We start from the raw sequence: 144,179 nt of genomic DNA on the forward strand, positions 1-144,179 counted from the left end.
AGGAAATACTGCCCCCAATTATAATCAAACAAATATGCTTTACAGTCAAGAAGCATATTAACATTAAGAGTAGGACTTAAGTTTTAAGCTTTAATGATGAAGTTTTGAAAAACTGAAATAAATTTAATGATACTGAAGTAACAATGTGTGAAATGTTGCTCCAAAATAGCTGAATCCTCCTCAGTTCACATACATGCTTACATCAGTCTATGTATAAGGAAGGCATTTTTGCAATGAGGGTGATGAAACACTAAAAAGGTCACCCAGAGAGGCAGTAGTTGCTCCATCCCAGGAAACATTCAAGGTCAGTTTGGACAGGGCTCTTGGCAATCTGTTCTAGTTGAAAATGTCATTGCCAAGGGTTGGACTAGATCATAGAGAAACTTAGGGGTTGGAAAGGACTTCTAGAGATCATCTAGTCCAGCCCCCATTGACAGAGAAGGGACACCTACAGCAGGTCACATAGGAACAAGTCCGGGTGGGTTTTCAATGTCTCTAGGGAAGGAGACTCCACAACCTCCCTGGGCAGCCTGTTCCAGTGCTCCATCACCCCCACAGTGAAAAAGTTCCTCCTTATATTTATATGGAACCACCTGTGCTCCAGTTTATAAACATTGCACCTTGTCCTATCGTCAGTCACCCCCAAGAAAAGCTTGACTTCATCCTCCTGGCACTCATCCCTTACATACCTATAAGCATTAATGAGGTCACCCATCATTCTTCTTTTCTCCAAGCTGAACAGACCCAGCTCCCTCAGCCTTTCCTCATAAGGGAGATGTTCCACTCCATCATCTTGGTCGCTCTGCTCTGGACTCTCCTCAGTTTCCTCCTCTCCAAGCAGTTTCCTGTCTTTCTGGAATGAGGGCTCCAGAACTGGACACAATATTCCAGATGTGGCCTCACCAGGGCAGAGGGAGAGGAGAATCTCTCTTGACCTACTAACCACCCCCCTTCTAATGCACCCCAGGATGCCATTAGTCTTCTTGGCCACAAGGGCACATTGTCGGCTCAGATCATCCTTCCATCCACCAGAACCCCCAGGTCCCTTTCCCCTATGCTGCTCTCCAACAGCTCAATCCCCAACCTATACTGTTACCTGGGGTTGTTCTTTCCCAGATGCAAGACTTTACACTTGCCCTTGTTGTAATACATTTAATTTCTCCCTGCCTAACTCTCCAGTGTGTCTAAGTCCCTCTGAATGGCAGCACAGCCTTCTGGGGTGTCAAACACCCCACCCAGTTTTGTGTCATCACCAAACTTGCTGATGGTACACTCTGTTCCCCCATCCAGGTCATCGAAAAATATAATGAATAGTACTGATCCCAGTACAGTCCCTTGAGAGACTCCACTAGAGAGAGACTTCCAACTAGACTCCATCCCATTGACTACAACTCTCTGGCTTCTGTTCTTCAACCAGCTCCTGATCCACCTCACTACCCAATCATCCAGGCCACACTTCCTCAGTTTAGCTCCAAGGATGCTGTGGGAGGCAGTGTTAAATGCCTTACTGAAATCAAGATAAAACTACGTCTACTGCTCTGCCATCATCCATCCACCTGGTTATATCCTCATAGAAGGCTATCACGTTGGTCAGACATGACTTCCCCTTATTGAAGCCATGTTGACTGCTTCTGATAAGCCTCTTGTCCTTGATGTGCCTGAAGACAGCTCCAAGAATGAGTTGTTCCATCAGATTTCCAGGGATGGAGTTTAGACTTGAACCTCAGATCTTCCTGCTTGTCAAAAAATTGTGTAGGAAGTTATACAGTTGACTGAAAAAAGAACACCAAGCATAAAGAAAACTGACCCATTTCCTCCACACAGATACATTCGGCTTAAGCCGAGGTCACCTGCCACTAGAGGGACGTGAAAACTGGTTTACTAGAAAAGAATAGCAACACACGAGGTAAGGAAAAAACATACAAATATATCTATACGCAATCCGTTCTTGATGATCGCAGGGATAGATGCCTGAGGGCCCCTTGTGGCAGGACTGACTCAGGAGAGGCGCCCACGGCTCGTCCCGGGACCGGATGGATGTAGACCCTGAAGAGCACGTGGCGAGTTGATGGTAAAAAAACGAAGGGGAAGAGCAGAGAATGAGCAGACGAAAGAGGGCTTCCAGTCTGCCTCACCTGGATAGAGTATGGGCAGGAAATGGAAAGAAATATCTATCTCCCTCTGTTCTGCCACTCTTGGGATACCTCGGAGTCCTTAAGACCAAACTCGGAGCTGATACTGTAAAGCAAGTTCACGAAATTACAAGCTGACGACAGGGAAGAAAGAACCAAGGAGTCTGTACTGAATGAAGAGAATGAGACTGAGAAAGCAGAAAGTAACCACGACATCGCCGGAAAGGACGGGAGGAGGACTGCCGCGGCGTTAGGGAGAACCCCAGTGCCTGAAGAACCGAGAATACCCTCGAGCTGCAGGCAGCAACAGGAGAGGGGCGGCTTTCCGCAGGGCTGCGAGGGACCCCTGGGCACAAGTCCCGAGTTCTTCAATCTCGGCGCAACAAGAAGCTCCCTTTTGCCCACTCCAGCTCCCGCCTCCCGCCCCCCCCCCCTCCTGAGCCCGCGCATGCGTCCGCGCTCCCCCCGCGGTGGCGGAGCGGGTCCGTGTCGCGCGGTCGCCGTCCCGTCCCGGCTGCGCGGAGCGCTCCGCTATGGGTGGCCGCGGTTCTGTCGGCTGCTGCGGGGAAGGCGGAGCCTGTACTGGGCCTGCCAGGCCGCCGGCCGTCTGTTCCGTAGAAGCCGTAGCAGCCGTAGGGGGTCGGGGCCGCTGGCGAGGTCTCAGTTCCCGTATCCCTGCCCGGAGCCCGACACTGCCCGGCACTCCGGGTGCCTCCTCCCGCTGCCGCGTCCCTGCCGTGGGATGAAGCGCATCTTCGGGTTCGGGAAGAAGAGGAAGGGGCAGCCGCCGTCCGGCGGCGCCTCCCAGCCCTGCCCCGCCGGTGCAGCCTACGAGCTCCGGCCGAAGGACCTGGGCAAGCTGCACCGCGCGGCCGCCAGCGGCGACCTGGCCCAGGTGCGGCAGGGGCTGAAGAAACACGGTATCGACGGGCGGGACAAGGCGGAGCGGTAAGGGGGGTTGTGGGTCTTGTGTGCGTCAACCCTTCGGTGCCGTCTCTGGAAGGACTGGGTCAGAACCTTCACGGTGCTCTGAAGAGGCGCGGGTTTTGTCGGAGCAGCCCCGCTGCCTCGCCTGCCGGTGCTGGAGCCCGGACTGTGGCCGGCCGGGAGCAGCTGATTGCCCTGGAAACACCTAAACCCGGCTGGGCTGGTGGGAGAGGCAAGGCAGAGCAGGGCAAGCAGGCCCTTCGGTAACGTGGGCTCTGTGCCTACGTGGTGCTGGTCCGTCCGTGTTTCTTCTGCGTCTGGAGCTGGGAGGTGCAGCTGAAGGTGGACTGAGCATTGTGCGTACCCCAGCAGCCGGAGCCGAGGTGCCTGAATGCACGGATGGAAATAGCTGCTGAATGCTTCTGTTTCTGCTCTTCGCGCCTGCTCGTTCCCTGTGGCTCGTGCAGTCATCGGGTCGGTCTCAGAGGCCCTGATATGAAACTGGGCTATTTTTTGCATTTGAAGGTCATCTTTTCAAGAAAGCTTTGTTTCATTTCTGTCTCGAGAGATGAAGGATCCTCCTGCCTGCTTCCCCAGGAATTTCTCGAAAAGCAGTGGTTGTCCCTCTTGAGGGACTCTTCTGTTGATGCTTCATTCTGTAGGAAGGCAGAGGTTGGAGGAAGGAGGGAAACAGCCTCCTCTCCTTGGTGGCGTGTGACAGGAGCAGAGGAAATGGATGGAAGCTGCTCCAGGGGAGGTTTAGGCTAGATGTTGGGAAACATTACTTCACTGAGAGGGTTGTCAGGCATCGGAAAGTCACCAGTGATGAAGGTTTGTGTGATTTGTCACCTTCTTGTAAGTGGGGTTGTTCATTATGCACTGAAGTGATGTATGTTGCTGGACTATCAACACAGACCTGGCTAGAAACATGCATGTTGTGTTGGCATGGAATAGGCATATGTCTGCTAGGTTTTGAAGATGCTCTTATTTTCCAGGATTGGAAGCTAGAGAAGTTGTAACAGAGTGCAATGTAAATGCTGTAAGGTTTTCCTTTGTTGTGTGTTACTTCAGGCAGTGCAGTGCCAGCAAGAAAAATGCGTGGCTATTCTGCTAGAGCATGGTGCAGACCTAAATCTGGCAACACTGCCCTTCATCTGGCTGTCCTGTCTCCTAGTCCATCGGTAGCGGGGCTGTTACTTGAGCATAATGCTGATATTGATGCCCAGAATAAGGTAACTTTTGATTTTACATTTAATTTTTTAATTAATTAATTAATTTTTACAATTTAATTTACATTTTACATTTAATGTTTTGGTTTTACATTTAACTGTGTAAAGGGAACAAGTTGTCAGTTACCAGTGTGGCTTATGAATGTTTTTGGTAATGGTAGCAAGGTTGCCTTCTAGGGGACAGTGATATTTGCTTTGATTATTGCTAAAATATACCCTACATTGAAAGGAAAAGTTAGGTAACTTACTCAGCCTGTTTGAGTAATAACCGTACTAATGGAAAACAGAAGTGAAATCACCTGTCCAGAGTTTATTACTGGCTGTTCACATGTTGTCCATGTTAAACGTTTATGTGTACTGGTTTATGTTTAACATGCCAAATTTAATTTCAACATTTTGATTAATATTCGGACAGCAATAGATTACTCCTTTGGGCTTTGTTTTTTTTGTTTTTTAACAAATTAATCTTTATTTGGAGAAGCCAAACTTGACACTGCAAATGAATGCTTCCCAGCAGCTCAGGAGAAACAGTGAGCTAACTGGGAAAGATTGCATGATATACTATTCTATAAAAGTAGACTTAATGAGTAGCTTTTTAAATATTTTTTTATAGTCAAAGAAAAACATAGTATTAGAAAATAGATCAGTTAGGTATATAGTCAGAATGAAGATATTAATCCCCTCCTAAACTTTTGTCCCTGGTCAAGTTTTTTCTCCATGTAGGTATGATCGACCAGCTGCATAAATTGCTGCTAACGTGCAACGTTATCATGTTTGAGACAGATCTATGGGCTGTGAATGACAGAATTTGTAATGATCTGCATTACTTCATAGCTGCACACTGAAAATACTTATCCTTTACAGGCCAGCATACTGATGGATGTAGCTGATGACTGATTGAATTCACTCATCTGACACAACTTCAGAGGATGCTGAATTACCAACTTCAAGCTACAAAGAGCCTGTGCTGCTGTTGGAACAGCTTAGTGTGGATCATGCAGGTATGTTTCCAAGTCACTTTGTCTTCAGCTGTTACAAATTCCTTTTCTAAAATGTTATTTCTTTGTATGCCCTATTAGCTGTTTTAGTTCTATATTTGAGTTTCATACTTGTCTATGATAAGAGATCCCCCTCATGACATGTTAAGTGTTTTACCGAAGCCTGGATGTCTGCCTGTGTTGTCAGCAAATATGCCTTACTTTAACACTGGTTCTCTGTCTAGTCAGAGCTGGAGAAGCAGGTTCTTGCAAAGTCCAGTTCATCTCAATTTAATGCAGCCATCAGAATTTAGCCCCTCAAGAGCTAATGACAAATAGTGCTGCAAATTAAGCTCTTTGCTTAAGTATATGTATGTATAGATATAAAAGAATCTGTCTTCACATGCTTGCAGTTAAACACATAGCATTATAGAAACATAAACATTTACTGTGTTTATTAAACCAGGCTAAAATTTTGTTAGGCAAGGGATAGCCTTGGCTAAAAGCCCAACTGCCAGCCAGCTGCTCTCCTGCTGACCCTCCTCAGCAGGACAAAATAGGACAAAAAAAGCTTGAGAATCAATCCCAAGGCAGGGCTATCACTTAACAGTTACTGTAACAGGTAAAACAGACTCCACTTGGGGAAATTCAACTTAATTTGTTACCAATTAAGATAAATTTGACTGGGGAAACAAAGACAGTTTAAAAGAACACAGTGCCCCCTCCTCAAATTCAACTTCAGTCCTTGACTCTTAACTCCCCCAGGCCAAGCAGCAGAGGGAAGCTGGGGTGTGCATTAAGGATGTAGTAGCATCCTTCTTCTTCACACTTTTCCACTGTTCTTGTGTGAAGCTTTCTATGGACTACAGCCCTTGAGGGAAAATATGCTCCACACTGAGGTCTCCATGGGCCACAGGTTCTTCAGGAAATACTTTCCCTTCAGGAAATACCTCCAGAGCACTGCACTGTGGGTATCAGCTCCAGCATGGTCCTCTCCAGGGCCAGCAGGAAAGCCTGTGCTCTGGCACTTGAAGCAGCTCCTCCCTTTTCACTAACCTGGGTCCTCACAAGGCTGGTTTTTGTGTTCTTTCCCCCTTCCCCTCTGCCTGTGTGGTGTTTCCGTTTTTTCCTAAAGATGTTTTCCCTGAGATGCCCCCAGCATGGCCAGCAGCGGGTCTGTTGGAACAGGGCACAGGCAAGCCCTGGCCTCTTCTCACAGACCTCCCCACTACCTGCAGTCTTCCCACTCCTAGTACCTTGCCAGCCACACCCAACACAGCAAAAATTAAATATTTTATACATTGGAAAGTGTTTGTGCAGATGTCTAGCTTTGTGTCTTTTCTATCTCAAAATAGGTTCTGCTCTTTTGTCAAAAATTCAAGACATACTTCCTAAATATGAACAAATAATAGGACATGAAAAAATCGGTATGCAGATGTCTGTAGAAAAGTAAAGAAATTGGAAAGCAAAATGGAGGAGTTGCAATTAAAAGCAGAAGAGACTCAAGATTTGAAATGGGTGCTGGCTCCCCAAGCAGTGGAATGGAAGAGTGATACCCAAAGCCTAAAGTATGTAAGCTTGTGTTCTGATGATGTGTTATTTTGTCAGTTTTCAAGTTCCAAAAGATGCTGGTGGTACAGGTAATGAGAAGTTACTAGTCGTTTGGGTTTTAATCCCATGGGCTGGTTATGCTTTAAAGGACAAAAAGGCGGGGCGAGCAGGGGTGGAACACCTGAATATTAGCTCCATGTAAAATTTTCTGGATGTTGTTTAATGTCATGAGGTTTTTTAATAGCAAGAGAGGAGAACAAGAGTTGGTGTGGGAAGATGAGCCTCATAGGAGGGAGATTTATAGGAGATACATGTATTTTTATTTTTGTCTTCGTAGTTTCTCTTCATTCCTAATAGGAATTCTGGTAACGCTAAGAGAATGCAGCTCAGAACAGAGCTCAGAGCCTTTGCTTGAGTGCTTGCTTGCCTGCATGTTTGTTTATTTGCAAGGTCAAGAGATATCTTGGTATCTGTGAGTTCATCAGAGAGCTACCCATCTTCAGGGAGCAGAAGCACCAGCCCAGCCAGGAGAGGCTGAAGGAACTGAGCTTCCAGGAGTTGTGCCTCCCCGTATTTGTGGAAGAGGATTAGGAGGACAAAGCCAGTGGCAGCTTGGCCTGGATAGGACTCCAACTGCTTTGCAAATTTCTCAAATATCTGTTGGTTAAGAAGAATTAATATTTTTGCTCTAAATAGACTCTCAGAGCTGTGTTAACTTTGCTTATAAAAGCTATGGTTTTTGTGAAATTACACTGAAAATTGTATGTAAGGCCTTTTCATTGAAATATAAACCATTCAAATATTAGTGTTACTGCCAACCTTTCAAATACTTCCATACTGGTTGCTGCTACTTGTTTTTCTGAATTTCTAAAGCGGAATTACAAGTGGCAACTCTTTCCATACATCAGTACTTGAGTATTTGTTTTTCATGTCCCATTAGCAGGGATCTCAGAAAAATATACTCAAAATAATCTTGACATTTGAAAGTGGTTTCTTGTTTGGGTGCTGTGGACACACACCTTGGCCCGTTTTACCCATATTGAGCTTCTTGGGGATTGCTTCAGGTAGTCCCGCAGGTGACATTTGTGAGGGGTAAGGAGTGAAGGCCTCGGTGCCTCCGGGCATGTGGCGGGAAGGGAGTTGGTCTGCCCAGTGCCAGAGGAATGAGGAGCCCGCTTGCTGGGAGCCCCGGGGCAGCGCCTGCTGAGCTGAACCCTGCACAGCTGCTCCGCAGAGGAGCCCTGCAGGGGCGTGACCCATAGGCGGGAACTGGGCTATAAAAGACCCGCCCAGACGCCGGGACCGAACCCGAATCTCGCATGGGATGGGGAGCTGAGAGGCTTGTTGGGGGACTGCTTCCTCTGCCGTCGTCCCCGTGGGATCCAAGGGTGTCTTTTCTCTTTCTCTCTCCTTTCTTCCTCTTTTTCCTTTCCCTCCGTCTTCTTAGAACCGTTTCACTGAGGGCTCAGCCCCCCCACCATTACACTTGCAGAAGTTTCCAGTGGCTTTTTCTGTGAATACCCGTTCCCACTTGCAAGTTGCTTCTGTCGTAACCGAAACCGTGAGCCCACGCTTCGGTACCTGGGTGTCGTTTCACCTTAATTGAGCCCGAGGGGATGGCAGAACCGTTTGGACTCCCTGGGGGGGCCTGGTCAGATCCCGTCGCAGCTCGTCCCCTCTCCGAGCGAGGGGCTCCAACCCTGGCTTGCTCAGTCTGGGTCGTGACAACATTTCCTAAGGATTTCGTTGTAAATTGGCTTCAAAAGTGCATTGCTGTTGTTTGGCTCTCCCAGACGAAAATCTTTGGAGTTTATTACCATTTTTAATCATACTCTGCTTAAAACCCTGTGCCTTTCTAAATCTGTTTTTGAAAACTGCCCTCATACCTGAGTGAATAGAAACTGCTTGTTCTTCCCATGGTTTAAGCTTGTAGAAAGAAGACTTGTAAAAAATTATTAGGTCTGTCATAGATGAGTGCTGTACTGCTTCATCAGCATTACTTGGCAGTCACTCATTTGTAATATGCAAGGCTCAGCATATTAAGCAAATGTAGTAAAATAGTAAAAGTTTATGGTGCTTTGTTGCGATAAGGCAACAAACTCCTTTTGAATCAAATGTCAGTAGTGTCAAAGTGGTTTTGTAAAGAATTACAGAAATGTGCAAACTACTCTATATTTACCTCTGTAAAATTACTTACAAATAGGGCTTATTTCTGTATTGTGTACTACAGCTACCATGGGTAACGGAATGAAACTAGAATTCCTCAAAAAGTTAAAAACTACGCTGAAAATATGAAACTGCAAAAGATTTAACAATTTATGGTTTCAGTTGTCTCTGCAAGTTCATAATGTGGAATATCGACCTTTGACATGATTGCTTTAGTTTCTCAAATCTTCTGTTAAATCCCAGGTTTACATTGAAACAAGAAGAGGAAAAGAGTCTCAGAGTTGAATCTCTTGAGAAAAATTCAGGAGGATATACGATTAATACTGTAAGGAGATGGAGGAGAAACAACAGCTTGAGTTACGCTTGAGGAATTTAGAGAGGACAATAGTAACACTTAGAAATCAATTGAAACAGGTATGATAAGTATTGAGTTAATCATTTGTCTTCTTGCTTCCTGTTTCTTTTTAATTGATATTGTATTAAGCTGAAGGAGAGACTTTCTTGAGGGAAGAGGCATCAGATAACTATTGCCAAATTTTGAAGGCAGTTGAGACCAGCTGGTTCCAAAGGAGTGTGTTGTTTGCTTTGGGTTTTTTGGTTGTGCTGGTTGGTTGTTTTTCCTGTGAAAGTTCATGATTCTTTTTCTCCTTTATCAAAATACATATTTTGTTTGCCTTTCAGGAAAAGCCTGACTTGGAGTTATTTTTCTAACTTACTGCAAAACATTCATTCTGCAGGCAAACAATATTATTATTATAATGTATAGATCCATATTGTAAGTGTGGAGAAACAACAATATTTGCAAGAATCCAAAAGGGAAAGGGAAGATGGTGCTAGTTCTGATTGTTCTCAAGATGCAAGTGGTTTAATTGGATTACTGCAGGTTGAAGAGGAGCATGATGAAATACAAAGTCAGATCTCTAAGGAAAAGAGTCCCAGAGCCCCGCAAGGAGGAATTTTGCAGCGCCACCAGTCTCAGAGACACAAGGAACAAGAAGAAACGAGAAGGGATATAAAAAAGAACTCGATTGTAAGCATATATTTTTTTCTAAGAAATGAAATTTCATCATGCAGGTTCTGAAGTCATAATAAGTTTTACAGAATTGTTTTTGTTTTTTTTTTATTTCTTGATGGACTGTTTGAAGTTTACCAGTTCACATAACTGCATAAATATTTTTTCTGTTTTCCCTTATGCCTTTAAAAGTTACAAAATTCAGCACCTGTCCTGTATGTACAGAAATTGCATGTGTACATAGGAAACTAATAGAAGATGATAGTTATGCCCTTCCTCAAGCTGTTGTTTTTCATTTGAAAGACATTTTATTCTAACTTTTTAAGGTTTCTAGCAGCAAAACAAGAAAATTACTTTGACAACTCTGTGTTCCCAATACTTGTTGAACTCTATTTACAGTATGACTATTACAGATTTTCTATCTCCACATACTAACATCTTATGAAGTAATACCTAAAATCAGCCATAAACCCTGTATTTTAAAAATGAGCATTTTCCACTTAAAATGCCCATAAAGAAATGTGTTCCATTAAAACAGTCCCCAGCTGCCCAGGGAGGTGATGAAGAAAAAGTTCTGGACCCACTTTCTCACTAGTAGCTGCCTTGGCCCATCTTTCCTTTGTCAAGAAGTCCCAGAAGCAAAGTCCCCAGAAGCACTGTTGAGGTGGCTGTGCCTGCTTAGCAGCATGCAGCCTTTTATCTGCTTCCCTGACCGTATTCAGGTTTGTTGCTAAAGCAGCTGTTTCCCCCACCACTACTGTAAAAATTTTGAACCTCTATTTAGAAACTGTTCCATGTAATAGAAAAAAAAAGCGCGTGTGTGTTTCTTGTATCTTCACCTCTATAATGAAGCTTTGCTGACAGCTTGTAAAATTCTTCTAAAGCATGGTACATGTTGTTTCTGATGAAACACAAGCTGGTGGCCAGCTATGGATGTGTTTGACTTCCAATGAACATGTGAGCGCCTCACAAAAAAAATAGTCCTGGTGCAATATCAGTTGCAAATGTTTTCCTTATTTTTCACAAATTGACTGCTTTTAGATGCCTCTGGTTACTTTTTTTCATTTTTTTAATTTTGCTGCCTACAGGTTTGTGAACTTTTTCAGCAGCTGGAGATGGAATTTAAAAAAAGAGCACAGCTAGAAACAGAAAATCGGGATTTGCGAGCAGAGTTGTCTGCCATGCGTTGTAAGCATGAACAGCTGAAGAAGAGCAAATCCCAGCTGAAAGAAGAGGTGACTTGCCTAAAAAATTGTTTGGAGACTAACATGGTGGATCACAGCCGAATGGAACTATGTAAAAGAGACATTGAAGAACAAGCTGCACAAGAAATAAGACAAATACTGCAACAAGTCAATCTATTTTTGCAGGTAAGGGAAGTTTTCACATGTGTCTGTAGCCCCTGTTACACACTTCTGTTGTGGTTGTCATTTTTCACTGTTTTCTTGTTAGTGCCTGATGCTGTGTGTGCTACTGCTGTACTTCTGTCTTTCTTGAAGGGCAGGGGGAGAAGGGCTTATGTCTGGGTGAGAGTGCTCACATGAGTGTGCAGGGTTCCTGCAGGGCCTTGAATCAGAAGCTTGCCCAAGGTAGATCTCCCGTGTGCAGCTCTTGTGGGGTTCTGCTCTCTGGTCATTTTCTTCTCGCTGTTTGTCCTTGAATGGGTATTGCAACTTGTGGTTGTCCTGGTCAGACATACAGGTCATCCTGCTTTGTCATTGTACAGGGGAAAGTGCTCAGAAAAGAGGTCACCCGGGTGGCTGCAGGGAGGGCTGGACATAAGGGATCCTCCTAATGTCTTTGAGGAATCCTTTCCTATGTGCCCTGTCCTGCAGAAACAGCATTCTTTCATGAGTAGCTGTGATGAATAATAGAACTAAAGGGGGGATTCTTCCTGAATAAAAAGAATATTTAACCTGATAGTTCCAGGGTTCTGCCTTGATTGCTAATGGTAGTGAGAAGGCACAGTTTCCTCACTGGGTAAAGCTGAGCCCTGAAATTGGGTAGGTGAGAATTCTTTGTCTTTGTGGAGGCTGAAAGTGCATTGTCTGCTTCAGGCACAGGCAGCCTCCCAGGACCGGATAGAACAAATCCGAGCCAGTCATCATGAGTCCCTCAGGAACCAGCTAAAAGAGAGAATTAGACATTTTGAGTTGGAGTTGGACAACATGAAAAAGACCCAGCAAGACTTTATTTCTCTGAAAGAGTCTTTGGAAGCAGAAGTGGAGAAGTATACACAGCTGTACCTGCAGGAAACAAAAATTCGAGCACGCTTTGCTAATGAACTGGAAAGGTACATGCATGCTGTTTGGAGTGATAATTAGATACTACTTTCTTTTTCCTTGTGTCTTTTCCTTCAAAAATTGCTCTTCTACATCCAGTCAGCATTATGTATGTAAGCGTAAGGTGGCATATTTGTGAGAAACATTCCTTAAGACCATTCCCCTTCACTGTAACTGTCTTCAATTTTCACTACTTTTCCACCAGTAACACCTCTGATTGTGGAATTCACAGGCATTTTTTTGCACTCTTTTAAACAGACAGCCTTATTATCATCAGTGTCTGTTAATCTGCTCTTATTAAATATGTGGCAGAAAAAGTGAAATGTATTTCCTTTCTTGCTTGAATAAATATAGGCCCTTGAGAGAACACTGATTCTGCGAAGCAAAAATAAAGAATAATTCTTCTTTTAGCTTCCCTTTTAGCAGTGTCTGGGGTTTGAGCTTTGCGTGGGAAAACGGTAGCTCAGAATTCTTGTGCAGGTGATGTAACTTTCCAAAGAATCTGTGTGAACATGTGACACTCACAGATTGCTTTAAAGCCCTAATGCTGAGCAGTCCTAAGTGTTGGTAAGGTTTGCTGCTCATTTCAGGTAGTGGGGCTGCTAAGAAACAGGCTCTTGAAAAAACCTGCAGATAAAATGTTGCTCTGCTTTGGGACAGTCTTTCTGCCTTCTGCTTTAAGAAGGTGAACATTGGAAGATGTGTAGGGTAACTTTATGAATAATGATAATTCTTTGAATGTTTCTGAATTTTTTAGAACTAATGAGGAAATAGCAGAAGCCAATGCTAAACTCCTTCAGGAATATGACAGAAGAATATCTTCACTTAGACAAAGCATTGCCAGAGGCCATCACAATGAAATCCAAAGAAGAAATGCATCGAGGCCAACAGGGAGTGTTGAAGCCTTTGTGGCTCAGGTAAGCATTTTGAAATACTGTCCTAAGCTACTGCTGAAGAGGATCCATAAGCTGCAGAAGCCTCAACTTAGTTTGTCCCTATCGATGGCATTCGTGTCTATCTCTGCAGTTATCTGACATTCTGCTCATGTATTGGAGGACAGACTTGAGCCATACCTTCTTTGCAGTCACTCCATTGTGCTTTCTTCCTGCACATTTCTGAATACCTGGTTATAATCCAGTTGCTGAGCTGCAGGATGTTTTGTGTTACAGTTAAGGTTGTTCAGCAGTGGAAGTGCTACAGCCTGGATGACCAGAAGCTTCTGTTCATTAAAAATCAACCCCTAAACCAAGATGTCTCCCCCTGGAAGGATATTTTTAGGTCTTATCGCAGTATGTGTATTTCTGAGGGATGTTTTAGAAAATTCGTATTACAAAAAAGTTAATTTACAAAAACACTAACTGTATATTTCTGTGTAATTCTAGATGCGGCAGGAAATGGATGAAAAAATCCGTAAAGAAACTGAACAAGGTGATCTGTTGTTATGTCAGGAGTCTCTGTAGGCACAGGGTGTTTTCTATAGACTAGCTTTCCAGTTTAGACTTCAACTGAAAACTTTCTGCTGGCCAAAATATTGCATTGAAAGTTATGCAGTTGCCTGAAAAAACAAGGCAAACTCACCCCTTTCCTCCACACAGGCATGGTTGGCTTAAGCTGAAGTCATCTTTTACTTACAGTTTATCCTAAATTACCAACATTAATGAAGTCGTGAGGCAAATTTTTTAAAGCCATCATCTTCATTCAAGCCTATGCCACAACAGAGACATCCTCTGATGTTAGGCCTGGATTTTTGCTGTCTCTTAGTGACTGCTTCAATTTGTAGCTTTTATGTTGCAGAGTCTGTTTTGAGTAAGCAAGAAGAGAATTATAATTGGTGACAAAAGATACCCTTTCTTTAGGGAATTATTCAGCAGTGTTTAGGCAGACATAAGAGGACTTGGGTGTATGTAATCCATAGCATAAGACATGATCTGTAATCTGAGGCCAGATGTCCAAAGAGGAATTGCTCCTCTTTCATAATTCTTCCTCCAGAGTCACAGCTTTGCAGTGACTGGTGCTGTTGCAAAGCAGGTAGCCCCTCAGACAATTGCCTTCTCGTCTGCTTTTAATCTGGAATTCCTTTCACTCGCTTTAGAAATCCTGACTGAGAAACAAATCTGGAAAAATGTTTTGCTCCTTTGTGCCCAGCTCTTTCTTTGGTATTTCCCTTGGAAGATTTTTAATCTCTTTCTGGATTGTAATCTCTTGTCTTGCTCCTGATGGTTTTACAGTGACCTTAGCTGCCCCTGTCTACTGTAAAAGTAACACCAGGAATTTTCTCTTTTCTCTCTAGCCAATGCTGACCTTGAAAAATCATCTGCACAAGTTCCTGCCATACTATCTGCTTATACAGCTGAGCAGGATCCCCTGCAGATGGCAATGCATGAGTACCGTAACGTTTTAATGAAAAACTACAAGATCTGAAGAACAGGCTACGGAAAGGCTCCTCATACAATTTTGTTCACATAGTGCATCTCTGTTTTTCCATTTCCCAGTTGTTTTATTTTACACTCACCCTGTTCCTGTTCCTGTTAATAAACCAAGCAGTTCTACTTATTTCTGGGAGTTGCCTGTTCTTACTGAAGATCTGTGTTTGTAATGTTGTGTCTGCAGCAGTTCCTGGAGACAAGAAGGTTATAGAAAAAAGTCCCAGTTTTGGAAAAGTAAGAATGGTTGTGCTGATTTGAAGTGAGAATAGAGAAATCTGGGAGATGGGCAGGGGGTGTTACAGAGCTAAGTTGAGAAGATTCACCTTTATGGTCCCAGTCCAAATCTATCTGGAATATTTGAGGAGCCCTGTCTGCTCATTTGTTGTTTAAATGTTCATCAGTAGCTCAACGTAAAGGTTCATGGGCATCTACAGGACCCACTTTTACATCAAGTTTCTCTAACCAGGCAGCAATGTCTTCCCACAGCTCCGCAATCCGTATCAGTTGGCTTTTACGTTGCCCCTTGTTATGCTTCCACTACCCCTGTAAGGCACTTGCTGCCATTCATGAGTCAGTATCAAGTCTCGCCCACCTTTCTTGTTCAGCAGTGTCCAAAGGCAACTAGAATGCTTTTACCTCTGCAAGTACACTCAATTCACCTTCTCCTTCAGCTGTTTTTGCAACTTGTCGTGTAGGATTCCATAGAGCAGGTTTCTGCCTCTGATGGCTCTCTACCAGACAGCAGGATCCATCAGTGAAAAGAGCATATTGTTTCTCATTCTCTGGTAATTGGTCATATGGTGGCTTTCAGTCCATTGTACCACTTCTGGTGGCATTCCAAGGTGTGTTCCTCTGCCCAGTCTATGGTAAGTTCTACAGTTCCTGGATGATTGAGTTTTTCTGTTCCAGCTCTGAGAGTAAGGCAGTCCATTTACTCCATGTATCATCAGTGGCATGATGAAGGGAAGAGGCTCTATGTATATACATAAAACCCAGTACAGGTAATCAGGGCACCAGGAGGAGCTGTGCTTCAGAACTAATTGCTTCTGAAGCAGCTCTAACTCCTTCATATGCATTCTCTATCTCTTTTTCAGTGGCTTTGTAGTTGCCTGTGCAGTTTTGACCCCAGAATCCTAGAGACTAACCTAAATGGCCAGAGGCTCCATGTAGGACCGTCGTTCCCAGCTGCAGTGTAGAGCTCATTTTTAATGTCTGGCTCTGTTTGAATTGGCTTTGGGAAGAGAAGCTACAGGACTGTGCACTTGAGTCCTCAGTACTCTGCACCGGAGGAAGGGCTTCTGTCTTGCCTGAGGATATCAACCTATTCCCTTTCAATACTGCTTTCTGGCTCCCTCAGATCCAGACAGTTTCTAATGAAGAAGCTGGGGAATTTATTGTTCTTCCTTTTGCTTATCAACAGCCCTCTTCTCCCACCATGACATATGCCACCTAGAACATTACTTAGTAAACACCCTAAGCACATCTTAAATCCAAAACTGCTGTGAACACTGACAACATAAATCAAGCCGGATAGGGGCTTTCTGCTCCATCGCAGCACACGTGCTCAGAGGTAGCTGAAGAAGCCACTCTCAGGTGAGAGGAGGTGAGGCCTCGCTGAGCCTTCCTGGAGTCCCTCGTTCCCAGGAGGAGTGGAGAGTCACCTGGAAGATCAGGGTTGATGCTTGTAATTAAGGAGCAGGAGTTCTAGAAATAACAATGCCTGTGTCTGTTCTTTGCGTAGATACATTGCACTGTGATATTATTTTTCGCTCTTCTCTCATTTAAGCTCCACAGAGAAAAAGTATCCAGTAGCTTTGCCATCCACATCCAGGAAGTTTTTACAGATGTACAAACACCCTGTAATTATATGATGAAAATCTGTGGAAGGGCAACAGGGTCACTTTCTAGTCCCAAAACCTGTTACAAAGAGCCAAAATCACATCTTTTGCTACTGGAAGAAAGTAATTGTTTGCTATTAAACCTAGCTAGTAGCCCCAAACAGTCCTATTTGTACATCACTTGGTGACCAAATTTCTTCCAACTTCCTGTTTCAGTGCATCTCTCTGTCCCATTACGCTGCTACAGTCAACAAAAACAGCAAAAGGTGACCTCAGTGCATTTACCCCTGATCTGCTTCCAGTTCAGAGCAATCAAGCACAAATTCCTCAGTGGCCAATTTGCAGATTAGCAAGCATTTTGCTGAACCAAGAAAATAGTCTCTAATAGCATAGCTAGGTATTTGCCCTGCTCTCATTTCTATCATTTTGTGACAGGTTTTCTAAAAGCTTTTGAATTGTCCCATTCCCTCTACTGATTCCTCGGTACCTGCAGTCTACCAGCTTAAATACAGAGTATCTAATAACACAGGAGGGGAAGAGGGAGAAAGGGCTCTGCAGACATTCTTCTGCACAGCACAAAGAGCAATGTAGAAATACGGTTTGGGTCTGCTGGTACCAAGGGCCAGTACGCAGCTGAATTTACTGAAGACAGAATCTGCTGTGCTAACGTGCAATCTTGAGCACACAAAAGAAACCAAAGACAGACTAGAGACAGAAATGGAATCGTTTCATTCCCGGCTGGACACTGCTGCTGAGAACTGGAACGTCATCAGTCTTCAAAAGATGATGTTGAGCAAACGCTTCAGAGCAAAAGCAATGAACGGCTTCAGAAGCCAGAGACATCTCTGCTGTGCAAGAAACCAATACGAGCTTCTCTCAAAATCAAAACACAAAAAGCAAGCTTTGCTTGGAAGCAAAGCCAAGAGTCTAGAAAACAAGCTTCAGCTGTTGAAGCAAATGCTGAGAGAAAACACGAGGAAATGGAAAGAAATATCTATCTCCCTCTGTTCTGCCACTCTTGGGATACCTCGGAGTCCTTAAGACCAAACTCGGAGCTGATACTGTAAAGCAAGTTCACGAAATTACAAGCTGACGACAGGGAAGAAAGAACCAAGGAGTCTGTACTGAATGAAGAGAACGAGACTGAGAAAGCAGAAAGTAACCACATCGCCGGACAGGACGGGAGGAGGACTGCCGCGGCGTTAGGGAGAGCCCCAGGGCTAGTGCCTGAAGAACCGAGAATACCCTCGAGCTGCAGGCAGCACCAGGAGAGGGGCGGCTTTCCACAGGGCTGCGAGGGACCCCTGGGCACAAGTCCCGAGTTCTTCAATCTTCAGCGCAACAAGAAGCTCCCTCTTGCCCACTGCAGCTCCCGCCTCCCGAGCCCGCGCATACGTCCGCGCTCCCCCTGCGGCGGCGGAGCGGGCCCGTGTCGCGCGGTCGCCGTCCTGCCACGCCTGCGCGGAGCGCTCCGCTATGGGCGGCCGCGGCCCTGCCGTCTGCTGCGGGGAAGGCGGAGCCTGTGCTGGGCCTGCCGGGCCGACGGCCGTTCGTTCCGCAAGAGCCGTAGCAGCCGTAGGGGGTCGGGGCCGCTGGCGAGGTCTCAGTTCCCGTATCCCTGCCCGGAGGCCGACACCGCCCGGCACTCCGGGTGCCTCCTCCCGCTGCCGCGCCCCGTGAATCGGGACCGTGCCTGCGTCCCTGCCGGGAGATGAAGCGGATCTTCGGGTTCGGGAAGAAGAGGAAGGGGCAGCCGCCGTCCGGCGGCGCCTCCCAGCCCTGCCCCGCCGGTGCAGCCTACGAGCTCCGGCCGAAGGACCTGGGCAAGCTGCACCGCGCGGCCGCCAGCGGCGACCTGGCCCAGGTGCGGCAGGGGCTGAAGAAACACGGTATCGACGGGCGGGACAAGGCGGAGCGGTAAGGGGGGTTGTGGGTCTTGTGTGCGTCAACCCTTCGGTGCCGTCTCTGGAAGGACTGGGTCAGAACCTTCACGGTGCTCTGAAGAGGCGCGGGTTTTGTCGGAGCAGCCCCGCTGCCTCGCCTGCCGGTGCTGGAGCCCGGACTGTGGCCGGCCGGGAGCAGCTGATTGCCCTGGAAACACCTAAACCCGGCTGGGCTGGTGGGAGAGGCAAGGCAGAGCAGGGCAAGCAGGCCCTTCGGTAACGTGGGCTCTGTGCCTACGTGGTGCTGGTCCGTCCGTGTTTCTTCTGCGTCTGGAGCTGGGAGGTGCAGCTGAAGGTGGACTGAGCATTGTGCGTACCCCAGCAGCCGGAGCCGAGGTGCCTGAATGCACGGATGGAAATAGCTGCTGAATGCTTCTGTTTCTGCTCTTCGCGCCTGCTCGTTCCCTGTGGCTCGTGCAGTCATCGGGTCGGTCTCAGAGGCCCTGATATGAAACTGGGCTATTTTTTGCATTTGAAGTTCATCTTCTGTATAAGGCTTTGTTTCATTTCTGTCTCGAGAGATGAAGGATCCTCCTGCCTGCTTCCCCAGGAATTTCTCAAAAAGCAGTGGTTGTCCCTCTTGAGGGACTCTTCTGTTGATGCTTCATTCTGTAGGAAGGCAGAGGTTGGAGGAAGGAGGGAAACAGCCTCCTCTCCTTGGTGGCGTGTGACAGGAGCAGAGGAAATGGATGGAAGCTGCTCCAGGGGAGGTTTAGGCTAGATGTTGGGAAACATTACTTCACTGAGAGGGTTGTCAGGCATCAGAATGTCCTGCCCAGGACAGTGGTGGAGTCACCATCCCTGGAGGCATTTGAAAAGCGTTTGAACCTGGTCCTTGCTACGTTGTGCTATACTACTGCTGTGCAGTGTACTGTCCTTCTGGAGACAGTGACTGATGCCTGGGCACAGGAATCTGATGCAAATTCAGGTCTACAGTGAAGGTGATCTCACCTTGCTCAGTGGAATCTGTAGAGGGTTTTGCTGGGCAGGCTCAGGCATTTGGGCTGCAAGTGACAGGTAACTGAACGAGTGCTCTCCTAAGCTTGCTTTTTGCACAATGAAACTTGTGGTCATATCCATTTAGTACAGCCTGAAGTGACTTCTTCTGTTTTCTGTGCTAATGTAATGTATTTATTTTTAGGACACCCCTGCATCTTGCTTGTGCAAATGGCCACGTGGATGTCGTTTCCTATCTAGTAGAAAACAAATGTCAGCTGAATCTCTTTGACAAGGATAACAGGTCACCACTGATGAAGGTTTGTGTGAACTGTCACCTTCTTGTAAGTGAGGCTTATTCATTATGCACTGAAGTGATATATGTTGCAGGACTCTCAACACAGACCTGGGCAGAAACATACATATTGTGTTGGCATGGAATAGGCATATGTCTGCTAGGTTTTGAAGATGCTCTTATTTTCCAGGATTGGGAAGCTAGAGAAGTTGTAACAGAGTGCAATGTAAATGCTGTAAGGTTTTCCTTTGTTGTGTGTTACTTCCAGGCAGTGCAGTGCCAGCAAGAAAAATGCGTGGCTGTTCTGCTAGAGCATGGTGCAGACCCAAATCTGGCTGATGCTGATGGCAATACTGCTCTTCATCTGGCAGTCCTGTCTCCTAGTCCAACGGTAGTGGGGCTGTTACTTGAGCATAATGCTGATATTGATGCCCAGAATAAGGTAACTTTTGATACTGGTTCAGAAAGTTGTTTCAGAAAGTTGCATTATTATTTCTCTTGAAGGGATTTTGAATTTGATTTTTAACTTAATTTATTTGTCTGTCCTTTCAGGAGGGATTTACTCCACTTATTCTTGCTGTCTCTGGACATCATGGAGAAATAGTAGAATTTCTCCTTAAAAAAGGAGCTGATGTGCACGCTCGAGATCAGTGTGAAAGGTAAGGGGTTTATCAAAAAGGGTCCCCTGAGTATGCTTAAGGTTGATGGATGAGAGGCATGGGAATGAGCTCTGAAAAAAGCAGGGAGGCACACAGAAGGAGCAGTGTCTGTGCTCAGCTGCTGTCACCCTCCATGGATGCTTTTCATGTTGAGGGCTGCAAGAAGGCATTGCCTGGTAGGAAATGTGTCTTAAGCTCAGGAGCATTGCCTCAGTTCACAAAGCCATTTCCTGCACAGCAGTTTAGTTTATGAGTAAGTGTTGTATATGTGGAAGCTTTGTCTGAAAATTTGAGTACCTTTCCTGTTGTTGCTTTTAATGGAAGCTGCTTTTTCTTTCCTTCATTTTGAAAGAGTGGGGGAAAAAACTTCTTCTGAAAGAAAACGGGGTTAAAAATCATCACAGTGTCTGTGGGAAACCATCTGTTTCATCTCATGTTTTGTATCTTTCAGAACCCCACTTATGACTGCTGCTTCTGGTGGAGAGCTTAATTTGATAAAAGTTCTTCTGCGGTATGGGGCTGATGTTTCCCATAGAGACACTAATGGCTGGACAGCTGAGGATTATGCTGTTATCCATGGATACTCTAGGTAAACATTTAACTATGTAAAGGGAACAAGTTGTCAGTTACCAGCATGGCTTATGAATGTTTTTGGTAATAGTAGCAAAGTTTAATGATGTCTTTCAACTTGTCTCCAGCCTGTGCTTAGCTGATATCTTCTGATGTGAACAGTTCCTGTGCCAGTGTTAATTTGGAAGTTGAGGAAATATTCTACCCAGGATTTTTTGTTATATTTCAAGATTGTTGCCAATCTCGTACCTGCATAATGTAAACTCCCCAAAGTGCCTGTAGCTGTTCTTTTTACCAAATACATTTTCTGTCTTTCTCTATATAGTCTTAGTAAACATCTGGCAGAATACACAGGCTGGGAAAACACAGGAGAAGCTGCTGGAGGTGGAGCACAAGGTATCACAGTGTTTGGGACTTCTCACCGGGCAGGAGCTGCTGGCATTACATTGGGTGCACCTGCTGTGGACAGAGGAGGTAGGATCCTTAACTGTGGAGTAGATCATGAGGAAAGGCAATGTGGCCTTTTCTTCAGGTGGTTTGTACTGTTAAAGCTCATGGTACTCTGTGTTGGCTTTAGTGCAGGCACCAGATGGAGCAGCACGAGTAGTTTTGGGAATGTGCTTTTTTGTTGCTAGTTGTAGATGTTTCTTGTCAGGCTGTGAAGGCAATTGTGATTTGTGTGCTCCATGTCCACTTACAGAGTTGTTTCCTTCTACCTGTCTAGTTAACCATCTATATAGGTTTTCCAACAGAAAGAAGGGCGACAGGGAAGAAGCTGAGTGAGAGTGTGGGTTTTTTTGTTTTGATTTTTTTTTCCAGGTGTGTACGTTCACTTATAGATGGCCATTCAGACTGTGAAAATCTAATTGCAAAAGCAGTGGGTTCATCCTGAGTAGTTGTCAGTCTTGATGTAGTTGGGAAGCAACAGATGAGTTAGCAGGAAGGTATATGCCTTGTGTAGATTTCCACTGAGTTTTTTTGTGCCTTTTATTTTGTTATTAATAGTTTAAGCTGCACTAAGCTCCTTTGAGTGAGTCATCTTATTTCTCAGCATCAGTTACACTTGTTTATGTAGAGGTGTATTGAGGGAAAGTAATAGCAGCAGCAATGCAGTGTCTGTGTGTACTGTATCTTCCTGATCGTGTTTTGATTTAAAACTGAAATCATGCTTTTTCCCCACTTTCCGTAATTTTTGGAAATAAATTAAAAGCATTGCCTATTACCTCATGACCCAGAAAAACAATTAAATTGTCTTGTGATCAAAAACCTACCTCCTTCAATGAGTTTTTAAAATCCAGCCCATGCTTATGATCTCCCATAGCCCTGAGGAATCTTAGAAAAAGAATATTTTAATATAAATTAAATATTGTCTTGTGCATTACATCTCAGACAATGCAGTGGGAAGTTTTATTCTTTCTGGGTTTGTTTAAGGGTTTTTAATGAGAGCTGTGTGGCAAATTAACAGCAGACAGTGTTCAGGGAACATTTATTTACTGGCATTAATTCTTTAATCTGTGGCTTGTACCCACAAAACACATGTCCTGCAGGGTTTTTTTAGTATTGCACTGCATATTAGTGGATTGTTCCCAGGGTCCCTACAGACTGTTGATTTTTCATAATAGAGGTCTTGGAAGAAAAATAAGTGCTTCGTTGTTATTTACGACTCCTGAGGTCAAGAAAGGTTGTCCTGTGTCAGTTTTTAAGAAGCTTAAAAATGGAGAAGGGATGAGAAACCACCTTGATGTTCCTTTAAATCTGTCTTTTGATAGGGGTCCTTTTGCTGCATTCATTCCATGTATTTGTAATAAAATTAACATGAGTAGCACTCTACTCTGCTCCAAGACAGAAGTTATGGCTTTATCAGGAAGAAATTTGGTGTTGTGTAACTGTAATAACAGAACGACGCTGCTTGTTAACTTGATGTATAAATCTTTACTGAGTAGTATGGGTAGAGCAGGTGGATAGTGATTCGTATTCTAAAATTTCCACAACACGTGTTCTTGGATGCACACACAAATACACAATTCAGCTGTTCTTCCACTGCTGTAGCGTTGTTGAAGTAATGCTTATGTATTCCAAACTTCTGGGAATTCACTTCTATTCTGATGTCATTGTTTCATCTGTCCTTTCCATGCCTTTTCCTAAATGGATATAGGAATGCAACAGTCTCCTAACCAGACATCAAGAACAGGAAAATCAAGGAAAGGTATTCTATGCAGTAGCATTTCAATTATAAAACATGTTGTACAATCTCAAATATTAACACATCAAATTTACTATCATGCAGGTCTCTATTTTGGTGGTTCTGGTTTTATAAATGAGATTTGAGAGCAGGCTTTTGAGTGCTTTTAATTTGTTTAATTTTTTTGCATGGGTCTTTAATTATTGAGTTGAGTGTTTACTTTGTGTAATTAGTGAGAGTAAATATTTTTTGGTATTTGTAAAATGTGTTCTTGTATTACTCCAAAATAGAAATGGACTTCTATTAAAGTGGAAAGAAGCACTCCCTGCTTTTCTAGATCCCATTTCTGTGCATTTGTCTGAATGGTAGCTCATGAAATTTCTCTCCTGCCTTCTAAAGGACAATGCTACCTGCTTTGGTCATTTCTTAAATATACTCTACATTTAAAGGAGAAGTTCAGGTAACTTATTCAGCTGGTTTGAGTAATAACCATACTAATGGAAAACAGAAGTGAAGTCACCTGTCCAGAGTTTATCACTGCCTGCTCTGCACTATCCTCTCATTTCTGAGACAGATTTTTATTCAGCTTGGGATGTTAGCAGGTCAATTAGACTGCTGCTACTAAGTGACTTTTTACACAAAACTGGGGTATGTATAACTAGGTAATATTTTTAAATACTGTGTTCTTGTATTAGAAAGCATTAAAAAAAGAGACACTGTTGGTATTTTAACTATTTTAGCTGGGCCTCACATGGGACATTTCAGCCTCTACATAATGTGTACACTGAAGATGCACACTGTGTCTCATTGTCTGAAAGCCCTGTTGGGTCAGGAGATGAGCTCATCAAAGTTTCCACATAAATGCTGTCTTTAGGATAGAAAAAATGTCTATGCTCATTTGTGGCTTACTGTTAGTAGAAGAGATGTCTTCAGGCATTATATGCCTATATTTTCTTTCCTCTTTACTGATTTGGTCCAAGACCTCAGTTTAGTTGTCATTGTGAGACTTTATGGAAGGTCACCAATCACCTGTTTATAAGCAACTTCATTTTGTTGTGATAGCTAACAAGAACTGGTTATTGAGAACTTGAGAAATGCTGAGATGGAGAAATGCTATGTGGAGATTATTCATTTTTCTCTTTTGTTGTGGGAATTGAGGAGCTCTTTTATTTCATGGTTATTATTAGTAGAGGTTTCAGCACCATTTTAGCACACAGAAGAAGACAGAGCCAAGTGCTTCCCAGTAGGGCATGACAGGAAGCAGAGGTACAAGAGACATAAATGGAAACAAGGGAGTTTCTGATAGGGTGTGAGAAGGTTGACCATGATGGGGACAGTAATACCAAGAAGTTGTACAGTCTCCCTGCTCAAGACAAGACTGGATAAAGTCCTAAGCAATGCTATCTGACCTCACAGCTGAGCCTTCCTTGCGGAGGCGATTGCCTAAGAGACTTTCTGAGATCCCCAAATGACCTGATTTATCCAACGTCCTACCTGCAAGTTGCTTTCCTGATGCTGATGAAAGCTTGAATGTAGTATAGAGTGCCCTGGATAGGTCCCTTTTGTCTCTTGGTACAGTGTGGAAAACTGCTGGTGTGAAGTTAAGCTTTAGATCTCAATTATGATTTATTACATAAAAAAAGCTCTACCTACTTGTGTAATGAGTGCTTCAGAGGCTCGTTTGCTGTTTTGCTAAACCACCAACATTTTGTTAACTGTTAAACTTCTAGGTGTAAGGGTCCAAAGAAGATAGAACTCTGATCTTTTTGTGTGTGTGTGTGTTTGTTTTTGGTTTATGGCTCTTATCTTATGTTTGTGGTTTTGTTTGTTGATTAATACAGTATGGCTTTAAGAAGCAGTTGTTTTGGAAATGCATTCATTCATGGTTTCTTTTGTTGAACTGGCTGCCTGAGGTTTCATTCTGTTATGACCTGTACAGTTGTGCTTGTTAAATGTTTATATGTACTGGTTAATTTTTAGCATGCCAAAACTAATTTCAACATGTTGATTAATGTTTGAACAGCAATAGATGACTTTTCCCAAGGAGACTTAATAAGGTGAGACTGTAAAAATACATAATACTTACTTGAGGCATGATCTGAGTGACACAGTACTCATTCTGCTTTGCTTTCTAAGAAGCTCTGAGAAAGAGGGGAGTGATGACAGCTGGCATACTTCTGAAGAAGAAGAGCTTGATTTTACCCCCAAGGTATGGTGTGTTTACAGGAGAAACGTCCTTGTAAATAAATTATTTGAAGGCAAGTTTTCTCTGGGATTGAAAGAAACTGCAGTTCCAGCCAGTATTACTTTCTCCATAGAAGCAACTTCTGGCCTTATAGCCTTCATTCTGCTGTGAGATTTTTTCCTAAAAAAAAATGTAGCTTTGGCAGAACATTCAGTAAATGTGTGGTTCAGTGCAAAAGAGGAATGGGTGCTAAGATAACAACTATATTGTTTTATTTCTTCTTGTTCATTTGGGTCAGATTTGCAGACCCTGTAAGTTTCTAAGTTCCTATTATAATCTATTCTGTTCTTCTTCAAACATTGTTTCTTGCAAATTTGGTGATAAAATGCAACAGGTATAGGGAAGGGTCATTTATTTCTCAGGATCTACTGAAATCCTTCATCACCTAGTTCTCCTTCTTCATGGTCACAGTCCTCAAGACCACTCAGTGGATGAGTTATTCAAATGGGCCCTCTTTTCTCTTCTTTGAGATGGCCTTCCATGCTTATGTGTCATATCACACCAAATGTTTTCCCTCTCTTTTAAATGCTCAATTTACTTTTTGTCAGCTACAAGCTCTCACTCCTACTCTATTTACTCGTTTTCTGAAGAATTTTCAGCTTCTGCACTGACGTTTGGAGCATCCATTCTGTTGTCCTGAGATTTTTGCAGTGATGAGGAACCTAAGTGTGGCAATTCAATCCATTCTGTAATGCTGGAAATGCCAGCATACTTGGTTTTGTGATTTAAATAGAAATGATGCCTCTTTCTGGCATGATACTGAAATTTAGGGGCATGTACTTACAGGGACTAAGTTGTTCATTAAGTCTGGGGATCTTAGCAGTTACTTGCAATGTGCACATTTGTAAGTAAGTATTTTGAAACTGCTATCTTAAAGACAGATGAATTTTAATAAGCATTAGACTAAAAATGTATTTTTAGAACTGTTATGCATGTAAACATGGTTTTGGAAGCAGACGGCTTCCTGCACAGTGCTTTGGGATGAAATACTCACTGTATAGTGGGGTATTTGAGGAGTTAGAAGTGAAGGATGAAGCCAGCACTTGAGCACTACCAAGAGGACAGCTTGATTTTATTTACTATTCAAGATTTGTTGTGAACAAATGATGTGTTGTTACTATTTTGGTTTTTTCTTAAGTAAAAATATTTTTTTTCTTAAATCTTTTTTTTGCAGAAGCCACAGAAGCCAAATTTGACACTGTTGATGAATGCTTCTCAGCAGCTCAGGAAAAACAGTAAGCTATCTGGAAAAGATTGCATGACACATGGCTTGCTAAGTCACTTTTTATATTTTTTATAGTAAAAAAAGTAAATTTTGAGAATACAGCACATACTCATTTGAGAAATAAATAAGCCATATCATTAAAATGAAGATATTAATCTCCTCCTAGGTCTTTGTCCCTGGTCAAGTTCTTCCTCCATCCTGCCCATCCCTTACTTAGCTCCTTTTCCTAACATTCTCAGATGATTCCTCTTCTGTGCATTAGTCTGGAAATATGACTATTGCAATTAGTCTAAGTAACTCCTTTTGTTCATATGCATTTTTCCTTTTTTTCCTGTTTTAAGAGGATGGTGATGGTTCTGGAATTGAAAGTCCTAGGTCACCAAAGAAAAGCCTCAAACCAAGAACCTCTACAGATGCAGACCTGAACAAAGAAGAAGCTGGTGAATTGTTGAATCAAGATGTCTCTGATACAAGCAACCTGGAGGGAGAAGAATTGGAGGAAGAGGAGGAGGAGGAAGAGGAAGAGGAGGAGGAGGAGGAAGGTGATGAAAATGACACTGGAGATGATGATGAAGAATATGAGGAGGAAGAAGAAGAAGAGGAGGAGGATCTTAGTCAAGATGAAAAGGTGGAAGATCTTGAAGAAACTCAGTCTAATGACATACAGAAGGAGGAGCAGAGGGAGAAAACAGAACCTGAAGTAAAAATTAATCAAAAATTGAAGTATTTGAGTAACTTCAAGTATGAAGGAGAAGATTGGTGTGGAACTGAAGATGTCTGTGATGTGAAAATAAGTGAAAAACATGATGAAAAGGAATCTGTTGATGCTCCTGTGTCTTTTATAGCTGGGTGTTACGAAAAGTTGCAAGAAGATATAACTGCCATATCTCCAAAGGTAATGAATAATGAAGTATCTTGCAAGTCAGTACCAAAACAGGCTGTCTTTCAAAATCTAAATAATTTACAAGATAGACAAGAAGACTGGAACAGGAAAAGCATGGTTCAAGAGAAGTTTCATAGAAGTGCTGAGTCCTGTTTTTCAGACTCTGAAATGACAGACTGGAAAAAGGAGATACCTCAGTCCCTCACAGATAGTGAGAAGGAGAAGGAGAAAAAGTCAAGCTTTAGTGATGGCTTTGAAAATGGTACGAATTCTTGGTCAGCAGCAAAAAGCCCAAGGCTTGAAAGTAAAAAACCAAACTCTGTCATGCTTGAACATGTAAATGATGAAGATACTGCAGAAGAGCAATATGATGAAGTAGATGATGAAGTCTGTGAAGCACTGAAACAAGAAAGTGAAAACTTGCACTTAAATAAGTGTGGAGAAAGATTAAGAGAAGCATTTCACTCAAGTACTAAAGTAAGTACATAGGGATGTTTCAGTCCCAAGGGTATTTTCTAAAGGTTAGCATAGGTTATAAACAAATGGTAAACTGGATTTCTCTTAATACTTATTCTTCACATATATCCATCTTTTGATATTAGAAAATCTTTGAACTTCTAGCCAAAGAAGTTTCTTAGGTATAAGAATAACATCAGGCAGTATCTTCAGTATTATTTTTTCCTATTGGTCACTGTGGTTTTGCAGGAAAAAGAATAGGCAGTGGACTTTCCCTAGAATTTAATTTTTCTCAGTTGTATGTACAGATTTTATATGTGAAGATTTACTGTCATATTAAAATTTGTAGTGTGGTGGCTGAAAGGTTGCACTTGAGAGCAAGAAGCTAGTGATTTTCCTTGGAGCAAAGTAGAGGAAAAGAAGGAATGTGTTCTGGAATGATGTAACTGAAATTCACACCTCGAGTACTGTGTGCAGCTTTAGGCGCCACAATATAGGAAGGACATCAGGGTGCTGGAGAGGGTGCAGAGAAGGGTAACCAAAATGATTAGGGGTCTGGAGAACAGGTCTTACGAGGAGAGGCTGAGGGAGCTGGGGCTGTTCATCCTGGAGAAGAGAAGGCTGAGGGGAAACCTTATTGCCCTCTGCAGCTACTTGAAAGGATGCTGTAGTGAGGTGGGTGCTGGCTGCTTCTCCTTAGTGACTAGTGATAGGATAAGAGGAAATTAGTTCACATTGCACAAGAGGAGATTCAGGTTGGTTATATAGGAAAAATTTATTGACCAAAAGAGTGGTGGAGCATGGGAACAGGTTGTCCAGGGACGTATTGTTGTCCCTGGGAGTGTTAAAGAATGGGTAGACGTGGCACTTCTGGAGATGGTTTTAGTGGTTACAGTGGTGTAAGACTGAGGGTTGGACTCGATGATCTTAAAGGTTTTTTCCAACCTTGATGATTCTGTGATTCTGTGAAATGAAGCTAGAATTAGACTGACATGAGGAAGTACTTCTTGGGGGCTTTGCAAAAGCAGGGATGAGACTTAGGACATTAGGTGTTTCTTTCTACTCATACAGATTTCCGTGGAAAATTGAAGGCTTGGTAAAACAAAGCTCAACAAAGTTTCCTTTTTGTCTTCATAGTCATAATCATAGAATGTCAGGTTGGAAGGGACCTCAAGGATCATCTGGTCAAACCTTTCTAATATTATTGTTTATGCACCCCATTGAGCTGAGACTTAAGAGAAGTATTACACAAAAAAAGTTTTTCAGGTTATCTGTGGATGGCAAAGATGCTTGTTTCTGCTCTGTCAAGCTGTTTTGGTCCATCTCTTTCAGGAAGAATCACCTGAACAGGAAGAAGAGGAGGAGGGGGAGGAGCAGGAGAAGGAAGACAGTGGTAAAGAGCTACAAACTGCAGTTAATGAGGGTGTGAAACAATCTACTAATGATATCCATCAAGTGCACAGTGCTTTAAAAGACAACACTGGTGAGACAAATGATTTAGTAAATACTGATCCAAATTCTTCCTCTGTAGATACTAAGGCACAGTAAATTAACTAAAATGGTGATTGACTTTTGAGATAGGAAATTCTTCCCTCACCTGTGAATCCTAGTGGGACTCTACTGGCAGAGTAGGACAGCAGCTTTTGTTCCTTTTTTCTTACTCTTTAAAAACTGAAATGGTGGCATTGTGTTCACAACTGTGGTGTACAAATCAAGTACCACTTTTGTTTTTGTTGCTGTGTTCTTCCTGAAGTGATCTGAACAAAATTTACAGATGAAAAAGAGAAGTACTAGAGTGTCTTGGGTGTGATTGTAATTCCCCTTCCTGGCCCATGCCATCGGATTGAAAACCTGTGCTTGCTGGCTAAAGAGCAAGAACCTGTGCTTGCTCTTGGCTAAAACCTGTGAATGCTTTGAGTCAAGCTGAGAGCAAGCTGTTCTCTTTCAGTGCCTCACCTTGTCTGGTTCCAGAATGTAGGAGGTCTCTCCAGTGCCCCACTTCTATATGCTTGAAAGCATTGCCAGCTTGGTCAGAGTTGAGCACCTTTGGTGCTTGGCTCAGGTCTCAGAGCAGGAGTAGAAGGCACTGTTCCCATTGTCTGTGTCCAGAGAGTAGCTTGGTATGGTAGTTGTTACCAGAACATGTGTAGCTGCTGATCTGTCTGATGCTACACAGCTGGCAGAACCTGCTGTATTCAGGTGTCGTGGCTATGCACACTTTTCTGTCTGTGTGCTTTTCACCATAAGTGTGCATTTGGCATCACTTAAATAGTCATAGCCCAGGCTGGAACCACCAGTTGCCCTTTTCTGGGGTGGGTGCCCTCACTGGTCTCCAGCTTCTTCTTCCCTCTGCATCCATGTCATCACTTCAGTGAATCCTCAGTCAATTTTACCTAATGAAATAGCTTAAAATAAATCAGTGAAGATTGTCTAATCTTGCCAGAAGCCCACTGAGACTGAGCCTTATGTCTGTCTGCTAGAGAAGAGATTTAGATGTTAAACATCTGGAACAGAAGTGTTTTTTGTGTGAGTGAGCTGTGAGCCTCTACTAATTCTGAAACAGCAATGCTTAGGTGTCTAGCTTGTAGGAAGCTGCAGGGTAACAACTCAGTGTCAAGGAAGTTCTTTCTTGGTAGCACTATGAAAGGAGCATTGTTTCTTGGTGATTTTAGTGATGGTAGGTTGAAGATGTTTAGGTGGTGTTTCTATGGTACCTCCTGTGCAGTGGAAAGTGATAGTAAATGCCAAATTTTGAAGCTGTAGGCTAGTGAACAGGTGACCTAAACTCTGTATACCATAGGGCTGCAACTTTCTGAATATTATCTAAACACGGGCTGGGTGTTGCTTGTAGCTGTGCCAGCTGTTGTTCGTAGACATCTTCTGCGAGGAAGGAGGCAAGAGGAGGTAACAGTGTAAAGGGAATACTAAGATGTGGCTAGGTGTGAAGAAAACCTTCAGTAAGACTCAGTTCCTAGTTTGTCCCTCAACAGGACAAGCACTGCATATTTTTTGAATGCCAGGCTTGCTGATGGGAACTAGCAGAGTGAAATAAAAACATTCAGTGTCTCACTTCTTACCTCATTCATAGGTGTCTTGCCAGCAGTGGGAGCAGAGGATGAAGAAGATGCTGATTCTCCCTGGGATTCTGAGGTACTTTCTGTGAAGGACAGGGGAGAAATTGTAGGAGTAAGATCCAGAAGCACCTGAGAGCTTGCTTTTGGCTTAGGCCCTACAATTGCTGAGGCTTATTTCCTCATGTCCTACTTCTGCCACATGTGTGTAACCGGGGACCATTGAAATTGTCCTGCTCTTGGCCAGCTGTTCAGAGCAAGATAAAGTTAGGTCAGATCTCATAGCAACTGGCCTTTGAGTTTGGTTTCTAGTATAGTATCAAAGTAGTGAAGTTTCTTGATGCTTAAAATACTCTGACATCATTTTCATAGGGGCTGGCAGGGAGGATTGTTGCTTTTTCACCATACAGCTGTATTGCACTGACCTGGTCAGTGGTTGCCCTTAAGAGCTGCAGCCTAGGTGGTTAGCTGCTTCTGAATAGGTCCTCTCTACTTTTAGAAGTTGTATTTTTGCCCTTTTTGAAGGCATGTTGAACAGACACACCACACGTGCTGGCTGTGTTTGCCCTTTAGTTCGTTCCATCTGTGATAATGTGTTAGAAGAAAAAGAGCAGGATCTGTAGCTAACCCTCTGACTTTTCTTGTAGGAAAAATGAACTCCTCTCTACTCCCTTCTGAAAAATACAAGACTAAAATATTATACAGGGTTTTTTTAGGTAGCCTTATTTTCTGTAAGCTTTGCCTTGATTGTCTTTGTTCAGTGCAGTTTGCCCTTCTGCTTGTGAGTAGCAATGTGTTTACCCACCACTGCTGGATACATGTCTAGGGAACTTAAGCAAAAACTTGAATGTCAGGTCCAAGTTCAGTACAAAAGTTGGATCACCACAGACCTGCAGTTACTGGTTTATTAGTGTGACAGAACAGAATTGTAGAGTGTTCTGGGTTGGAAGGGACCTTAAAGACCACCTATTTCCACCCCCACTAAATGGCAAGAGACACCTGCCACTAGACCAGGTTGCTTAAAGCCCCATCCAACCTGGCCTTGAACACTTCCAGGGATGGGGAGCATCCACGGGTTTCCTGGGTGACCTATAGTTTAGACAAGTTGTGAGGTATTTGCCTGCGATCTGAAGAAAAACCCAGCTGCTCTGATTGTCCCATATACTATGTCTCAATGTGTCCTTTCCAAGGCTTTTGTTTTTGTATCTCTAATATACCTGATACTGTGCTATGCAAGTTGGTTTAGCAGGAGCATTTTCTGTAGGAATGAGTTGAAAATTAGTGGTACCAATTCTCATGCTTGTGCTCTAGATTATACAAACGGAGTCAGAAAGTCCGAGAAGAGTATCCTCTGGTGTGTTGCTCCCAGCTGCAGACCAACATGGAGCATGTTCACAGATTGTTTCAGGGGGACACGACAATGGTAAAATCCTGGTGGACTAAATGTTTGTCTGTTATAAGCATTTATGGGCTAAAGTGAACTTTTATCTGTGTCTGTCTTAGAAATGCTGTTATGATGTGGATATGCACAATACAGATGAAGCACTTAGTAATTTTTAATTAACAGCAGTTATCCTGGCTCTTGCTGAGCACTATGTGAAGGAAGTTGTCGTGTTTGCATTGTGTGTGTTCTCTGGACGTGTTTGTATTTTTTGGATTCAGGTTCTTGTTGCACAATGATGAAAGTGCAGGTGGTGTAGGACTGACACATCTGAACATTTAAACATTCTTGATGAGAATGCAGCAGAAGAAAGCCATAATCTGGCAAAGTGTTTTGGTTTTTCCCCCTATTGTGCTTTGCCTAGGTGATTTATATGACTTAAATGTGACTTAAAGTTCAAGTTTTGTTGCTAAGGGTTTTTGCCTGTAGTTTGTGACACTCATCTCTTGAGTGTCTGGAGCGTGGGTAGTTTTGGCAGGGAAGCTTTGTTATTGGGGTTGAATTTTTTTCTGGAGTATTTCTCTTGTAACAAGTGGTTTGTCAGTTCTGCTTGTAGTATAGGTTCAGTGGAATAGCTGAAGAATTGGATCTAGTTTTAGTTTAGTAAGCTGAAAGCAAAACTTCACGAGCTTCTGGGATCTTGTGAGTGTAGATGTTGGGAGTTGTCATGGAAGTCTGCTGTGTATGATTCTACTAAAATAAGTTTAAAACCAATATGATTTTACTGGTGATTTTGTTAATCTTTTTAAGGGATTTCCATACTGCTGGATCACCAAGTTTACTGAAATCAAATACTGGATATTTTTTTAATGTGCTGGGTTTTGGTGGTTTTTTTGTTAGTTTTGTTTTGTTTTTTTTTTAATATAAAAATTTTTCTGTGGAGACATTCAGAGTAACATTTCATATAATTCTTTCATGAGAGGACTCAGACTGTAAAATAGCTAAGGGAGAGTGAGAAATACAGATAGGCTAGAGATTATGTGGGTTTGGAAATGATTTTATGTTGGACAAAAATGTTGGGTTTTTTATTAATATTTGGAACTATGCTATAAATGCAGATTACAGCAAAACAGCATTTGTTTCTTTTGTTTCCCTGGTAGCTAAACCAGAACAATCTGATGAGAACCAGCATTTTTTACCTCATTGAATGGCATGTGTATGAGGTTTCTTTCTCTGAAGGTGTGCTTTCTGTGTCCCATCAGTTGAAGGGAAAAGACTCCTCAACATTAAACTCTTAAACACAGAGGGTAATCACAGTCATAGTGCTTTTGAACAATTTTATGTTCAATGATTGCAGCAGACCAGCTTTGGCTTTTGAAACAATCCTTTTAGGAAGTGGAATTTGGTTCCTCAGAAGGACTAGGTGTTTTGATCCTGTACTTGGCCTTGTTCCTTAACAGGAATCTTACTAGATCTGTGATTATTATTTTTTAAACCAGAGGTGCATAGTGGGTTGTATGCATTGTCCACTTCTGGTATAGTAATACAAATGCTGTATAATGAGGTAATTAAATGTTAGGTATTGTACTTTTGATGCAATAATGCTTGCAACTGCTACTTAGTTGCAGAAACTACTGATGTTGAATGGAGTAAAAGTTACCTTAAATAACACTTCCCCACCCATTTTTTCCCTCCAGGCTTTTCAGAGAAACCCCACAATTCACAGGTGAGTGTTTGTTCCTGTCAGACTGACTACTTGTTCTGCTCATTAAATAGTAGGTAGTTACTTCGAATTTAATTTCTTTATCCTTGGATTGTGTCTTTCATAGCTGAAAACTTCTGAATCTATTTTGGAAGTTAATGAAACATCTCCTAAAAAATGGCAGCAGAAATCAGGTAATATTCACTTAATGTGATTCTGGATTTAGCATTATAATCTTTATGGATAAGAGTATTTCATAAAGCATCTGATTTATTTGTTTTTCAGATCTATTGGAGGAATTTGAGTTAGGAGATGCAGAGGATATTGAAGGTATTCGTAACAGTCTCTTTATAGTGTTCTTTTATGGGCAGACACATTGCACTTGTAGATTTTTTTTTTTCCTAATCTTTAATTAATGGTTCTAGCAAGGTGTTCTGGGAGTAGGTCTATTGAAATACGCTCTTTTGCCTGTGGTGCTGCATCCTCTAGTCTGCCAGTCAGCACTGTGAGGGTTTCTTCCACCATACTTGCTGTCATCTCCCATTTTCAGGCAGACCTTTCCAGTTTCTAAAAAACACCCTTCCTGTTTGGCAGTTGTTTGCAAACAAGCAGCAAGTACATTCCTCTGAGGTTTCCCTCTCCTTTCTTGAAAGCTGACCAGCAGGTTCAGAGATAGGGGAAGGAACTGGAAAATAGAAACAAGGTGGGAGTAAGTTACAATGTCAACATGTTGAAAGGAGTAATTTTTTCTTTGGAAAAAAGGCTAAAGTGTATAGCTGGTTCACTGTGTATGAGGAGGATGGATTTTTAGTTTCTTCATCCGAAAGTTTATTGCATTTTTATTTGCATATTTGTAATGAGATGAGAAACAATTCCCCATTCAGGTTTTAGAGCTGCTACAATCGGCCCTTGAAAACACAAACCAGGGAGAGGTGAACAGATATGTTAAGGCAAGTAAGAGAACCTGTAACTTCTAAATATAGAATAAAAATAGCTCCAAGTTCTTTTACGTATTTGTTTTAGAGGAAAGAAAGGAAAAGAAAAGTATAAATGCCCTATTAACAGTTGTAGTTGCAACAGCTAATTGGACAAGTCCTTATTTCAGTTTGGTTTTGAATTATTTTTCTAGTGCCTTAAAAAAGAATAACGGACTGTAATTACTGACCATTAAAACTGGAATTTTGCAGATAGTAAAACATTGCCTTTTTCCTTTTTCTGTGAAGATCACACAGAAATTTCAAAGCTAATTAAACCCGATAGAAATGAAACCTTAATGTCTCCAGGGATCCTGAAATATACTATCTGAAGGCTGAGACTTCAGGCTCAAATCACTCCTACTGAAAACTTTACTGTTGACAGTAGTGGGGAAGACTGAATAGGAATCTGATTTGCTTTTGATTAATAGCAGCATGCCACCTAACTTTGAAGTGTATGGACTCTGAAAGTGGAAAAGATTAAGACACCTACGTACTCTGAACAGAGGATATGAGAGTTGTATGTTTGGAGGCCACTACTGGGTTCTGGCAGGTCTACCTTTATCCAGCTTTCTGTAAGACAGAGTTGACCAGAATAGCTTATGCAGTCTCTGTTGTACAGTATTGGTCAGGAAAAAGTGTCACAGCTCTCTCCTGCATCCACAAAATATTTAGTCTGTGTTAAGTAAAATTGTGATGTCTGTGTGACACATTGAGAGTGATGGAGTTGTACAGTAGGAAGCTGCATGCATATTGCAGTGTGTGACCTGGATGAACTTTGTCAAAGTGATGGAAGAAATCTGTTAAATATACCTTTATAGAAACAGTCCTGTCTGTCTGACCACCCCCTGCTCTGCCTGGGGGAAGGGGGACTTCTAGGAGTAGTAGAAACTCCAAGCACACAGGTGGATCTAGGCTTTGCTTGTTCTAGTAGACATGGTTACCATTCAAAAGGCTTCTGTGCAGATTACCAACAAACTGGGTGCCTGTCTGTGCCTAGTTCTGCTCTCTTAAGTTCTTTTCCTTTTGTTTTCTGAAAGGATGTTACAAATGAGTGTGGCATCTGTGCAGATAATTCTCTTGAACTTCACCAGGCTCCAGTGGTTCTGGCCACCCCTTCCAGTTAGCGCTCCCAGAACTGTATGCTTGGTGAGAGAGGAACTTGCTGGTTCAAAGTATCCAGCCACATCACAGCTTTAGTAAGAGGGATGTGGACCCTTCTACAAAAATTGTGTGTAACTGTCGTAGGGAAGGAAGATGTTGATCTTCAAGTTATAGAGGTTCTTTATATAGGAGCCGAGTGTTTAATTATTCCAAGAATCTTGGTATTGATAATATATTGCATTCTGTAGTACCTTCAATGGTGCTATCTACAAATACTCTTTGACCACCAACGTATCTGTCCTCTATTACTAATGCTGGTTGGAGCCTTCCTCTGCACCAGCAAGCAGCTTGGTATTGGGGATGTCTACAAGCATCTCTAAAGACTACATCTACTCTGTGAGCTTGAAGAACAAGAAAAAGGGGGAAGTACCTGTTTTTCTTACAGAACCATACTGTTTATTACATAATCATTAATTATTGTTGTTGTTATTATCTTTAATGCTGGTCAGAATGTCTGAAGTGCATCACAAGCATCAGTAGATGATCATAACAACCCTGTGAAATAAGTGCTTCCAACCCACTGATGACTGATGTGGGAAATGCCTTGTACTAAAATACCCCAAAAAATAACCCCTACATTTACAGAAAATTCAGTAAACTGCACCTACCAGTGACTGAGGTAGAAGGAGAAAATTATTATTCCACACTGTGTAATTTGAGATTAGAATTGACCCCTGGAGACCTGTATGACTGGTTGAAGGGCTTGGGTTCCCAGTTCAGATGTCTGAGTTGGAACTCTAAGTTTGTATCTAATGCAGTTCCCTTAAGGAAGAAAAATTTGGAAAAGCAGTTACCTAAAGCAGATAATGCCAGAAGTGAGGTGGGCCCTGTGACTCAAATACTTGACCCTCCGGTATTTTTTTTAAGAGACCAATTTTTTCCTTTCTTGCCCACTTTGCTTGTAGAATTTTTTGTCCCTCTTTTATGTACAGAAACCTTACTGTGTAGAGATCATAGAATCATGGAGCTGGAAAGGATTTTCAGAGTGACTGAAATGGAGACCCTCCATCTCTGCTTTTAGATGCCACCCTTCATCTGGTGGGACTTGTGTCTTTCTGAATACTTGATACTTGAAAGGGTTTAGTGTGCTTTGAACACAAAGAGGGACAATGAGTTGCTGCTTCTAAACTGTATCTGGGACTATCTGGAGTCCAGTTATCAGATATAGCCTAGATTCAAGATAGGCAACCCATAATGGGGATTCCAGACTGAATGACTGCTTCTGAGGAGTTTGTGACCTGTTCAATATTTCTCTGAAATTCTGCAAGAGGAAAGAGTGAAATCCAGTTCTCAGTACAGATGAAACATCCAGGTCACAGGTTATTTCTCAGCATTTCACAAGCCTGTCTTTTGTTCAGACTGCTACCTGTGTCTTCTGCAATAGATTAGGCAACAGCTAGACTGAAATATTCAGTCCGGATTCCCATCTAAAGACAGATCTGTTTCATGCAGAAAGTAAACCTGGTGCCTTAAATGTCTCATGGCTGTGATTTTGTGGCTTATGATTTTCTGTGCACAACACGTAGAAATTAAAATTGCTGGAAGAATGTAGCTAGTTACTGCATGGGGCACAGGGAGAGAGATCACACACCCTTAAGAAACAGGAATGGCTTAATTGTGACAAATTACAGTGATATTCACAAAATTTCCTTTTTGCATTAAGTAAAATGCTACGGAAGAAAGGAATTCAGGCAGGTGCGTATTTAATCTGTATTTCAATAGTTTTCTCTCTGGCTGCTCACAAATTTGAGGGAATGTGTTATTTTGTGTAAGGTTTTTCTCACAAATATTCACATAATGCTTGTACACTAGGTGTGAATAAGTAGCATTAAGCCACGCTGGTTGTAAAAATGTGTGTTTTTTCACTCTAGGTGAGTACTCAGGATCTGCCTTTCATATGTCATCAGCTGAAAGAGAAGACATCAAGGATGCCACTGAAAACTATGGGGTGAAGGTATGTATAATCAAATATTATCAATTAGAGTCTGAATTGGTAAATTGTACTGTACACTAAGGTAAAGAAAACTAACCAGTAAGTGAGTAATACTGAAGGGGGAATCCTGTAGATGGAAGTTTTCTCACAGTCTGAAGTGAAGTTGGATACAGTCTTCTAACAGTTGAGTAAAACCTTTGTCATCCTGTTGGACACTTGCTGTTGTACAGCTTCATTTCCAGCTGGATGGCTTAAGTTCTGACCCTTGTTTTTCCTGAAAAACAATGCAGTCAAATGTATTTCGTTCCATATGCAAAATCCATATTAAATTGAAGAGGGAGATTTGCCTATCACCTGCTGATCTGGTCGATTAAATCTATCTGGTCTTCCTCTTTGTAAGAGGAAGATCATGCAAAACTCCTTGAATTTTGGTGACCTTTCCTATGCTTTATCTCTGCCAAACATGCACTTGTTTGGCCTTGTTAATGTGTTTGGAAAGGGTTTGTTATCTTTTTTTCAGGGGGTGTTCTAGAGGGCAATAAGACAGGCATCTTCTTTGTGCTTGGGTATACAGGACAGGGCTGGATAGAGGGGTCTGGAGTCTTCTGTAACACCTCAAAGGACAGCAGAGCAAATTATTTCTACCCCACACTGAGGCACCATGTTAGAATTAAGCATGTCCATCTTCCAGGCAGAGCACAGAACTGGAGCCTCTTGGAAGGTGGTAATAGTTGGACAACAAACATGGTAATAGAGAGGCTGAGACAGGTAGTGGCTGGCTGAGGTGCTCCTTCCCTGTTCTGAAATGAGGAATTTTTGCAGAGGAAGAAAAGATTCTGGCTAACAAGAAAAGAGGGAGGAGTTAGATGATCTTAGACTACAGGCTCAATTTAAAAGGCATCATCAGCTAAGGAGGCAGGTGGGGAGGGAGCACACTAGGGCTGTGACCATGCCAGGAGCAGTCAGAACTGTTGAGTAACAGAGCATTTAACTCCTATAGCTAAAACTCCTCCATGTGAGGAGACTGGGCCGTGTTGAGCTATGGTACCCTTTTCATACAAGCTTGGGTTTCTGATTTTTGATGAATGGGGGGAAGGATTGGACAGATTTCCCCAATAAATGCTTTTCTTTGGAGCATGGAGTGGAATAGAATTTAGTATTTCTGAGTCTTGGGTGAAGAAATAATCCTAACTTAGCTTAATTTTCCATGCGGACAGTAAAAAGCTTATCACATTAATTCACATCGTGTTAGCTTAGCTAACTGGAACCTGTAAAATGCCAGACAGTAGAGAATGATGGAGGAAGGAGGGTGAGAAAATATAGGCAGTAGTAATTAAAAATTATGTTAAAGCAATAAACTGTGAAAAAAAAATTTACTTTGTAACAAATGCCAGGTGTTACAGAAAGCAGGGAGGATAAAAGTTAAAAGCAAGCCTATTGTCTAGACAAATCTAATCCAGGAAAAACTGTTGTCACAAAATTAAGCTCTTCTATTTTGAAAAAAATGGTGATTCAGTGAACATTTCATTTAGTATCCCTCGATTTTTTTTATTAGAAAAATTGCTCTCAAAGTGTTCTATTTCTATTATTTCTGTTACATGATAGGATGAGTTTGTAACAGAACTTAACCTTTTCCTTGGTAATCTTTCTGTCTGTACTTGTTTACTTAAGGATAAATATATTTTAGAAACTACCAACTTGATAGAAAAAACAGCACATGGAAATCAGACTGACAAAGCAGAAATTTCACATCAGGATGCCCTAGCAGAAAATGAGGAATCACACAGTGCTGACAAGCCATTTATTTTAAAATCTTGGGAAGAAAGATATGAAAGAATGTGGGTTGAAACTGAGAAAAGGGAATTGAAATCAAATTTTAAAAACATTACAGCAGAGCTGAAGCAGCTGTTTGGTGAAATTAATGAAACTGGGAAAACTACTTCCCTTGTGAAAGAAATACCTGAAGATGGCTTCAGTGAAGAGTTGAAGAGCTTTTGTGTTGTCTCATCTCATGCAACAGAATCAAGTAATAAGTTAGAAAGTAAAGGTCAATTTGGAGATATTAAACTTACACTGGGTGAAAAAGTACCCAAACTGGAAATTGTAGTTCCGAATCCTGGTGTCTCTCCTGATCAAAGTAACTTAAATACAAACCTGGAAGATAGCTGGAGTGCAGATGGAGAAGATGGCACAAACAATACAGCTAATAAAAAGGCACCTCTAGCAAAAGGAGAGGAAAAGAAAATGCCTGCTGTGGAAATGGAAGAGAATGAAAATGGAAGTAGTAGAAATGTAGGGGAAAGTCCTGGCTACACCTCGAAACATAGCTTAAAAAGTATTTTGGATGATGCTTCTACTATTCTTCCTAAAATAAGACCTGTTTCTACAAGTAATGAAAATGCACTTTTTGTAACAGAAAGGAAAACTGGAAAAGACTCTGGGTTTAATGATGATGTTCCCAGGTACTGCCTTATCAACAAGAATAAGATAGGAGAAACAGAAACTGAAAGTCTTTTTGCACATGCTCAGCAATCAGGTAGCATGCTGGAAAGGAATCTTGATGAAGAACTAAAACAAGATATGGAAAGATTTAAGAGTAAGGTAGGAATGCTACAAATAGTATTCCTGGCTTTGGAAAAGGAGAAGGTACAGCTCCAAAAAGAGGTAGAAGTTCCTTCCCCTGCTACTCCATATTCTTGAGTCTTTCTCCATATCTATGGTCCTGTTCACTATAGCTATTCATCATTAAGGGAAGACACTCTCTACAAATTGGTCTTTGTTTTAATAGACATACCTTATTTATGAATTAAGAGAGCACTGGAGAGTTGTCCTTATTTTCTGAAAATGTGGAATATATTGTGGTTCCAGTTTAACAGTAGGTGGCACTCAGTTCCAGTGTAAGTAGTTATCACTTCATTGCTATAAAAAGAAATGCGGACAATTACATCAGTTCAGATTCCAAATCAAAGAATGAAAATAGCTTCTGAACAGGGTCTTGACTCATCTCTTAATTTGCTGTGATTTCTGCATGGTGTGTCTTCGTTACACTTTACTAAAATTCATGTTTGCTGTGAAACCCTTTCTGCTTGTGAGTTTGGGATCTTTTAATTTTTTCCTATCATTAAGGAAGCAGTAGCCCAGCCAACTTCTACTTGATTTTCATGTGTTTTTATAACTAACATTGTGTAGTCCTGACTTTTTTTCATCAGTAGTGCTTTCACTTTTTTGTCATTCACGTTTTAAGAAATGCTGTTGTTTTCTCTCTAAGGGCTATCTTTTTATGTCTTTAATCATGACTTAATTCAAAGTACTTTAAATGACTTAATACGCTTTGTAGTGCGATTTTGTGAATATGCTTCTCTATGTGAATTGAAAAAAAAAAAATAATTAATTTTACATTATTTCACTCTGAAATGAGTGAAAATTATTGGATGTCATATTTCTGTCTCCTAGAAATACTAAAAGATACCTGAAACTTGAACTTTCTTTTTGTAGGTTGAGAAGGAAAAAAGCAAACAAAGAGGTTTCAAAATGCAGGCAGTGGCAAAACAAGATGATCTTGACAAATTAAATACACCATCAAGTGATGTTGCTAATCAGCAAATGAAACAAAAGGTGACCCTAAGGATGAGTGACCATTTGAAAACGGAGAATGAAAACAGTAGAGAAGAAAAACACAAAAAAAACTTTTCATCTGAGGAGAGATCAAAGGAGATTAAAATGCCATTGAAAGGGTAAACCAAGGAAATAATTATCAAATCATATTTGTTGTACTATAAAGGTATCTTTTTGATCGTAGTAGAGATGTAGGATTTAGATTTTCTAATATTGTAGTAGCTGAAGTAGTTTTCTTAGTGCTGGAAGCCATACTGAGTTGTCCACTGCTCCTCAAACATTTAAGGAAAGAAAAAAAAAATTAAAAAAAAAAAAAAGTCATAATGAAGGCTCAAATTTATTGTCTGCTTTAGAAAAAGAAAAAGACGGGGGGGGGGGGAAGGCAAAATCAACTTCCCATGTATTTCCTTGCCTATAGTGTGGCAAAATGTGTCTTCAAAATCAAAGCTGAACACTGGAAAAAAAGTTATTTTGTAGGAATTGGCCATCCAGAAAAGAAAAGTAGCAACTGGGAGTTTACTTTTTCTCCCTTTTCTAGGTGATTTTAGTAAACTCCATGCAGTTGGTGTTTTCTTTTTTATCAATTTCAGAGGCTCTTTGTCAAGAAAAGGGAAAAGATGGCATTACCAAAGCAGCCTCTCTAACATTCGGAGAAGGAACAAATATTTTTATGTAACCATAAACATGTTTGTTCCTGTCTGTCAAAAAAAATCTGCTCTAGATATTTCTTTTAATGGTCATATTAGATGTGTTCCAGCTTACCTGACTCTAGCCCATATTCTGCATTTCTCCTCATTCCTAGGGGAAGATTTTTAAAATATTTTAATATCTTCCACAGTCTTTGGGGTCAAATTTGTGTTTTATCATAGATATTTTTGTCTTCATTGTTTCTGGGTTTCATCTTAATTACGTCTGTTTCACAGAAGATACTTCACAGAAATATTTTCTGTGAAACTACTCAGTTGGTGATTATATTTTTTTTCCCTCTTTAATGTAGTAAATTTGCAAAGAAAAATAGAAGACAGACTTCAAAGCAGAAGGCGAATAAGCAGATGAGCTCTTCCAGTGAGAATGCTTTTCCAGCACTGGATGATAGCACTTTCACTGAAACATCTCAAGATGAAGAAAGGTACTGAATATAAGAAGTGGTATAAATAAAACTTACCTAGTGATAAAAAATGACCTTAAAGCTAAAGGTAAGTTTTGTAAACCTGACATGTACCATGATTCTTATTCTTTCATGTGACCATAGTACCTGATGCCCTTTCTGTTCAAAAACATCTCTATTTTGCTTATAGTGCTTTGAACATATCAGCCAAGTTAGTGATAAATCAGGTCAAATGTGCACAAATTCTGAATAATTACCTGACTCTGTGTACATATGTAAGTATAATCTTTTGTAATTTTTTAAAAAGGGAGAAGAAATACTTAGAGTAAAGTTATTCTTTCACTGCAGGCATCTCAGGTTTTTTTCTGTCTTTTTTTCCCTACCTCTGCCGTATCCCTCCTGACTTCTTGTCTCCCTACCCCCAAAAAGCTTAGTTGTATGGGAGTCAAAGTGAGAAACAGAAGCAGGTAATGCTGTACAAGTACTGTTAAGCAATAGCTAAAACATTTGTATGTTACCAAAACAGCTTTGGTCAGAAGCTTAACACACAGCACTGCATTGCTGCTATGAAGAAAATAAACTTCATACTGGCAAGACCCAGTACACTAGAGAATCCAGAATTATTTGACCTGAATGAGAAGGATTTTCAATACTGAAGAGAGCTAAACCTCTAGTATTAAACAGGGAATGCACGTAACTGGCTATACATGTGCATATCTGTAGCTGTAAGATTCCTGTCACTTTGAGTGAAGTGCAGAGAACAGTTATTTCAACTGTTTGCTTCATATCTTATGGAAAAAATAGCCTTCCAATAGACATGAGTACAAAGGGTTTTTTCTGTCTCCAACTATGTCTAGCTAAGTTCTTAAATTAAATTTTAGTTTAATTCACCTCTACCATAAGCATTCCAGTACTGACATACATTTCTGTTTTCCAGACCTGCAACAAAAACACAAAGTGAGAAGAACAAGGTACTGTAAAATTAGCTTCTTGATAAATAGCTTGTATCAGCATTTAGTCTCTTAGATGATCACTACATAAATGCTGTTCCCATCCAGATGCAAAAATGGCAACTAGTATGCAGCTTTATTCTATTAGAGTCAGATCTATGGGCTGTGAATGACAGAATCAGTCATTCCTACATTTGTAGTGATCTGCATTACTACACAGCTGTAAACAGAAAATACTTATTCTTTGTAGGTCAGCATACAGATGGATGTAGGTGATGATGATTCAACTCGCTCATCCACTGCAGCTTCAGAGGATGTTGAATTACCAACTTCAAGCTACAAAGAGGCTATGTTGCTGTTGGAACAGCTTAGTGTGGATCATGCAGGTATGTTTTCAATTCATTTGTTCTTCAGCTGTTACAAGTTCCTTCCTAAAATATGATTTCTTTGTATGCCCGATTAGGTGTTTCAGTGTTTCAGATCTAGGTGTTTCAGTCTAATTTTTCTTCATAATAAGAGACCTCCCTCAAGAGAGGTCAAGTGATTTAACCAAAGCTTGGATGTCTGCCTGTGTTGTCAGCAAACATGCCTTACTTCAGCACTGGTTCTCTGTCTAGTCAGAGCTGGAGAAGCAGGTTCTCGTAGAGTCCAGTTCAGCTCCTTTTAATGCAGCCATCAGAATGTAGCCCCTCAAGAGCTAATGACAAATAGTGCTGCAAATTAAGCACTTTGCTTAAGTATACATATGTATGGGTAGATGTAGACATATATAGAGAGATATAAAATCAGCTGATTTAGGATGCTTGCAGTTATACACATACCATTATATAAACACGAACACCATTTACTGTGTTTATTAAACCAGGCTAAAATTTTGTTAGGCAAGGGATAGCCTTGGCTAAAGGCCCAACTGCCAGCCAGCTGCTCTCCTTCTGACCCTCCTCAGCAGCACAAAATATGACAAAAAAAGCTTGAGAATCAATCCCAAGGCAGGGCTATCACTTAACAGTTACTGTCACAGGCAAAACAGACTCCACTTGGGGAAACTCAAATTAACTGTTACCAATTAAGATAAATTTGGCTGGGGAAGCAAAGAAAAAAATTGAAAGAACACCCCACTCCCAGTACCTTGACAGCCCCACCCAACACAGCAAAACATTAAATATTTTATACATTGGAAAGTGTTTGTGCAGATGTCTAGCTTTGTGTCGTTTCTCTCTCAAAATAGGTTCTGCTATTTTGTCAAAAATTCAAGACATAATTCTTAAATATGAACAGATAATAGAACGTGAAAAAAATCGGTATGCAGCTGTCTGTCGGAAAGTGAGGAAATTGGAAAGCAAAAAGGAGGAGTCACAATTAAAAGCAGAAGAGACACAAGATTTGAAATCCATGTTGGCTCCCCAGGAAGCGGAATGGAAGAATGATATCCAAAGCCTAAAGTATGTAAGCTTCTGTTCTGATGTGTTATCTTGTCAGTTTTCAAGTTCCAAAAGATGCTGATGGTACAGGCAATAGGATGACAAGTTTCTGGTCTTTTGGGTTGTAATCCCATGGGCTGGTTATGCTTTAAAGGACATAAAGGTGAGGTGTTTATTTGCAAGGTTGAATTTGAGTTTGCCCCTTGCTCACTATTCTTCTCACACCTGGGCAGTGTGAGGTTTTTAATCACTGTACACATCACTTCAAGCAAGAGAAGCCAGCAGGCACTGTTCAGCAAGGACAAATGCAGAGCTGTGCACTTGGGAGGGAAGTTGACCAATGTGATGACGTACCATGAGGTGACGTGGCTGGGGAGCTTGCTGAGAAGGCCCTGGTGGTCTTAACAGAGAACAAGCTCAACATGAGCCAGCATGAGCTGGCAGATGGAAAGGCCAAACAGCACTGTGGGCTGTGCTAAGAGCAGCAGAGCAGGAGTTTGTGTGAGTGAGCATCCACCCCTGTGCCTAGAGCACAGAGTCCAATTCTTGGCTTCCAAGTACAAGAGATATCTTAATCAGTTTGTGTAAGTTCAACAGAGAGCTACCCATCTGTTCAGGGAGCAGGAGCACCAGCCTGGCCAAGAGAGTTGAGGGAACTGAGCTTCCAGAAGTTGTGCCTCTCCCTGTGTGGAAGAGCATTAGGAGGAAGAAAAAGTCAGTCCCATCTTGGCCTGGATAGGACTCCAGCCTTTTTTGCAAAATTCATAAATATCTGATGGTTAAAAAGAATTAATATTTTTGCTTTAAGTAAATTCTAAAAGCAATGTTAACTTTGTGCTTATAAAAGCTATACTTTTTGTGAAATTACACTAAAAACTGTTCATAAAGGTTTTTCCTTGACATATAAACCATTCAAATCCAAGTGTTACAGCCAACCTTTCAAATACTTTACTAGTGGCTGCTATTACTTGTTTTTCAGAATTTCTAAAGCAGAATTTCAATTGGCAGCTCTTTCCTTATGTTAATACTTGATTTTATTGATTTTTTTTCTTGCTGACCATTTGCAGGAATATCAGAAAAAATACACAAAATAATTATGAAATTCAAAACTGCTTTCTTGTTTGGCTACTGTGGATACACAATGCTCCATTTATACCATGATTATGGTTATTGCTGATGTTTCAATTACTGCAGAACTTGACATTCCCTAAGGCTTTCATTTTAAATCAGCTTCAAAATTGCATTGCTGTTTCTCCCAGATGTAGATCCATTGGAGTTTATTACTATTTTTAATCATACTCATCTTAAACCCCATGCCTTTCTAAATCTGTTTTCATTTGAACACTGCCCTCATACCTGAGTGAATAGAATCTGCTTGCTCTTCCTATGGTCAGCAGTTGTTTAAGCTTGTAGGAGACTTGTAAAAGAAGTATTTGGTCTGTCATAATAAAAGTTTATGATGCTTTGATGTGATAAGGCAACAAACTCCTTTCAATCAAATGTCTGTATTATGAAGATGATTTTTTTAAAAACATGACAAAAATGTGCATACTGCTGCATACTTACCTATGTAAACTTACTTGAAAATAAATGATAAATCACTCAATGGCTTATTTCCATATCATCTACAACTGCTACCATGGATAATGGAATGAAGCTAGAATTCTTTAAGAAGTTAAATATTATATTGAAATCTTAAATTGCTAAAGATTTATGTGTTGACTTGTCTATGCAAGTTCACCATGTGGAATATTACCTTTGACATAATTGCTTTAGTTTCTCAAATATTCTGTTAAATCCCAGGTTAGCATTGAAACAAGAAGAGGAAAAGAGGCTCAGAGCAGAATCACTGTATGGGAAAACAAGAGAAAAACTCAGAAGGAAGGAAGATGAATATTGTAAAGAGCTGGAGGAGAAACAACAACTTGAGTTACACTCAAGCAATTTAGAAATGGAGTTAATAACACTGAGAAATCACTTGAAACAGGTATATTAAATAGTGAGTTAAATATTTGTCTTCTTGCTTTCTGCTACTTTTTAGTCGGCATTGTATTCCAATGTGCCAAAAGAAGGTACTTTGTTCATGGAAGAGGCGTTGGATATTGCCAGATTTTGAGGACATTTGAGAATAGTTGGTTCAATGCAAGTTCATGATTCCTTTTCTCCTTTATCAAAATACAGGTTTCATATGCATTTCAGGCAAAGCCTGACTTTGAATTAATTTTCTGAATGCATACAAAACATTCTGGATTTCTTCTTAATTTTTCAGGAAACAATGAAAATGTATTCTTTATAGATCCATACCATAAATGTGCGGAAGCAAAAATATTTGTGAGAGTACAAACGTGAATGGGAAGATTTTTCTCAAGAAGCAAGTGGTTTAATTGTATTATTGCAGGTTGAGGAAGAGCGTGATGAAACACAGAGACAGCTCTCTCGGGAAAAGAGTGCCAGAGCCCTGCAAGAAGGAATTTTGAACCACCACCTTCAGAGACAAAAGGATCTAGAAGAAGAAACAAGGAGGACTATAGGAAAGAATTCGGAGGTAAGCAGATTGTTTTCTGATAAATGAAATGTCTCCACGTTGGTTCTGAAGTTTGTAATAAATCTCACAGAATTCTTTCTCTGCTTCTTGGTGGGTTGTTTACAGTTTACCATTATAACTTAGCTGTGTAAATATGTTTTCTGTTTTCCCTTGTATCTTTGAAAGTTCTGGAAAGCAGCATGAGTCCTGTATGTCCCCAAATTGCATGTGCAAGTAGAAAACTAATCAAAGACACCATTTATGCTGTTTCTTGAACTATAATTTTTTCATTTGAAAGACATTATGCTACCAATTCTTAAGATTTCTAGCAACAAAACACATAGCAACCTTCATCAACGTTGATCAGGAAGAAACTTGTTTGACACACACACTTCCTTTTCCCAGTTCTGGTTGGTTTAATTCCTTATTCCCTTTTCAAACATACTTCAAGTGTGCCTTTCATCTCCACCTCCATATACTAACATCTTATGAAGGAATATCTGCAACAAATTAAAATCTCCAGAGGGATTAGAATAATTGGAGGAGAAAAATCAATCATAAATACTCTTTATATATTTTTTTTTTAAAGTCTTATAGAGAGTTTATTGAATTTACAAGAGCATGCATTGCATGGAAGAATTACTTTTCTTGTCTGTCCTTTCCAATAACTGAGGTGAATAAGTTTGTGTGGAAAGCATATAGATAATAAAAAATAAACTATTAAATACTGAGCTGTATAGCTAACTGTCAGTAATACAAAAGGTTAAGTATTCAGAAGACATTTGAGAAAGAAAATATGCTTGTTAGCCTTTTTTTAACAGATTTGTAATACACCTAATTTAACTTTAGAGGCAATGTTTTAAAGGGGTTCACATACAAGAAAACACTGTCTTTTTAGAATCTTTCTATGTTAGACATTCCAAATTATTTTCTTACTTGGTTATTTGTTAGCTGATTTAACGGGTAAATCAAGGCTTTGTGTATTTGGGGTGTTACTCTTCCTTTGTGTGCTTACATGTTACATGTGCAAGTTACTTACTACCTGAAATTTCACTCTTGTCTTTGAAGTCATGGTGCAGTATCGGAAATGTTAAAATGCAGTTTAATGCAGAAGTGGTTTTGTAGGTTAATTTCCCAACTGACTGTTGATTCATGTTCCATCTTCATTCAGGAATCTGCAACTGAGAGAGAAAAGGATCTGTTGTACAAAAATCAATTACTACACGATGAGATGGCTATGCTAAGACTAGAACTTGATCAAGTAAGACTTAGGCACCAGGAGGAAGAAGGGAAATACTTAGAGGAAAATGAGAGCTTGAAGGAAAAAAATGAAGACCTCAGAAAGGAACTTAAATTGAATGAGGAAGCCTTAACGCAAACAGCTTTTCAGTACAATGCACAACTGAATTTACTGAAGACAGAATCTGCAGTGCTAACTTCCAAGCTTGAGCAGACCAAAGAAACCAAGGACAGACTAGAGACAGAAATGGAATCGTTTCGTTCCCGCCTGAACACTGCTGTTCAGGAACTGGAACGTCATCAGTCCTCAAAAGGTGATGTTGAGCGAACGTTTCAGAGAGAGCGGGATGAATGGCTTCGCTTGCAAGACAAGCTCCATCATGACCTCTCTGCTGTGCAAGAAACCAACAAGAGCTTGTCTCAGCAGCTGAGTACAGCCGAAAGCAGGGCTAATAGTCTAGAAAATGAGCTTCACGAGTTGAAAAATACCCTCAGAGAAAAAACACTGCTTTTAGAAATGACACAAAAAGAGTTAAGTCAAGCCCAGTGTCAAGCAAAGGAAAGCGATCGTGCTCGACAACTTGAGAAAGATCAAGTAAGCAAGTTTATAATAAAACAAGAATCCATGCAGGAGCGATTGGCACAGCTCCAGAGCGAAAACCTTTTACTCCACCAGCACCTGGAAGATGTGCAGAACAAGGGGATCCTCAAAGAAAAAGTAGTGAGTGATGTGCAGGACAGGTTTAATGACATTTTCAACAAACTCAGAGCTGACACGGAAAAGCAAGTGTACCTTGTGGAAGAGAGAAACAAGGAATTAAGTGCCAAGTGTTCTGATTTGAGAGAACAAGTCTTTAAATATGAGACTGACAAAGTAGAAAGAGAGGTAAAGAAAACACTATTAGCAGTGTGTAAGACATAGTAGTGTCTCACTGTTAATTTATTTATGTGTCTTGGGGCTTCTGAGGGGCTTACCTTTTTTACCTCAAAAAGTTATTTTTAGACAATGACCTAAGCTTTCTCTTCTGTGTTTTATGATGTGTAGCATTTTCATTTGTTCATTCTTGGTGGCTCTGTGAGAGCCTAATTAAGAGGACAGAAAACGTACTAGGACATCAGTTAAACTGTCTTTTGCAAATTCATACCCAAGTATGAAACACGCTCCTATGCAGAGCACTAACATAAGTTTTTGTTGCTCCAACATGCATGAGCCAAGTTTGGTCCCATTTTTGTGTGTAGATGGCTTTTATCAAGAAAAAAGGTGGAAGAGAATAAAAACAGGGGTAGGAAGAGAAATAGGTAGACAGTTGAAAAAGCTATTGGTAATGGCAGGGTGCACTGTAGTATCTGTTCTTAGGAGCAGGAGCGCTTCCTGCCAGTACCAGGTGGGGCACTGATTTCACAGTTGCCTTACCCATTTTGTTAATCTTCTTTCACTTTTTGTAAAAAAAGAACCAGTCACATCGAGTATTTAGCCTGTCTGGTATAAGGTTTGTCTCCCCTAATGCTTTGAGTTGTGCATTAATATTACATTTCCTTCTTCATATCAAATCCAGAATCGCTGAGTCAGGTAATTATCTGTATGTGTCAGATAAACCACCATATTCTTCATTTGTCACTTTCTTTAAAGAGAAGGAGAGGAAGAACCCCAGCAGTGCTGTCGATCCTGTTAAACTGTGACTCCCTTTGTGTTCTTGCTACCCAAGAAACAGGTTCTTAAGATGGAGGGAGGGACAAAATATCCAGATGTTTGAAACTTCGTTTGTCAGTATGGAGGCAGTTGTTACTCTAAAATGAACTCTGCAAGAGGATGTGATTCAGTATATACTTGAAGTAAATCTCAGAAGAGCTTTCAGCTCTATATATTCATTTAATTACATTTGTGTAATGAAGAAATATCTGCAGTCATACTATGGCTCTCACATCACAAAAGATTTATTTGAATTTCCTTAGGGAAAAAAATATTCTTTAAGAAGAATAATACTTAAGCCATTTTTGTGTATTAGGGAACAGTAGTCCTCATGAACAGCTGTTGGAAGTCTGGAGGTGCTCAGCTGATAAAGATGAAAGAGAGTTCATCATATGTGCAGATACCTGCTGAGGGCAGACAAAATTTCATCCCTTTTGAATTGAATCCCAAGACAGCTCTAATTACATGAATAAGTTGAAGTAAAGGCATATGTCATATTCTTACAACTTTCTTCATACTCATTTAACTGTTTCATTAGGGTATGGTCAGACAGCTGCAGCAGGAGCTTGCTGATGCTCTGAAGAAGCAATCCATGTCAGAAGCTTCTCTTGAAGTTACTACACGGTACCGCAGGGACCTGGAGGAGGACAAGTTGTCCTTGCAAAAGGAATTGGAGAAGCTTAAAACCAAGGTACAACACACTGTGCTAAAATCCTAGGAAGAATGAATTTCAACACAATAGATTGGATGTTGTGTGAATGAATTGCCCTGTGTGATAAACTTGGTGTCCATTTCGTTGTCATGAGGACACCATGTTCTTGGTCAAAGATTTGTATTTGCTAAGGTGCTCTGCAAAATCAACTGATGTGTTTATAGCTTCTTATATTTGGTTTGGCCAAGCAGGCTCTCTGATTTCTGAACAGCACTAAGAAATACTGGAGTGCTGCCTTTGAGCTTCTTTCTGGTGCCTTTTCTTCCCCTTACACACACATGCACAGGTAACACGTAATCGTAGAAATGTTTTGGTTGGAAAAGGCCATTAAGAGCAAGTTCAACCATTATCTAGCATTCCCAAGTCCACCACTAAATCATGTTCCTAGGCACCACATGTACATGTCCACCATCTCCAGAGGTAGTGACTCAGGTCCTTCCCTCAGCAGCTAGTTCCAGAGCCTTGCAACCATTTCGGTGATTTTTTTTTTTCCCCCTAATATCCAATTTAGGCTTTTCCTGTAACAACAACTTGTAGCTTTTTTGTCTTGTGCCCTTTTATGTCTTGTTACCTGGGAGAAGAGACAGTCACCCACCTTGCTACAACATACTTTCAGGTAGTTGTAGAGAGCAGTAAAGTCTCCCTTGAACTTTCTTTTCTCCAGGCTAAGCACCACAGTTCCCCTGGTCATTCCTCATAAGACTCATTCTCTAGACACTTCAACAGCTTTGTTGCCCTTCTTTGGGACACACTCCAGCACCTCAGTTCTAGAGAGGGGCTCGAAACTTGAAAAACAGCATTTGAGGTGCAGCCTCACCAGTGCTAAGTACAGTCACTTCCGTAGTCCTGCTGGCCACGCTATTTCTGATAGAAACCAGGATGCTGTTGGCCTCCTTGGCCTCATGGGCACACTACAGGCTTATAATTAGCCAGATGTAATCCAGCACTCCAGGTTCTTTTCTGCCATGCAGTTTTCCAGCCACTCTTCACCAACACTGCAGCATTGCATGGTGTTGTTGTGACTGAAGTAAAGGACCCAACACTTGGCCTTGTTGAATCTCATACAGTTGGCCTAGGCCCATCAGTCCAGCCTGTCCAGGTCCCTCTGTAGAAGTTTCCTTCCCTCAGGCAGATCAACACTCCAGCCCACTTGGTCTCATCTGCAAATGTATTGCTAGTGCACTCAATCCCCTCAACCAGATACTTTATAAAGATAATAAAGACAACAGGGCCCTGGGGAGCAGCACTTGTGCCAAATACATTTAATGCCATTCACCAGAATGTTGCCAGTTTGGAATGCTTTTGTAACTTATTCTGTATGTATATTTATTTATGCCCCCCTCCCCCTTTGGCACTGCTGTAATTTCCCATTGTTAGGTGGCCTTCTGGAAAGTGAATTATAAGGTGAGGTGGGGACCAGTTCTCGCAGCATTCTCTACAAAAACTGTTGGCTTTGTAGTTCTTAATCTCTTTATGAGTAGGCACTCTGAAGTCATGTTAGGAGAAAGATTTAATTCATATTTTCAGTGGAGGAACAAACAAGTGGATATGAACAGTGTCATTGAAAGAATATGAGAGGCAATGTCAGTGCTTTGGACCATGATATATGGAATCAGTGGAGGCACAAAAGAGTCACTGACTCCTCTGTATAAAGTTTAAGTGACTACTGAGGGTTCATACTGTGATTTTATAGTTGCAGGATTTGGAAGAACAGCATATTCAATCTGAACGTTGTGTTCATGACTTGAAGATAGCCTTGGATAATAAGGAGAGGGAACTAAGAGCTTCTTCCCAGGAACTGCAGGACCTCCTTTTGGCATCTTCTGGGACTAATACTACTATAAAACAACTGGAAGAACATGTCCAACGGTAAGAGAGTAACAGAGTAAACCAAGGTGTCTGTAGCTATCTGGGACTGTGTAACCACAGGATATCCTTGTTGCATCACAGCAAGTTAACACACGATTGTAAAGGATGCTTTTAGTTTAGATGATGTTTCACACTGTTCTTTGAGAAATATTGCTCCGGTGGATTTCTGTTATAAGACCTGTGTTTCTTTTTAAGCCTTGAAATAGAAAATGCCAGACTGGAAGCCACAGTCCAGCAACAAAACAACAGGATTGAAGCTCTTCAGGAAGACCTGCAAGCCTCTGTCTCAGTAAGCTGGTCATAAGCTTCTCTTTTTGTGAGCTCTTGAGCCACATTATCGATTGCTGTGGGGTAATGCTAAGATGAGGTTTCCCTGGAGAGCCTGGGGGAGCTCAGTTCCTGTGTTCTACAGAATACAGACTGCTCAGAAAGCAGCTGGGCCATCACCCAGCTTTCTGGTTTTCAGAGTTTTCCCATGGTACTATAGGAAGCCTTATTTAATGCTCTTTAAGCTAAGGAGTTGTTACTAATACAGTGGTGTAACTATTGACTGCTTCACTTCAGTCCTGCCCTCAGATGCTGCTTCAGACCCTTATTACAATATGTATCATTAGTTACAGTCATCAAGGTAACTGGTGGAAATTTCACAGGAGCTATTGATGACAAGCACTTTGTGCCAGAGTCCAGACTGGCATCATAAAATTGGAATGAAACTTGCAGTCCCCAGAGCTTTTGCTGTGCAGAATCGCTTTTCCTTTGGCCTCTCGGTCTGTGTTTTTTTTCATGAAACAGTGCAGAGGAAGGTCTGTGGTATCATTTCCAATGTGAGCCTGGGAATTTCCCACTGCCTCTGTGCAGGGCTTAGTTTTAGCTCAGATAAGGTGCTTTCATCTGAGGCTTGTTTGAAGCAAATCATTTTTGTAACCAGTGAACTAGGGTCCTTGTTACAACTGCAGCTGCTAATGCTGAAGAGATTTTGAAAGAGCAGAGGGAAGGCAGTCAGGATGCTGATCCTTCCCTTTGGTTAATGGGGCATGCTTTTCAAATGCACTGTGAATGGGAAGAGCTTCTGCCTGTTTTCGCTGCAGAGTTTTTTTATCCTGCATGGGGCTGTCCCTGAAGCAAACAGCAGAGATGATGGTTGCAGCCAGTTTGACAATGACATCAAACTAAGGCCACTGTGCTACTTTTTGGTAACGAGGTGTAAACATCAGTCTGCAAAGTCCTATTGTGTCTTCTTGCTTCTTCTAATTCTTCTGTAGGTTCATGACCGCCTGGAAAACTTGATAACAAACATACAGGCAGCACAGGCAGCTGCAGAGGACCAGCACCAGCAGCAGGTACCTGACTGGCTTCTGTGAATGACTGTTTTAGTCTTCATATGTTTTATGTGCAGGTAACTGATGGAAAGATCAGGTGGGCTCTGTAGGCACAGTTTATCCCACAAATTCCTATCTGGTATCATGGCAAGAAACCAGCACTGTTCAGATGTGGGATTAGGGCAAGGCACCCTCCAGGCAAAAGGCTGTAAATATCCTAATTTCCCCTGCTGCTTTGTTTTGTACCTGTGCTGTCGTGTGCAAGATCCTTGTGTTCATCAGCATAATTCATCTGACCACCAGGGGAGAGTGAGCAAGTGGTTGTGTGGTGCTCTCGCTGCCTCCTGGAGTTAAACCATGTCAAAGGATGAAAGGATAGGTGTTGTGTACAGGGAGGAGGTGGGTGGTTGCAAGATGAGAGGAGACTGGACCAAGGACATCCATATTGTCTGTTCTGGTTTGCAACAGCTTGCCCTCGAGAGCAGGTTAAGTTGTGTCGTAAGACCCAGTGTTTCACCTACTCGGTGAGGACACTTGGTAAAGTTGTACAACCCAAGGATTTTCTGATCTAAGCCTTTGTGATAAGGTTTTCATGCCTTTCTGTCCATCAGTAGACACCTATTTGAGTTGGTTTGTTTTGTTGTGGTTTTTCCTTTTTTTCTTACTAAGAGTATCAAGTGCAGTGGCATTCTACATACTTGAATGGAATTGGCAAGTTCTGTTCCACTTCAACATGTCTGCTAGGCAAATATCTTTGCCCCTTTGGGTAGAAGCATAAATAGCATTGCTGATTTGAAAATGGTTTTTTGCTCTCGGGAGGTGTAAAGCCACTACAGAAGCAGTGAGGGTGATTTCTGTGCTGGTCACTGGTGGAATTTTTATATTATAACGTATGCATGATTATGAACTCCAGAGGAACTCCAGAAGAGAGCTCTAGGGTGATTTTGGTTGTGTGTGCATCTCTTGTTATCTCTCCAAGCTGCAGCCTCATCTTGTCACTTCCAGAGTGTTGGTTCTTTCTACCAGCTTCAATTTATGTTCTTGGTTATGTTTTCTGAGATGTGTTTTGCACTCTATATTTAACCTTAATTGTAGATCTTGAGTGCAGAGAGGGTAGGCCTGTTTCCATGGAGGTTACTGCTTTCTGCTGCAGCATTATCTTTTCAGTCAACTTAGTTTTGCAATTTACCACTATTGCTTTCACAGATGCAAAAGCAGAATTTGCTGCCTCTGACATCAAAGGACTTGCACAGCATTTGGGAAGAGCAGTTGAAGTCGAGATCACACCTGGAAGAGCGTGTCACTCAGCTCAACAGGGAAAAGGCAGAACTCTTGGAACAGGTGAGCCCAGGGAATTCTCCAGATGACTACCCAATACCTGGGAGAATGTTGGTCTCCTTTCTGCCAAGCACTTACATATTAGGCTTTTTTGGTTATTTCTGTTATTCAGTCTTGACTAACTTGGGACATAGGGATCATCCAGGAAGCAAATAGAAGCTAGCTGAGTATCTTTGTGTAAATTCCGGGATGGTTCTATTGGGAAGTTCCCAGTGGAGTTTGCTATCAGTTGAGCACATTGAGCAAGGCTGTAGTTTAACAGCTCATTTTTTTGATTCTTCCTGGTCATCTTATGACCTCTTAGTTTCTGGGTGTGTTAAAATGCTTTATTTTTCCAGTGAAATGTATGGAGGCGCTGCTGAATGTTTTCAGAATAGTGGGAGCTTAAAAGCAGTGAAGAAAAAAACACTGAAGGAATTCAGTGGCAAGTGAACTAGTGCTTGGGAAACAAGAAATGGTTACCAGTTTCCCAGGGGCAGTCTTTCCCTTTTTTTTCCTGTTCTGTAGAGGAAATATCTAAATACAAAAAAAAATTACACCAGCTGCTAGCTCTTCTCTGGTTTCTCTGAGAAAATACTGAGAGGAAGAGCAACATGTGAACCAGTAAATACCCTCAAAGAAGGGGTGGAGGTGCTGGTTCCTGAAGATCCCCTGAAAGCTTTAGAGAGATCTGTTTTCTCCCATGATGTGCATACCTATGACATCCCTGCTATGAGCAGAGGGGCTGCCAAAGTGTTCCCCAGCATCTCTTTCACCCTTTTGCCTTTGCTTCAGTGGGGGCACCTGTTTCTGTTGTTAGATGTCAGCCTGTCTGATGGGAAATCTGAAGTGATGGAACTATTCTCAGCAGCTCTGTCCCTTGGCTTTCTGTGGAACTTGGCTAACAGCTAGAGCCATACTGCAGCCTCTCTGTGGAGAATGCCAGCTGCACGTACTGCATGGTGATGCTGCTCTGATGCTGTGTGTGTCACATGTGTCTTTTCTATTTTTCAAGTGTGAGAGTGAAAGAAAGAAAGTGAAGAAACTGGTCGAGCTGAAACGCCCAGTTGAACTGCGACTGGACCAGGAAATGGAAAGAAATATTGAGCTGCAGAAAGACTGTAAGAGGTAAGGCTTTTTGGTATCCCTGAGTGCAAGTCAAACTCTATTGAGCTTCAATGTAAAAATAGGTGTACATAACTGTGAATATAGTCAAGCCTCATGTTAGCCCTTGCAAGGCCCTTCTGCACATGAGGTTTATAGTTCTGAAGAGCTGCCAAAAGACTGAAGTGCAGGGTGTCCTGCAGATCTCCTGGGAGGGAAGTCTGAATCCCCTTTTTGGGTGACATTTGGACTCTGCAAGTGATTTATGGCATAGCAATGCTGGATTTTCTCAGAAAGCACATTGAAGATGAAGCAAGCTCTGTCTTGGATGTTTACACAAGAGTATGTGAAGAGGGCCGTTTGTCCCTGTGCTTCATTGTTTTCTTGACTCCTTTGGTTGCAGGTTGAAGAGACTTCTGAGCAGAGCTATGAAGAAACTAAGGCTGTATGAGGAGAGAGAATCCCATCTTAATTTACAGGGAGAAATGAAGAACGGGTATTCTGAAATAGTCACTGAAGTTAGTACATTAAGAATGAAGGTGAGCCCTGATTTGTTTGTGGATTTTTAGGTGGTGGTGATTTCTTGGCTGTATTTTGGAACTGATCATCTTTTCTTGATGCTCATTCTACTGCTACAGTCATAGCTGACTGTCACACAGATGTAGTTACCATTCTGGGTAAAAATGAAAACGTGATGTGCAAAGCAGTATTTGCAAGGGCACATCAAGGGCAGGCTGTTTCTATAAAGGAAGGGAGAGCCAAAGAGCAAGGCTGTCACAGTCGATGACCTCAAGAGGCAGGGAACACTCCCACATGCCCTCACCAAGCAGAGCAGGTCCAGTGACAGTAAAGAGGATCAGCCAAGAGTACAGATCACCAGGCCAGTCCACAGGGACAGGCAGATCTTATTATGTCAGCATTTATTATGCTGGTTTTCTCCATTTCTTTTTTTCATAATTGGCAGGACATCTTATTTTAATAGGTACAGAAAAAGATTGTTTCTGGAAGGGGGAAAAGGTGGATAGTGCTGTAGCTGACCATTGCAACATATTGCAAACATATTTTTTGCAAATTTTGGCAAGTAAACTGCAGCTTTGACCTAAGGGAATAAGTCTTCCCCCATCACTGCTCTAAAGGCAGTGTTCTGAGCCACTATTTAAAAATCTTTCTGTGTAATGGAAAAGAAGATTGTGTGGTTCTTGTCATTTCTTTAATGAAGCTTTGACTGTGCTGACATCCAAACATGGTGCATGTTGTTTCTGATGAAACCAGAAAGTGTCTGGGTATGAGTGTGTTTGACTTCCCATAGGCATAAGAGCACCTTGCAAAAAATTAGTCCTAGTGTTTTTCCACCTAGCCCTGTGGGTGAAACACTGCCAGTTTGGTACTTCTTGGTGTGTGACCTACTGCAGAAGAACTGAGAAAGGATGGGAACCTGATCAGTCCTCTCAGACGTGATGTCAAACTCTTCTTATTTTAAAGGAAGAGCCTGGTTTCTTTTGGATTTTAATCCTTAGGCAGCAGATGATAAATGCATTTTCAACTGCCAACCCTTTCCTGATTTTTCACAAATTATCTACTTATAGATTCCTTTGAGTTCTTTATTTGGGGTTTTTTGCCATTTTGTTTTTGCTGTCTACAGGTTGGTGAACTTTCTCAGCAGCTGGAGACAGAGTCTAAAAAATGCATGCAGCTAGAAACACAGAATCAGGATTTGCGAGAAGAGTTGTGCAGCATGCGTGGGAGCCATGAACAACTGGAGAAGAGCAAATGCCAGCTGAAAGAAGAGATGACTAACCTCAAACATCGTTTGGAGAACAACATGGTGGATCACAGCCAAATAGAACAATGTAAAAAAGAGATGGAAGAACGAGCTGGACAAGAAATAAGGCAGATACTACAAGAAGTCAATCTGTTTTTGCAGGTAAGAGAATCTTTCGTGTGTCCGTAGTCCCTATTATACATTTTAGTTGTGGCTGTCATTTTTTACCATTTTGGTGTCTGCTAGTGTTGTAGTTCTGTACAGAGTGCTTAAATGAGTGTGTAGGGTGCCTGCAGTCCCCTGAATCAGAAGCTTGCTCCTGTGTGCAGCTCTTGTGGGGTTCTGCTCTCTGGTCGTTTTCTTCTCACTGTTTGTCCTTGAATGGGTATTGCAACTTGTGGTTGTCCTGGTCAGACATACAGGTCGTCCTGCTTTGTCATTGTACAGGGGAAAGTGCTCAGAAAAGAGGTCCCCTGGGTGGCTGCAGGGAGGGCTGGACATAAGGGATCCTCCTAATGTCTTTGAGGAATCCTTTCCTATGTGCCCTGTCCTGCAGAGACAGCTTTCTTTCATGAGTAGCTGTGATGAATAATAGAACTAAAGGGGGGATTCTTCCTGAATAAAAAGAATATTTAACCTGATAGTTCCAGGGTTCTGCCTTGATTGCTGATGGTAGTGAGGAGGCACAGTTACTTCACTGGGTAAAGCTGAGCCCTGAAATTGAGTATGTGAGAATTCTCTCTTTGTCTTTGTGGAGGCTGAAAGTGCATTGTCTGCTTCAGGCACAGGCAGCCTCCCAGGACCGAATAGAACAAATCCGAGCCAGTCATCATGAGTCCCTCAGGAACCAGCTAAAACACAAAATTAAAGATCTCGAGTGGGAATTGGACAAGATAAAAAATACCCAACAGGACAGTATTTCTCTGAAAGAGTCTACACGTGCAGAAGTGGAAAAGTACAAAGAGCTGTACCTGGAGGAAGTGAAAACTAGAGGATGCCTAGCAAGTAAACTGGAAAGGTAAGTATGTGCTTTTTGGAGTGCTGATTAGATACTGCTTTTTCCTTGTGTTTTTCCTTCAAAAATTCTTCTACATCTGGTCAGCATCATGTGTGTAAGCATAAGGTGACATACTTGTGAGGTAAGTTCCTTAAGATCCTTCACCTTAGAATTGTTCATTTTTCTCTAGTTTTCTAGCCATAATAGCACTGATCATGGAATTAATATGTTGAGGGTTTTTAAATTGGTCTGTGTTTTAATAGCCTTTTTATTAGTCTCTATTAATGTCCCACTCTTTTTCAATGTATGGCTGAAAAGATTAATTTTGTGTCCTTTACTGCTTGAATAAGGACAGGCTTGATGGAGAACACAGTTTGATTCTGTGAAGGGGAAAAAAAAAAAATCCTTATTTTAGCTTCCCTTTTAGCAGCATGTCTGAGGCTTGAGCTTTCCGTGGGAAAGGGAGGGTAGCTCAGGGTTTTTGTTCAGTGATGTAGCTTTTGGAAGAAGCTATGTGAACACATGGCATTCACAGGTTGCTTTGAAGCCCTAATGCTGAGCAGTCCTAAATGTTTCCGATGCTTGCTGCTCATTTCAGGGAGTGGGGCTGCTAAGAAACAGGGTCTCCAAAAAAAGTGCAGATCAAATGCTGTTCTTGTTTCTAACACTCTTAATCCCTTCTACTTTTAGAAGTTGAATAATAGAAACCTGGAGGGTAACTTTGCAAAAGTATAAGTTCCAAAGATAATTCTTTGTATGCTTTTGAATGTTTCAGAGCTAATGAGAAACTAGCAGAAGCCAACGCCAAGCTCCTTCATGAGCGCAATAGAAGAAAATCTTTAATTGCAAGCAGCATTGTCAGTGGAGGTCTGGCTCCTAGCCCAGTTCTATATTCAACTGAACTGGGACATCTTGGCAACAACTTGGCACTGAACAGAAGCTTAAGTTTAGGAGGAAGCTTCCTAAGTACAGCTGGGACTGCATTATCATCAAGAAACAGGGTTGAAGCCTTTGTGGCTAAGGTAAGCATTTTGAAATACTGCCCTCAGCTATTGCTGAAGAGGATCCATAAGCAAGGACGTGCATTCCAGCCTAAAGTTACAATTAATTTGTGGTGCCAAAACATAGGGTCTAATATGCCAAAACAACTCCTCACCAAAACAGGTCACAACTCCTTGTGGTAGGGGTGAAAACTTCTGGTCGTGAGGATTGTGAAATTTTCCAGAGTGCTGAGAGACAAAAAAAAATGCTGAAATATAATAATAATGAACAGTGTAACTACATTCTTTTACAAGAGAAATTGTAATAAAGAAAACCATGGCATTGGGAAATTCCCAGCTAAGCTCTTCATTCAGTTTTATTCTGTAGTATGTAGGACCTATTTACAAGCCTAATTTGTGGCGAATGCAAAATCCCCTCAGACATCTTTGCTCACAGGGACACCTTTTCCTCCTTCCTTGATCTTCATTCTAGCAGTTTCTTCACAAGGAACTTGTTTTAGTACATTAATATTAACAAAGGGATGCTTCAAAACCAGAATGCTTTTAAGGGGATTGCATAACTCTTGCTTTATACTTCAACATGGGACACATACTGTGCCCAGGAGGAATTTGGTTTTGTAGTTCCTGCTCGGTGTTACTACATGAAGAGGTAAAAGTAACTACTCCTCAGGAAGTCTTCACAGCTTTCTTATTTTTCAGCAATGCTGCAACCTCTGCAATACCTCTGGGTGGAGTATGCCCTCCAATGTAGCATTGTGAATGTGTTTTTCAGGTCAAAGGGGTGACATGCCTTGCAAAAAGAATTCAGGAGGCAATTCATACCATACTGTGTTCAGGGGCTGTTCTGCATGGTATCAGCAGAAAGGAGGCAAAAGTCAGGAACCCTCTGGAGAAGTGAAATAAGGAGAAGGCCAGGACAAGGGAACAAGAGAGGGTAGGGAGCAGGGATGAAGTGAGGAAAAGAAGGGATACACTGATAGCAGTCTTAAGTCACTCATTTTTTTCAGGATATGTTCAGTATATTCAGGAAAGCCTTAAAACTGACCTGTTTAGAAGTCCTTCAGAAAAAGAACCAGGGTTCTCTGGAGTGCAGTAGTTTCTAAAGGGCATAAATCTAAGTGGATATTTCACTTAGAACTGCTGGCATAAGTTTCCTCAGCTGGGTGCAGTGTGTCATTAACAGTGAAGCCACACAGCATCTGTGAGGAACTGAAAGTTCAGTATTCCTGAGATGTGCATCTGAAGAAGATTGAATTGGGAATAAGGCTTTCATTTAGGAACCAGCAAAAGGGAAAAACTGAATGTATCCCTCTGCATACAATAATGGGGCGAATCTTGTTCACTTTCCAAATGCAAAATTCCTACATGCAGTCTGTACTGTTATGTTGGCAGAGTCCTGTTCCATCCAGGAGGCAAGTTGGAGCATGAGGAAGGAATTCAAAGATTACAACAGTTTTAGTCTATTTTGAAGCAACTTTGCTGCTTAGTACTCTGCCTGCTCAATACATTACTTAAAGACACAAGAGTTTCTATGGCTCTAAGCCTTTTCTTCACAGTTTAGTTGCAGTTCAGATTCTTCCCAGTAACTCAGCTCCCTTCTACAGAATTGGTCTTGCCTTGAACTTCAAGCAGAGCAGTTCCTTCTTGGCTGGAGGTTACAAATGCTCCTGCCACTAAAGCTCATCATGACAGGAGCTTAAATTGCAGCATCCCTCTAATAGTCCTTGAGCACTTCTTTAGTCACAGTTCTCTGCAGATTTGGTGTTTCTCCCAGTAGCTTCATCAAGGTGAGTAAGGCTACTGGAAGCAGAGGACATGCCATGGGTAAGAGGAGGCTGTTGATGCCAGTTCGGTTGGTGCAAAAGCTTTGAAATAGCTTCAGAGGAGAGGAGCTGAAAATACTTCACGTTCCTGTTATTCAAAAGGCTGGTACGAATTCTTTGTGCAACTGTTGGAAAAAGCAATGGTAAATGAAGCTGCCTGCAAACGAGGAATAATTGCTTCTCTGGCAGATGGATACACTTCCTTTAGACATAGCTGAGGAATTTGGAGTTTCAAGGCTTGATGTCAGTGTGTGTAGCTTCTGTTTAGAAGTTAGCAGTTTGCAAGCTCAGCAAAAAACAAGCATTTTCTTATTAAAAAAAACCAAAAAAATGTGTTCTGCTACAGCATAGCCCTTTCCCCCACCTTATCAAATATACGTGCTACAGAAGTCAATAACCTTGACATGGAGGTGCAAATATATCTGGAAAAATACAGAAAAAGTTCACATTAACACAAATTCACGTACCAGTAAAATCCCCATCATGTGCAAATGTCTTTGGAGTTTTTTGGTTGGCTTTACTTTTATTAGAGCTCCAATAATGAGGAATAAATTACAAGCACTTGAACAGTTCTGTGCCTGTTATTACAAACAGTGACTATAACAACTACCAGTTTGTTATGTTGTGGAAGGAGGTTGGCTGAAATTTGTTTAGTTAGTAGGTCTGGGGTGGCAAGAAGCATGTAGGCATGTATTGCCTGTCCTGTACAGGAGTCAAGAGGTCTTGCTCTACTGACTCCCAGACTGCTCAGGAATTGGCACATCACCATCCAGAACAAAACTCAATCAAGCAGATGAAACACAAATCTGAGTTACTGTTAGTGGTCTGTATGCCATAATTTGGGAACTGTCTGCTGCAAGGAGATTTTGGAACTCGAGTCCTGTTGTTAGGTTAAACAAATGTTAAGCTTAAATCCTAAAATCTGTGCTACAGGCTGGTGACAATGACTGTGTCTTGACATAGAAAATGCTAGTGAACTCTGCTAGCTGTAACCATTGTGATTTAGTGGCTTTATGAAGCCAGTTTCCCTACAGAATGTGAGACAGGGAATGTCTGCTTCTCTCTCAATTTCTGTTCCTCTTCTAGTTTCTTTTTCCATCTGTACTCTTGTATTGTAGCAGTTTTTGTACTGTTAGCTTTTTTACTTGCTTCATTTATGTGTGGGCCATGTTCTTATCTCTCCCTGAAGATCTTTGAACTTAAGACCATTTTTCTTCTTCAGCTCCTTAATCAACAATCTGTTCTCTCTTTTCTCTGCAGCCAGATACATGACAAGGTTTGTAGCCAGTATTATTTAATATTGGGTGGTATTTTAAACTGGAAATGTTTTGTCAATTTATAGCTGCTAGGTTTTGACTAAAACTTACCAATGCATTCACATTTCCCTAGTAGTGCCAATGTTTTGAAATTGTTAGTTTGCCCAAGTGAAGAATGCTGCAGAGCACTTGCATCCTGTAGGCACTTGTAATGTTAAGGCTTCTGTGGTAATTAAGGATCTGTAAGGTGGCAGTGTATGAATTTCACCTGTTAAAGTGGAACTTCTTGAAACCATAGGAGTATGCTTGTTTACCCCTGCTGTCAGTTCTGATATTCAAAAAGTTCTTGGTAGTAACAGTGGTTGTGTCTGGAGTACCAGTACTGTTCTGGAAGTTGAGTTCCTAGACTCTTGAGTATCATCTTGTGGAGTCCCACACAGTGCAACTTTGTGCTCAAGCAGCCTCTGTGGGTAAGCAGTAACTCAGCACTGCTTTCTGAAAAAGAAGTCTTGAGAAGGTGACTGTTGCAAGGGACCCAGTGTGAAGAGACATGCAGTGAGGTGAGAAATGCCTGCTCTGGAGCTGGTTGTGATGCCTTTCCTAGCAGGCTGGTGGGAAGGAGAAGAGTGGAAGCAAGTTATAAGTCCTCAAAGGTGTATTTTGCCTGGCTCTTCAATCCCTTTTCAGAAATAAGTCTGTTGGCCTTATTTCCACCAACTTCTCTTTCCTCAAGCATGGATGAGAATCACAAAGATGTTACTGGAATGAGTAAGAGGAAAACAAGATGGTTTCCTTCTCCTGATCCATTTGCACATGTTGTAGAGGGTCTTCTGGACCTTCTGGTCATTGGGAAGGCTCCATAAACCAAGGAAAGTGGTTTCTTCTAACACTTCAACTACTACCACTTTGCTGAGGATTTCTTCTGTTTTGGGGTTGTCTTTTGGCTTAGGAATCAGTTTTCCTGATTTTTTTTACTACCTGTGTCTTATTTAAAGTGTTAGGGGTCGTCTTCTCCCAGAGATTTTGCTGTTGTTTATATCTACTTGAAAATTATTAGAGCTTCAGGGATCTGGGGGTCCTTTTCTGTTGTTTTTTCAGCTCTATGCTCCCCTCTTCTAGCTGTGAAGGCCCAGACTATTCCAACAAAGTACTACTGGGTGGCTGTCCAGGAGGAGACAATGAATTTTGTTGCAGCTGTCCCTTTAGTCCTGGGGAAAGGGCACTTGCATCCACTTTGCTGGTTTATAGCCCCACTTCTTTGGCCCTGGGAGTTCTGCTCCTTTTGTGAGGAGCTGCAGCTGTTGCTTTCCATGGCCTCTTGAGTACATTGTATATGTTTCAGGGTGCTGGGTTTTGGTTTTGTTTTGGGGTTTTTATGTAGTTCTTTTGTTGGTGGTGGCTTTTTTTTGTTTTTTGTGGTTTTTTTGTTTTTCTTTTGGTGGTTTTTTGTTTTTTGTTTTGTTTTTGTGGTTTGGTTTTTGTTTGTTTTTTTGTTTCCTTGCTGTGATGGGTATTTTTGTAGGTATGTTGCTAGATGAGCATGCAGCTTACTCCTCCAGGTTTCAATACTAAAATGAGAGAAATGCAGAATGGCTGAGGACAAAAGGGGCCTCTGAAGATCATCTAATCCAGCCCTACCTCTGCCAAAAATGGTGTCATTCATAGTAGGTTGCTCAGTATTATGTCCAGCCAGGTTTTGTACATCTCAAAGGATGGCCACTCTCTAGCCTTTTCTGGGCAACTTATTCCAATGTTTAACCACACTTACAATTTAAAAATAAACAAAAATTAAAAATTCCCTATGTTCAAATGAAATTTCCTCTGTTTTGATTTGTGCCCATTCCTCTTGTTCTTTTATTTGGTGCCACTAAAAGTCTGGCTCCATCTTCTTTAGTCACCCCACTAGGTATTTATACACTTAGCTATGGTCCCTCCTGAGCTTTCTCTACTCCAGCAGAGAAACTCTTGCAGGTTTCTCAACCTCTTCAAGTAGCTCACATGGTCCAAGCCCTTCAGCATATTCATGGCCATTGTAAGCCTGGAATCTGAGTGGTATCTATGTTGATATCACTTCGATATGAATCAAATCAGAGGCTTTGGTTATCATGGGGGACTTCAGTCACCGTGCTATATGCTGGGAAGGCCATACAGACAGCCATGCATGGTCCTGGAGGTTCCTCTAGTTTATGGATGGTAACTCTTTGACTCAGGTGGTAGATGAGCCACCTGTTCAATCTATTTATTAATTACCTGGATGAAGGGATAGAGTATACCCTCTCCAAGTTTGCTGATGACACAAAACTGAGAGTAGTGTTTGACTCTCCAGAAAGCTGTGCTGCCTTTCAACATGACCTGGACAGGCTGCAGGGAAACAGGCAGAGAGAAACCTTATGATGTTCAACAAGGGCAAGTGTAGGGTACTGACCTAGGAAGCAATAACCCCATGCATGCATCATAATTATGTTTTATGCTATGGATAAGCCCATAGGTTAAGGGCTGACTTACTGGAAAGCAGCTGTGTGGAAAAAGACTTGGGACTCTTGGTGAAGAGCATGATGACCATGAGCCAGCAATTGCCCTTGTGGCCAAGAAGGCCAATAGCACCCTGGGGTGCATCAAGAAAATTGTAGAAAGCCAGTCGAGGGATGCTGTCCTATCCCTCAGCTCTTCCCTGGTGAGGCCCCATCTGGAGTACTGTGTCCAATCTGAGCTCCCTGCTTCAACTAGGACAGGAAAATGCTGGAGGAGGTACAGCAAAGGGCTACAAAGATGATAGGGGCACTAGGGCAACTCTCATGACTGAGGAGCTTGGGTCTTTTTAGTCTGCAGAAGAGATGCTCTTATCAATATTTATAAATACTTGAAGGGTGGGTGTCAGGAAGATTGGGCTGCTCATTTTTCAGTGGTGCCCATTGACAGGACCAGTGGTAACGGGCACAAACTTGAACAACAGGAAGCTCCATCTGAACATGAGGAGGAACTTCCTTTACTTTGAGGGTGGCAGAGCACTGAAACAGTCTGCCCAGAGAAATTATGTGGAGTTTCCATCTCTGTAGACATTCAAAACCCACCTGGAAACCATCCTGTGCAACCTGCTCTAGGCCAGTGGGTTTGGACTAGATGATCTGCAGAGGTCCTTCCCAACCTCTAACATTAAAAAACAACAACAACAAAAACAAACAAACCCCCCCCCCAAAAAAAACCCCAAACTAAAATGTCTCTCTTTGGGAGGATATTTTTGGTTTTATTACATTATGTGTGGATTTTACGAATGTATCAGAAGTTTCACACTACAAAAATGTTAATTGCGTTTTTTCTATATAATTCTAGATCCGTCAGGAACTGGATGAAAAAATCTCTAAGGAACTTGAACAAGGTAATCTGTCATTATGTCAGGAGTGTTTGCAAGGAAAAAGATGACTCCTCCTAACACTTGGAAATAATGGCTTGAAAGCTGTCGAGTTCCTGTGCTAAGCACAGGTTTTTCAGCTTTTTTCTGCTAGCTTTGTCTGCAGTTTAGATCTGAATGTGAAAACTTCCTGCTGGCCAAAATACAACATAGAAAGTTATGCAGTTGCTTAAAAAAAAAAAAAACAAAAAACCCAAACAAACCCAAACAAGCAGACCCATCTCATCCATACAGACATACTTGGCTTAAGTTGAAGTCATCTTTCACTAGATGTTCACAAACATAAAAGAAGCCCAAATTTTTATAGACTTCAGCCATCCCTTAAGCTTCAGTGGGTATGGTAATATAGATAAAATTAATTTTATTTTATTGGTAGTGGGGAGGTAGTCATGGTGGGATGCAGTGATATTAGAGGACTTTTCCAACCATGAGAATTCTGTGATTCCATGTACAGATTCTGTGATTACATGTACTTCACTCAGCAGAGACATCCTCTGATGTTAGGCCTGGATTTTTGCTGTCTCTTAGTGACTGCTTCAGTTTGTAGCTTTTATCCTGCAATCTGTTTTGAGCAAGCAAGGAGAGTATAACTGCTGACAAAAGATGCCCTTTCTTTAGGGAATCATTCAGCAGTGTTTAGGCAAACATAAGAGGACTTGGGTGGATGTAATCCATAGCATAAAACATGCTCTGTAATCTGAGGCCAGATGTCCAAGAGGAATTGCTCCTCTTTCATAATTCTTCCTCCAGAGTCACAGCTTTGCAGTGACTGGTGCTGTTGCAAAGCAGGTAGCCCCTCAGACAATTGCCTTCTCTTCTTGTCTGCTTTGAATGTGGAATTTCTTTCACTACCTTTGGAAATCCTGCTGACTAAGAAGCAAATGTGGAAAAAAATGTGTTTCCTCCTTTGTGCCCAGCTCTTTCTTTGGTGTTCCCCTTGGAAGATTTTTAATCTCTTTCTGGACTGTAATCTCTTGTCTTACCCCTAATGGTTTTACAGTGACCTTAGCTGCCCCTGCCTACTGTAAAAGTAACACCAGGAATTTTGTGTCTTGTCTCTCTAGCCAATGCTGATCTTGAAAAAGCATCTCCTGGAGCCTCTCCCATTGTATCTACTGATGGTTCTTCAAAAAATTTCAATGTTGACCAGGATCCCTTTTGCAGGGCAATACAGGAGTACCGTGATGTTTTAACCAAAAATTATGTGATTTGAACAAAATGCTAATGAAAGGCTCCTGACATAATTTTGTTTAAATAGTACGTCTGCAGCTTCCCATCCCATGGTTCAGGTGTGAAAGTGTTTTTTGTGGTCTGACTACAAATTCATTTACATGCTTGACAGGCACATTGCACTTACCTGTTGGTTTATTGATGCATAGTTTTATTTTTTTGTATGATCTATGCCTATTTTTCCACTTAGCAGACTGACTAATTTGGATTTTCGTGCTTGACAAAACTGTCAACATCTTTCTTATTTAGATGCATTGTTTTGATGCCCTCATATTCATATTTTAGGAAAAGCGTTCCATTTGTGTTAAAAAAACAGTTTTACTTAATTCAGGAAGTTGTTGTTACTGAAGATCTGTGCTTGTAATTTTGTGTCTGCAGAAGTCCCTAGAGACCAGAAGATTATAGAGCAAAGTCCCAATTCTGGAAAAGTGGGAATGGTTGTGCTGAGATGAATTGAGACAGGGCAAAACTGGGGGTTTTATCCACTAATTCCAGAACATGAGTTAAACATTGAGGAAAGCAATGAATGCTGCTGTGACATTGTTCCTTTTTATGTGAATACATTTTTGTGAAGCTAATACACTGTATTTAATTCCAGATATTCTACTTGAAATTGATATTTAATAAACTTTGTTATATAGTACATGTTTGTTTGATTGTTCCCACCCTTGACTTTGCTTTCCGACCCCTTCCCTGCCCATGGAACTCTCCAGGGCTGTTTTCTGCTCACTTCAGCTCTGTTCACTGCTACAGCTTTTGGAACTTCCTGATCTCTTTCTGAGGAGAAAACAAGTGTATTTCTTAATTTCTGTGTTAAGGTATGTTAGAAACTCTCTTGGATCAGTAGCTGCAAGACAATTCTTAGGTTTTTTAAAGCAGTTGTACAGAATACAGAATTCCATTTCAGAAAATCACATTATCCTAGCTGCTTTTTCCTCAAGAGCAAACAGTGAAAGAAGTTGTCCAGATTTGGCTCTCTTTGAAATGCTGAATTGTGAAAAAACAAAACAAAAAAACACCCCACATGATCAGTTTTTCATTGTTATCTATTGTTGGGAGGAGGTGAGTGAGGGGGAGAGGGTGCTTGAAAAATGGAGGAAAAGCTGTTGGAGTAGTGCTTCCACAGCACTAATATGTCCACCCATTGAGTCTTGACTTCTGAAATGTCCAGGGATCTCCTTGTAGTTCGTTGCTGACCTCTGCAGCTTTTACTGCTTCACGGCTGCTTTGCAAGGGGAAAATAAATCCAGTGTCCTAGAACCATACTGACCAACTTTGCCCTGTTTGTGTCTTCCCTTTAACCTTAGAGGCACCTCACACCACCCTCATCTGGATATAAACCACCTGTTAATAAAAACAATGAGCTACAAGTTCTGTTTGCCTGGAAAATTCAATATTAAATGCTTCTTTACTGCTGGCTTTCAGGGGTGCAGGGCATTGGCTGCTGGACAGACCAAACTGAGAGAAGTGTTAATATCTAACCTAACAGTTATCCATAACTGTTGCCATGGTCTGGTCAATTCTTTATCTTTGGAGTTGATGTGTTTGTTTCCTGTTCACTAGTGATCTGAAGTGTTCACTATTCTCAGACAAGGCTGACTGGTTCTTGCTGCTTGTTGGAAACAGCCCCAGCTACCCTGAAAGTGGTACTGCTACCACACTGCATGACAGTATGCAAGGTCACTGTTTATCCTGAAGCAGAGGACCTGCATCCTGTTCCATAAAACAGGGAGTTGTTCTTTTGTGTATGTATCTCATAATTTCCATGTAAGCCTCTGAACCAGTTCCCTTGTGTCTTAGTGCCTGATCACATAATACTGGCACACAGTGGCTATTGTGTTGAGGCAAATTGCACATGAACAAGGGGATTTCCTCTTACTCCTGCACTCTGCTGCTGGTGTTCTTCGCACTCCAAAAGGGGGGTTTGGCTCTGTATCAGGCAAAGAATGCCTTTCTTCAGCAAGGCTGAAATGTGTGAGATTTCAAACAAGCAAACATGGAATGTCAAGAGATGTTTCCCACTACCAAACTGCATCTCATTAACTCTCCCTACTCAAGGTGCTCTTCTCTAACACAAGCTTTGGTTACTGCCATATCCGTATGACTTTCAGCTCCAGAGCATACTGTCAGGCAGTCCTCTTCCAGATGAGGAGTTGCATGTCAAAGTGTGGCATTAAGAGCAGGGTACTCTGAAATTCCCTTTCACCTGAGGGCTGTTCTGCTACCATCTGCTCTTTGCTGTTGATACTCAGAAAAAGCATAATTAGAACCACACACAGAATTGCTGACAGATACAGTATGGTTGTAGAACATTATGCATATCTTATCCACAAATAAAATAGTGTAAATCCCAGGTTGAAGGTTTTGGGGGGTTTTTTATTGCTTTCTGCTCTTGGTAGACTTCTGAAAAATGGTGGAATCAGAAATATAAAACTTATGATTACTTATTACTTGTTAAAAACCATGCAAGATGTTAAACTACATAAAACAGGAAACTCCCCTCCACCCACATAACAATTCCCTATTACATTACAGCAATAGCTAACTCTACCAAATATTTTTATTCAGTTTCTCATCAGAGACTGTTTTCACTTGAATCCTGACGGTCTTCACTGAATGCAAGATGACAACTCTTCAGGGAAGAAGTACTGAAAACTAAAAGTGCAGTTCCAGAGGGCAACCTTACCCCATTACAGTCACACAAAAGAATTTTGAGCCTGCCTTCTCAAAGACCTTGAGCACCTGCACTTCCCCCTGACTCTTGTATCCAGGATGAGTTACGAGCAGTAGAAGAAAGATGGCAAGAAGCAAGAAGGCTGTTTCTGTACAGCCCTGATGAGCCCTCTCTTTCATGCATTTTGCACTTGCAGTTTACTCATGGAAATCATTCTGCACACTCCTACTGCTAATGATCCTATTGTTAGGAGAAAGGTGGGCCCCCAGTCCTATTGACTGTTTACATCTTCATGTGCCCTGGTTTTAAAATCAATTTCCAAACTAACTGAGGTTCTATTGTGTGGTGTTTCCTCCACAGCATCACACATTTTCAATTAGCATCAGCTCCTTAACCATAATCACTTCCTGCCTTGGCTTCTACTCAGCACTGCAATTCACTGCAAAACAGAACTCCCCTAAATCCGGTCTGTGTAGACAAACTGATACACACACAGGGGTACTGAGGTGGCAATTGGCAAGAACTGGTTTTATTAATTGGCACTGCTGCAAAATGTGTTTGAAATGATCGTGAAAAGCTACAGGTTTTATTGCTGTGTGTTTTGTTTTGTTCCTGATCTTTTGCCTTGAATACAATTTTAGCAATCTGTCTCCTGCATCTGAGGACACTACATGGCCTACACATCCCATCAGTGCCGAATGCTCCAGATTCCTGCCATAAACCACCAGCAACTCTGGTCCAGCTGTTTGCAGAATCATCACAGCATTCATCTGCATACAGGTGTCCATCTGCACCATAAGCAGGGTTGAAGTATGGATTCAGACAAGTGAGAATTCCCAAAGATTTAAGCACAAAAATCCAAAGCAAGAGCCATAACTAAAACCCCACTACTTTGGGACAAGAAGCTTCGATGTTAAATTCTGGTGCCTTAATTTCTCAGTAGACCATTTTTTTCTCACAATTTCTTATTATTTCTCATAAATAGAATGACATGCACAATAATTGTATATGCGTTAAAAATTTTGCTTTAATGAGCACTGCTGTAAAACCTTTGTTCACATTCATCAGATTTCTATCCTGCTTACTTCTGTTGATGGATTTCACTGCTTCAAATCCAGCTTCTCTGATTTCTCCACCTGTATAATTTCCACTCCTGTTTCAATGCAAAGCACTGTAATCATCACTGCTGCAAAAATCAACACTAAATAGATAAATCTAGAGAATAAAACAAAACAAAGATGGTGGGACCAGAACATGCATATGCCTTCACGCACCCTCAAGTAACAAACAATCTCTTATCTAAAACTGCAAGAGGCAGACAAAAAGTTCCACTTGGAGTGAGATTTCTTGGCATTCAGTGGCCTCATTACTGGTTTTAAGGCTGAATGGTAGCTGCACATTTTTTCAACCCAAGTTCCTCCAGAGTTCCTGGAGTGTGCTGCTACCACCTAGGCAAGGTCAGGCTTTTAATGCTAGCAAGTAGTTCTTGGTAGAAGTCTGAATGCAATTTTATTTTCAGTTTTGATTTCTGCCTTTATCAGTGGACCTTCTATTTCCTTCAGGGAAAATGCTGCTACTGGAAGAAACATCAGCATTTCTGCCATTACTGTAAAAATTAATGTAAAAAAAAGGCCCCTATAAAGGACTCTGATACAGAATGTAACACACTGGAAGAGGCTATTGGGAACAGGATGCCAGGACAAATGCCTGGCTCTTTACTGTCTTCTGCCTTAAGTTTTGAACTTAAACCTGGTATGTTTTCCTTCCCTCACCTCAGGGCTTAGTCTGCACAGGTACCACCTTCTAGCACATCTGGGCTTTGAAAGTTTTTTTGTCTGTGAATACCTGATATGTGAAGTGTATCTTATCTATGCAACAAGGAAGTTGATACTGATTGATATGATACAGCTTCTCTGGATTTTCACTGTGACTGAGAAACTCTCTTCCACTAAAAAAAAAAAAAAAATAACCAGCATGACAAAGTACAAAAAAGTCCAGACTTTTTTGATTATTCATCATTTTTCTAATCAATGAATGCAGCCTCCACAACTTGAAACCCAAAATAACACAATTAGTAGAAATTAGAGGTGCATATATGGGTGCCAAAATGTACCATAAACCAAATAATACTAGAGAGCACAAACCATCCTGATGGTCCACTGCTGTGACAAACATTTGCAGTTTCTAAGTCTCTTCTGCCTTCTGGAGAAGCACTGCATTCACAAAAACTTTCAGTGCTTAGTGCAGCTTCATGTGGCAGAGGTTAAGAGGTGGAATTTTGTTACCACAGATACAAAGCACCTACTCAAGCATACAGATCTGGTACATTTGCCATGAAAGTAATTTGGCAATGGCCATGAGATAAATCTGCCATTAGAAACCACTCAGGTTTTATCTTCAGCTCTGGTGCAGTGAGTTGAATGTCTTTCAGTTGCTTTATTTGAAATAGATTGAAGGATAAACACTAACCCCAAGGCCTAAGAATATCAGGCTGCAGCTGATAGCAAAGGTAGAGTTGCACTGGAAATTCTCTACTGTAAGAATAAGTCCTCAAAACACAATCCACATTCTTTCAATCCAGTAACTTGCCTGAAGGCCACATATTTGAAAGTTTAGATGGCAAATATGTTAAGTGAACAAGGAGGCACATCACATGGATTGCAATTAGGGAAGTTGCCCTTTGAACACAGAAGATGGCTTCTGTGTTTCTTCATGCACACCAACTGAATTTAATTGATCTCTTTATAAGCCAGCTCAGTCATTTCACTGTAGGCATCCTTTTCCAGTCAGCCAAGACACATCCTTTCACTCCAAGATCTCTATTAAAAAAACAAAAGGAGGAAGTGACAAGCCTAGGACAATGCAGGATAATTAATGGAATATGACAATTACCTCCAATTCAGCACTACTTCCTTTTGCCCTCAGCATCCCCTTTCTCTTGGTAGTAAAACTGATTTATTACTCTGCAAGGACACGTTGGATTTTACTGAACATCACCTGCTATTTATCAGATCTTAAATCTAGGCTCTTTCCAGGAGAAGACAGTTCCAAGGACACTATAAACTATGACCCCTTTTTCCTGTCTGAGCAGGGCTCCTCATGTACCCTGAAGAACCAGCTGTGAGAGAGATGGCCACAGTGGTGACAATTCACTGGCAGTGCCTTCAAGTCTGAGGAGGGAGTCTCCGCTTTTGTTGTTGCTGGGAATACTTTTCCCTCCAGTAATAAAGCAAAGGCTTTTAACAGTATTACCCCTCCTCTCACAGGAGATACTTGCTTTGCTACACCTGTAGGATTAACAGGAAACAGCCAGGAGAACCTTAGCCCCAGCCACCTGGCACACTCCAACTGGCACATCCCTGCTCAACACTCATGACCTGTGGTCCTCTTTTCCATTCCAGTCCTCTCCTATACCTCCTCTGCATATAAGGAGAAAAATTTTCCTCCCCCCAAAATGCTTAATTCCCTCTACCTTTTACCTCTTCGCTGCTTTAAACACTTCTGCTAAGCTAGCTGTAGGGTAGAGTCCAGACACAGACACAGCCTTCACACTCCACTGCTCTGGGGATTAATAATCTCTAAGATTTCTTTTTTTAAAACGACTCATACAAGGCCATCATTCTATGTTCATTTTCTGGTTTCAGTCCCATTTATTTTTTCCTGCTTTGATTCATTTTATGAAAGTAAATTAATAATACTTAAAAATTACTAATTTTCATTGGTGACCTGTTTTTAGGTGGACAAGTTTGATTCAATAAACACACTGTTTCAGAGTGGTTATAATTCAACTTCCTGCATAAAGTACTGTTTTCCTGACTGCTTTTTTTCCACCGTATAACTTACCCAGACCACTTATCCAGTATAGATGAGAGCTCCTGTAGGTTTGCACGGCTCTAATTTCATCTTCTAATTTTTAAAACCATATAGGCCCTAGATTATATTTAAAAAAACCCTCTGCCTGTGTATCCTCACTTGCATCCTTTCACCTGCACATTCAGAGGAGGGTTTAGCCAAACCTAGACCAAAATCACCTGCACCAAATTGAAGGAAAATTTGGTGTGGAAAAAAAAATTTGGAGTGTTAAACCAAAAATCACAACTCTTATGTTGCTGCCTAAGTGTGAAGGTAAGCAAACTCCACAGCTACATGTTAAGGTTTTATGTAGAACTTTACTTCCAAGTAAAGTTCTCTGTCCTGCCAGGGACACCTACAATCCCAATCAGACCTGTGAGCTGCCTGTCTTGTACCTATCTCATTGCAGAAGAATAAGTTTACCAATGCACTCTGTATCAACCCATTTGGGCTATGGGCAGCCAGGTTTTGTTACCATCCTCTTCTGAAATGGAGTTTGAATTTACCTTTCTCAATCCCTTGGAGAATGCCCTGAGTTTCCCAGTATGTGTTTTACAGTGAAATTATGCAGCATGAAACTCCAAAGCCAATACAATAAAAACATCTTTAGTAAAACGTAGAAACTTTTAATTTACATGCAAAACTACAACATATTCATAATAAAAAACCGGTGACTAAACAAATGAAACACAATTTGCAAAAATCATCCATGTTTTTACATAGGTCTGTACAACCAAAGATTTACAAGGTCCCTGTATATTTTCTTTTCAATGCACAACTGAGTTTAAAGGTTCTGCTCGAATATTCCCCAAGTCAAGAGCCGAATCTGTTTCTTCATCAATTTCACCAATGACAGCCCTGCAATTAAAAAAAAGGTTGCAATTTGTTGAAATTCCCTGGTGCAAATCTATAAAGCCACAAAATTAAGTTGCTATTGAAGAGACAACCACCACCACCCCTTGTAGAGCTCTATCCTTTGAACTTCAAGTTTTGATGGCTCTACGTACAGTCTAAAGAAAGTTTTTTTCATTCTTTTAAAGATATGGGCTGTAAGAACCAAATACTACAGGTCTGTTTTAGGCAATAATTCTCTGAAACAAGAACTGGAAACCTTTGGAAATTGCTCTTTTCAAGAATAATGTCTAAGTACAGCAATTTTTAAGTGCAGGCAGTGTCAAATAAACCTGGCAAATTGTTACCAATTTCTTCAATGGAGAATATACAGTATTTCATCTATGCTATGTTAAGATTTACCTGGTCTAAACCACGAGTGGGCTCATTAATATAAGTCATGTAGGCTCAAGATTGGAACTAACACAGAGGGAACACAGGAACAAAAAGTCTAATCCTTCTCGTACACCCTTCTGTTCACCACTTCAGAGACTTGTGAGCTAGAAGCTGTATCCACAAAATGACTTAAAAGCCAGCAGAAATTGTTATATAAATCCATCCAATAGCCTTCTGAATAAATTTGTATTGTCAGTCTTTGCTAGGTCCTGCAGCAGCAAGTTCCACAATTAAGTGTTACCTTGTGCAACGGAATACCTCTATACATAACCTGGTGGATTATCTCCAGTTTTAATAATAGAAAAAACTAGAGGAAATTAAATGAAGCCACTGTCTTCCCATCACTTTCAACTACTCCTGATTTCACAGCAATCAAAAACCCCTGAGCTGTGCTTTTTCCACACTAAAGAGCCCTTGGCTATTCAGCCTTTTCTCAACTGAAAGCATTTCATAACTCTAGTTATTCTCACTTGTGCTCTTCATGCATTTTCATACTGCACCCCTCTGAGGCCAGTGGCACATCAGGTGTTAAGGCAATGACATGACCATGTCTGCTGTTTTAGTTTTTTTCCCAACAGTCCCCAAGATTCTTTCTTCACAGTGAATCAGTATTTACAAAAAGAATTCAGAAACCAGGGTGAGACTGAGGTTATGACATCCCAATACAGATGTGAGGTTCCCATTGGAAATTAATGAGGAATTAAACATTTATAAACTCCTTATTCCAACTGAATATTCAAGTACTAAGCAGCATGAAACCTCATTTAAAATGTGAGGGCTTTTCATCAGAAGTCTCCTATATGTAAAAGGAACAAGCATCATCTGCCACTCCTGATGTCTGCTTTATAGGCTTTCTGCTTCCCATGCATCAAAGCAAACACACATACTTAAAGAGGTTTGGAGTTTTTAACCAGCTTTTCTTCAATTTTTTATAAGTTTTACACATAACTATGTATTAACATCTTTTGTTTTGGTTTTACTAATTCAACACATATTTCAGAAACAGAAGTTGTCTTTTTCCTTCCAACAACCTTTACCTGCTCTGCAACCATACCAAGTTTTTCTGACTGATGCTGTATATTCATTGCAATCTTCTAGCATGCATCTTTGATGCACACTAGAAGGTAAGGAAACACTTTATCCCATGACTGGTTTATTTTCCAATAGCTTCTCTATTTTCCAAAGGTGTCCTGTTTTTAAGTTATTGTTACCTATCTGTCTTTTATCTGTTTTTAAGGTATCGTTGCTACCCACAGATACAGAGATGCAAGATGTCTGAGGCTGTTAAGGTCTATATGGATCCACCATATATGTGTGTGTATACACACACACATTTTCTATTAATTAAACAAAAGTATTCTGTACTTACACATTATCACCTCTTACAATGTATAATCCCAGCACTACTTGTTCAACTCCCTGTGAAGAACTGAACACTCGTTCATGGCTTTCATCCAAGATCAAGTTAATGGTCTGATCAAAACCTTTAAGGGTTCCCTGAAAAAACAAACAAAAATAAAGCAGTCCAATTACCTTTCAAGTTTACCATCTTTGGTCTCAAGGATATATCTTAAACAAGGTGAAAATACTAAGGTACTAGAGAACATATGCTCTATTTAGGTTTTACTGTTAAGTTTAAACACAAACATCTGGAAAATGGAGCTTTAAAAGCAATGATCAATTTAAGAAAACTACTTATATTTTCCATCGTGGGTTCATGCTAAAAGCTACAGTAATCTTTATCATTAAAAGAAGTAAAACTTCCCTTTTACCAGTAACAGCCCTCTACACAACTAATGTTACTACTTCTACACTATTTTAATCTTTCATGTATGAAAGTTTCTGGACATTGAATAAATTATAATTAAATCAAAGAACAGAAACAATGGATTCCTGTGGTCAACAGTAGGAAACCATTTTAACACATGATTTTTAAGTGGTTTCTCCTTAAGGAACATTACTTTGGCTCCATAAAATTACTTAAAAAAGAAGAATTTCTAAATTCATGCAAAACATCATTCAAACAGTGATAATACCCATTTATATCATCTAACCATGTAAGAATGCATCCCATGTACCAATTCCATTCATATGGCAGAGAGCATCTTGTATCACAACACAAAGTTTACCAGTGACTCCAACCAGACACAGGATTTGGAGAAACCAGCATAGTTCACCTAAAAGTACTCTTTTCTCTTTCCAGATGCCACATGGAGCTAAGTACCAACATATACATGTGAAGATACAATCTTCATTCAAAGATCCTACTACTAAGTTAAACTCAGAACACAAAGGAATAAAATACGGGGGCAGGGGAAGGAATACAAGAAACAAAACAAAAAACCACAACACAAAAGCAATAAAACTGGAACTTTATAGTCTTACATACACAATTCTCAGCCTTTTAGACTTAAACAGCATCCCACAACAATTTTCCAGCAACTATCAGCTGTTCTTCTACAATCACATGGAAGAAACTTGACTTAGCATAAAATCTGAAGGGCTTACTGAACTAAGAGGACATTCCAGATGAAAACTAAATTACTGAACAGAAAAAAAAAAGCATTTGCTTGTGCATTCCTGTAGTAGAGGCCATTTGACAAAAGGTCAAAGCATACACATGCACAAGTTTACTGAAAGACAGATGACAGGCAAGAATCAGTAAGCATTTAAATCACACTGTATAAAGTAATGGCCATAAAGCTTAAAAAAAAAAAAAATTGCAAAATTACATATTTAAGTGATAACACCCTGGTATGGTTTCTTTATGACCATGACAAATAAAATGTTAAAATGTTAAAAAAATACAAAACTCACCACAATCATTCTTCCATCAGAAGTAATTACTGCAACAGTACCTGATAATTCATTAAGGAAATGTTCAGAAGTATCTGAAATAGAATCGCTAACATTTCCTCAAACATTTATACATAAGTTCTAAGATCCATGAGTAGCCATGAAAGCCTATCAGCATTTAAAAAAAAAAAAACAAACCAACAACATTGTCAGTAGCAAGATTTAGCATTTGCCTGGTTTAAATTTTCCCTCTACCCAGACATGGAGTCATACACAAACATGAACATCACAGGCATGCTAAAGATTCGAGTTCTCCTCTTTCCTTTACTAATTGCACTACCTCAAAATTGTAACAACATAAACAGGTTTACAAACACTCCAAACTTAATAAAAGTGAGGATGCTAAGTCCGACATCTTATGTCCCCTCACTCTGAAGATCTGACTCTACCAATTTGATAATCACAGAGATACCATTCTGAACGGTACCGGGTTAATACCTTGCTGTTTGTGAATAAAACTGAAAATGCCACATGTCAAGGGCGCTTTAAGGGGCCAGGCCCATTGTGAATTTCATCCCTCATCCCAGATCAAGCAAGGCTCCGGGCTGCAGCACCTGAAGCAACAGGGGACACTCTTCTCCGGGTCTCCAGTAACCTCCATTCTACCTGCCGAGCCAGTCTTGTGTGAAGAGAAACCGGCACAGCCACACAGGTAGGACCCAAGCGATGCAACCGATGTGCGTTTTTCACAGGTCTGTCTCCAGGCCTTGCCGGGCCAGGAGGTACGGGCACGCCGGGCCTGCAGTTCTGGCACCCAACTCGGCGCCATGCTGCCGCCACCCGCCCTCAGCGGCCCCGCGCCGCGGCCCCGTCCCGCGCCCGGCCTCCCCCACCCACCCTGGCTGGCGCCAAGGAGAGAGAGGTCCCGTTCCCGCTGTCCCGGGACACGTCCTCCCGCCGGAAGGATACGGTTGATGTAGTTCTCCAAGGCGGAGGTCATGGCGGCGGCGGCGGCTCCCGCGCTTCGCCTCACCCGGTGGCGGCGAACACGGCACCACACACCGCACCACACACCGCACCGATCACCGCACCGATCACCGCACCGATCACCGCACCTCCGGCGCGCGATGCTGACGCGCGGCCCCGCCCCGCGCAGTCGCAGAACCTCGCGCTCCAACTGCCGCGCACGCGCGGCGCCGCCAGCTTCCTACGGGGCGCGAGACGCGGCGCGCCAAGGCAGATCCCGGGCGTGCGCATGCGCGGAGGGACGCGGGGAGTCAGATTTGTTTCCCAGGATTTAATTCCTATGTGGAATAGCATCAGAATGCTATTTTTTTCATCTCTTTCTGCCATGCCGATTGTTTCTCTTGACATTGTAGCGTTTGCAACTACAAAGAAAGAAAAATGAAGTGTTTTAGGGCAAATTAACCAGAGAAAAATAAGACATTTCCTGACACCTCTGAAGGTTATTACACCAGAACTGTCTCAGCAGTTTCTCTAATGGCTCAGCCTTTATCAAAGACATGACAAGAGATGTCACAGAACATAAAATACTCTTGGAACTGGGCATTACATAGTAACTATCTTTCTAAGCTCTTCTTATAAAAAACTTAACAACTGCCACTAAAACTTATACCAGCATTGGAAGTGATTATTCTAAATTATCACTTTAAGGCTGAAGATTTGTGTGTGCTTTTACATTTCCTTTTCCTATTCTTCCTTCCTTTAAAAGATAGATATTTTCAAAGGCCAAGAGTATGAGAGCATTAAGGAACAAGTATGTAGGATAAAATCTTAAAATACTTAATGGTGACACTACATCAGTATTTGATCCCATGAGAATCTCTGATCTGTTTATTTGTTTTAACAGTGTCCCTGAAAAGCAGAAAAGGACTATTTTTCTTAGTTTATAAAGAAGGTATAAGACCCAAAGAGTAAGGTTTAGGTCTGGGCTCCAGTAACTAGGTACCCAGGTTTTGCTAAACCAGGTGCTTAACAGCAGTCAGCACTCTCAATATAAAGGAACTTTGGAAAGAGATTTTCTGACTTCATCCAAAGAACTTTTTCTCCCAGTCCTAACCAAGGTTTAGCATTGCTTGAAGCCACCACTAGTGTTATTCTCTCCTTATGTAAAAAACCTTCACATAGGAGTTTTTTGTTGTTGTTTTACTTTATTAAAATAAAATAAAATAAAATAAAATAAAATAAACAAAAAAACCCAAAAACCTAAAACCTTAGATATTGCCTGCCTCTCCCCCTCAGTAGCAAGTAGTTCGGAAGTGTAAGTTATAACTTGGGGCCATAATTTCACATTTTGTTGAAGCAGTGCACATGCTGAGAGAACACCTATTGATTAGGCTGGAGACAGAGTCTAAAACTGTGTTTGAGGTGCTTGTCCAGTAGAGGGAAGTCTTGGCCTCTCGTTGTTATTACAAGGTCTTATGACAGAAATCCCGTCACATTTGAGATGAAATGAATAAGCAGCCTTGAGCATTAATTCTCTGTAGCTGGATAAGGTCACTTGAATCCTAACTGTAGGTGTAGAAATTCAGTATCTAAAGTCTAAGCATGTCACCCTGGTCCTCTTTATGGGGAAAAAGTTTTTACTCTGGGATGAGATGCATTTTTTTCTAGAGATGTCTGTGTTTCTCCAATACCTATGTGAGCCTGAGGTGACTAACTCGGACACGGGCATTTCACGAGTTCACACTTTTCATTAGGTCAAGCAAATTTTATTCCTGGTTACCACAGTTGCCAATATAGCACTGGTTTTAGGGTCAGAAGCCTGCAGCTTGATACCCTTTTGCCTGTTTCTTCCCTTCAGTTGCTGCAGAGGCGCTCATGAGGAAACTCTGAATAACAATACAAGTATGCACTAAATAACTGAGTATGAACACCATGCCCCAAACAAATCACCCTTGTAAAAAGGCTTTCTTTTTCTCTTAGACTGTATAGAAATGGCGTATTTCCTAATTACATTTACTCTGGTAATTAAAATCAGTTTATTTCTGCAATTGATTCTTCATACATTAAGGTTGCTTTGGCAAGTGATTGCTGTTAATGCTTTGCACAGAATATATAACCAACTAATCACACCCTGGAGTGTCTCTGCACGCTTTCCTGCTTCCTCATACTTTGTCAGGTCAGGAAGGAAATCCTGCAACAGTAGTTTGTAGGGTGTATGTGCAAGCAGTTATTGGGCTTAATCTTGTTATCTAGCCTAGGGCTGATGGAATGGATGAATGAATGGTTGGTTGCTGCTGTCACTGAGTATTCCTTATCAGCTTTACATCTCCCAAAGCACACTAGCTTCTGGTGGCTTGGGGTTTCTTGGTTATTAAGAAGTAGTCAGGTTCTATAGAGCCAGCTGTGTTTGTGGAGTTCTTGTGAGAGGAGAGGCCTAGCCAGTGCTTCTGTGCCATGGCATGTGAAGCCAGGTCCCTGTCAAATCAGATGGAGAAATATTCACCATCCATTCCTCAGGCTTTCTTGAAAGTAGAAACTAATATAATCTGTTGGAACAGGAGCTTTAAGAGATTTCTTGTAGCCAAACTCCCAGAATTTGAAACATCTGTCAGCCTGCTCAACAAGAATTGAATGTCCTTATTGCTGCTCAAGAGAAAATAGGAGTAACAGAGTGAAGAAGAATCAGACAGTACATACTCCAGAAGAGAACTAAGCACTTCAAAGCCCACACATTTAATTTACTTAATCCTAACAGCCCCTCTCATGCTTTCTGTGACTCACTCACTCCCAGAATGTCACACCATTTAAAGAGCCAGTTCTTTAGCTCATCTTTAGCTTATACACACCAAAGCTGGCTAAACGTGATTGATCTCTTTATGTGTTCAGGGGAAACAAACATTCTTCCCCTCTGATTTGCTCCTCGAGTCAGTAGAGGCTCCAGGGAGCCATTGCAAGGACATGGATTTTGCCTGGTTTTTATTTTTGTTTTTGTTTTAAAGCAGCAGATACTGAAAATACCTGTAGAAGTTCAGTACTGTTACCATTTTAGGTAATTATTTTAGGGAGTGTGATGAGCTATTGTTAGGAAAAATGTCATTGTTAACGGGTCATTTACCTACAAATACAGAATTACAGACCAAATGGTTTCTCAGCTCCTCTAAGCAGAATATTAAGTCAAGTTTGTTGTAGGTAAAATGAAAAATAAGCTTCAAGTAACTGACATTTACCAGCATGTCAGGTTCATAATTTTTCAGTCATTTACTAAATTGCTCTCATGAAGCTGGCTTTTCCTTCTGGTAGATTCCCTGCTTCTCAAAGTATAATTCATCTTCCTGTAAAAGCACTGCTCTTAATTTTTAGCCCTGTGTTAGGATGACTAGATCTTCTATTTTTAAATATAAGGTCCTTTATCTTAAATACTCACTGCAGTAATGCAGTATATCCCCATTCCATTTCTTTTTTCATTTGCTAGTGGCACATGATCACTGTGTAAAAGAAATACCACATGGTCAAAGGGCTCTACTCAGAGGTGACTTACACAGTGCCTGCTGCCAGGTAGAACCTAAATTGCACTAAAAAATCAATTTAATTCTGCTTTGTTACTTATATGGCATCATTATTTTGTGAAGTAAGTTATTCACTGTACCACTACAGAGCAGCCTTTTGGCACCAGGAGCTTTAAACCAATTATGGAAGTGGAGAAAGAATATACTGTGAATGTGATACTGACTAGAGGAGATGCCAGAAACCTTCTTGTTAGAAACATGTGAATGAAAAATGATCAACAGGAGGAGAAGATAAATAGGAGAATCTGCTTTTTCTTTAAGAGGCACTGAACTGTGTTTTGTCTAATAAAAGGCATAAGACCAAAGTGCAGGGAGGAGTAAATTTTTTTATTAGTAGGATATGCTGTGAAAGGCAAAACTTGGAGCACAAGCAAACAGAATTGCATCAATGGCAATGAGAGAGGTGGCACATGAGGATGATAGATGCTGTGCTTTCTCCACAGCCCTGAAAGGGACATTCTGTACTGTCATTATTTCTAGCCTGGGATTTTGCAAGCTTCTGCTCTAACTACATGTTTTCTCTTGCATCCCCCAGAATCTCCTTGGTAATTGCAATTAGCATCCTTGTTCACTGCCAGAGTATGAGCTAGCTCTTTTACTTGGTAATTTCAGGTACTCTCTTCACATCCTCTGGTTAGTGTTTCTGTTGTCCCTTGAGATTCCTTCTAGTGGTGAGTCTTAGCTGCTAATGTTCAGATACTGAGGTCAGTCAGCTTCTGGGGGCAAAAGATAGCTTCAATGAGTTTGCTTGTCCCAGCTGTGGTAATTCATGATTCACTCAGACAGGCAGCTGGCACCAGTGCTGTGCTCAGTGTTAAGGCCTTCAGTGCAAAGAAGATAACTATATGCTGCATTCTGGACCCTGGCCAGCACAAGGGTATCTGGAGAGGAAGAGAGATCATGATTACAGAGATTAACAGGGATAAGAATGATTGGCAGCAGAAGAAAGTCTTTCTATTGATTTAGTGTTTGCACTGTTGGTTTCAATTGGAGAACACCTTTGTAAACAAAAAAGCCTCAGGGCTTTGGGACATGCCAAGATGCGTCCCTTGTTTGAAGAGGTATCCTCATTGTTTGAATCAGATCTACTTCACAACAAGAAGTTGCACTGTGCTCACAGTTGGGGTTTTTTTTGTTTGATTTTTTTGTTTGGTTTGGTTTTTCCCTTTGGTTTTTTGGTTTGGTTTTTTTGTTTGGGTTTTTTTGTTAGTTTGTTTGTTTTCCCTCAGACAAAATTTGTTCTCCTTGGATTAACATGATCTTGTGTCCGAGGCCCACTTGCCACTCTGGAGTGATGTATGGCAGAGATAAACTCATGCCCTGGAATTTCTGGGCTCTTTCAGTGGGTATATCAGATGTCTGAAAGTGCAAGTTAGTTTTCAACTGTGTAGTGCTCTAGTAGTTGGGAGGGAAATGATAAAAGGCCTTGAGAAATGTCCTTCTGTTGGAGTGCATGCTCACATGGCTATGGTTTAGGAGGGTTTCCATCACTCCACAATCTCTCACATGAGAGAAGAGCAGTGTTTTGGGGAGTAGAGTGTTAACCATTAGTAACTGCTGCCTTTTCATTATCAACCACTGTGCTATTGCATTATTGATTAATGCTGTTGAAAGCCATTCCTGCTGGTCCCTTATGTTCTTACTGAAAACCACTTAACTTATCAGCCACATCTAATTGAATAGCAAGAGGAATGAGTGTAATGTCATTCATAAGCATTCCCTCTCTTTATAGTTATTGGCAAAAGTATGTATGCCACTGAATGTTGAAACCATGCTGAAGGCATCAAATTTCCAAATATAATGCTAATTTCCTTTATATTTCACTCAACTTGTGTTAGACATGCTGCTACTACTAATGGTCTGGACACTTATTGTAGAGCCTAAAAGTATTCTATATGTCTTAGATAAGCATTACCATATGTTAGAATGCTTCATATTATTTGATTTCTCAATTAAATCTGTAAGTTAAATCACATAGACTGAATTAGCAGAATTTCTTTTTAATTCAGTGGTAGAACTGTAAATAGAAGTTAGATAATTTTTAAATATTGGTATGACAATGACATTAGAAAGCATCAGTCAATACTAGGGTCTGATTACTCTAAACTCTCTACATAAGCAGGTGAAGAAAGGTAACAAGTCTTGGCTACAAGGGATTTGCACAGTGTATAGCCAAGAGAAAGTACTGAAGGAAGGAAATATTAAGGTCTTCATTTTACAGAGAGGATGCAAAGGAAAGTGATTTGCCTGAGGCTGCTGTATACCACCAGTAGAAACTAGATTCAGATTTCTGAACTATATTCTCAGCAATTTCTCATTGTTTATTTTACAACACCCTTTTGGTCCTTGAGAAAGGTTCTCCTCAGCATGTAATTTGAGACAGAGAATGGAGAAGCATTCGCACCCCATCTTGCCCCTTCATTTCCCTTTTCCAGACTCCAGTACCTTGCTAATCACTTTCATTCTCTTTCAAGCTCAGAACGTGGCTGAAGTTTCTGTGTGGGATATGGACAGCAGTATACCACACATGAGATAAAACACTATTATTATCTGCCTCACCTGCTTGTTTGTATTTTAATTTAAAAAAAATTGGGAATCAAATACATCTGCAAGAAGATAATCAGAATATTCATTGCTGTTTCTGATGACACTGACTTGACATATTAGAGTGTTTATATATATTTTTTTTTTAAATGGTCTCTCTTCTTTTATGTCAGATAAGTGACGAGGCAGGTGCATCTCCTAGGCAAAACAGGCTGCTGCAAATGAAAGCACAATATGAAGATAAGACTGTCATTGTGCAGGTCTCTGCTGCCCCAAAGCTAATGTGCACAATCTGTTTTCACAAGTGCTTTCATATTTTTGTTCTTTATTTTGAACATATACAGCACATAAGTGTTTTTAGTATTGGCTGACTCTGGTACTTTGTAGTCACGATTGTGGTATTTAAACAGGAGGTGATCTGTTCTGCACATGGAAGAGGGGCTGTGTTATAGAGGAAATAATTTTTTAAAGTGTTGCTATTTTTTGGCAAGAGGGTGTTATGATTATTTTTCAAAGAATATACCCAGTGTTTGTAATATTCATGTACAAAGCCATGTAGATTAGAATCTGATTTCTAGTCTATACCTACGCAGCATTATCGTTGTGTTAGAAATGCAAGTATTATATTAAATTGGAAAGCTCTTACAAATATATAGTCTCATCTATTTCTTTTTAGCTTCCCAGTCAGCTTAAGAGCTGTGACTACTTAGATGAAATTATCTATGTCATTTAATGGCAACTACTGAAAACATTGGAGATCTTTTTATTAAACTTCATCATATTGTTAATATCCAAAATGCATTTGGTATGATAAAGCAACACATTCGTCTTGTTCAGGAAAATCCCTTTCAAAGGGTTTGCCTGGCAGTGATTTTTGAAATGCACTTCAAGACTTTCAGAAAATCTTGTATACATATATGACATGACTGTATTATGAAAATGTGTTTGGTGAGGGACAATGAATCTTCATTTCATCTTCAGCTGAGACATGGTAACTTATCTCCAATCACTGCTAGCAAATTTGTTTAGACAGCTTTTGGGGTTTTGGGTTTGTTTTGTTTTGTTTTTTCCTGCTACACCATTCTTATGCAGAGGAAAGTTATTTTTACAGGAGGTATTGTGTCCAGGATAAATGTATCTAGCTCTAAGTTGTCTTAATGTAGGAAAAACTCCTGAAACATGTGCATCCCTCACATGTCAGGGACAAGGTCTTTCCAGGAAAATGCTCAGCTTTAGGAACTATGTCATGACATTGCAACACATAATGCCAAGTATAACACCAGGTTTCCTGAAGCAGGTATATTTTTCAGTTTAAAGCATTGTTGTGCCAAACTGGTGATTAATAAGTAGTGTTCCAGCTGAACAAAGCCTCGTTTCAGAAGGGTACAATTTCTGCTCTGGGTTTAGATATTGTCCAGCAAGGAGCCTCTATGCAGTGTGAGAATTCCAAAGGCAAATGTTTGAACACAGAAATAAAAGGAGCATGAAGGAAGCTGGCAACAAGATTATGCCAGTTAATGCTCCAATAAACAGATTTTGAACAATGCAAGTGCAATGGATTTTGGGGATGGTTGGGTTACAGCCCTGGTGTGCTGTTTCATATTGATTTTTTTTTTTTTTTCACATGCAAGTCTCTACCTTTTTTCTCGCTACGTGGTAAGGAATGGCAAAGCAATTTATCACCAGATAGATTGTGTGCCAGATGCAGGCAAGATCTAAGAATGCTAGAGCAACTGAAAATGATGGAGACAGGGTATTGGATGCCAGGATGAAGCTACGCTGGTAGAGGAATCTGTAAGGGGCAAAGGCTTCTGTTTCCTGCTGAGTTTTTTCAGGATCCAGGTCTGCTGTATTATATATAAAGTGCTGTCTGCAAAATGGGAGTGTGTCTCTGCAGCACCTCACAGACTGAGGTGGTCACTGCCTGCGAGTACAGGACACATTATGGGTTGCAGGGGAAGAGCATTTTGGGATTGTGCAAAATTTACCATAGGATATTTAGGGTAGGGACCACAAACAGGAAAAGGGAGAGACAGATGTGGTTTGAAGAGGAAAAATCTTGGCAAAGCATAGGTATAAGCAGCTAAAAGAGGGCAGTCAAATGTAAACAGGAGTCTGGGCAGCAGGCTTGTCAGGCCATGCCCTGCACTTGAACAGCAGAGTCTGTCTTCACTTATTATTAAGCTCCATTTTTATTTTTCCGAGTGCAGGGCTCACTGCTGTGTGAATGCAGGTCTGAGGCTAGCTACCAGAGTGGGACCTCACAGGGCACCTGTCTGTGGTGTGAACAGTTCTGGTGGGTGAGGGTTTGTATGTTGGTGTGTGATTGCTCCTCAGGATCAACCTGGACTTGCTCCTAAGTAGTAAAAGTGACCCGGGAGGCAGGTGTGCACATGTGTCTCTGAGAAAGAGGCAACTGGAGGAGATGGCTGTGGGAGGGAGGGCAGGGGAGTTCCAACTATATGGCAGAGAGACTGTAGGGTTGACTGTGAGATCAGACCTGTGTGTTTGTCTGTCTCAATGCATTGAAGCAGCTAAGGACCCAGGGTCTGCTTCGGGAGGGACTGAGAGTCTAGGCTCCGGTACTGGTGGCAGCTAGAGCCAGTTCTTCACATTTCTCTTGGCAATTTACTTCTATGTAGGGTAGGCCTCATTCTGATCCTATAAAATCAAAACGTTTTAGTTTGTCCCTCCTTTCTCCTTAGCCTCCATAGCAACATTTTTTGTGCTCTATATTTGTAGCGATGGTGTAGAGAGATGCAGAGATGTGCAAGTAGATGGAGAATTTTGATTTTCCTGCTTTTTATAGCCATTTGTTCTCATTATATGCAAGTAGAGAGTAATGATAAACCAGACCCTTTATGTCTGGAATGCTTAGCCCCCCTTGTCTATATCTTTTCTAGAACTCCTTTCTGCATTCAGTTCACTTGCTGTAGTTGTTTACTCAGAAAATCTCTGGACTGAGAGTGTCTGTAATGGACAGGGTTAGGCAGACAGGTGTGTGAATTGGAACCAAAAAGTCCAGGTGAGGAGAAGGAAGTACTGACTGTTTCTTCCCCATGCTCCTGAGAAAAGCCCCCTTCATAAAAGAGTTGTGTGAAATACACACAACCAAATGACATGCCTCCCAAAAAATAAATCTACCACAGTGTCCCTTAAAGATTGCTTCAGGGTTCTTTCACACCAAACCTCACCACTTTCGGGTGATTAATTACTGCAGAGTAATTAGAGTCACAATCAAGAGCCAGCAGTGCATGGGTATATTTGTTTAAGGTGGGGCAAAGCATATAGGCATATGTATCCACTTGCATGTTAAAAGAGTTTCAATATATGGTAAGGCTTCATGGTGAGATTTGAACAGTTCCTTGTCAAGTGAGAAAGAATACTTTATTTTAGTGTGCTAATGATTTCTTAAATATTTTGTGAAATTTGGGGAGTGGTCCTCATTAGCAGGTGCTGCTTCTAGGAAGGAGAGGGCCTGTACCTGGCCTCAAAAGGCATATTGGCTGTTTGAGGAGGGTAAAGAACTGAAGATTTTGGGGAATGAGTGTTGACATTGTCTCCTGAATAAATTAAGAATCAATAATTCTCTTGAGGGACAGCAACTGTCAGGGTGGAGGTGAGAAGGGCAAAGCAAAAGAGGCTGTAGAGGTGAGAATTAATCCAAACAGATGCTGATGAAGGGAGGAATTTTGCATTCTCTGGCTAAGGTCTTCTTTGTTTCCAGATGATATGGTGAACTTGCATAAGGATCACATTCTGAACTCCATGGTCAAGGCAGTGGTTTGACAAAACAGAGTATAGGAAGATTCTGCATATGGGCTAAAGATAGGTAAATACAAATATAATCAACTTTCATTTCTATTCAGTCACTGTGCTAGCTTCTGTTTCAGCTCACAACTTTTATGTGGGAATTACAATGCCCTGCACACCTTATCCTACCAGCACAGAGGTACTAGCAGAGGGATGGTATGGATTTTAGAAGCTGTGAAAAATGAAGTGGGATGATTGGACCCTGAAGGAATCTAACAATCCTTCTCAATCCCTCCTCCCCACCAAGTTCAATTAATCAGTGCACAAAAGCTGTTTGGAAAGCAACCAATACAAAACAAAACTTCATTTGTGTTGTTGTAATGATATGAATGCTAAGCAACACCTATAAAAAAGCAAACTGTGTGGTGGTGGAGCTGTTGTGTCCTTTCAGAAACATTTATTTCTATTTTAAAAAGGGAACAAAAGTATTTGATAACAAGTCTAGGAAACTTTCCAAAGCAGGTTTCCATGGTGGTTTAAGAGTTGTTTATGATCACCTGAAACTGTTCCTGACATTGGTATGAACGGAAGATTTAGGTTTGATATCAGGAAAAGGTTTTTCACCCAGAGGGCAGTTGTGCAGTGGAAGCGGCTCCCCATGGAAGTGGTCACAGCACCAAACCTGCCTCAGTTCAAGAAGCATTTGGATGACGCTCACAGGCACACAGTGTGACCCTGGGGGTGCCCTACACAGGTAAAATCCATCACCTGTCCCATGAATGACATGCCTGAGCCTGTCTTGGAGAAGACAGTGAAATGTGTACACCCTGGCTAGGATGTCACCCCAGCAGGCACAAATCCAGTGCTAGACTGTAATCATTATCATGTGTACAGGGGTGGTTCCTTTCCAGTGCAGTTTTGCTTGTGCTGTAAAGAACCTCAGCTACAATTTCTAAGTGTCAGAAAGCAACCAGGAATTTGGTTTCTTTAGATAAATAAATAATTTGAAAGAGCAGTGTTCTGTGTTAGATTCACTGAAATATCTCTATTAGATGTCAACAGGAAGCTTGATCTATAAACCTAAGTTTCATTGCTTTAATCTTTGTGATTTAAATATAGCTGTATTTATAAACCAGATTTCATTCATGTAACCACTCTGTAGGGTTGTTTCATAGGCATCGTTAATTCTTTATCCAGGATTACAAATATGCCTAAGAATTAAATGGACATAGATGTTTTGGTATTAATTTATGCATTTTGGGAAAAGATCAAAGTCACATAACCTTATATCTAATGATTTAATTTAATTATACTGTTCTACATTTTCATCTTCTCAAAAAATCTACAAACAATGACTAATGAATCCTTGTAGCAGCCCTTTGAAATAGGTAGATAGAGATAATTAATCCCATCTAACCATTTCCTTGCCTGAAGCAATCCATTGAATCAATATTTAAGCCAAGATTAGAGCTCAGTCTTACTCTGTGATCATTTCACTGTACTAGCAGGTTGCAAATTTCTTTGGACTGGGATCACTCTGACATAGCTGTGATAACTTAGAATATTTAGAAAAATGTTTGATGCTCTGCCCCACACTTTCAGGCTCTCTAAAGCTGATTAAGGTGGTAGATATCTTACTAAATTAGATACCCTGCTTCAACCGTGAATTGGTTGGGCTTGATTGGATGCAATTACATGTGGTGCAGAAGGCCAGGTAGTTGTGCGGCTTGGCTTTAGATCTTTTGATTTACCTGGGTACTAAGTCTCTCCATTCAACATGATTCAAGAGATTAAAATCCAGAGCCCTGTAAAATAGGAATTGTACATTCAACCAAGTGGAGAATGGCTGAGTATAGACATATGGCAGACCCATTTTTTTCATGCTGTTGGTAATTTCAAAGAACATGTAGTAACAGAACAAATCAGCCTGTTGGTGGAGGTTCCCCCGCCGCCCACAGCAAATGATATTTTGGGGCATACAAATAGCAATCAATTACAATAACACATCCCTTTCAAGCTGAGTAAATTCTATTGAAATCCAAGATGACTACTGTCAAAAAAAGAGGTACAAAGGTATAGCATTCTTTCTGCTTTAAAATAATTATATACTGCAAATGCATACAAGAGAAGGCAAACCACTTAAGGATTCTCCTGGAAGAAGTAACTTAGTGGAAATATGTGTCAGTTTCCTGATACAGTTTGGATGTCACATGGCAGATAACCTGGGATCACCCAAACTAGATGGCAAGGCTTTACTGTGTGATACTGTCTGATGGTACAATGCTGCATCTTGAAACTGAATTAAAACATTTCTTTCACAGCCACTTTGAAGGTCTCTAATATTTTCTCTTGCACATACATGACTACAAATGTCTAACTTACATAGAACCAATGTAACAGTGAAGATTTGCTGCATAAAATCTTGTAAGAAATTTTCTTCTAGTCTAGGAATAAATTTTTTTTGATCTCTGGAATGAAGAGCCTGAGGGCAGCCTAGCCCCACTGAAGTGTTACCAGGTACTTCCCTGTAGTGAACAGAATCCTCTTAAGATGATGACTGCTGAGATATTTTCAGTGGTCTTTGTCTCTCTCAAACAGAGAGGGAATAATGAAATACCCTCTTTCCACAATGCAATTTTTACAGGCAGTTTACTGCATTTAATGAATGCTTATAACATATAGACATGAACACTTCCCACCTGCTTTCCACAGATCTGCACACAGTAATCATTGTCCTATATTTTGGTGCCATTTAAGTGGCTTCCTCTGCTCATAGAAACATGGCCCACAAAACTGAAACAAAGATCCCTAAAGGCTTCAATTTGCCAGAGGTTAAATCTGTTGCCTCCCTACAAGCCAGGACATGAGAGACTGGTAGTGCAAACCAAAGACCAGGTGGTAAGCAAGAAAGTCTGCTTCTCTTTCTGTCCTAAAGCTCAAACCAAGCAAGGCTGTTACTTCTCTTTTTTTGTGTAGGCTTTCACCTTTGGAGGCACAGAACTCACCATGGAGCTTTGAGCTCTGTCTGACTGGAGCAACTTTGCCAGGATCATACTAGAATTGAGGTAGACCTGCAGAACATAATTCTGGGAAAAGAAAACCTGCTAAGTGCTTTCAGTGAAATTCAGCTCATTCACAGAGCCTTTAGAAGACACATCCATCTGTAAGATACCTCTTGAGGTCAATTATGCATAATCACAGCCTCTTTTAGATCTCCTTTTTGACTCTTCCATTTTAGATGTAGCATTCTCATCCCTTCCTTTTCTCTCTGCTTGCCCAATATTTATTATCCACAACCTATGGATTGATATGTCTTGAATTGTCTCCTGATCAGAGTTGTCAAAAAATGATTCCATGGAGAAAGCTGGTTTCAGACTCTGAGAGATTATGAAGTCTTCTCCATTCATCTCCAAGATATATATATAAGGCTTCGATGTCCCATACAGAGGTCCTGTAGAGCAGTGCTTTTGTGCCCTGTCCTTGTTTCTGCCCCAAATCCCTGCCGTGTTTCTCAGTCTGAACCTTTGCAGATGAAGCTCAAAGTCCAGGCTTCCTGGGAAGCTCTTCCCTCTGTTGATTCAGTTTTAGGATTTACCTGATGAACTGGATACGAGAGCTAATGTAGCCGAAAAGATGAAGTCTCCTTCTGTGCTGGATTTGGTTGCATCTAGATCAGCTCCCCAAACCTCTGCCTGACAGTGCGAGTCCAGTTTAAAATTGGGTAGAAACCAGTGACAAGGCTTAAGAAAGAAATTTAAATCCTAAAAATTTTTATCCTTAGTTTTCATTGTCTTTTCTGCCTTAGAATTACAACTTGTCTTTCTCTTCACTTGTCCCCAGCCTCTTTCCTTTTTACCCACGGAACAGTGCAAGTAGATATCAAAATATTTTGCAAGAATCATGTAACATACTGCAGAAGTATTTGAAATAGATGAGATCAATGCAGCATCCCTCCACTCTGCTATGAATCAGCTTCAGCAACGCCTGCCTAGAAATGCTTCTGTCCCTTGTGACCATGAGAAAAACACTGTTTTCTGGACTCCACTGGAACTTTTAAATCTCAGCATTGTCTCTCTGCATCCTATAAGCAAGGCAGACAGACACTTGCAGAAATTCACAGGCAGCAATTCCTGCAGTAATGAGGTTTTTTTAACCTTTGCTCCCAGTCCTTGCAAAATTAGGTGGTATTTAGTGATAAAACAGCTCTGACACCATAGTCCCTATACAGGCAACAAAATGCCAGAACACTACTATATTCTTATCAGGGATGAAAAACACTGACATTCTGGAGAAGAAATTGAAAAATAGATGGAGGTATCATTTACGAACAAAATAAATCAAACTACCTGAGTTGCCTGACTTTAATTATAAACTTTCCTATGAAGTTTTCAGAGCTTTTGTAATAGCCTAATCTTGCCTGCTGTGCTAGAAGAAATCAGAATAGTTAAGCCCTTTTTATACCTATTTAGTTCTCCAGCTGCAATATAAGTCAATTTTTTTTTCATGAATTTAAAATACTTAATCCATCTGGTTTTTATTCAGTGGTGGCTTGAAAGAAATACCACTAGAGGGCAAGATAATAGCTGTAAGCCTTTTGAATTTTTTGGCTTCTGTCCTGCAGATGTTGAGGTTGATGAGAAATGACTGACTCCAGTAGTGCTAACACAAGCCTTAAAAATCCATTCTCTTCTACAGATACTTATAAATTCTCCCCAAATCCTTAAATATGAAGTTATTTAATTTAATCTAACATGCTGCGAATGACTGTCAAAGGTAATCATAAAAATTATATATATAATCAGTTTTATAAAACAAGAAGATACAAGTATCACATCACATGTTCTGATGTTTTCTGGAGCAATATAAAGAGCAGATCTTACCAATTTTGTGATACTTAAATAAAATATTTTAATAAATACATACACACACACACATGTCCATGCCTAGGCATACACATAGATTTACCTCTACATTAACAATATAGATGGAGTGCTGAGCAAATACAGAAGAGATGAATTTGCTTCCTAATACTGTTTTATTGTTACCTAGAGCTTAAAAAAACCCACTTTTAAAAAATACCTAATGCAGTCCCACAGCCAGAGGCTTTGAGCTTGTCAGATGCCATAAACAAAGCCACAGTAGTCCTGGTCAGCACTTGAATGAGAGACCTCAGAGGCAAGAAAGGAGTCTGTGGGAAGCATGTATTTTCTGCTTTTAATCCTGCTGCTATCTCAGTCTCCCACATAAGTTCTTGTATTTCAGTTTGTTCTCATTGTGAAATCATTGTTTCCTTTTCTCCTTACATTTTAAAAAGAAAATTGTATACAAACAGTGGGATAAATCCTAAATTACCAGCTCATTTTTTGTTCTAAACATTACTTGCATAAGGCTTCACAGGAAATAATGAGCAGTGTTTGAAATAAAGTCTTCAGCATTTGGCTCATTGTTTGAAGGATGCTGTAGTGAACATTTCAATTACCAAGTTACTGTGGCCTCAACCTGGAACTGTTTCCCTTTAATTTTGTCCCACAAGTGCACACAGCTGTGATAGCACTTTTTGGCTACATTTATGCAGTATTCTTTGCTTTACAAGCCCCAAAACACAGTGCATCAGGCATGCAGCATGTTGACACATAAAAGAGTTTTCTACCTGCAAGAATGGGCATTAAACCTTGGGAAAATATGGATGTGAAGGGGAAAGGCCCTGGTATCTTGGCTGTTGAAATCAATCTAAAATTCTCCAGCCTGTTGAGACTCCAAATTTGCCATGTCTTGGCATGATTGTGCCAAGACATGTGATGCATTGATCCATGGGGGGAGCCAGCTCTTGGGCATGGAGGGAAGATTCAACTCAAGTGGCACCTTGGAGCAAGTCCAAGCATGTACTTTCCAAGAATGACTAAGTCCTGGGGTACTACCCCTGATCAGATCAATCTTACACACATTACTAAAAATGTCCACGGACAGAAAATCTGATCTGCAACACAAGTTTTCAGGACTTCATCCTAGTGGAACATCCTAAAGCTTTGAGCTCTTCTTACGGGCAGGCCTGTAAGTCATGCCTACACCAACACCCTTTAAAAGCTCCAGCCTGGTGTGTCAGGCCCAAAAGCTGTAGATTTTGTGTCTGATAGATCCTTGTTGGCCACAAACCCAGCTGAGAGGTCTGTCCCTCCTATACAAGACTTGGATCCCAGACGAGCTCCAGGACTGAGCTTTTAGGGGCAGCCAGCTCATGCACAGCACAAACACAGGGACACCACCTGTCAGGGAGGTTGTGTGAGGCCCCACTCATATTGAAGTGACATCCCTGGGTCTTGGGGAAATGTAGTGATGGGCTGTTTAGGTGGAGGGGAAAATTCAGACACTATTTTAGGAAAATGTGGAGTGTGGAGATGTTATTTGTCCCATCAATCTTTTCTCTTTCCATCAGTCCCTGAGCTAATCCAGCTGCTGCTAACATTGGATCCATCAGAGGCACAGGCAAAGGATGCAGGGGGGAGCATCATGCTTGTGATCCAAAAGGGGGGAGGGGAACCCAACTCAAGAGACTCCTCTTAGTGAAATCCCGAGAAACATTCAGTTACTGATGAAATCCTGCATTGTGGTGATTGCAGTGTCCTGTGGGGCAGTGCTGGCATTTGACATCAGACAGCTCCTACAATCCAGCACAACCTGCAGGTGAGCCCATTGGTTCTGTTAGGCTTCTGCAGGACTTGGACATTTATTTGATGGGTGGATGCACTGATGATACTTTTCTAAGGAGTGAGAACTGTAGTGGGCAGAGCATTGCAGTTATATGGCTTGACTTTGTAGTGGATGAAACTTCCCAGTGGTTTGGGGAAAAGTTTCTTTAGTTTCTGTGATTTGTAAGTACCCAAATTTCCCATCACCACCACTCATCCTGCATACTTTACTGAGCTATGTGCCCAGTTCATTAGGCAGCTTCATGGGATAGTAGTAACTAAGATTATAGCTAGCTGGATAAAGTATAACTACTTGTATTTTTCAAAAAACATTAAAGACCAATACCTATACCTGTGAAAGTTTTTCAGTGAGGGTTTTATTAGTTTGCAAGTAATAGTTAATTCTCCTTTTTGTCCAGTTTTTTCCCATTTATCCCATATCTGGTCATCTATTGCTAAATAGGAGCATCACTGGAGTTCCTGCCAACACTACACCAGGGTAGATGGGCTCAGGGGAGCAACCCAAGACAATGGAGAGAGGGAGATGATAAAACTCACAGAACACCTGCTTGCATTTCCCAACATAAGATTTTGACACTCAAAAAAAGTTTTTTCTTTCAGGTTTTCATATTTCATAGAACAATCAAATGGAGCATGAAAAGCAGACCTTGGAAAATTAACCGAAACCCTAATTTACTGAAGGACTGCTTCGGTATGAATATTTTCATCAAGGGTAAAACCCCCTGATGACTGAATATAAACTCTGCTCTGAATGGTAAACATGAGTGCAGAGCCTTAGATATTTACATTTATACTAAAGATAGAAGTCAGGTTCCAGCAGAAGCTTGTCTTTCTGCAAGATGTCAGTCCCTTGAACTCCACTGAGAGCTCTTCATCTCAGGCAATGCCTAGAAGATCTGCTTCCAGCTCCCAATTTTCCTTTTGGCTAATCTCTCTGTTAGTTAATAAGAAGTTATTTACACTTCATTACCAAGATACCCCTGTCAATATTAAAATATAATTGATCCTCAAATTCACCATTGAAATCAGCTACAAAGTAAAGTACATTTATCTTTTTGTAACACGTGCTTCAATTGAGAACTATTTTGCATGACATTCTTTACATTTTCTTATGCTAATGATATTCTTGCAATTCCCTTTGTAACATAAACAGTTAATTATCAATTATGACAATCATACTATAGATTTGAATAGACTATTTCAAGCCTCTATTTATTAACCCTGTTGTCAAACAGTGAACAAAAACCATGAGTGGTTTCTCTTAGATACTGTTGCTTTGGAAACTAGTTACATGCCTTGATTTGTAAATGACTATTCTTTCAAATAAGAGAGTTAATAGAATCTGGCTATGGTTGGGTTTTGGGGTTTTTTTTCCCCTTCCTTTCTTTATTAAAATTAATATTCTATGTCTAGGAGCTCTATTTCAAATTGGTGGGCTACAGCTTCTCAGCCTTCTGAGTCAGCCTTCTGAAAGCTAATTAACTCATAATTCAATTTAGAAAAGGCATTTAGTATCAGAAACTTACAGAGGAAGGATGGTGTAACAATTAATGAATTCTTGTTCCAAGGTCTTCACCAGCCTTCCTCAGTGACCTTAGCAAATCTCTGTGTAAATGGTATTATTCTCTTTTCCTATGCCTGGTTTATCTAAAGAAGTATTTTGAGCAAGGACTGTCTCTGTACATGGGAATGACTTCAAAGTGCTGCTGTCCTGACAGTATTCTTCAAAGATGCTTCTTGTTGCCTCTGAGCCAGAAATGGATCTCTGGAGTTTTCCCCAGCATAACCAGGGTGGATGGGTATACTCTTAAGCCCTTGCAAGCAAAAAGCTAGAAAGCATAGAAAAATCTTTCATATTCCATGATCATACAGCCCCCACAATAAAATCTTGATGCAAAATTTTGTGATTATTTAATTACAGATTTTAAATGAATTTTTCGTTTGGTTGTTTTAAGATATATCTGTCTAATTCAAGTGAGTGAGAAAGAAACTTAAATGGATACTAATTAAATCCATGTAATTTTTCAAAATAGTTTCTGTGAAACAGGCAATGTAGGACAGGTACACATGCATCCCATGACTTAAACCTTAAATACACTGCTGGAAACACATCTTTATCCAGCATCCAGTAATTGCCTCATTAACTCTAAAAAACTGTTAGGGTGCTTTGCCTTCTGTAGCGTACTCAGAAGTACTGAGTTATTTTTACATTGGAAGGCAGCAGGGAGACTGATTTTAGTACTAACTGTTCACCACAGTACAAAATTTCTGGCACCAACCTGAAGAAGGCTGTTTTATTGGAATTTTTGTCAGGGATTTAAATGCTTTTGAAAATTACCAAGCTGACAACTCTGGAGACTGTCATCCTGTATTTAACTTTTGGATGAGTAAAACACTGACAGTGCCTGCTCAAGCTGCCCTGTGTTCTTTCCCTTGACATATACTCCAGGCAGATGTAGAAGGCCCACCCTTGGAAAGCAGAGAGGCAGCCTTCATGACTTCATACTGAAAAGCAGTAACAACCCTGCAATGCTTCTGAATGCTAAAACCCTCTATTGCAATAACACCCAAACGATCAAGTTTATTTCCATCTAAGACAAGTGGTACCAGTTGAGCTGCTAAGAAAATGGGCCATAATAAGAGATTTTCTCCCAAGTCTTTTTATAATCAATAGACAGAAGTTTGTCAGAGGAAAATTCAGAGGAGGAGCCAAACTTAGGTGCTGCAAATTTTTAATGTCACTCTTTACTACCCATCAAGTTGAGTTTCCCTACAACAGACTTGCATCTCATCCCATCAGCCTCCCTACAAGCCTTGGAAATGCATCATCCTTTGGCATTCTCATAAACTACCTGGAAGGAGGTTGTGGTGAGGTGGGTGTCAGTCTCTTCTCTCCTGTAACAAGCGATCAGATGAAAGGAAATGGCCCCAACTTGTGCCAGGGGAGGTTTAGATTGGACATTGTAAAAAATTTCTTTTCTGAAAGGGCAATCAAGCATTGGAAAAGGCTGCCCAGGGAAGTAGTGGGATCACCATCCCTGGAGGTATTTAAAAGATGTGTGGATGCAATGCTTAGGGACATGATTTAGTGGGACTTGGCAGTGCTAGGTTTACAAATGGACTCAATGATCTTAAAAGTTTTTTCCAATCTAAATTATTCTGTGATTCTGAACTTGCAAGGCTGCAGTTGTCTTGCTAGGGAACATGTGCAAGAGAAAAGTTATATGGATAATGCTGGTCTTTGGAATACACATTCCAGCTCCCAAAACCTCAACAGGAGAATGTGTTGGTACTTCTCTAACATGCTGGAGCAAAGTACTTGCACTTCTCTGAGTATTGCCCAGGAGTCTGGTACTAATGAGTAATACCCCCTTATAGGATTGGTATATTTTTATTTTACCCAGCTATTCTGAATCGGTAACACAACAGAGATTATATTGAAAGCAAACAAAAGTACTCATTAAGAAAGTGACCAATAAACACTGTTGTAAATATTTAATAATGTCCTTCAGACAAAAGGTAAAAAAGCCTGTAAATTGATCCTTAGTTTATATCTGATCGTTTAGCTAGCAGGCCATAGACAGTAACAGTTAATAGTCCATATGATAAGGGACATAGACTTTGCACACAATATCTGCAAAAAAGGTTGCATTCAGGTCTGATTGGATATAAATTAGGGAATGCATTACTATATAATCCTTTCCTTGAGATCCCTGAGAAGGAAGCAGGAAGGGGTAGAGGCTGGTTTTTCTTCTATTTCTTTTGTGACTACTGATCCCAAATGTATTCAAGTTGTACAAGTCAAGTCTATCTATCCTCATAGACTGCTTTTCCCTGTATGGAAATGTTAGTGCTCCTTTTACAGTCATCCCCTCTCTCAGTGGTAAACCTGTCTTGTTTATCATGACTTGTGTAAACTACTGGTAAATATTTTGTGTAATGAGAGGTAAAAGGCTCTTTCTACCCTGTCAATTTGTAGAATTCTTTCTATACAGGGCACCTTATATTTACTGCAAAAGTGTGAACAAACATGGGATTAGAGCTGCATCTCATTACAAGCTCTCTCTTGGGACTAGAGGGTTTCATCATCAGTTTGGGATGGCTAATTCTCAAACCTTGTCCTGAAATGGTACAGTGATGCTACTCCATTTGTATACACATGCTCACTCCCTCCCCAGCTAATAGCCCGTTCACTGCCTGCTGCACTTCTTTGATAATTAGCCTCAACTTTCTTAAGAACCCCTTTCAATTTACTACCACAAGATATATGTAACCAAGATAATGCATCAGGATTTCAAAAGTCTGGCTATGAGATTGCAGCATGTGACATATAAGCATGAGATAATGAACATAACAGTTTAAAGCTGTAACAATCATAATTACTGTTCCCTTCTCAAATAAGAATTCTTATTTATTGTTTAGGATCTACATACCCACATATTTCACAGGAAATATTTTGTTAGTCTTTGAACTGCAAACGCCTTGGGTCTCCCAAGGAGCATACATTAAAGGATGAAACTAGATCTTCTTGTGAAAGATGAAATCAGTAATATTTTAAAGATTTCCTTTCCTAAAAATATGCTTTTTGGTATATTATGCATGAGATATCTCAGTCTACTCCCTAAAAAAACCAAAGCCACATCTGTGCAAAGAGCTGTGATCTCTGTTGAGATCTCTATCAAGAAGTTGTGTGCCTATGTAATACCTAAAGTTAATTCCTATCTCACAAACCAGAGCCATAGACAAGGCATCATCTCTTTCTTGGAAAGCTTCCTGAAACATCATCATACTTTTCAAATTGTAAACGCTATACCAACAATGTGCAAATAAACAAAAAATACTATTATTTTATTTATGTGATAGAACATATTTTTTCCATTCCAAATAGTAAATAGTGAGGTTCAAGTTCCAGTGAGTGGAGACCAGGACAACCCTAAGGAATGAGACCAGAAACTTTGAAATATCCAGTGTGTCTCATGCTAGCATTTCATAATGATAAAAAAATGTCAGTTTCCTGACATTTAATGTCTTACTTTTTGAATAGTAAATCCTACTTCCAGCTTGACCGCCTGGAACATACTTTGTGTCTACTAGATGGCAACAATAATTCTTCAAATTAAAGGGTGCTGCTTTAACCTAAAATATGTCTTAACAGTTTTGTTTGTGGTGATATATTTTCCTCAGGTTTAATTGTACCACATTTATTTTGGTTTTTTGAAACATAATTATTTCATCTTTGTACACCTATTCTAAGACAGTTTGATAGTTAATCAGCAATTAGAAAACAGAAGGCCATAGTCTTATGTTAAACAAGTGAGTGATGCAAGTATGAAGCAATGTCACCATAGCAACTCAGCTTGCATTCAGGATGCTGTACTTAACCTTGGGGAGCTCTTAAAACTCCTCATTCCTGAAATAGCTTAACACTATGGGGTAGTGGGGATGTGCCTTCAGTGCTACAGCAGTAGATTTGTCTTAGAAATGTGCTAACACTTTGGCCCAATATAATTTCTGAGAAACCAATGGTGAGTGAGCATTCAAACTGACAAGCCTCATGGAAATCATGACTTGCTGTTATAAATGTGCAAGATTGCTTGCTCTTTTTGGAAGGTGGGAGGGAGCTGTCTGTAGAGTTTATTGCAGTAAGACAGATGCATCTTAGCAGGAAAATATTTCCAGGAATTACTATTAAGGGGTTTATTCCATTTTCCTCTTGCTAGTCCACACACCCCCTTCTAGCTGCAGAGTTACTGTGAGCTTTGTCAGAAAAAGGAGGAAAACCCATGGCCTTTTATGTTAGTCTTGCAGGTTTGAATTTTCTAGCTCCTAGTAAACAAGCCATGTGGATGAAATTAATTAAAAATGCCCTCATGTCTGATAGAAGTCATGTGAATTAGCCTTACCACAGGGTCATACTGCTGGCTAAAAAAGTTCTAGGTAGCCTGTTTTTGCTTAAACTAACATTTCAATTAACTTTGACATGGAAACATGAGTTTAGAGGTGTAAAATTATAGGATCACAATTAGTTCTTAGTAGAAACAAACTGTGGTAGGTTTGAATACTGTGTGGTTACTACCTCCCCTCAGTTGTCAGGCTAATGCTTTGCCTTTTCCCCATATAGTTTAAGACTGACTAGTTTGTTAAACTAGCACAAGAGGCCAGATTTACTGGAGGACTTCTTACCTAACTATCTTTCAGTTTGCCCAAATCATGTATCATTAAGGGTTTCTGGGCTTCTCTAGGTATCTACAAGCCCTTGGTACTCAGTTTCCATTGGTAACATGCCCCAAGTCTTTGCTGCAGAAACAACTGGTGCTCAACCATGACTGCCTCATATCTATGCTCTGGCAAAGTTTGCAAATGAGGCCTTCTCATCTCTATCTCACTTGCAGGACAGAAGTGCTGATGTTTTCATATAAAATTATCTTCTGGGGGGAATCACTCATTTGGGACAAGGAAATATGATGGTCTGTCAATGGATTCTTCCAAGTGAAGTTTTAACAGAACAGCCTCATTTAACCTTTTAAGGAAAAGGTTAGGCAGGTTTACCAGTATGTTAGAAGACAATGGTGTTCGTAACATACAAGAGAAAAAGAGGTTCTATTACAGAATTATACCATAGTTGACATAGAGGGGATTTCAATATTAAATGAGAGAAATGTATAGAGGGGTCTGGCTTAAATGCTGCTTTCCCCACACCCTGCTATTGAACTGCTATTCAGGAACATGTGCTTGTATTACATTTTAGTAACCCATCTGCACAGATGATTTTAAATTCTGTATTATAGTTAAGTGGGTTTTACAGAATTTCACAACCAGAAACTCTGGCATGAAAGTGGAAAAATGCTGAAAAAAAAAGCTTGATAAATTAGAGAGCAAAAAGAAGTGTGAATACTTCTAAAATTTCTGCCAAATATCAAAATCAAGACTAGCTGAAAGAATTCTGACCAACCCATCAATTTCCAAATCAGTAATCTGTAAAAGCTGTGGGTTCATTTAAGACTCAGGTCCTGTACCTAATGAAGCTGGAAGCCAGCAGTTCCCCACTGACTTCAGCAGGGAAGAACGATAAACCTCTTTTAGTTGGGATAAATGTTGAAAATTTCCAGCTTCAAGACAGACTCATTTTGGTCCAACTCTTCGGTAAGGTGCAATCCTGTTATTTCCTGTGCTGCTGCAGTGACAGACTTCTCAGTGGATGGCTGTGTTTAGAGAATCTCCTGTAATGGGGCCAGAGACGCCCATCTGCCAGTCTGACTGCCCTGCTGGGACATGGGCTTCTTGATTAATCCAAAAACCTCAGGCACAGTGGAAAGACTGTTGAGGCATATCCAGTCCCTGACTGTGACTCATGCTATTCATGTTACTCATCCATGTGGGCACTAATGAAGTGACTGTGAGGTTCTGGGAACACAGGGGATGGAGTCCAGGTCACAAGTGATGCTTGCCAATGCTCCCATTTGACTGCAGAGGCCTATCCCTGGGTCATATGAGTCATGAATTTGAATGTTGATCTTTACTAATAGTGTTAGCACTGGACTTTGGCTTCCTTAAAAATAACATGCTGCTTTTTAAAGGTGGAATGGTGGAAGAGGAAGGTTGTAACAGGGAAACTCTTTCATTCCAGTGCTCAAACTTGGGGAGAAAGGCTTTGATCTAGAGTTAAAAAGATGTGCACTCAGCTCGCAGAGGAGCCAATTACAGAGTTTCAAATTCTGTTTGAAATGTTCTGTGTCATTCACAGTATTGCAGAGACTGGCCAAACATCATATTTAATCCCTAGACTGATCTTCAGGTTTTTTTCAATAGTACCACGTGCAGATCCGGCCATGACTTCAGGCTGTGTAAAATTATTATTCTAAAAAGTTAAAACTGCTTGTAAAACACTATCTGAATTCAAGCAATGATGTATAAAATAAATAAAATTGTCCCATAGATTCATTGAATCACAGAATGTCTGAGGCTGGCAGGGACCTCAGGAGGTCTCTAATCTCAAGCCCCCTCTTCAAGCAGAGTCAGCTACAGCAGGTTGCTCAGGGCCATGTCCATTCACATTTTGTGTTGCCGATGTGGAGAGTCTATAATTTTTCTGGGAAACTTATTGTAGTGTTTGGCTGCCCTTTACAGGAAAAAAAAGCCCAAAAGTTTTCTCTTGTCTTTAAATGTAATTTCCTGTAATTCAGTTTGTAATCGCTGCCTCTCAGCCTGTCACCAGATGCCACTGAGAAGTCTGGTTTCATCTTCTTTACTCCCTTCCATTGCATAACTTTTCTCAAAAGGTGGATGTTGGAAAAAAGGGTCACAGCCTATAATGCTAAGAATAATCTCATTTCCTGGGGTAGAGCAAGGCATTACCACAGCCACTGTGTGGTTTACTCACACCCAAATCATGTAAGTGCTGAACCCTCTACTCTGCATGTCATTGTTATTGAGTGACAGCCAAGAGAAGTTTTCAGTGATTCACATTAAGCTGGAGGAGCACATAAGCACCTCATGTGGAGTCCCATTTCTGCAAAGTATTTTTAATGGCTGAATGACGAAATTCAACCAATATGTTTAGAAAATCTACAGACAATATGAAGGGAGAATCAGTTCTGCTTTGGTGACAGAATCAGAACGGGAAATTAAATGAGTCTGAAAAATCAGGCATCTGAAATTAAAAGCAGATGAAATTCAACAAAGACAAATTCAAATAGTCAAATGTAACAGGAGGGGTTTCACCCAGAAAAGGATGGGGGGTTGTAGCAAATCACAAACTGACTATGAGTAACAGCATTATATTTGAAAAAAAAAAAAAAAAAAAGTCTTGGTCAAAGTTACATTCATAGGAATATTGTACAGAACCCTTGGGAAGTAATTATTCTGCTCTACTTGGGAGCCAACTGGGTCTCAGAACACTGTGTCCACTTTTAGACACTAGATTTTAAAAAAGATGATGACTTGGAGAAAATCCAGAGGAGGGTGCAAAGAATGCTAAAAGCTTTAAAAAACACAGACTGTAAAGAAAGGTAACTCATTTCCTTTGGGCTACAAAAGGGAAGATTAAAAGGCAACAGCATAATTCTTCTTCTAGTATGTAAAAAAGATCCTTATAAAAAATAATTAATTTTGTTTTTTAAAACCCAGCGAAGAAGGCCAAGGAGAAAGAATTGCAGTTTATAAAACCAACTAATGCTGTGCTGAAGGCAGTCCTAAAGGGCTCCTGAAGTAGACTACATTTCTGCCAGCAAACTGAAAGCTTGGGATGCTCTTCCTCCCCTGATGTAACCCTCTCTCTCTGCCTCTTCTTAAACATTCTTGCTGGAGATATTTTCTCCCTGGGTAATCAAAAATCTTTCTTTTGGAATATGAGAGAGTGCAAATCCCCAGATATTTTTCCTCAACTGTCCAGAAATATAACCTAAATTCTTCCTACACAGTCCCCAGATCACCAGCTCGTGTAAATAAGCATGTCTGCATTTGCTAGGAGATGCACTTGTAGAAGATGGATGGCATACAACTTCTGCAGGTAAATTAAAGGTATAAAAGCAGTGGGCTGGATCTAGTGACATTTCTTAGAGAGGCAGAAACCTGGCTCTAGTTTATCAGTCTGCAATGTAAAGAAGAGGTTATTTATCTAGTACATCCAGCCTTTATTATTAAAAGTTATTCAGCAAAGTTCACATAAAGGTAGTGGCTTCTGCTTCTTCCTTTCCACAGAAAATGAAGTTGCAGTCCCAGACCTGCCTGATGCATGGAAACAGAAGCAAACCTGCTGGTTCTTGGCAGCCAGATCTGAAATGAACTTTGACTAAACTGAAAAAGCACAAGCCCTCCTGGTGGTCCTTAGTTAAAGCTTTTCTTCTTTCCAATTGAATGGGCCATACAGAAGAGCAGGAAGATCCCTCTGCTTAGTGGGGCTGTCACTGACCTCATGCAGTCTCTTTTGTGGGTGCTTTGTGGTTCCCCACTAAAACTAAAATAATCTAGGAATAAAAGGGGAGTTGTTTTGTTTTGGGTTTTTTTTTTTCTTTTATATATAATTCTGCTTGATCTAATATCAGCTTTTTCTAATAGCTAATGCATACAGATCCCATATGTAATTTTTGGTGCTAGATTTTAAAAACATGTTGTTTGCTCTTGTTAAGTTATATAGATTTTGTCCATGAAGGAAGACATACCCAAATAGTCTTCTCCATTACAAGGCAAGGCCATTTCAGGCCAATATACAGAAATTAATTTCTTTACATGTACATTGTAACTTTTTCAACATCTCTAAATAATCACACTATTAATTAATTTAATTTCACAATAAACTTTGTAGGACAGATTCATTCTTGAAATTAGTGCTTTTTTCACCAGAGATTAATTTATCACCCACTCTAACAATTGAAAATTTTGATCCAATAGTAATGCATCAGAGGGTGAAAATAAAAAGTTATGATAAGACAATAGATACTGTTGCTTCCTGATAAAACCTATGTTAAAAAAGCTAGTGTTCCTTCAAACCAAATTCATTCCAATAATTACACAGTCATTAAAAAGAAACAGTCTAAAGGGAAAAATACCTTCATGGAGGAGTTCATGCGAACAGTTATTTAATCTACTTTTCAGTATATCTAGATGAGGGGGTTTTTGCTGAATATAGGACAATCTATTATCAGACCTCTGCAGTCATTCTACTTAATTACTTTTCTGCCAGGGTATTTTTTGTTCCTAAATCTATATATAAGGCTAGTTTAGAGAGAGAAATTTTATTTTTGTGGCTGTAAGGGAGTCATTCTCCTGATCAGTGAGTGGTTTCACACTGCATTTTCCTCACATTATTTAGCACTAAATAGACAACAGTTAATTTCCAGCTCGCTTCCTCAGTACTGTACTGCCACAGTCAGATTTAAGCTTTCAAGCACTGTCTTATTGCTGTCTCAGTTGCTAACACAGATCATCAATGCTCTTGGTCTTCTACTGCTCAGCCAGGTGTCCTCTCATATTCCAAAATAATATGTTCCTCTCACCCACCTTCCCCACTGAGCACCCTAACAACCCAGTTATAGACACATTTTCACACCTTCATTCTCTCAGGAGCCCAATGAATATTCATTCCATGCAAAGTGGAACAGTTTGAACAGAAATAATGGGAAGCCTCACCCTTGTGCCTTAAAATATCTTGCCTTTAGTGATCACCATATTCACCCCAAGGTGGGAGATGTCAGATCAAATTCCCTCAGGCAGCAAAAGGAATTTAACCCAAGCTTCCCACAGTCTTGCTGGGTTAGGCAGGTTTTGTGATGTGAGCTTGTTCCTTGTAGTTACCTTTCTCATTAGTTTAGCTTGTCTCCTTGTAACTGTTGGTCCATTAAATTATACTGATAATTTATGAAAAACTAGTATGACTGCCTCTGTGATGCTCAGCTGGGTTTTCTTACAGTGAAAACTAGGGTACACAGAGCTGAATCCCCAGCCTTGCCTGAGTAAGGCATACTCATACCCATACTCATACCCAGGGACGTGGAAGTGGTCACTCTTGAGTGGTCTGGATGCTGACATTAGGTAACCCAGTGTGCTGGATATTCTGCTGCCACTCTTGCAAGACCTTTCAATATCTTGCAGACTATTAATACAGAGTTAGGGATTTCTGTACAGGAGATTCAACCAAAACCTAAGGGTAGCAGAGCACTGGAACAGGCTGCCCAGTGAGGCTGGGGAGTCTCTGCCTCTGCAGACATTCAAAATCCACTTGGACCCCGTCCTGTTGCAACCAACTCTGGGTGAACCTGCTCTGGCAGAGGGGTTGGACTACATGATCTCCAAAGGTCCCCTCCAATCCCTAACATTCTGTGATCCTACACTATGATAGGGCACCTGAACATTCTGTTCCACTACCAAAATCTCTGCAGATTTTCTCTGATTCACAAATTATTAGTGAGCTTATTTTCACTGCCTTCGTGTAGAAACGGTTTGTTCAAATATCACATTGCCAGAAATATCCACTGCTTTTAGACAGCCAGCCTGGAATTCACGGTTCGGAGCACTTAACCTTTTAAAAAAGTTCTGTGCAGTGGGAACCAGCTCCAGCTGGAGCTGTGAGTATTCTCTATGCCTGCACATTCATTCCCAGCTGTTTCATATTAGGTACTCAGAAAATGAGGAATGCATAGCTTGTGGACACTTTTTGAAAACTGTGGTTTGGGTGACCACCTCAGCATCATGCAGTATAGAGAGGACACTGCTGGTACACTAGCTAAATGCACAGATACTGTTCCAAAAGTGATTACTTCTGAAGAGCATGCTAGATTATGTGCAACAAGGTCTTGATACAGTGCTGCATGCATAAAAACAGTAACTTTTTTCCCTCCTCTATGTCTTTTTATAGAAAAAACTGCACAGCCAGCATGCTTGAGAATAGTGTTTCTTATAATTTGTGGCCCACAAAAATTTTGTAGTAATTTATTGTGGATGCTTGTGCAGTATTCATCAATAATTTTTAGTTGCTTTTCTTGACATACAGAGAAGGTGGATACCTTATGTTTGAGGGCTATCTAAGTTGGTACCTTTCACAATACAGTTTTAAAGAAGGGAAGCTGGGCTCCTGCTGTAGCAGTATCAGCTGCCAGTGGGGCCCAGAAAAGAACAGAGGTCAGATCTTTTTAGAAGAAGCTGTTTGTTCCTCATACCTGTTTTGACTCACCTCAGCCAAATAAAGTACGATATATAGGTCAAACCTATAAAAATAAAACAATTCCAAAAATCAGACATGCAATACTTGATGTTATTATATACTGGCCAGAACACAGCCAGTATGCTACACTAGATATAGTACCTTTATTGAGAATTCCTACTCAAAGCTTGATCATAGAAAAGGATGTGGTGTTCAGGGATCAGACATTCTTTATCTTGCTTTGCCATAGGATAGTACATACAGACTGAAAAGAGATGAAACAATATTTTCCGTAGCAAAACATATCCTTTTGATCCTGTTCTTAGCATAGAGAACATCCTTAACCTGAGCACACTAGTAATAGGTACCTAAGATGACTTGTAATCCTTCTTCAAGAGTGGTTTTTATTTACGCAAACAGAAGATGTGACTTGCTTCTATTTTTTTTCAATGTTGGTTTGTATTGGTGAAGAAGAAGCAGATGATCAATCTGCTGCACAGGCTAAAATGAGCAGAAAGTCTAGGACACTTTTTTTGTTGTTTGCTCCATGTATAAACAAACTTTCTTGAAACTCCACAGAAGATGGGAGACAAGTAAAAGAAGGATGCTTAATGCTAAGTTAGCACAAATACTAGTCAGATGGAAGATAAATCTTATTTTTACTTCGCCTTTTATGTCACAGATAAATCCTTAAGTGATTTTTCATGGATCATCCCCAGCAGACATTGGAGAAGGGATTTGAGGGAAAACAGAGCCAGACTGAGCTTTCATCTTTCTTTTGAGAGTTCACAAACAGTACTCGTGAGAGACATGGACAAACTGGTAGGGCAAGAGATAGTGGGAGACTTAAGCATAAAAGGATATGAAAGGTATGGCAGGAGAGAGAGGATTTTTAAGTGGAATGCAAAGTTATGCAGAAATAGTGGGTTAAATTATCTCAAAACTGAAAATTACTCATCCCTTTCAAATGCAAATGATGTGAAGATTTCTTGTATCTAAAAGGTAAGAGTGCTCACTTACTAACGACATGTAATATCAAACTTATTTTAATTTAGGCTATCTGGAGTGTGCTAGTCAGGAAATTGATTTTGGCAGCAGAAAAAGTCATTAGAGATATTTACAGAGGTTTCAAAAATAGGCTATACCTTTTTTTTAGCAGAAGTCTGTGTCTAAAAAGTTGGTAACTAGGATTAACTTCTATTTCCCTGGTGATGGCAAAGGCTGAATAAAAGTTTTCCTGTAGCGTGGTGAAACTGGTGCTACAGAGCCATCCATCCAAAAAGTTATTCCTTTTATCCAGTGCTCAAGGCACCTTAGGTTCTAGACACAGCAAAGTTCCAATATGAGACATTGAAATTTCTTATGCTGAGATGGTGAGAGGGTTGGTTTTGTGTTTTTTTTCCCCATGTAAAACAGTTGACTTGCATGTGAAAAGGAGAAGGGTAATTAGGACAACAATCTAATTAAAAGAGCATTTATAAAAAGTGAAAGTTTTAAAATTCAGTGGCTGACTTGTTTTGGCACATTCTCCAGTGAATCATGAGTTTAATTCTCTCTGGCAAAAAAACTAATAAAACCCCTCAAGGTCCTGTTGGGACACATTCATCAGGGTGTTTAAATAACTAGTTGACAGAAATATTTACAGTTGTCTAAATGATCATGTGAGCTACAAATAGCCAGAAATAAAGTAAAACAGCTTGCTTCCTCTGTGAAGTTCTATTCATGTTCCCTATGGTACTTCATGCATACCAGGACATTCTGTTGTTATCACAGGGTCTCTGCTCCTCAGCAGTCAAAAATAACTTGGAAGCACTGAATTTGAAGACCACACCATGCAAATGTGTCCCTGCCATGTCATGGCTCTACTCCTTCCCCCTAGCTGGCCTGCCACCCCCATCTCCATTGCCTTCTGCAGCATGAATATTCTCAGCCTTTGTGGGGCTTGTGTTGGTGTACAGATATGTGTATGTCAGGTTTTTCCATGGTCTTTCTTCTCAGAGATTTCATTCACGCATGCCAAAATTGCTCCAAGTTGAGAGAATTTCTGTGACTTAAAAAAAAAAACAACCTATCAGCAGCCATAAGAGCTCAGTGCTAAGACCACAAGTGTGTGATTGTTGTCCTCTGTAATGGATCTGATCACTTCAAATTGTTTCCCAAATTTGTTAGCTTAAGAGCATTCATAACAGATTTTTGGTAATAAACCAAAGGTCCCTGCTGCTGCTTCCATCTTCCAAGGGGCCACTGGCTGCAGGCAGGGCTGGGGGAAACACGACACTTTCTCAGGAGATGTAAAGGGATGCCCAGCGCTATGCCTCTCTGTTTGCCTGCCCCTCATTGGGCACAAATCCTCCAGCTCAGCAACTTTAAGGTCTGATCCAAAGGCTGCTGAGGTCAGAGGTAGCCCTTTCACTCTGAGAGGCTGAACGAAATCTTCTGGCATACCAGTAGTAATTTTGTGCACTTAAAGTTATCAGGTATTTTGCCAAATTGAGGCTGCACAGAGGTTTCAGAGGCAGATCATCAGCTTTTGTATCTATAATCAAAAAAGTGGATTATCAATAACACTATTATGTGTTTATTTCCTTTTCTGCTCCTAGTATTTATGTACTATGCAGCAAGTCAATAGCATTCAGAGCCAGTGTATAGGATATTAATATTGAGAGGGTTCAAACTTTTTGCCTCTCTCGGTGAGACTGAATCATGAAAGGAAAGGCTCCCTACAGCTCTTGCAATAACATCCATTATTGAACTCAATTTCATATTTCTTTTTGTAACAAAAATATCTTTAAAAGCTTCAAGTAAAGGTGATCTCCATTTCTGTATGGAAAGGTGTGGAAAACTGCTTGGCAGGCTGTGACTAATGCTGAGGGAACCTGTTTTTGTTACTGCTTTCAAAGAGGATTATGCAGCACAATTCTTTGATTCTAGCAATCAGGAAATTTTAAAAGGAGCCGTCTGGTCATGGCAGCTCTGTATCTTTCAGGAGTTATGATATTTGACAGTAAGGCAGGCGTTGCTATGGTAATTAAGCATTTTTCAAGGTTTTGGGTTTTTTTTTCAGATTTCTTCAGTTATTAATAATTTTCCGAAAACAGTTTGGAAAAATACGGGTATATTAAAATATCACTTGTTCCTTATAAATGATCTATTTAGAGTCTAATCCTTGTCTTTTAAAAGTCTGTGGCAAATCTCCCGCTGACTTTTATGGAAACATGACTCGGCCTTAAATATTTGGCAATTTCTGTATTATTTCCTCCAAGTATATTTTTTTTTTATTCAGAAATACTGAAAACACCACAGTTTCTGACACAGTAATTCCACTAGGGCTTCACAGCCGTGTTGGTTTTGGCAGCACAGTTCAGCTAAGTGGAGAAACCCCAGACCTCATTTCAAATCCCCTGGTGCAGTATTGTCCTTCTTGGTACCACAGCACCTGGGCAAGGCTGCTCTCAGCACACCATATCTGAGATGCTTGAAAACACAAGTTCTCATAATGATCAGAAGAAGGAAGAAGAATAAAAAAGATATTATAGGTAAAAAGGTGCCTTTCAGCAGTAGTGTTCCCCTAGAGCCACCTCTGCTCCATGGTGCCACCCCTAGTAACTCACTGGTGAGATGGAATGAGTTGGTTCCTCTACAAGGAGATGCTGGTGTCAGCTTCCAGCCTGGAGCTGAAGGCTATGTCACCCATCACTGCAGCACCCAAAGCAAAGGCTCCCTGCTCCTGGGAGAGCCCAGACATCCCAGAGTCTGGCTGGGCACCACCAGGTACCTCAGAAGAAGAATCACAGTACTGGGTGAGAGGATGCCCGCCTGTCTTTTTGTATTTCCACCCTATCAGGTAGAACAAGTGGCTCAGTCCTTCAGAAGAAAAACTGGGCTCTCTCTCATCTCTCTGGTAGCAGCAGAGTGGTTAAATGCAGCCTGAGACGTGGAAAATGTGGAGCTGTGTCTTCAGCTTCCTCTTTACTTGGCAGCTGCCCTAATAGTTAAGGTATTGTATCAACAGTGATCAGTTGCTGCTGCCACTGCCATCAATGGAAGTTACAGCTGCCATTTCATTAAATTCAGTGTGTGTGCAATGTGTGCAATATGTGCAGATCAGGCTTCCAGATGGGTCTCCTGAGAGACATGTCTGTTCCGTGAGTCCCAGGAAATCTTAGGTGTCCCTGCCCCTGGTGGAGGGAAACTAAATGATCTTTATTGTCTTTTCCATAACAAAGCATCCTTTGATTTCATGATTTCATGATTAGGTGGGAGTTTTCATCCCATTTTTACTGATTGAAAATTCTACCTCTTAAAAAAAAAAAGCAGAGAAAAAAAACAGATTATTTGGTGCAAGATCATTCCACAAGCTGAAAGATACCCTTTCTCTTTTTCTGTTACCCTTTCTCTTCTCTTCTGAAGAGACTTCATCCCAACATGATCTTTGTTGTTTTATATAACCTGGGATAAAAATTATTCCTTTGCACAACATTCTTTCTAGACTTGAGTTTTCATGTCCTTGATTTTTAACAGGGGGTTCCCTGTAGTATTTTCCTCTTTGCTGAGATAACCTCTACAAGTAAGCTAAGTACTAACTAGCACAGTTCTTCTTGTCTTCTCCTCTCTTGTCCCAGACTAGTAGTTTGAATTTCGTTGCTACAGTGTATGTCTTTGTTATCTGACTCAAGAGTTAAGGATCTATACCTTTAATTGGCTATAACCTGAAGGCAATTAGGTACAGCCTAACCCTAACCCAAACGATCACTCTCTGTTCAGCTTGTAAAAGGAAAAGCATAAAGAAGCATTTTTACTGGAGAGCTTCAGAAAAAGTTGGCATCAGAGCTCAGACAAGCAGCAGGCCTCAATATATCCCTAGATTTGTCCTCAGTATTTTGGATTGTTCCCTCAGCTGACTTTGCATGGTAACGCAAAATTTCTATGGAGAAGCTGGTGAGTCAGCAGAGACTGCAGAACATCTCATTGACCAGCCTGTGAGTACATGTCAGAGTTCTGGAAGTTCTTGTATTTGTCTTTTTGGTCTCAGTGGTTTCCTTCCTTTTCTGGGAAAGTGGCTATTGAAAGTGTACTCTCCAATGGACTTACTAGAGCTGTTTATGGGCACCAGCACTTTAGGTAAGCTGAAACCATGACAAGAAATGTAAGCAAAGTTTGAGAGCAATGATAGGTCATTACTCCTTTTTGTCTTGTTCATCTTCCACTGCATTTTCAGGGAAGCCATTGGTCTCTGAATAGCTGCAGCTCTTCAAGACATGCTTAAAAACCTCTAAATAATTAGAAAAGCAAAGCTTAGAAAAGTTAGTTGGAATGCATTCTTGTCTGTTATCCTGAAAATATTTCACATAGTTGATAAGTATTCATAAAAGTACACTTCTGAGCTTGCCACTCTTGAAAAGTGGCCAGACACTGGTTATGACATTGACTAATTCAGCTAAAGTCAGTTCCTGCCAAGGGCATTCACTGGAGGTCTTCACTGCGATCAGTTAAGGTTTGCAAGAAAGGAGCGACGGATATAGCGTGTGATGGTGAACAAAAGATCTAGGGCAAAAGTTCTGTCTGCTTGCCAGCTTAGACTTCATGATAGCCTCTTGAGATTTTTACAGAAGTGAATTGTACTTCCCAATTGTTAATATTTAGGAGGTTCATTGTTGTCTTGTGGTAATAGCTATTATTTAATGTTGACATCAGATAACAACATGATCATTGCTCCCATTTGGTTTAGCAGGACCCTCTCAAAATTGTGCTGCTCTGGATGCTTCCAACCTGCTGTAACTGTGTTCATAGTTGACAGACTTGCAATTTTGGAGGAGTATTTAGGGAAGGGATAAAATATTTGTCAAACTTCACAATAAAGTATTACGTGAGGTATTTTTTTACTTCTTCAGATATTATGCGAACGACTGTATACTATTTTGTGCTTCTGGGTCAATGGAAAAGCACCAGGCAGTTCCTTTCCTGTTTTTTTTGTTTTTGTTTTTTTGTTTGTTTGTTTGTTTTTGGGTTTTTTTTGTTTTTTGTTTTGGTTTGGTTTGGTTTTTTGGTTTGTGGGGGGGTTTTTTGTTTGTTTTGGTTTGTTTTTTTGTTTTTTCTATTCTGACGCTCACCCAAAAGCCTCAGATTTGATTTTCCACATTCTTCAGTTAGAAGCAGCACTTAAAATCAACAATTCCTTATAAGCAGGAACAAAAGAGCCTGGAGGCCCTGCATTGTGCTCAGGTCATTCATGGATAATGTAAAACTTACAGTTATCACTATTGCTCCATACTAACATCATGTAACAGGTGTATTGCATGAAATGAAGATACCTTCTATAGAGCTGCTCACTGTAGCGTGTCTTTATCTAGGGGCTGCTTCCCCTTGAAAGAGGGGAAGGATGGTTGCAAGAAAGGGATAGGATTTCTTTTAACATTTAAAAAGAAAACCAGAGGTTTCCACATAACCATAAGAGAGAAGGAGGACTCTACTTCACACATGAACTAACTCTATACACACTTCATTCAAATAAGATACACTGAACTGGTGTGGCACAATGTTTAGTTTGTGTAGTCTGAAATATATGTCGACCTTATGTGGGGCTCTGGCATTTCCTTTCTTACACTTTTTAATAGATTCCAGTTCATGCAGCAGCAGAAGGCAAACTTTGGGCTGCTAAATCTCCCATGCACTTCCTTGACCAGAAATACTTGGACAAATGAAGATTATCAATAATACTAATTAACAATGTGTTGATAATAAAACCTAATCTTTTCTCAGTGGACGCCTGGGATGTCCTAGAGCAACAGCCCCAAAGCTCTGCCCAATTTAGGCTATTTAAAGCTCAGTATTTCTGAGTAATTATGATAGTCAATGTATCAGATATCCTTTTTTGCTTTTGCTAACTTTACTTGCTAGCTGCATTGCTTTGTGAAAAATCAGATGCATAATGCATGGTCTCTGAAGTGTAGGAATATCTAACTGTAGGAAAAAATTAGGAGAATAATTTCCGCTTACCCAAAACCTCAGTTTAAATCATATTACACTATGTAATGACAGATAAGAATGTTGCTCTATTAGAATTACTGATCTTCATTGCTGGTGGTATTTTAAATCTACTACTACACTTCTGGAAGGAATAATTACAAGAGAAGGTAGATAGACTCACACTTTATGTTGTTCCAAACCCAAGTTTGTGATCTGACTTGAAAATTATAGACAAACATGAGTGGTTTTAAAAATCTCTACATATTTTTATTAATTTTTTAGCAGCAGAAACAATCTGAATTTCATCTCACAATTCAAGAACTGTGATCTTGAGTTGTATTTAGACTTGAGCTGACTGTGGCTTATAATTCCTGAAAGGCCAAGGCCTAAAAGCATGATTTATTTCTAGTGATGACATTATGACCATATGTTGCGTCAATACTCATACCCAGACAGGAAGAATTAGTAAACAGTGGACCAAAGTAAATGTACAACAGTTCTGGATTATGAGAGAAAGATAATTTCTGGATTATGAGAGAAAGAGCTCTCTGGGTTTGCAGCTGGCAAGGAAGACTCAGAAAACCCCAACTATGCTCCAGACAAAAAGACTGCTTGTGAGTAGGTCTAAGAAGTAAAAACACTTTGGATTGTTGATGTTGGCTCAAGTGTCAGCTAAATGAGAAAAAGAGAGAGAGAGAGAGAGAGAGAAGATGGCTAAAATAGGTCAAGTGAAATTCACGTGGAGGAAGAGTTTATTCTGCAGAATGGGAACAGAAGTAAGAGAAACAAGTACCAGAGTTAGAAAGGAAAGTCTAATGATGGGAGAGAAAGGAAAGACAAATGAACAGGCCCGAAGACTGAAGCTTAATTAATCACTTATATATCAGCACATCAGTAGGAGAGAGGATCAGATGGTGATTGAGGAGAACAGATTAGAAATTGTCAAAAATAACATCTGAGAAGTTACAGAGAGATAAAGTGGTGACACACTGGGGGAGGAAGAAGAAATCTGAAGCTGAATTAGAGAAAGCAGTATGAGCACAATGGCCAAGTCTGTGAATGAGTACACTGAACTGAGGCTACCTTTTTTCACAGTAGCTCCTCTTAACTATATAGACCTGCTTTTTGAAGAGTTTCCCTCTTTTATGGAAGGGAACATCCAGTGCTTAGCTTGTTACACTCTTTTTTTTCTCCTTCTGCCTCTTCCAGAGTTATTGTGCTTGTCCTTTGGAAATCATCCTTCTCTTGTAAGATACTATGCAGCACACTTTTCTTAGTACCTGATAAAGAGCTGAAACAAGCTGTTTCAGGCTAAGGTATTTTTAGTGCCTCACCAGTCGCTGCTGTAATAGGCTTTTATGGCTCAGCATGAATTCCCTGCAGGTAGATGCTGAAAGCCTAATCAAAAATTGCATAAAGACAACTAAAAGAAGTAACATAATATTTGCAAGCAGATCTACAGTTCCTTTGTCCTGTAGGAATGCGATCAGAGACCTAAGTTAAAAATACATTTGTTGAGTATGCTTATCTTAGCCCTCTGAGAGGAAAAAGAAAAGAAACAAAAGTACAAAAATAGATATAAAAGACATAAAACAAGAAATAAGGGAGATTAGAGCTAGTATAAAGTGTAACAGAAGGATGTCAGATGCTGCTAAATGTATCCTCACTGATAGATAGTTTATAAATGACTGTTTCCTTTCATGCAGCAAATCTAATGATCTTGAAGTTTCAGTCTTAATTTTTCTCTTGTGCCACATGTAGGCAGTTACTAACACCAGGAAAAAGCGCACCTTAAAACTTGTACTGTCCAGATGCACCTAATCGAGTTTAAAGAGGAGCTAGATGACTAGCTACAGTCATTTCCTTCTTATTCAGCAAATATCTTTTTCACTGAAACTTGCAGAGGCTGCTACCAGCTGTGTGATGAATCTTTGTTCCTAATGGACAAGACTGGTCAATCCAGCTTTTAAAATTATCAAATCATGGCACGTCCATTAGCAGGAGAGCACTGGCCGTTGTGGATCCCTGCTTCACATTTGTTATGCATCCCACTGTGTACATTTGCCTTCGGTGATAGATTCTTGTTCCAGTCAAGAACTCCAGTCCAGACTGCCCGGACTCTTGGACAGTCTGGCACTGGGCCAGCAGTCCCTGAAGCTACTCAGGGTTCAGTTTTCCCTTAAATATATATGTGTTAAGTCTATCACTCAGCCTTAGTGTATATATTGCACGGAGTGATCAGGATCTTCCTTATGAAACAAATTTCCATTCAGAAACACCAGCTTGTTGGAAAAAAGTTCTCAAGCCAGCTCTTCTGCCACTTAAACCTTCCTTTTGGCTGTCTTTGACCCCTTCTCTATCTGCTTGTTTCTGGTGGGCCAGGGATGGGCTGGGGCTTCTGAGTTCCCCAGCCAGCAGTCACAGGGGATGGATGGCAGGGACCTGAGCAGTACAGAAAATGAGTCTCCATCAGAGCCAGGTCTCATGGATCACATCTGGCTGCCTTGGCAGCTCTCATCTCAAACATTGCCTTTCCTGCTCACCCAGAGAGTAGATTGGTACTTAACTCTGCATCTGCTGCCCAAGGTCTCCATATCAGCCCAGGGAAGGAGAAAGCATTGGCCCCTCAGTTGATCTCTCTCCCGGGTCATCAGCAGGCTCCAGGTTTTCTCCCTCTGCTCTCCAGCTGCCTCTTCCTGTGGAGCTGGGTTTCAGCTCTGTGGGAGCCTGCCCATGTAGCAGGCAGCCAGAGGAGATGGGCAGCCCAGGAAACAAGCTGAAAAAATATCTGCCTCCTTCCAAATTGGAATTTTTTTCAGGCTTTCCCTCCCACAAAAATGTTCTGATTGTTAGCCTTTGTGGCCCAACTCAGCACAGCTTTGCTTTTCTTTCAAAAATGAAGCAAGTTGAAATAAAAGACAATGACCTGGCAAGCTATGGTTATTTCATTCCCCTTTTTGAGCCTTACCATGGTACACACCATGGGACCTGGGAGCCAGAACCATTAGGCTCTCCTGGAAACTTAGGTAGAGATTTTCATTTCTGGATGGAAAACCAACCCACAGAGAATGAAAATGTCCTCTCTGTATCACAATAAAAGCTTGGACTAGCAGCTTCCCAGCTCTACATGAAAGGAGAAGCGTAAGCCAGGCAGTATCTGAGATGTGGTGTAAAGCTGTTTTGGTCACACTGCTCTTTAGCTGACCTAATGATGTTGGGAACAGAAAATTACTTCAGCTATTGTCTTGAATAAAGGTACTTCACTCCATGTTCGTAACCTCAGAGATGGAGGGAGAAAATAAGAACATTAAGAGATTAAAATAGCAGAGCTATGGTAACAATAACAATTGATTATTATTAATATGCAGGCAGAAACCCTGCTAGCTCCTTGCTAGGAGCTCACTGGTAATATTCAGCAACAGTGGCAACCCAGGCTGCACCTAACAAGCTTCAGATTCACATAAAACTAAGGCTGATACTGTAGAATTTTGTAATTCTTTGGGTTCTTGGGGTTGTTTTTTTTTTTTTGCTTTGGTTTTGGACATGTTCTCATACTTGGGGGGACTTGTTACATGATCTATATTAAAAAGAGTTGCTTAGGTGTTAAATGTTTGAGATTCCTCTTTTTAGATTTTTCATGGCAGGAAGAATTACATATGTGTAGCTGAGTATTAACAAGATTAAATAAAAAATATTACATGCTACACAGTGTTGCTTTTTTTGAGGTGTGTGTTTCCAATCATTATTAATTCTTTTTAGTGATAATCTTAAATTTGTGCTGAGCATGTTCCTTATGATTTATTTATAATTTATTTTTCATCCTAGATGTTTGTCATAAATATAGCATTAAAATGTTTGTAATAACTCTTCAAAGATCAGGCCTCAAAAACAGGAAGAAATTTGGAGGCTGAGAAGTGCTTTGATGAGTCTATGGGCTGAAAAATGCTCCATTTGACAAATTGGAGACAAACTTGAATGTTATTAAAAAATAAATCACAGAGCAATATATTTAAATGCTCGCTATAGAAATATTTGATAAATAGCCAGCAATTTTCAGGGAGCTTTGTCAAATATTTAACATCTTGCCATCTAAGACATAGATGCCACTATTGCAAAACGTGTAGAAGTAAACAGTAGCCCATTATATTAAAAAGTTATTGTAAGCACCTTCCACTGGCTTTCTGGATGGTTCACAAAATCAGTGATCTCTCCTTTGTTTCAGTGGAAGATCACATTGGACATCTTTTAATGGGCTAGGAAGCTTTTATTTCAAAATGTCATTGCTTATAAAATATACAGTAACTGTATTTTGGTGACTGATTAGCAAATCCATAGTGTCTGAAATTACGTTGAACAAATACTATCAAAGGACAATAAGTATGTTTTGAGAAGCATTGATTTCTGCTGTTTATTGCTTTCATGCTCATGAATCTGCAAAACTTCTCAACTTGAAGTGAGTCACAGATTTTAGTATAAAATAGACAAGGTTCAACTCTGCTTGAAGAATTCATTACTTTTATACTGGAATCAATTTGAGAGAACAAAATACCATCTTGCATGTAGTTCTTTTAGTATTATTTGAGACTTTGTCTTTGTCTAAAAGGTTTGATTTTTCACAGTCAAGTCTTTCTACTCAGCTCTGAAGTGAAAAGTGTAATCTTTTGTTTCTTGTAGAACATAGCAGGGAAGAAATGAATGCTGTTAATTCATCTCGAGATTGGGTAGGAGGAGAAGTGGGTTTACTCCTTCAGCTGTCTTATTTATACAAATAATATATAATAGCTTCTACCTCCTCTTGTGGTGTTTTTTCCCCCCTCTCTTGACCCAGCAAGAAGCTGACTGATTGATAACTTACAGTCGATGAGAGTTATAAAGAGAAAGATGGGTGCCCTCTGCCTCCCCTCTGCATGCTCTAAAGCAGCCCTGGCCAGATGCTGAACCATCCCTCTCTGCCCTTCGCTGACCCCATAACCCCCTCACAGCCCCCATGGATTCCTGGCTGCAGTGCATCTCCTTCTGCCCTGCTTCTCACACCACCCCTTTGTTCCCTGCTTACATTCATGATGGGAATGGCTCATGAAATGTCTGTGCTGAAGCACTACATGGATAGATGGAGGACAAAGCAGCTGCCTTCTCTAAGCCCATAAATCCACAAATCTGATAGAATCAGACCTGACTTTTTCTCAGTTTAGAAACTCACTCCTGTCTCTAATTATACATAATAATTCAGTGCAGTCACTGGCATAATTGGCCATCTGTGTACTTTCATATGTGTGAAACGAATACTGGGAAAGGTTACACAGGCTGGTGCTGCTAATGCTCATAGAGAAGTGATGGAGACTGATCTTAAGAGCTGGAATTTAGCAGATCCATTTTGGAAACAAAATGAGATTTATTGTGTTGGCTTTGAGATTTATGAAAGGACCAGACAGTATGACAGCAGAGCATGATGGCAGGTGGAGAAGCAAGGGTGGCACCAGAAGGCTTGCAATTTGTTTCTGGGGTAAAGCAATTGTATTTGTCATACTTGTTGCTCAAGTTTTGATTTACTCCTGGACAGCTTCCACTATTGATGAGATAAAGGACAGTGTTTCAAAAAGGCATATTCCAAGTTGCTTCCCTAAGAAACCCCCATAACAGGCCTTACTACCTATTATTTCCTTTCAGAAACTTTCCAAAAATGTAAAATTAGGACTGGGAGGGTTAGCACAAAGAGGACAATCCTCATCTTTATTTAAAAAGACTTGTCTGTAGTAAGAAATCACTGTACAAGGCTGCAAGGTTTGGGTGGGTTATAGCGGAGTAGTGATTTTATAAGTTAATATTTAGTGAATACAGAGTGGACAAGCACATTAGAGCCACATCTCCATCAACAAAATGAGGCACAAGCTCCCTTTTAGAAAGCAAACCTTCCCTAAGCAAAAGACTCCTGCAGAAGAAGCCAGTTTCTCTCATAACATGTGGAGGAATAATGGTTGGGTATACAGATAAGAGAGCACAGTCAATTGAGATGCTGTTCATAGCTCTGCAGCAAGACAAAGAAAAGTTTTTGAAGAGATGCTTCCTGGCATCCTCTGCTTGCAGTTTGCTCATGTGCAATCCCAGGAGCCCAGCTCAACACTGCCAAAAGTTCAGAGGGTTTTCATTCCAGCAAGGAAGCTTTCCAAAATGTTATTAAATGCCACAGAAAACAGGAGAAAGTTGCTAATACAAAGCAGCATGCACACTGCCATAACAAACTTCAGCACCAACCAGAGATGCCTGCTTTGGGGTCCTGCCTTTATTATCATCTCTCAAAGCTTACGTATACACTACGTATATATATATAGAGAGAGATTCAAATCTCTTTATACTTTTAACATACAATTCCTCTTCTTTGAACTCTGAAACCAGAGAGGCATTTTGTTTGTGAAATCCAGCCAGTGGGGAGGCTGAGCACAAGCTCACACACACACATGGCCAGCCTCACAGCCTCACAGCCTCACAGCCTCACAGGCAGGAACAGTGTCTTCCTAGTGCCCAAAGAAACACAGCATTCACAAAGAGCACTCACTGCCCCATACTGTTCCTGTTTACAGCTGATAAGACTGGAAGTCCACTAGTAAAAAATGTGTGTGTGTATGTGTATATATATATACATATATAAGAACACACTATGGATCATTCCAGTAGTGGGTCTCAGATTCCCTGGTCTCACCAGATGCTGGCACATAGATGCAGTAGCTGTGGAAGTTCACAATCCTGCTCTTGCTGTTGGTACATCCACCTCTTATCCTGCTTGCTCACAAGTCCATCTTGAAGCTCACTGATGTTCAGACATTCCTACCGAGAACAGGTCATTATAAATAGGTTAATGAGAATATTGATTAGATTGGTGACAAAGCACTGGCCTCAGTCAGACAAGTGCACTGACTAGCAGCCTGCTTGTACATAACCAGCCCCTTTTGTCCTCTTTAACCTCTATTTTCACTTTCCTGGTCCTCCCCAATCTACCTTGATGCTTCTCTTTCCTTGCTTTTCTTCCATGCCCCAGATATCCCACACATCTCACACTTTCCCACAATCTCCTTAAAACTTGACACATTAAATTTCAAACAATGCCCAAATGCCCCTCCCAGCATCTTGTAGTGAGTTCTGTGTCCCTGTAGACAATATTCCCTGGCAGTCTGCATAGTGTTCTGGGGAGACAGTTTCTTTGGTTAACTTATTTTGGTGTGTTTCACACCAGATATGAAGGGTGAATGCTTCTCCTTGGATAGCCTTCAGAGCAGCCAGTTCAATGTGTGCCATTTTCCTAGGTACTGGGTTGCTAGGGCTCCTCTGCTCCATTGTGCATCTGCTCCTTGCAGGTCTTTGCATTTCTGTTGATTAGGCTTTAATCACATAACTGAACAACCATCTTCTCTCTATCTGTCTATGCCAAAAAAGCCAGGAGCATCTGATTATGAACTGGATGTGGAGATGATAGCAATCCCGTAGTGCTGCAAAAAGATGTGCTGCAGAACCTGGGAGTGCTTGTCTTCTTTTTAAATTACTTTTGATATTATGCCCAAGCACAGTTCTGGGAAATATAATCTGTGGGGATTATTTTCTGGAGACTACACAGTGTGTGTAAATACAACGTGACAACAATATTATTGTTCTAACAGCTCCCAGGACATACTTGGGTTAGAGGACATGCCCTACCCAAATTCCAAACTGGATTAATATATTATGCCAATGAAAGACCTTCTGTTGTCTGATTTGTAAAAAAAACCCCAACATCTCTCCTTTTCCAAAAGCCAACACAGGAATTTATTGAACAGCTTTCTCATTTTGCATGTTCTGATGAGGGACCCTGGAGGTGGAGCTTCCTGAGAGGCAAGTCAGGAACCTGAGTAGGCAGACAAGGTTGAGGGTGCATGGACAGGACTGTGCTGGCTGGATGCCACCTCCTGTAGTTTAAAGCTACCTCACAAGAGGTATAGGGGTAAATAACAATACTGTGATCTGCCTGGAACCACACTGAGTCCCGAACTACCCTCAGAAAACTGCAGATGATAAAAGAAAAACACAGAAAAAAACCACTATTTTTCTTGAGGCAGAAGCAGCTATATGAATTCTTGAATAAATCACTTCTCTTTCACCACCATAATTGTCTCTCAACTAAGCTGCAGTAAAAAAATTTGCAAACTGAAAAATTCCAAACAGAAGCTATGTTTCTGACCCTGATACTGTGGAATATTAGGATATGAAAGGAAGCTATTTGTTAGAATTTGTGGTACAGAAGTGACAGATAGTAATAATAAGAGATGGAGCCTGTAAATCAAGATGGATTTTCAAACAATCTTTTGGAAATAACTTCAAAACTGAGTTCTTTAGTGATTCAGTGGAAGTCACATTAGTGACACAGAGAAAAATAATTACCAAAGAAATAAAACAAGAAAAGCTGTTTTCTTAAGCAGCACTATGGAATTTAATATTTTGAGTTTATTGGCTTACTATAGATTCCTTCTTATCTATACTGGCATTTTTAAATGTATGAATTTATTTATTACAATATTTATTTTAATCTGTTTACAACATAACTAAAAAATATAGCCTCGACTTCTTTAGTCAAAAGTCAGCATTTTTCAATTTTTTTCTTTTTTTCAAAAACCTCATAGCTTGACTACTATAGGGGACATAATGGAGGTATATGGCCTGATTCAGTGTTTGTGGATCTCTGAGCATCCTTTGTCTATGGAGGAAATGGCTTCTGGCTGTGTGCACAACAATTTGTGCTAAGGCTGTGCTTGCCCTAACTCTTGGTAATCCTGGGACACTGAAGGTGCACCAGGTCACCACCCTGGACTGCCAGCACATGCTTGCAGATGCAAAATAGAAAATGGCAATTTCAGGCTGTCACCATAGGGGTAAACTGAGGCCTGGGCTCCTCTTCTGACCATATTTATCATAAGGCACTCGGTGAGAGGTGTTCAGCAGCTTACACTGAAACCCCATGTCTGTGAATGCCAGTCAGACCCATATTCTTGCATGTATGTTGCCCAGACTCAGCAGCAGCACAGTGACTGAGAGGCTTTTGATTCTGCATTATGCCAAGGCTTTGTATGCAGTCAGCCTCACTCCAGACTACTCATTACTTTTTCCTTTAATGTCACTTTTTTATTTTAGAATATTACTTTACATTACGCCAGCTGGAGGTTTAAAAGTTTCTCCAGAAACTAGATCAAGTAACCAGTGCACCTTGTGATGAATAAATTAAGGCTACAGAGCTGTCACTTTGCCACATGCATTGTCATCTAACTGAACGATTGGGCAGACACAGCACCAGAGCTGAGCAAACAGCCTAAACACATGCCTATAAATAATTATGTGAATCCCAAACCAAGTTCTGAGTTCATGACACTCTCACATTCACATTGAAATGAAGACAGGCTATTAGCTTTCAAACTTGGTCTACAGGGATGTTTCAGCTGGCAATAAATTTCCAGTGGTATATTTTATGATGGCAATGAGGGCTTGCCATTTGCCTTCCTCTGCATCCCCTTATCCTGAGGCAAACCCAGCAATGCATGAGTTACTCAACCAACAAAGCCCAGATAACCAGTGCTTTGTTACAAAACACTCTCAGGCTCTGCACTTGGGAAACAGTCTGGAAAACAATTTGAAAATAATTTTGAATAATGAGCATATCTGAGGATGTTGCAATCTGCCCGCACACATACCTCAAACAGAGGAAGAGGTGAAAGGAAACCATTTATACATGATGGATTAAGCAAAGAAAGTGTCAGAATCTAACTTGCTTGGCAGTGTGTATCTCTGTAAACCCTTAGGTATGTCTCCACTCCTGACTTTGTGCCCTGACAGGTTTGTGATTAAATTTGGGCAGCTGAAGATTTTCCTGTCCTTAAAACAGGAACGCATAATCTGCTTTCTAAATCAGCTCTTGGACTGATAAACTTTCCAGGAGGGCACATGAGGATAAATAAAAATTTGCTTTCACTGCTGAACACTGCAGTGGAGGAGAAGCTCCTGCTGGGGTAGCAACCATGGCCATGGTAGCTGAGGGCAAAGCACTTTGAGTTGACACCCTTGCCTCAAGTGCAGTTGGAGCCCTTTTCTTTCTCAGCTCTTGCTCCTACTTTCCCATCCACCCTCCCATAAGGTGACACAAATGTATGTATAAGCTTGAGGCCAAGAATTGCTCTTCTTTAGACTGGTGATTCACCTACTTTGTGGTGACATTGAAGTCTTCATCATAAAGGTGCTGATGACCTCCTGCCTGCCTATCCACAACTCTTTTTGTACCCAGAAGTGCAGAAAAGTTCCAGGGGAAAGTGGTATGGACCAAAACTCTTTTTATGGCTGTAGAAAAAGAGCAGACTGGTCAAGGTTCTACCAAGACCTGCCTTTTTGAAGAGGGTGCAGTGAGTGAGATGTGGAAATGATCCACTGTCACTGATCTAACCGGGGAGCTCAGAATTGGGTGAGCCTCCTGACCCTGCAGTGAACATTCCCATGGGCATGGGCATTACCTGCTTGAAGACCCAGCCTCTTTGTGCAGAAGGCCTGGGATAGGTACCTTTGGTCATTGCATTGTCTGAGCTGCCCACCTGACAGCTGATGCCCCTTGCTGAGGTGCCTGGATGGGAATTGTCCTCTCCTCATCTGGTTTCCCCCTGAAGCCAGTGGCTGATGTGTAGACAGCTCCACATGGTGAATTGTGTCCCAAGAGTACTGAGTGGTCTTCTGGTGACATCTTCATCTCCTCACTGACACCAGGAAACTGCAGATGAACAATATATTATGCACCTTAGGTGACAATGATCTCCCACTGCTCTGTCCCTTCTAATCACCAGCTAATACGTGTCATGTCTTTATGTATATGTCATCTAAAAATAGCAAGTGAAATATAAATTCAGAGAAAAAAAAAAAAAAAAAAGGCTAAAACCCCTTGTGCAACTAACACTGCCACAGGAAGGTAAAAACAAAGGAAAGGCCAAGATGAAATATCTGCAAGGGGTACCAGGGAGATGGAGGAGGAAGTAACAGGCCTGCATTTCTATTGCCAAGCAACAAGACAAAAAAACACGATATATTACTAGCATATGTAATTATTTGGTCTTTTTTGCTTGTTTGTTTCATTTGGGTTTGTTTTTGCTTTGTTTGGGTTTTTTTGTTGGTGGTGAGGTTTTATAGAATCATAGAATCATAGAATTAGCCGGGTTGGAAGGGACCTCAGAGATCATCTAGTCCAACCCTTGACCCACCGGAGCAGTTGCTAGACCATGGCACTGAGTGCCACATCCAGTCTTTTTTTAAATGTCTCCAGGGACGGAGAATCTACCACCTCTCCGGGCAGTCCATTCCATAGCCTAATCACCCTCTCCGTGAAGAAATTCTTTCTAATATCTAACCTAAACCTCCCCTGGCACAAGTGGGTTGTGGTTTTTTTGTGGTTTTGTTTTGTTTTGCTTTGAATATAAGGTTTGCAAAGTAGAAATACATTTGCAAGGAACTTGAAACCTGTGTCATCGACCTACAGAAGGAGTAACTGGTTTAGGAAAATATTTTTAAGAAATCTTGGTGGAAAAAGTTAAGAAAAATACCTTTTGTGCAAAAAAAATAAAACATGCTTAATATACAAAGAATGGTAATCGTCCAGGAAGAGGCAGACAATCCTTTGAATTAATCATCTAAAAATTATCTACTTATAAATTACAAATTTATCACTCATTAAACAGTGTTGGTAAGTGACATTCTGACCCATAGAGCTCAGAAGAATCTCAGATTGCAATGACTGTAGAGCTTCCTCATACCAAGATTGTGTTCGGTGTCCTCTACTTCTTCCTTTCTTTTTCTTTTGTGGATAAAAACGGTCTGAGAGGAGTACAAATATCTGCTTATACTCAACAATAGATGTAGAGGTTTACTTTGCACTGTATTGACTTAGTACAGAATTTGTACATCATGACATGCTTTATTCATCACTCCTGAAAATGAGACCCAGAGGTTTCTTCGGTATCACTAGGTTTCTTTTGCAGGCCTGTACCACATAAGATTAAATACATTTGTTTAGGACATATCTCTTGTCTGAACTATTTAACCTTTCTACTGAAAGAGACTCATCAGACAGTATTTACTGGATAGTATTTTTCAGGCTCCACAGCTCCTCAGATCTCTTTTTTACCCCAAAGTGTAGCTTGACTCATCAATTGCAGCTTTGGCATTTCTACTGCAGACACAGGGCAGTTTACTCATCCATCTTTAACGGTCTCAAGTTGCACCAAAGGACATTCAGATTGGATATCAGGAAAAAATTTCTTCACTGAAACAGTGGTCAGGCATTGGAACAGGCTGACCAGGGAAGTGGTGGGGTCACCATCCCTAGACTGTTCAAAAAACATATGGGTCTGGCACTTCAGGACATGATTTAGCTGGCTGGTGGTGTTGGGTTAATGGCTGGACTTGATGATCTTAAAGGTCTTTTTCAGCCTTAGTGATTTGATTTTCTTTGCAGCTGTACTTCACCAGCTGAACTGTTTTCTTCCTTTACTTCCCCCTCACAGACCAAATTTTCTATCCACCTGACTAATCTCATTGCTTTTCTTGAGTGAGACCACTTCTAGCTGAGCTGCCCAGCTGAGAACCTTTCGAAGTGGAGGAGACAGATTAGCACTTGCTCTTTCCAGTTTATGTGCCTCTTAAACAGTCTCAGTGTGGTGTTTGCCCACTTCTCAACAATTACAGATTTTTTCTGATATACATGTAAGATATATGACCAGCTATTAAATTCTGACTTAAAATTCTAGAATGTAAAAGAATAGCTGGCTACCATGAACAGTAAGCCTCATAGCTTACTTGGAAAACTTGGCACAGTAACCATGAAGATTTGCAGAGTATATTGTGATCCTGAATGTCAGATGAGGCGTAGGAGAGAAAGGCAACCAAACAAACCCAATAATCAGCTTTGTTCTGCCTTGGATTGTGATACTTTGAGATACTAAGGCTACTTCTAAGTTTCTTTTTTCAACTGATATTTAAAGGAATATCAGTGGCAGTAGAGATGGCTTTTCCAGAACTCTTTGAACACAAGTCTGCCAAATGAGTGACTCTGGTTTCTGTAGTATCTCGGAAGTGCTCATTATTTCTGTCTCATACTTGCCTTCTGCTCTCTTGCAAAGCAGGTCCCCCATTTCTCTTGCCTTTGCCATGCCATCACCATCTGACCTTGCTGCTGTGAAGATCTTTTTTCAGAAAGCACCTTAGATGCTTTTGTGGTCTCTCCTGTCCCTACTGCTGCTTCAGACAGTTTTTTTCACCTGCTCCAAGCCAGCCATACTGATGACTTGAAAGCTGTTCATGATCTCCCCTCAGCTTACACTGACAGAGGTCTGAGTCCCTCAGCCCAACTTCCCCTGCCTCTAAGGCCATGATCCCATTTGCCATCCTTCCTGTTGGGTCTGACATTTGGATTTCCTTCCTCTGCTTCTGGGCTGGAAGATAGATCCTGATGAGATCACTGTGTTCAAGCACTTTCCCTCACCACATATTCATTCCCTTTCAAAGCAGTAACACTGTGTAGCAACAAGCTAAATACGATGCAAATTTGGTAACAAGTTCTTTTTCTACAATATATAGAACACTGAGATCTTTGGATGGAAAACAGGAGAGAGATGCTTACCTCTAGCTGTGCCATCATTCTTCTTAGAAGCCTGAACGCTGGAGTAAAGAAACTGGTTCCACACCTACACTTTTCTGCCTCAGTCTTTCTGTGAAAATCATTCTCAACAATAGTTCTTGCCTACAAGTAATGTCCTTCCAAGCAAAGAAAATGCTTTTGAGTGTTAGTAGCCTCATACGTGAGGATGCAAAGCTAAGAACACAACTGGCCAGCACAGAGTATAAATAATTTCTCTGGAAAATAAGAAAAAGGCTCAAGTACAAATAGCTCAGAAAACTGATTGTTAAACACTCTTTGAAATTCCAAAGCTGAAAAAGCAAAAATCTGACAGCTAATCTAGTAAGAAGGGTTCAATACTTTGGATATATTAAAAAAAGTAAAAAACCAGAGAGACCTGGGTGCAGTTACAGTGCATGCAATCAATCCCCCCCAGAGGCTGATTGCACATACATGTTCCCCAAGAGGATGCAGATGCAGCCTGCCACAGAATTGCCACTCAACATCTGTGCCTTTCCTGACACAGATTAAGTGATTTGGAGTAGGAGAGAGTCTGATTCACAAAAAGTCTGATTAATTTGAATTCTCTAAAGCAGGACTGGTAAAACCCTGTTCATGACAAAATATGATTATCAGTCTCCATTACAGTAATAGTGACAGGGTTAAGAAGAGGTTGTGCAGCCAAGAAGTACAACAAGACCCTACTGAAGAATGGTGAAAAAGATTTATAAGACTACAGGCCATACAAGCTACAAAATGTGCACCAGTGACAGTGTGCTTTCTTCACATGGGTTTAAGGCAAGGCATCTTCAATAAACCCCAGTCAGTACCTAGATGATAAAACTGAAAACATATTGTCTTGAAACTTTTTTTAGATAGCAGATTATGCTCAAATTTACATTGCCTGCATAATTGTCGCTTTGCACAGCTGAGGCCCAAAATGGCAAACAGTTGGCATAGTGACTTGGATAAGAGAATGTGTAGCAAAAGTTGGCAATGTAGCTGCTTTGGACTACAAAGTGGTACCTGCTTGTTCCTCAGTATGCAGTAATTCCACTGTATTCCAATTATTTGGTGGTGTGTACTCTTAAGACCTTTTGAAAAGAGCAAAAACATTATTCTTAACTGGGTCATGTCTCGTTTTCCTGTTGTTGGCAGCAAGGCAAAAGAATGTATGCTTAAAATTCAGGGAATGACTTATGGGGTTATTGTAAATTTTTGGCATTAGTGATTTTTCTTATGATTAATGATTTCGTTGTTTTCCCACCTACAGTATCACAAATTAATATCACAAAACAAAAATATTAAAAAAAAAGCTTATAGAATAACAAGTAAAGTAAGCCAGCATACTATTAACATACTCAAACCAGCTTTTACAGGCCATCTCAAATCTGGCCAAGATTATTAGCTAAAATGTAGTGCTACACAAATGTGGATCTCTTGCAACTGTCCCCAAGCATTCATGTGGCACTGGAACAACTGAGTTCTTGAATCAGGACCACAGGACAGGGAAAGCTTATTGGGGCAGCAGTACTCAGTAAATTAACCCCTCAACATTAATGTGAATAGAGGAGAATTTATTTGGGTTTATTTCTTTTATTTTGCTGCCACCAACAAATTATCAATCCATAACTGAAGCACATATGATAATATTGATTTTTATTGAGCTCATTTCTTCTGTCTAGCCTGAGCAGTGGCTTGATTCTTTCTTCATGTACACAAAAAGGCACTATTTTCCTCCATTCCCTGGCTTCTTGAAGTGCTGCACTTTTATGTTGGGAAAAAAACAACAAACAAACACAACTTTTTTGGCTCTGGTAGAGTTTCTCTCTTTAATCAGTTTCATCCTTCTTGCCAGTCAGAGTCTAGATGCTTATAGCAGTATCATTGGCATGCAGCCATCTTTCAAAGCTTTCACAAACTTTTCTTTTTTTGTCTTTCCTCCATTTTCTGCAATTCCTCCTATTCCACAGACTTATTTTACATCCAAGACTTCCAAGAACAAAAAGGCAAACAAGGTATAGGCTTTACAGCAATTAAAAATAAAATTAAAAATGACTGGTTTGCTCCCTCTCCCTTTGCAAATGCCTTTCAGGGATTGTTTTAACCTCTTCACAGGCAAGCAAGGCACTTGCAGTTCTAGATATTTCTATTTTTACCTAAAGATGAGGTTTTTTGTTCAAAGAAAATTAAGTTCACTTCAATAAAATGACAGTTCCTTTCACAAAATCAGGTAACAAATTTGAGGTGAAGGCTTCAAAGAACAGAAAACACCTCTGGAGCTGCAGGTACACTACAGATAGAAAGTGTTTCTTGCTACTTACAGTCAGAGTGAACACATATGAAAAAAATTTCTTCATCAGGAGCTGAACAATAACAGATATCGACGACTTAGACGAAGGGATTGAGTCCATCATCAGCAAATTCGCAGATGACACCAAGCTGGGAGGAAGTGTGGACCAACTCGAAGGCAGGAGGGCTCTGCAGAGGGACCTGGACAGACTAGAGAGCTGGGCCGATTCCAACGGGATGAGGTTCAACAAGGCCAAGTGCCGGGTCCTGCACTTTGGCCACAACAACCCCATGCAGCGCTACAGGCTGGGCACAGAGTGGCTGGAGAGCAGCCAGGCAGAAAGGGACCTGGGAGTCTGCATCGACAAGAAACTGAACATGAGCCAGCAGTGTGCCCAGGTGGCCAAGAAAGCCAATGGCATCCTGGCCTGTATCAAAAACAGTGTCACCAGCAGGTCCAGGGAGGTGATTCTTCCCCTGTACTCAGCGCTGGTTAGGCCACACCTCGAGTACTGTGTCCAGTTCTGGGCCCCTCAGTTTAAGAAGGATGTAGAGGTCCTGGAGCAGGTCCAAAGGAGGGCAACCAGGCTGGTGAAGGGACTCGAGCACAGGCCCTATGAGGAAAGGCTGAGAGAGCTGGGACTGTTCAGCCTGAAGAAGAGGAGGCTCAGGGGAGACCTCATTGCTGTCTACAACTACCTGAAAGGAGGCTGTAGCGAGGTGGGAACTGGACTCTTTTCACAGACGACCTTCAACAAGACAAGAGGACACAGTCTTAAGTTGTGCCAGGGGAGGTTTAGGTTAGATATTAGAAAGAATTTCTTCACGGAGAGGGTGATTAGGCTATGGAATGGACTGCCCGGTGAGGTGGTAGATTCTCCGTCCCTGGAGACATTTAAAAAAAGACTGGATGTGGCACTCAGTGCCATGGTCTAGCAACTGCTCCGGTGGGTCAAGGGTTGGACTAGATGATCTCTGAGGTCCCTTCCAACCCGGCTAATTCTATGATTCTATGATTCTATGATAAAGGCATTAATAAGTGGTCTTTCTGCACAAACACAGTATACTTTGTACATCTTTGCTAGAGGACTGCCATGCTGGCATATGTGAGACAGCTAGGATATGCATTACAGCTCACAGCTGCTCAGGAGGAAGCAAGGGGGTTTGCATCACCTTACATTAGCTTATTTGGAATCTCATCTGTAGTCTGTAGGTTGATGGGTGTTGTTTCCCAAGACACAGATTTTCAGATGGGAACTTCTTCAGCACCCAGAGAATGTTCCCACATTTTTATTTATTTTTCTAAGTATGAAAAATGGCTATAATATTGGCTGAAATCTGCTTTTCACTTTCCTGAAAAGCCAAAATACTGCAGAAATCATATTAACACTGTTCTTTGGAAATAAAAGTGTCTCTTATAGATTGCCTAACAAAGCTGCCCAGCTTCAGCTAATGGCAGCCAAAAGGAAGCCATTATTTTTGACTGACTTACACAATCAGACACTCCAACTTTGTCACATCTTGAACTTTCCAGTGTGTTCTAGTTTTTCTTTTTATCCTACTTTTGTCTAAACATGAAAGCGTCTGCTTATTTCTTTGCCTGTAGCAGGCTGTTTGCTGCATGGTTTTAATCTGTTGACAATTTTGTGTAACAGCATAGGAGCCCAGAGAAGAAATTCCATGAAAACTGTACATGATTTAGTCTGTGAAAAGCAAATTTTAGGCTATATAAGACTTTCCTTTATGGCTCCGTAGTCCTGCCATAATGGGACACTATGGTGGGGGGAGCCAAGGATGGACTGTACAAGCTGTCTTCAACAGCCAACCTCCAAGTAAAAAAGGAGGAGGCAAATTATCCTACCAGCTACTGAGCTGGTAGGCCTGGAAATTATGAGTTCAGAGAATAACTCCTGTTGGTAAACAATAACACAAAAAAGAGTGGCTGGGGTTTGCCATGTTAGGCAGAGAAACACAGAGTGCTGTCTAAGAGCACTTTAGGGCCATCCGGAGCTATAGTTAAGACAGTAGAGTATATATAGCCTATTTCAAGACCTGTTTTCCCAGTAAATAATACTTGGAGACAGTTGGCTGTTTTTGATCGCTCTTGTAATTACACCTGGAGGGAACAGAATTGCAAGTGCTGAAAATAACTCAGCCCTGCTAAGGTAATCACTGCTAGTGCTGCTCTGTGGGTTGGTCAATCAGGTGGCTCTGCTCAGGGGTACAGGATGGTGGGAGGGTTAAGCTCTGATGAGAGCTGTGCTCAGGAGCTGGTTTGTAATACCCACAGGTCAGACTCACAATGCTATCCTATGCATACCAAATGTGGCAGCATGGACACCTGCAATTTGGTGTCCAGACTACCCAGAAACTATGCCTAAATTGACTTTACATGCCAGTACTGAGGCATAGTGAATAGTCTGACATGATCCCTGATACCTTTCTGCACATCAGAAGGATTTTTGCACCTTGGCACCCTATACATATCCACCACTACAGTGGGTGACCTCAGTATCCATCCAGGTGACAGCATCACAGGGCAGGGTAGGAAGTGCTGAGGTTGCTACCAGCCTATCTGCCTCTACATAGTCACTAGGTCTGCTCTGTGGATTGCCTATATGGTATTTCCCTGAGTTTTCTCAAAAGCCACCTCTAGCCTCCGTTCAGCCACTCATTTGCATGGCCATAATGTTGCACTACCACATGACAGATTCTCCTTGTTACTTGTAATGGAAAGAAGACATCAATAAAAAGCCTTTCTAGGGAAGGTGAGGCAATCCTGGCCATATGTCACAACCAAGGTCATCTTTGATATCTCTGCACTGTGGGGAGCCCTGCAGCTAAATCTGTGCAGACAATTGTGGAAACAAATCCCTCCTCCTCCTTCTTCCTCAGAGCTGTGGAGCTCATCTTGGAAAAAGGATGATTTCCAGATGGGATAGAGATTTGTTAGAACTGGGGCTAAGTAAGGATTGGCCTGGTTTTGAAAAAGTTAGAGGAATAAGAGGTGTGACTGACCTGATAATTGTGACATATTTCTTGTTGCAGGGTTTCTTCCACAGACATTTAGTAACCTTTTGAATAAAATCAGCAGGCTGTGCAATTACAATTGTGCTTTGCTTTCCATTTTGTTGATAGACACTGTGGTGTACAATAGAGTTTGGTTCAACAAATGATGGCAAAATAAAAGATGGGTACTCTTGTGTAATTTCCTCCTCAGTACCTGGTAGCATCAGGTTCTCACTAGAGTAGAACCCTGACTGAATAGTTTCCCTTTGCAGAATTCAGTTGCATCAGACACAGACACTCTGAAACTGTCAGTTTTGAAGGAAAAATTCCCAGGATTTTTCCACAGAACAAGACATCATAATTCAAAGTTTTAAATTTACCTTTAGGTAAGTTAAAAAATGTACTAGTATTAGCATATTGTTCCTGCAGAGTGTTATATCTGCTTTACCAAACTATGATTTTTAAGAAGCTGAAATTGAAACAGAACATTATTCCACTGAAATGATTCATGGTTTTGCATAAATTTCCTCTAGGGGAGATTTCAAACTTATTGAAGGGAGAAAGTGTTTCTAATTCAGAAATAAGGTAAAATTTCATGATTTCAGTTTTTTCTGTGTGTTAAGCTTCCCAGTCTTGGGAGAACATGTATTTCAGATGGTGAAGCACAAAAACACACTAATTCTTAAATGGAACAGGAACCACAAGATAGTCCCTTTCTGATGTGATGTGTCTGCTTGATACTGTAGGAGCAAGCTAGCTGGCACAAATCTACTTCACCAGCTTTCTAGGGGTTCATCTTCTCAGTGATTCCCTGTTGAGCCACATCTGATAAACAGCTCTTTATGCAGTCTGTTGTGGCTGTTGGTGCAAAAATAATCTTAAGGAAGAAGAATGGCACAAATGAGAGCATCTTGATCCATAAAGCACAGCAGCCCAGGCAGTGCATGTATCTTACCTTACAGACTAGGGCTGGTCCCAGATGACCCTCAGAATCACCCAGATTAAGGTCTATCTAATTCCTTTCTACCAAGCAAAACACCCAAGCCAGTAATTTTAAGACCAAGACAACAATATCATGTTAAACAAGGAAAAATGTACCTGCCCAGGCTATTAAACAACACTGCAGATGCTGAAGTGTAAGCCTGATGAAGCTTTTTCCTGAAGTTTTGCACATAAAGCCACTCAAAAGGAAAGAATTCAGAAAGGTGTTCTCTGAAAAGAAATGGGCTGTGTGTCCTCATTTCCTCTCTGCCCAGGTGCTGTGCTCATAGTGACTTTGCCCATGTAGTGATTCTCAAGAATGAACTAGAGCTCTGTAAGTGTTTGAAAATCAGGTGAGTCCATGAGCAATCTCTTCAATAACTTTTCATTTAATTTACATTCAGGATGTTGTGTGAGCAGGAGGCTGCAAATCAGTGACCGCATTAACAAGCTTAGCACAAACAGGGCACATGTACTTTCCTCTCCATTTGTAGAGCATCTGGTAGCAAAATTAACTGATCTTCTGTAATTCCTATGCATTGTCAGTGAGCACAGTACCAGTCTGTCACCTCCTTTTTGCCTTCTGAGAGCCAGACAGCCCTACTTATTTGTAGTCATTAATATTGTTTAGAAAGGCAAAACTTAACACTACGGTGGCATTCACATAATTCAATACTTGATTATCAGATTTCTGCTAACTCCAGGTTAAGTTTGATGTTGAAAACATTATTAGAGATTTTAATGAATTATCAATGAATTTAATGAATGTCAAGAGTGTTATCTTTGCAGATGCATCTTTCAAGAAGAAATAGGGTATAAGAAAGCATTATTCTTAGTGAGTATCTGAAGGGGTTTTTCTCAACAGCAGAATAGACAGTGGTTCTACAGCCATTCTTAAATTGATGTCCTCATCCAAAAATTTAACCAAAACAACAAATATTGCATAGAAAAAACACTTTCTCTTCAAGTCACTCTGAAGGGTAAAGTCTTGGCTCTATTGAGATCTCCTGTAGGAAAACATCAGGTAGCTTTTCTGATTCTTATTTACTGATATGTATGTGTATCATTCAAGAAAGGAAATGATCCCAAGTCACCCTAGAAATTAAAAACTATGGAGTCACTGGAGAATTTAATTTTCTTTAGAGCTGACAGGAAGCATCTCCTTGAAAAAGAACAATAAAACATAGCTGGCCCCCAGGTATTGGATTAAAATATCCACTACACATTTACAGGGCACGTAGCATCCACAGGCTTGTTCCTGGGAACACTCGGCAAATTCAGAGCTTCAGTCTTCAGCCTGACACTCAGAAGAAGCTGATGTGTTTCTGGGAAATGCTTATTTGAGCTCAGATAACAGCCAGAAACTATTCCCAAGTGAAGGCTAAACTTTCAGAGTTTTTAAAAATATGTTTGCTTTGTGCAATCACTTCACTTTGGGTCTGTCAAAAGGAATCTGTTTCTCTGATATTTTTGGAGGACAAGCAAATCTCTGGGCTGTTAAATTTTGGGGTCAGCTAGCCTGGAGATGTCAACTTCTCATTTGTCCCAAACATTATTTATTTGTTTATATTCTTTTCTGAAAGAAAAAATAGATATACCCATCTGTTTCACTGAAATACAGGCCCCCAATTTGGCCTTCAGTCTCATTCCAGTGATGCCAGCACAGATCAGGTTGCCCTTAAGTCCCCTGGATGCAAAATGTTTGCCTCAATTTGGAATTGGTAAAACTGAGAAAAGAGAGAAATCTCTGTTCAGGTGAGAGTTTTCCAGATCAGAAGTGTTCCCTCAGCTCTGTTGCTAAAATCAAAATGTAGCATCTTCCAAAATTTGGGTTAAATAATAAATTTTTAAGGAACACTTTTTTTCATACATCTAGATTTCTGAGTCCTTAGGTTCCATCTATGTCGTATTTTCAATGTTTGCTGAAAAGGAACATTTAGGTGTAGACTTTTTTTCCCCCTGTTTTTTTCTTTTTGGCTCTTCTTGTCCTTCTTCCATCTTAAACAGGAAAGGTATGAGACTCATTCTCTTTCTTAGTTTAAGAATCTAATATTTTTAGAAAGATGTCTACAGCTGTGAAACTCTTGACAAAATACCAGTAGTAAGCCCTACTTCTGGTGACAGTAAGGAAGCCGTGCATACCAAGACAACATCAGAAGCAAAACCAGAGGCAGAGGAAACTGGGGAGGGCAATTGTAGGAATGAGCAGCAGAATCAGGTCTCAGTGCCATCAACAGAGATTGAAATTATTTTAAAGATCCTCAGGGCCTCCAGGGTCCTCAAAGGTCAAATGGTGCAGAAGAGCCTGCATTCAAATTATTAAACTTTTTTACCCTCCAAACAGAGTATCCATATGCACATTGTCTATTGCAGGTAGTCCCTGGCTTGTGCTAGTTCCTGAATCATCCCTGAGAGGACTTCAAAATCCTTGAATTGTTTGTGCATTGGAGTTTACTCAGGCCAGCCTGTACGAGGGACTCATTTGAACCAGGACAGAACTGCTTTAAGGAATTACCAACACAGACAGACAAGTTTCTGGGCCCATCTCATTTATTGGTATTGCTGTATCTGGGTTCTGGGGCAAAGGAGGCACCTGAGGGCAATGACTGTATTTCTATCTGCTAACATATGTCCACATTAGGTAAGACTAGGGGAGAAGACAAGCAATGGATAAGGAAGTGTTTAGTGCTTAATACCTAAACTGGACCCTTGGTAGGAATTAAATTCTTTCAGGGGATCATTTAAGTACAAAATGGGAAGTGCAAAGCCTCCGATATCCTCTCCTTCCATATCAATGTGATTAACAGCCACTCAGGTTGAGTACATCTAATGAGCAAGCAATGACACAGCCATCACAGCTGTGTTCCCTCAGATGGAATGACAACCTTTAAGAATTTTTACAGGTATTTCAAGAAAGTTTCACATTCACATCATAGCATGGTATTAAAAACTACCAAAGTTTGGAAAAAAACTCAGTTTTCACAGAAGAGGAACAGACTGGAGGCTGCTGCTCTGAACAGGGGAGAGGATACAGCAGTTTGGGATCATTTAGAGTTGTATTTAAAGATCATTGTCTTCAGGGGAAGCTGTTGTCTGAGAGTGATGAAGAGGCAGCACACCATGGGAGGAACAAAGCAGAAGGCAAAACGAGGGTACCTGGAGCTGGCATGGCTTCCAAGTGCTTTGTGTTGTGAAACCATGGCCAAAGCTTGTTGGAGGACAGAGACCCCTCAAGCCATCCCAGCTGCCCAGACAAATAAAGAATTGGAAAGTTTGCTTCATATCACCTTTTCTCTGTCTTTCCATCATGCCAGCTGTTTGCCTGGGCTGTATGAAGAGCTGCTCAACATCAGTCTATAGGTCATTTCTGAGCCTCTTTGACATCTCCTGCTTTTTGCTGGCAGTGTGTACCTTTTATTGCAATCTGAATTTATTTGAATACTTTTATCTATGCTAGTCATCTGGAGATACTTTATGTGGGGAGATTCTAAGTGGCATCTTCTAAAAGAGCACTTTTAGCTGGAACCATGTAGGACTTTAATTAATATTTAGGCCTACAGGCAGCCAACACTAGATTTATTTTTTAATGTCTTTTGAGCTGAAATAAGATCAAAATGGAGCAAGGCACATGGACCAAATAACTAAATGTCAGCAAAGTGCATACAAACAACTGAGCAAGCCTAGCTGACAGGAAGGAGAATTCTGCTACTGTCGATCTAGAAAATAGGAGCCTCAGAAAGGTGAAATGACCCCGGAAATTACCAAAATGTTTTTTAGCTTTAACAACATCCTTCTGGAATAACAGACAGGATAAAGGAATATTCTGTGACACCTATTATGAGATCTACATCCCTCACCTAAGCAAGCAAGCATTTTACTCCAACTTCTGCTGTGACTTTTAAGGATAATGAAACAAAATCCAGGACAAGCTTTCTTGTGAAAAAGCTGAATATCTTTGTACAGGAGCTGGCAAATGCATGGCTTTGAGAATGGTTATAGAGTGTCAAAACTGATCACTGCCCTCTGTTTGCCACTCAGAGCACTTTGTCCAGTCCCCCAAATACAGGAGACATTCCACAAGCTGGAGCAAGTGAAGTGGATGGAGCACATGTGTAGGAAGAGGCTGAGGGACATGGGCCTTGCTTGACCCAGAGAGGAGAAGGCTAAAGGGGAAGGTTAAGGAGGGATCTTACTGCTGTTTTCAACTAAATGGAGATTACAGAGGAGACAGAGCCAAAGTCTCCTCAGAGATACTCAGCAAAAGAAGAAAAGCCACAGTCACGTGTTGGAGAATGGGCTGTTCTGGCTATCTGTATGGAAAAACATCCTCACACTGAGCATGGGTAAGCACAGGGTCACATTGCTTTAAGAAACAGTCAGATTTCCATCCTTGGAGATTTTCAGCACCCTAAGCAAATGCTGCAGCCTGAGGTTATCACTGCTTTGAGGAGTGGTTCGGACTAGATCACACCTGATGTCTCTTCTAACCTAAACTGTTCTGTCTTGAGCACAACCTGCTTGGCAGGTCTTTGGTCTCCCAGCTAGCTAATCACTCTGCAGATATCAAGATCACTTTTCAGAGCTCTGCCACTGTTCCCCTTGCCCATGCCCACCAGCCACACCTGTGCTCATGCAGCACCTTTCCAGATCAGAGACCCACGCTGGACAGAAAGCCACCCCCTCTGCCTTCAAACACAGGGTGTGGGCCGAAGCTGTGGCTGTGGCCTCAGGGCCACACAAAGTGGCCACCAGAGGCTTAATAGCAGCCTGCTGCCTGTGCCAGGGCCTGGAAGGGACTGGATGTGCATGGAGACAGAAAGTGCTCCCATGCTCTTGAGGCTCTCACAGAAGCCAATCCAAAGCCTTCACAGGAGGTGCCTCAGCTGGGAGGTTTGCTCCTCTGCTTTCCCAGAAGATGCACTGAAGGACAGGAGCCACCTCTGTGACAGCTGAGAGGAAACGTGAGGGGAGGATGTTCCCACCTCCCGTGTTCTGGCTGGATGCCTGGGGTGCAGGGGCTGATCCAAGGCCAGGCGTGTCCCAGCTGGCAGCTGGAGAGAGGCCCTGTAATCATACCCCTTCCCTTCAGGAGACCTTCCTCTCCAAGGACAAGCTCCAAATGCTTGTGTACGTGGTGGCTTCTCAGTGTGCCAGCATGCAGCTCCTGACCACGGCTTGAGGATGTTTTGGAGGGTGGGCAGCAGGAGCTTGCCTGCAGCTGTAGCTTCTTTCAAAATCCACAGCACAGACTAAGCATGTCAGAGAGTGTGAAGGTTATCTTAAGAAGTGCAGAAACAGATCCTATCTGCAGTGAAGAGGTTTTTTAGGAAATTTTTGTTAATTAGTGTTTGCTTCAGACCTCAAACACTGGAACAGAAGAAAGAAGTAAAGGGTAAAAACATAAAAATCACAGGTTAATGAGCAAAATCAAAGAAACAAATGGATGAAAGACTGGGGCGGGGGGCAGGAGGAGGCAAAAAATGCATTAAGCTACCTATACCAGCTCCTTCAAGCAGGATATTGCACTACATTAATCCCTGGAGGCTTTTATCAGCCAGTGTTTGAACTCCCCCAGTGATAATGAGAAGCCACCTCACTCGCCAGCCTGTTCTGCTGCCTCACTGTTCTCTCAGATCAGCCACAAAAAGTGGGTGCCAAACCAAAAATCTGGGGCTGCTGGTACTGAGGCTGCCTGGTTTTTGGGAGGCTGAGTGCTGCCCAGAGCCGCAGCTCCCAGGGGCTGCTGCCTCTCCCTACCCCACGGGTGGAGACAAACACCACCCCCAGCTCCTTCCCCAAAGGCAGAAAAACCACTGTCCATCATCAGAACAACCCTGCTGCCCTCCCCTAACCCCGTGGGAACTGCCCCAGGGACATTTTACAATGCTTTTAAGGAGGTAGTTTCTACTCTTTAATTCATATTGCTCTTGTGTATTACAGTCTCCTCCCACGAGTTAGCAATCATTCACCTTTTTGAGAAGCAGTCAGATCCTTACAGAGCAGTATGTTGTTCCACTGCCAGTTATTATTACTTAGTATTTTAATTGTTAGTGTGATGCTTTAAGCTGATGAAAGTGGGATTTCCAGATAAAACCTGCAAACAGTGAATATATTGAAAAGTATGTTGCATAAAATTGAATCCCACTTCAAAGGTCTTACTCCAGATTAATACTGCTATAGCTGAGAGCAGAATTTAGTCCCATGTTATTATCTCTGAAGGAAGATTAAGGCTCAAGATGCAATTAGTTTCAGTTTAGGGAAAAGGGCAGGATGGAACACGTATGAATCCCACAGAGTATTTTACATAGGACCAAGGAACCAAAGACAGTTTCTGTTAATGTCTGAATTATACACGTCTCAAAGTTTTATCTTCACCTTTAACAAATCAATTATTAGACAAACAGTGCCTTCGCGTTTCAGATTTTTTTGTACACTAACATAATTATCTGTAAAGTTCCTGGTTTAAACACATGAATATTGGTATAAAAATGTTTTCAAGAATAAAGTCTTCCCTTTTTCAGAATATGTTCTACTTACACAAGCACACTGATACTGGGTATACACTGTTTTCCCAAATAAAGTTAATGCAATTCAAATCTTTTTCCTAGTCCCGTGTATCTGCTCCATCATCATGAGGAGGAGGAAGCATATGAGTCACTAGAAATTCACTTTTCACTCTGCAAAAAAGTTAGATTTAGGAGGTATAAAAAGTGTGGTAAGTTTCAAAAGAGTGCTGTATTCTGGCCTGGCACTTTATTTACTCAATGAAATTCTTCAAACTCCAGCAGTTTTCTAGTGCCTTGAAGCCAGAATGAATCAGGTCTATTTTTTGCTCTCTTTTGCTACAGGTGATCATTTCATAGTGGTCAGTTCCACTGTCTCCTTTGTGTCAAATCAAAATTAGAGAAAATATAAAGTACAAGAAAGATACCAATGTTTTTGCTAATATGGATTTGTTCTGGTTTGGGCACGTTAGACCATGACAGAATTGTACAGAGCTCTGGGCAGGGACAGGTTCACACTGCAGGGTTGATAAATTTCTCATGACATATTAAGTTGGGATCTCTGCACACTAGTGTAATCTACACATTATGCAGTAAGTGTTCATTTGTAAGTCATCCTGCAGAATGTTTCTTTTTCTTTTTTGAGAGCTGAACTTGATAGTGTAGCCTAAGGTGAAAGTAAAAATGCTGAAAATAAAAAAGAAAGGATATTTTGAGAAAGCTTCAGTTTAGTCATTGTAATACAATTAAAGCAAATTTTACTGCATGCAGCAAATCATGCTTAAATATGATTTCTTTGAGAAAATATTTGTCTTGCTAACACAATAACCAGCTGAGGGTAACAAAAGCAATTACAAAGAAGTCTTTATGGAAGAGTGTCCATGGTTTTAAATTCAGTCCCTAGTCACTTTAGAGACCAGAGCTACTCTTAGAAACTTGAAGGTCTCAAAGGTCCCCAATTTCTGAAAGATAAAACATCTTTCCACTGGTCTACAGAGACCATCCAGATTGCTTTCTGAAGAAACTATTTTTAAAAATCTTTCCTTTTTCTCATAACCATCTCCTTTCTTATGGTACGAGTAAGAGTTCAGCACTTCTCTTTCACCTCACTGATGCTGTAGTTACGTGAGTGTTCCGGGCTGTTTGGGTGGACACCTCACAGTGTGTGTTACAGTGGGTAAAGGTGCTCTATGGCTCTTTCCTTTGTGAATTGCCTGTCTTTCTGGGTATGTGGGCTAAGAAAAGACTCTGGGAGGTTACCAGTGCTCATATGACAGAGTCTGCATCTGTGTTTCAAAGTGTGTAGTTGTTACCAGTGGAAAGTGGCAGCCCGTTCCCACCCCATCCCTGAAGACTGGAAGATCAGCCTGGTTTGAGATGAGTGTCAAGCTCAACTTTGGTGACTTTTGGCATCTGTGATGGAAGTTTCAGTATGACAGTTCAAACTTGAGAGATATCCAGCAGAGACAAGATTTTGA

The 144,179-nt window shown here is 40.8% G+C and overlaps 3 protein-coding genes across 3 annotated transcripts; 2 read left to right on the forward strand and 1 right to left on the reverse strand.

Annotated features, from left to right (window-relative positions):
- The first annotated feature begins 2,640 nt into the window (after positions 1 to 2,640).
- Positions 2,641 to 5,237, forward strand: LOC115599811 (ankyrin repeat domain-containing protein 7-like). Its single transcript, XM_030466063.1, has 3 exons — positions 2,641 to 3,080; positions 4,131 to 4,291; positions 5,153 to 5,237. Exons 1-2 carry the CDS (start codon positions 2,875 to 2,877, stop codon positions 4,171 to 4,173), a joined length of 249 nt encoding a protein of 82 aa, XP_030321923.1. The 5' UTR covers positions 2,641 to 2,874; the 3' UTR covers positions 4,174 to 4,291; positions 5,153 to 5,237.
- A 12,777-nt stretch (positions 5,238 to 18,014) lies between these two features.
- On the forward strand, positions 18,015 to 69,104 carry ANKRD26 (ankyrin repeat domain 26). The gene is made up of 38 exons (XM_030467211.1): positions 18,015 to 18,457; positions 19,625 to 19,739; positions 19,983 to 20,156; positions 20,267 to 20,373; positions 20,825 to 20,962; positions 21,269 to 21,417; positions 25,149 to 25,182; positions 25,262 to 25,334; positions 26,545 to 26,605; positions 26,937 to 27,955; positions 29,267 to 29,417; positions 31,023 to 31,084; positions 32,317 to 32,428; positions 34,084 to 34,112; positions 34,216 to 34,282; positions 34,374 to 34,418; positions 38,098 to 38,180; positions 39,831 to 40,760; positions 41,655 to 41,893; positions 42,772 to 42,903; positions 43,820 to 43,853; positions 44,083 to 44,218; positions 45,061 to 45,274; positions 47,057 to 47,240; positions 47,652 to 47,798; positions 48,949 to 49,902; positions 51,245 to 51,397; positions 53,112 to 53,287; positions 53,483 to 53,576; positions 54,550 to 54,627; positions 55,813 to 55,947; positions 56,939 to 57,051; positions 57,431 to 57,566; positions 58,670 to 58,951; positions 59,572 to 59,807; positions 60,562 to 60,808; positions 67,197 to 67,242; positions 68,340 to 69,104. The coding sequence occupies exons 1-38, from the start codon at positions 18,252 to 18,254 to the stop codon at positions 68,486 to 68,488; spliced, it is 7,440 nt and encodes a 2,479-aa protein (XP_030323071.1). The 5' UTR covers positions 18,015 to 18,251; the 3' UTR covers positions 68,489 to 69,104.
- Positions 69,105 to 75,636: 6,532 nt separating this feature from the next.
- Positions 75,637 to 80,257, reverse strand: LSM8 (LSM8 homolog, U6 small nuclear RNA associated). The gene is made up of 4 exons (XM_030457720.1): positions 80,084 to 80,257; positions 79,136 to 79,176; positions 77,688 to 77,815; positions 75,637 to 75,889 (listed from the first exon to the last, which is right to left on the reverse strand). Exons 1-4 carry the CDS (start codon positions 80,112 to 80,114, stop codon positions 75,799 to 75,801), a joined length of 291 nt encoding a protein of 96 aa, XP_030313580.1. The 5' UTR covers positions 80,115 to 80,257; the 3' UTR covers positions 75,637 to 75,798.
- Between the last annotated feature and the right edge of the window lie 63,922 nt (positions 80,258 to 144,179).

The sequence above is a fragment of the Calypte anna genome, chromosome 1 (genome assembly GCF_003957555.1).
Source record: "Calypte anna isolate BGI_N300 chromosome 1, bCalAnn1_v1.p, whole genome shotgun sequence".
Lineage (NCBI taxonomy): Eukaryota > Metazoa > Chordata > Aves > Apodiformes > Trochilidae > Calypte > Calypte anna.

Excerpts from the sequence above, each read along its gene's own strand:
- LOC115599811 (XM_030466063.1), top strand. The coding sequence starts at position 2,875 with ATGAAGCGCATCTTCGGGTTCGGGAAGAAGAGGAAGGGGCAGCCGCCG. Across the intron at positions 3,081-4,130 it reads GGGCGGGACAAGGCGGAGCG|GCAGTGCAGTGCCAGCAAGA; the intron begins GTAAGGGGGGTT and ends GTGTTACTTCAG.
- ANKRD26 (XM_030467211.1), top strand. The coding sequence starts at position 18,252 with ATGAAGCGGATCTTCGGGTTCGGGAAGAAGAGGAAGGGGCAGCCGCCG. Across the intron at positions 21,418-25,148 it reads ACCTGCTGTGGACAGAGGAG|CAATAGATGACTTTTCCCAA; the intron begins GTAGGATCCTTA and ends ATGTTTGAACAG. Across the intron at positions 53,577-54,549 it reads ACCTGCAAGCCTCTGTCTCA|GTTCATGACCGCCTGGAAAA; the intron begins GTAAGCTGGTCA and ends ATTCTTCTGTAG.
- LSM8 (XM_030457720.1), bottom strand. The coding sequence starts at position 80,114 with ATGACCTCCGCCTTGGAGAACTACATCAACC. Across the intron at positions 77,816-79,135 it reads CTGATGGAAGAATGATTGTG|GGAACCCTTAAAGGTTTTGA; the intron begins GTGAGTTTTGTA and ends TTGTTTTTTCAG. Across the intron at positions 75,890-77,687 it reads ATTGTAAGAGGTGATAATGT|GGCTGTCATTGGTGAAATTG; the intron begins GTAAGTACAGAA and ends TTTTAATTGCAG.